General features: G+C 37.4%; 2 protein-coding genes across 6 annotated transcripts in view; one reads left to right on the top strand and one right to left on the bottom strand.

Annotated features, from left to right (window-relative positions):
- Positions 1–23,137: 23,137 nt before the first annotated feature.
- Positions 23,138–90,971, bottom strand: LOC127803445 (RNA cytidine acetyltransferase 1-like). Of its 4 annotated transcripts, XR_008023522.1 has the most exons (29): positions 90,692–90,970; positions 90,524–90,584; positions 88,640–88,910; positions 88,458–88,549; positions 87,652–87,823; positions 87,411–87,533; positions 86,277–86,450; positions 85,882–85,992; positions 85,656–85,789; positions 85,449–85,542; positions 85,109–85,207; positions 80,608–80,744; positions 80,345–80,442; positions 79,299–79,422; positions 79,131–79,218; positions 78,916–79,015; positions 78,794–78,846; positions 76,735–76,911; positions 76,589–76,626; positions 61,485–61,578; positions 37,449–37,628; positions 37,261–37,369; positions 37,079–37,148; positions 36,853–37,003; positions 36,112–36,240; positions 29,707–29,832; positions 29,541–29,606; positions 28,307–29,445; positions 23,138–23,610 (listed from the first exon to the last, which is right to left on the bottom strand). XR_008023522.1 is itself a non-coding variant. In XM_052339668.1 (28 exons), exons 3-28 carry the CDS (start codon positions 88,742–88,744, stop codon positions 29,182–29,184), a joined length of 3,108 nt encoding a protein of 1,035 aa, XP_052195628.1. In that variant the 5' UTR covers positions 88,745–88,850; positions 90,524–90,584; positions 90,692–90,970; the 3' UTR covers positions 28,845–29,181. The 4 variants fall into 4 exon arrangements, 2 of the variants coding, with proteins under 2 accessions (XP_052195628.1, XP_052195629.1); XM_052339668.1 differs by lacking the exon at positions 23,138–23,610 and having other exon boundaries at positions 28,845–29,445; positions 88,640–88,850; XR_008023523.1 differs by lacking the exons at positions 23,138–23,610; positions 28,307–29,445 and adding an exon at positions 33,945–34,033 and having other exon boundaries at positions 29,588–29,606; positions 90,692–90,971.
- A 22,584-nt stretch (positions 90,972–113,555) lies between these two features.
- LOC127804730 (protein SLOW GREEN 1, chloroplastic) overlaps positions 113,556–116,100 on the top strand; it is an 8,380-nt gene continuing 5,835 nt past the window's right edge. For both annotated transcript variants that reach the window (XM_052341689.1, XM_052341688.1), the window contains exons 1-2: positions 113,556–114,300; positions 115,566–115,712. In XM_052341689.1, coding sequence (XP_052197649.1) covers positions 113,641–114,300; positions 115,566–115,712 — 807 coding nt within the window. In that variant the 5' untranslated portion in view covers positions 113,556–113,640. The remainder of the gene's footprint in view (positions 114,301–115,565; positions 115,713–116,100) is intronic.

Raw genomic sequence — 116,100 nt, forward strand, 5'->3', positions numbered from 1 at the left:
AATGCCTTTTGCAATTTTACCTGTAGTTTAAACTTGTGAAAGGAAATGTAATCCTTCACTCTCTTGGCTTCTCTCTCAAACTCTTAGTTGGCAAATTCATGCGGCCGATTTCCCTTGCTAGTGACCTACAAATTGAAGCTTTCCTCTTGTCGATGAACTACAGACAACAATCGAAACTATCGGTGAACTTGATTAGGCCAATCACTCTCGTTCTCTCTCTGCCTATTTGTCTCACTCATTGTTGCTTACACTCTATTTGTTTCTGTGTCTCACTCTCGCTCGCCCATCCATTCTTGTTGGGCGACGGTGGCCTCTCTCTTAGGGTTGAATATAGTTGCGTAACAGTCATAAGTCTCTTTCTTTCTTGTCGTCAATGCCACTACCTAAGTTAGGTATCTTCGTGCTTCTTTATTCTACCAAACTCTGATATGGTGTTTGCAATTGGGGTTTTCTTATTTATGGTTTGTAATTTGGGTATTTGATTTAGGATTTGCTATTGTGGTTTTTTGGCTTAGGGTTTGCAATTCGTGTTTCTTGACTTGAAATTATTTCATCTAGGCTTTTGATTTGGTTTAGGATGTTTTGATTTGGGGTTTGATGTGAATATTAAAATATTAGAATTAGGGATTTGATTTGGTTCTTAATTGGTTGGGGATAATTTGATTTGGGGATTTGGTGTAGCCTTGTTTGATTTAGGGAATTTGGTTGATTATTTTGTTGGGATGACTGCCTTTGCGCGATCTCTGGTACTCGTGCTCTCGATTACGTCAGAAAAGATAAATTACAGGTATGAAGCTTTGTCTCACTGCATAGGGTGAGGATGACGCAATCGGATCAGTTAATCTAGTCAACTGTGTCGCAATTGGATGAATACTAATTCCTTTTCGACTAGAATTCTTGTTTAGCAAGTTATTTACTTATTTTCTATGTAATTTAGTATTTGGTTAGTTTTATTATTTCAATTTGTAGTTAGATTGACTGATTATTTTGTTGATTGTGAATAAGGATTCATTGATTAAGAATTATTTTTAAAAAATGGTTTATTGATTGAAAATTGTTGTAAATTAAGTGAGATTTTGAATAGGTATTTCAGATTGTTTCTTTGCTATAATTATACAAATTAGTAAACATGTATTCAATATAAATGAAAAATAACATGTCATATTTATAATTTTTGTAAACTTTTATATTATATATATACCATTGGATGCAAGACCTTACTTTACACGTGATTCTTGGATAGGTACAAACAATCAAACCCTTACAATTCAATGTTACTAGAATTAGAAGTGTGTTCGTCCTTGAAAAGATTTGACATGCAATGAAAAAGTTCAATGTTTGAGATGGATCCAAGGGCCACATATGATGATTTTTTGGTTTTGGTCTACAATACAATTGCAAATGATAGTAAGCAATACAAGATTCAATTAGAGTTTAAGTTATGATATAGTCATCACGCCCGAAGTTTTAAGATTACCAATGATGCATCTCTTAGCAATGCCATTCAGTTGTTAAAGAATCTAGGGTTAGGGTGGATGGATGTATGGCTAACACTGAAGCCTAAACAAGCAATTTCTAGCACTCAAATGAATGTTGGAAGGGTCAAGTCCGATAATGTATTGGCTCCCATTGGCAGCGTGGGGACTACTAAGCAACATAAGGTCTAGTCTTCCACTCATAGCAATGGCGACTTAAATAAAGCTAAGTCAAGCAATGTGTAGGAATCCATTGGCACCTAGGGATATCTGAGCCATCTAATCTGTGATTTCCAATCACAATGTTGAGATGACTTCACCTTCCGTAGATCAGGGGAGTCTGGTAAACTATGTGACAACATTTATGAAATGCACTACGTAGTTAAGATGATAGTACAATAAGTAGGGAGTACTTGATGCAAAGGGTATAGGTGTTGCGCCCTTTAATCTAGATAAATTTAATAAAGTCAAAGACAAAGACGAGGAGGACATAGATGCGATAGAGGCAAATGATGGGAATGGAATTGATGAAAAATTAAATGGTGTTGATGTAGATGCTAATGTTGTGTCTGTTTGATGTGTCACAACCCCAACACTTGAATTCTTAAATGTTGATTGGGTCAATTAGATGGTATGGAACAATATGTTGCATGGTATTTTAGATATTCAAACTTGTATGGATCATTGGAGAAAGGTTTGGAATTTAGGAGCAAACGAGAAGTTATGCATTACATAGAAGCGCAGGTTGATTTGTGATCATTGTGCATATGTTGTCGTACATTAAAATACTAAGTTGTGATATGTTAAATGTATATCATTCGATAGTTGTTTGTGGAAATTAAGAGCGAAATAGACAAATATGACATGTCGGTGATTAGCAAGATTGGTGATCCCTACAATTGTTATATACACTCCGCGAGGTTTCCTCCGGAGGGCATCCAAGGAAGCTCCCCCAGAGAACTCTATTCGGGCTCAAGAAAAACTTCCCTCCCAGAAGGGTCTTTTGCAGCCTTATCCCTCGAAGATCCCAAGCTCCTCCAAAGACCCTTCGGGGACCAACTTCCCTAAAGGTTTAGATACTCTTTCGAAGACCCTTTTGAGAACTGCTTCCCAGAAGGTCCAACTAGTCTTCTGAAAACCCTCCGGGGGCTAGCTCTCCTAAAAGGCCAAGTCCTCCCAAAACCTAACCCAATGACATTTAGACGCCCTCGTTCGAAGGGTTGCGCCACATGCCCCCGTGCATATGGGCCATGTGTCTAGGCTTTCCATGCGTCCCAATCCCTCAAGGAGTATAAATACCTTTGACTCTTCACCTTTCGGTGAACTCGAAGAGTGCCTACTGACTCTTCCATACACACGTCTTTTGAAGAGTCTGAACTCTTTCTAAAGCACCATCCACATCACATTGTATCTGCATAGCTTTTTTTTTCGCACCATAACTATACCTAACTTAGGCATCGAAAGGCCCATGTGGGAGAGATCCCCACATGTCTTCTGATTGTCTTTTGCCTTGCAGATCAAAAGATCGAAAGACCCAAAGCTCTTGAAGATCCCTCTGAAGCCACTCTTCTGCAGTTCACTTGGAAGACCCTTCTATAGCCCTACGGGCCCGAAGACCCTTCCGAAGCCACAATAGGATCCCTTCAAATGACATCTTCCGAGCAGACCTTGTTTTTCTGCCTAACCCTATCGACTTTTTTCCAAATTTTTCTAAGACAAACAAGTTTCAATTATTATATCACTGCAACAATAGAAAATAGATTCTAGTGTAATCCATGAGTCGAGAATATGTCTCATCGCTATGTAGTTTCCCTTAAACCAATGACTTTTTATAATTTTGGAATTTTATTTTTATTTTGTATTATATTTAACTTAGTTAAATAGAGATTAAGAATAATTTTCTTAATTTTAATTTAATTAATGTTATTTGGAGATATCATAGTCATCTTAGGCAAGTTTAGAAATCGATTTGGCAAAAACTAATGTTCAAAATAGGTATTATATTAATCTTTCCCTAGTTTGATTAATGACTTTAGTAACAAAAGAGGTGTCATTGGCATTCCAAAAATGTTTAAGAACAATTTAGCAAAAAATAAATTACAGGTGGTGTCATAGTACAAAGACCCAAAATAGAAGGCATATAGGAGCGCCATTCTACAGGGCCAGATAGCTTTACCGAGCGCCTTACTGAATGGGGGCAAAATGACTAATTTGCCCTTGCCCACTTTGCAAATTTGCAAAGCGGGTCATTGTCCCTGCTATCTCATTTCCCCTTCCATGGTCGCGCCTTCGCTGCCTTCCCCTCACTGTGGCGCCTCACTGCCATCATCGCCTCGCCGACCGTCATTAGAAGATGCAGCGACGATCGGCAAGGCGAGGAGAGGTGGCGATGGCAACGAGGCGAAGGCAGCGGAAGGCAACGGAGGCGCGACCATGGGAGAGGAGAGAAGAGGGGCAATGGCCCGCTTTGTAGTTTGCAAAGTGGGCGAGGGCAAATTTGTCATTTTGCCCCCATTCCGTATAGCGCTTAGTAAGCCTTTCTGGCTCTGAAGACTTTTCCATAGTCGATTTACCATGTAAATTAAAATTATCAAATCATGAACATAAATACATTTACACTTTAAGTGCAACTCCAAGGAGTGTCATTCGAGGTGTCAACTCATAACTACCGATAACTGTCAAAATAACATCCCAAATTTAAAAATTTTCACTCTAACAGGGTGGCATCTAGGGTTGCAAAATGATAGCAATGTTCTTGTGGTGCCAATTTTTCAAACTATGGAGAGAGAAAAGGGAGAGGTGTCATTGAACCGTTCTATCATTTTTTCGATTCTATTATTTCAACGACTATAATTCAACGGCTCTATTTCAATCAAAATGTTCTATAAAATATAACCGTTAAGTTTAATTATATTTTTTAATAAAAAAATATTAAAATGACACCCATATTTTGACACCTGCCATTGGAGCAGATTTATAATTCAGGAATGCTATAACACTGTTCAAAGTTATAAATAAGTAATTTGACATCTAAAATGGCAACTCCCTTTGAAGTTGCTATGAGAAGAAGGGTTTTGACCAACTCCATGCAGACATCTATTTTAAGATTGAAATTTTAAGTGGGATTAAAGAATGGTTCATAAAATCAAATCGTAAAGTCTTAAGATTTTAGAGACAATTAAAAATGCAATTTTAACGTATATAAATATATGTTTAAGATGACATAATTTTATAAAAAAATTAATTAATATTACTTAATAACCTGATTATTACACTTTACAACTATATTCTTTATAAATAAAATACATGTATGTACCTATTTCAAAATAATTTTATCTACTGATTTAAGAAATATAAAATAATATAAAATTTTTAAATATTAAGTTCATCATTTGTCATCATTTATCTATAATTAAAATTTTAAATGTTAATTTATATATAATATGAATTTCAAAGTTTATCGATCGAGTTTATAGTATTTAATCGAAGTCAATTATGAAAATTCGAGTTTATAAGTGAGTTGACTGATAGAATTGAACTTATGTGACACACACCAAGAGGGGGGTGAATTGATATAATTAAAAAAAAATTCTTTTGAGAAGTAAAGATACTTTCAAATAGTGAAGAGTAAATATGGAATTTTATCAATGAGCATTCAAAGTCAGTAGAAACAGAAATGCAAAGGAAGTAAAAAAAAAATAGAAAGTAGTGAAGACACGTATTTATAGTGGTTCAGCTTTCCAAGTTTAGTCCACTACCTAAGCTATCAACTAAGGATTTTAAAACCAATCTTTACTCTCAAACCCCCTACTCAATACGAGCAGTGTAACGACCCGCTCCCACTTACGGGTGCCACTGGTAAATAATCGACCAGATTACTCACCTATCAAACCACAACTGAAGGGTTGGACTATGTTTCAAGAGAAACGCCCTAGGTGGGAACTAGGCTTCGTCCTTCCCTTCGCTCCACTCAGGAATCGGTCCTAACTCAATCAAGAAGACACAGCGGACTGAGACCCGAAACCCGAGTGAGCTTCACCTCTCTTCAGCTCGCCCCATAGCAAGCCAGAGGTGACCCAGGCACAAAGCTAGCATACAAACACTTCGCTGAGTATTGGGGATTTAAGAGAACGTACCTCGCTGATCTTTACTCGTTCGGAAACTCGGCTTCTCCAACTAAGCCATAATCAATGGATAATCTCACAATCATTTATCAGAGAATAATGATTACAATAATTAAACACATCTAGTGCTCAATAGCGCTTACATTCAATCACATAAATACATGAATGAAAATACAGGAGAGTACACCACAACACATCTCAGCCAACAAGCTAATCGCCGCAACAGTCTCCCGGCACCATCCCTGCTTGCATCTGGACTTGCATCATCTACACATGAGGTAAAACCTCATGAGTCATAAAGACTCAGTAAGGGTGCAATGCATGTAAATATGAGTATAATCATGTTTATGTATGCCAAATGCATGCAAATGAGGCTAGGCTCACACATCCTCACAACCCTCCAAGGTTTGAGGCATCAGCCTATCAACCCCCACCACTAGTCCTCCATATGGCCACAGGTCCACTAGTTCTTGCATCACACAAGATATAACCACTACATGCCAATGCAACATAAAAACATTATCAAACACATTTACCAACTTGCAAGGCCACCTCCACATGGGGCCATCCCTTACCTGGCTCGAAGCCTCTTCTCTGCTTCGGCACGAACTCCAGCCTGAACCGCAAGTTCCTCTAGGATCACCGCCTTCCTGATCGAACCTAGAGGCAAATACACACAACCCAACTCTATCAACATCCGACGTGAAACCAATGCCCTCAACTTTGCCACACACACCATAAAAATCATCCCTCAACAATTTCCAATCAACCCTACCCGAGGGTTCAATCCAACCAATACTACACAATTCATTATCTCACATAATGAAAATAACTAGAACGTGATTAAATTAAATACCTCGATTAATCTGGAGAAGAAGACCAATCAAACGCCCACACCGGCGTTGGCTCCTGAGCCGCCACTTGCGCCCAAAATCCCATTTTTTAGCTCCTGACACGCTCCTCAAGCCCCGAATTAATTTCTAGAATTTTTCCAGAATTTTTTGGAATTTCTTCCTATTTTTCCCCATTTTCTAGAATTTTCCATTATTTCCTTTTTATTTTATTTTCCTTTTCTTTTCTATTTTTTTTTTCTTTCTTCATTTTCTTTCTCCCGCGCGCATGGCTCCTGTTCCTCCTTCTTCTTCGCTAAGCGCGGCCTGTGCACGCCGCTGCCAGGCCTGGCTCCGACGCCGCCACACCTACCTCCGGTCAACGTAGCAAGCTCCGCAACCGCCGCCACTGGCCGACGCCATCGCGAGCACCAACCAGTCGGCCACCTGCGCGCACCGCAGCTGCTGGAACCGCCATGGCCGACCTTGCTCGCGCCTTCGACCGCTGTTGGTCCGCTTGCCTCCGCCGGTCATTTTTGCTCCGCCTCGCACGACAGCCTACATCGCGGCCACCACCGCGGCATCCCACGCCTTCTGCCATCGCCGGCTTACGCGCACAGAGCCACCGCTGTGCGCGGCCGCCATTGCCAGCGTCCGAAGCTCCTGGTGCACCACTGCGTGCCTCCGCCTCAGCCAAGCCATCGTGCGCCACCGCTGCTTGCCTCGGTCGCTGACGACGTTGCTTCTAGTCGGCTTCCATGGCTGCCTCTGTCTCGGCCATTTCAACAGCAGCTCGAAGTTGCCACTTCCATGGCCGAGCTCGGTCGTCTCCCCCTCTCGGCATTGCTCTCTCGCTCCCTCTTTCGCGAGCTCACTCTCGCATTCACTCTCCCTCAATTTCGATCTCTCTGTTTTGAATTCAAAATTTAAATTTTTGATAGCAGTGAACTCGCGGGTCTCCTATATATATATATTCACGCCCATATATATATCCATATATATAACTTAATCACACACTTAGCCCCCAAATTTCTCAATAATTTCACTTGGGAGATTTATTAATTGCTCTTGGGCCCTTTAAGCTTTAATTAATTACCATTGAAGCCTCACGATAACTTGATTTCTATAAAATTAATTGCCGACACCTGCTCGGGAATATCGATTTCGTCCCTGGGCCTGCGTAGGACATTTATTCGATCCAAAAACACTTAAGGGTTGTTTTACTCAGAAAATCAAACCACCCCTAGGGTCCCCTCAGCTTCCAGGAGGTCCCCTCCGATTGTTCGGTAATGGCACCCACTCGGGCTTATACAAAATTTATTTCGAAAATTATTCCCGATCGGACCGCTTCCAGCGTCATTAATCTCATCTCGAGACGCTCATCAATCTCTTGCCTTTTTCCCTGGACATCCAAGTCCCGAGGCACTCCCAGCCGCCAATTCAGAAAGTTTGTTAATAAATCACTCGAAATTGACTTTTGGCCTTCCCGGACCACCCGAGGCCCTGCCGAAATAGTCAAAACTCATTTATTTACAATACTATGTAATACCGGGTATTACAAGCAGGTCCTCTAGTCCTTGACTAGGGAACTTACAACCTCCCAACTTAATGGGCCCTCTAGCTACCGCTAGGAAAAATACAGAGAATGAAATGGAGATTCTAAGAGTACAACTCTTAGTTACAAGCTCTCTCTTTAAATGTAAGATCGAGGCTTAAAAGTAATACAATAGTAAAATATCAAACCCTCTTAAATGAAAATACAGAGATAAAAGTTAAAGTTCGATGTAACAGTGAAGGAACGATCGTTCAAGATATTCAATGTGTTTCAGCAGCCTTCAATGCATCTTCAACCACCTATTTATAGTTGATGGTGGGTAAGTTTGAATTTTGGACCGTTGTGGGTGGTTGGGCGAGCATTTAATGCGCCAAAAACTAGCCGTTATAAGTTTCTGTGAAGCACATAGTCGACAGAGAAAATGGGTTAGTCGACTATTTTATCAAATAAAGCTAAGCATAGTCGACAGACAGAAAGAGATAGTCGACTATCTTTTAATACAAAAAATCCATAGTCGACAGATGCAAGTGAATAGTCGACAGATGAGAAAATGTGAAGAAAATTTTGAATTTACAGAACAAAAATAGTTAACAGATAAAAAGCCATAGTCGACTATCCTTACTTGATAGTCGACAGACTAAGAAATAGTCGACAGATCAAATCAGCATAGTCGACTATTCTAAGGCATAGTCAACAGAATGAAACACATAGTCGATTATCCTTTTGAAAACATAGAAAACTTTAACAAATCCACATTTTGATCTTTTTGAAGGCAAGTTGAGATTATCAAAAATATATTTTTAAAATAAATATCACTCAACCAAACTCAATATTTCTTCTATAGGATTTCATATCTTGCTTCAAAATTCATGTATTACAAATTTGTTTTCTCATTCATATAATCCATACCTTACTTCACAATTCACATATTAAAAGCTATTTTCTCATTTACATAATCCATGCCTTGCTTCATTTTATAAAAATTATTTTCTCATCTATGTAATTCATATTGTAGAGATTGATTTTCATATAGTCATTATCAAAACCATTTTATTACTAAGAGTAAAATATCAATCTCCCCCTTTTTGATGATGACAAAACAACTATGAACAATTATGAAAATCAATTCATCATTTTATCTCCCCCTTTTTGTCAATATCAAATAAAAAAGAATACTCCCCCTTTTTGAAACACACTAAGGCTCCCCCTTAAACCAAGCTGCACATAGAAATTCAACTAAACCATTCAGCCAAATTGAAACATACATTAAATAAGAGAAAAATGTCAAAATTAAAACATTCATTCATAAAGTGATGCTTGAGTTCAACAAACCATAGAACAAAAAACAACTAGTAAAATTGCTAAAATAAGCATACATAAGGCAAAAGTAAAGTGGAATGTATGATGAGGGCATCATCTAAACATCTGGAGAGATGGAAGAAGGAGAAGACTGAGCTGATGAAGGAGAAGCAACTGATGGAATGGATGGAGATGCAGCAGGTGGAGGAAATTGAAAGGAAAGCATCTGAATAAGCTGCCCCATCTGAGACGATAGATCTTCTTGCTGCTGATGAAGACTCTGTAGATCTATCCTGACTTCTTCTCTGAATTCTTGCAGACTGGCTTCAACTCTAGAGATATCTAATTTGAGATCTGCCATACCTTGAACCACTAGATCTTCATGAGATGAAGATGGTCCTTCTGATCTTCTCTTCTTTCTAGGGGTTTCAGGTTTGTCAGCTTTAACTCATTCACCATCTTTATTTGCATAGCCAATTCTAATGGGTGTCTTGTCATTTATGTGTTGAGAGAGACTGAGATATACTTTTCTAGCACTGTCCACGTTCCCAACCAGACTATCCAGTAAAACACTGATTGCCATACCATAGGGAAGTGACCTAGTTTTGGTGGAAAATGAGTCTATCATCAGATTTATCATTAGTAAACACAGATTTGGCCTTCTCTTAGCCTTAATGCATTGGAGTAGCCATAAGTCAAGTCTTGTAACAAGAGAGAAGCTTCCATTTCTAAGGTAGATCATCTGACAACAAATAAGATGAAGAATCCTAGTGTTTAAGTCCATACTTGACGTGTCAGTGATTTTAGTTGTAAGAGAGTCATCTCCTATGACTTCTTTACTAGCCTGCACAAAGTCTTGAGTCCAAGAAGCATACTCTTCTCCTTCTAAAGGAATTTTAAACTGATCGTGGATTAATGTCAAAGTGATTTCCATATGAGAGTCCCCAATGTTGGTCCTAAACTTTTTATCCGACTTTCTTTTGTGATAGGTATTGTCAGCATTGGAATAAAAAGCCCTAACCGCATCTTCATATATGCATCTATGAATTGTTAGAAAATCCCACCAACTAAAATCCTTAAACGTTTGAATGTATGGAAAACCAATGGTGTCTAGAAATGATAAATCCAAATATCGACCGACAAGGACTTTGCGGGACTCAAAATGAATGGAATACCTTTCTTGTTGTCCCTCAGAAATGAAAAGCTGAAGTTGAGGCCTCGGTTGAGATGGAGGACGGCTTGAAGAACCCGATATCTTTTTTCCTTTCCCTTATTCGAGTTCTTGGTACGCGCCATAAAAAAAACTTGAGATAGAGAGAGCAAGAGATATCTCGGAATATGACCGAGAAAACGATTTCCGAATGTAGTCGAGTAGAAGTGGGTGATTTTGAGAGCTTTGGCACTTTAAAGAAAAAGATAAGCGATCGGTAATGCCAAGAAGAGATGGAAATCGACACTTTCAAAGAGAGAAGGAGAGAGCAAATCGGCCAGAAGAGAGAAGTTAGGGTTTTAAGAGAGCCGATAGTCGCCTATTCTTTAAATAGGCGGGATATGATAGTCGACAGATGATATGGTTTTGTCGACTATTGTGATAAATTTCTAGGGTATAGTCGACAGATGAGAGAGGTATAGTCGACTATTATTAAAAGAATTGAAGGAATAGTCGACAGATACAATGAAGCTGTCGACTGATTTTTGCTTTATACTTAGCGCATAGTCGACTAGGCTGAGTCTTCTGTCGACTATCTTAGCAATGTCACAACATCTTAGTCGACAACAGCACAAATGCTGTCGACTATATTTAGGATTTAAATAGATTAATTTGCAGAGATGTGCCCCAAACATCACATATAAATTTTGGCCCGAAAGCATTCTGTCAATAGATTTTATATTGATTTGACAGATTTGAATCTTGGCCGTATTAAATATATATATATAAACAGGAACAAGAAAAGAAATCAATTACCACACTTACTCATGTTATAATTAGTCCCAGATCACTCCTAAAATATTCAAACTTTTCTCTATCAAGAGGTTTTGTAAAGATGTCTGCTACTTGATGATTTGTATCTATGAATTCAAGACTTATGTCTCCTTTTTGAACATGGTCTCTAATGAAGTGATGTTTTACTTCTATATGTTTAGTTCTTGCATGAAACACTGGATCTTTTGTTAAAGTTATAGCACTAGTATTATCACATTTTATTGGGATGTTATGAAGTCTTATGCCATAGTCTTCTACTTAGTATTTCATCCACAATATTTGAGCACAACAATTTCCAGCTGCTACATTCTCAGCTTCAGTAGATGATAGAGCCACTGTATTTTGCTTTCTACTTGACCAAGATACTAAACAATTTCCTAAGAATTGACATGAACCACTTGTACTTTTTCTATCTATTTTACATCCATCATAATCTGCATCAGTGTATGATATTAGATCAAAAATATTTGATTTTGCATAAAATAGTTCTAGATTTGCAGTTCCTTTTAGGATCTCAAGATTCTTTTAACTGCTTTTAAATGAGATTCTTTGGGATTGGATTGGAACCTAGCACATAAGCACACACTAAACATAATATCAGGTCTACTGGCTGTTAGATATAACAAAGAGCCAATCATGCTTCTATAAAGCTTGTTGTCCACAGCCTTGCCTAACTTATCTTTGTCTAGGCTTGGAGAACTACTCATAGGTGTAGCCATAGATTTACAATCTTGAACATCAAACCTCTTGAGAAGATCTCTTATGTACTTTTGTTGAGAAATATATATACCTTCTTCTTCTTGTTTTATTTGTAATCCTAGAAAGTACTTAAGTTCACCCATCATACTTATCTCAAATTCTCCTTGCATAAGATTTGCAAATTGATCACATAGAGATTTATTTGTAGATCCAAAGATGATGTCATCTACATATATTTGAACTAATAAGATGTCCTTATCATGACTTCTTATAAATAAGGTTGTATCTATTTGGCCTCTTTTAAATCCTTTTTCTAAGAGAAACTTACTAAGTCTCTCATACCATGCTCTAGGGGCTTGTTTTAGACCATATAAAGCTTTAGACAATTTGAACACGTGATCTTCATACTTGTGATTTTCAAAACCAGGGGGTTGTTCTACATAGACTTCTTCATTAATATATCCATTTAAGAAAGCACTCTTAACATCCATTTGATATAGCTTGAAATTTTTGTAACAAGCAAATACTAACAACATTCTTATGGCTTCTAATCTAGCAACAGGGGCATAAGTTTCATCAAAGTCAATACCTTCTTCTTGGCTATAACCTTGAGCCACTAGCCTTACTTTGTTTCTTGTTACAACTCCATTTTCATCCATCTTATTTCTAAATACCCATTTTGTGCCTATAATAGGATGATCTTTTGGTCTTGGCACTAATTTCCAAACTCCATTTCTTTCAAATTGATTTAATTCTTCTTGCATGGCTATAATCCAATTTTCATCTTCAAGAGCTTCTTTGATATTTTTGGGTTCAACTTGAGATAGGAAGGCAGCAAATTGACATTCATTTCTAATGGAAGATCTAGTTCTAATGCCTTTGGATGGATCTCCTATGATTTCATTCTTTTTGACATATTTCCTTTCTCTTGGAAATGTTGGTTCTTTTTCTACTTGCTGCTCTTGTTCTTCTTCAAATGGATCATTTTCTTGAGAATTAGATTCATTTTGTCTTATTGAAATCCTTTCAAAATTTTGAGTTACATCATTTTCACCATCTTCTCTAGGTTTTGGAACCCCAATGCTTATGTCATCAACTATTACTTGAATTGTTTCTTCTACTATTAAGGTTCTTTTGTTGAATACCCTATAACCTTTACTTTGAGATGAATATCCTAAAAATATACCTTCATCACTTTTAGCATCAAACTTACCTAGTGATTCTTTTCCATTATTGAGAATATAGCAAGTACTACCAAAGACATGAAAATGACTTATGTTAGGCTTTCTTCCTTTAAATAATTCATATGGAGTCTTTTTCAATAATGGTCTCATTGAAACTCTATTAAGGATATGGCAGACAGTATGCACAGCTTCTGCCCAAAAGTATTTAGGAAGATTTTTATCACAAAGCATTGTTCTAGCCATTTCTTGTAAGGATCTATTATTTCTTTCTACTACACCATTTTGTTGAGGAGTCCTAGCACAAGAGAAATTATGATCTATTCCATTTTCTTCACAAAACAGTTTGAAAGATTCATTTTCAAATTCTCCTCCATGATCACTTCATATTTTTGAAATACAAAAACCTTTTTCTCTTTGAATTCTTTTATTAAATATTTCAAATGACTTAAAGGTTTCATTTTTGGATGCAAGAAAGATAACCCATGAGAATCTAGAATAATCATCTACTATTACCAAAACATATTATTTACCTCCTAAGCTTAGAGTTCTCATTGGACCAAACAAGTCTAAGTGAAGTAGTGTTAGAGGTCTAGATGTTGATACTTCTTTTATTGGTTTGAATGAAATACTGATTTGCTTGCCTTTCATGCAAGTGCCACAAATGTGATCTCTTTCAAATTTAAGCTTAGGCAATCCAATAACAAGATCATGTTTTACTAACTTGTTTATTAGGTTCATACTAGCATGCCCTAACCTACTATGCCACAACCAGGAATTTTGAGTTGAATTTGCAACTAAACAGTTCTCCATTTTTGGTGATTCTAGAAATGTGAGATAGATGTTTCCTATTCTATTTCCTTTTAATTTTGTTTCTTTTGTCTTGGAGCATACAACTTTACAAGAATTAGCATCAAAACAAACTTCATAACTTAAATCACACAGTTGACTAATACTAATCAAATTATGTTTAAGACCATCAACAAGAAATACATTTTCTAATGTAATGTTTTCAAAAGAGATAGAGCCCATACCTATGATCTTACCTTGAGAGTTGTCACCATAGAAAACCTTACCTCCTTCCTTGAAAACGATGTTGCTGAGAAGATCTTGATCTCCTGTCATGTGCCTAGAGCACCCACTGTCAAGGAACCACTTGCTCCTTGAATCATTTGAAACCAATGCAGCCTACACAAGAAATCATTCATGTTGTTCCCTTTGGTACCCATATCATCTTGGGTCCATACTTGTTAGAAGATACTACATCTTTAGGAACCCAAACTTGTTTGAATTTTTGAGGAAAATTTCGTATGAAGCATTTGTTGACTGAGTGACCATCTTTTCCACAATAGTGACAGTTAATACCTCTTTTTGAAAACGTTGGTTTGAAAGATGATTTTCTTTGAAAAAAATTTTGGTTTGATGCTTTAACAAACCCTGTTTTACTGGAGCTTGCTTGAAATGGATCAAATCCAATTCCTTGTTTATTTCCAAAATTTCTTTGAGCTCCAAGTATCATCTCTAGTTTATTTTTACCTTCAACTAATTTTTCTAAAGATTCCTTCATGTCTTTGTTTTCTTTCAAGAGATTTTCCTTTTCAGTACATAGACTGTCTCTTTCATTTTCCAACATTCCTATTTTGATTTTCAAATCATTTACCTTATTTTCTAAGGAATTTAATTCTCTTTTTAAAACACTATTTTTCTCATTCATATACTCACATTCACCTAGCAAATCATTGAATGCATCATGAAGTTCTTCAAATGTAAATTCAGAAATTGAATTTAGATGCTGAGAGCTTACCTCGTCTTCAGTGTTGGCCATAAAACAAATGTTGGCAACTTCTTCATCTTGAGATTCATCACTTGATGAGAGCTCTTCTTCACCCCATGCAGCTAGAGCCTTCTTCTTCATTTTTCTTTCCTTGCGATCCATCTTTTTCAGTTGAGGGCAGTCACTTCTAATGTGACCTAGCTTCTTACATTCAAAGCATCGAAGCTCATTAGTTGGATTAGACTCTTTTTGATCTTTTTCTTTCCGAAATGTTCTCCTTTGATTAAACCTACCTTTCTTCATAAATTTCCTAAATTTCCTAGCTAATAGTGCAAAATCATCATCTTCACTTTGAGAGTTTTTATCTTCATCCTCAATTTTAAATGCTACATTTTTGTTTTTCTTGGAATCATCAACTTCATTTTTTTTTCATCATTATTTCATGTGTCATTAAATAACCTAGCAAGTTGTCAAATGGAAGTGTATCTAAGTCTTTTGCTTCTGTTATGGCAGTGACTTTAGATTCCCATGATCTAGGTAAACTTCTTAAAATTTTTCTAACTCTTTCTCCATTTGTAAATGTCTTACCTAAGGCCTCTAACGTAGTAACAATGTCATTGAATCTAGTATACATATCTTTTATGGATTTGTCATATTTCATAGAAAATAATTCATAATCATGGACAAGAAGATTGATTTTCGTTTCTTTTACCTGATTTATTCCTTCATGTGTTACCTTTAATTTGTCCCAAATTTCCTTAGCTGTTTTGCACGTTGACACTCTGTTGAATTCCTTTGAGCTCAGTGCACAGATAAGAGTATTCATGGCTTTAGCATTAATCTCCATATCTCTTCTTTCTTCTGGTGTCCAAGTCTCAATTTTCTCCATGTTAGCTAACTTGATGTCCTTATAAACTGCTTGCATTAAGCTTGAATCCTACATCAAATAAATCTGCATTCTTGTCTTCCAGTAATTATAGTTAGTTCCATCAAAGAATGGGGGACGAGTGGTGCTTAGACCCTCGGATTGGGATGATGATGCAAAATGAGCCATATGATAAGATCTTTTTCCCTAGGTTGTTAAACCGATAAAAACAAGGGAACTTGGCTCTGATACCAATTAATAGAATTGAACTTATGTGACACACACCAAGAGGGGGGTGAATTGGTATAATTAAAAAAAATTCTTTTGAGAAGCAAAGATACTTTCAAATAGTGAAGAGTAAATATGAAATTTTATCAATGAGCATTCAAAGTCAGTAGAAACAGAAATGCAAAGGAAGTAAAAAAAAAATGGAAAGTAGTGAAGACACGTATTTATAGTGGTTCAGCTTTCCAAGCTTAGTCCACTACCTTAGCTATCAATTAAAGATTTTAAAACCAATCTTTACTCTCAAACCCCCTACTCAATACGAGCAGGTCCTCTAGTCCTTGACTAGGGAACTTACAACCTCCCAACTTAATGGGCCCTCTAGCTACCGCTAGGAAAAATACAGAGAATGAAATGGAGATTCTAAGAGTACAACTCTTAGTTACAAGCTCTCTCTTTAAATGTAAGATCGAGGCTTAAAAGTAATATAACAGTAAAATATCAAAGCCTCTTAAATGAAAATACAGAAAGAAAAGTTAAAGCTCGATGTAACAGTGAAGGAACGATCGTTCAAGATATTCAATGTGTTTCAGCAGCCTTCAATGCATCTTCAACCACCTATTTATAGTTGATGGTGGGTAAGTTTGAATTTTGGACCGTTGTGGGTGGTTAGGCGAGCATTTAATGCGCCAAAAACTAGCCATTATAAGTTTATGTGAAGCACATAGTCGACAGAGAAAATGGGTTAGTCGACTATTTTATCAAATAAAGCTAAGCATAGTCGACAGACAGAAAGAGATAGTCGACTATCTTTTAATACAAAAAACCCATAGTCGACAGATGCAAGTGAATAGTCGACAGATGAAAAAATGTGAAGAAAATTTTGAATTTACAGAACAAAAATAGTCGACAGATGAAAAGCCATAGTCGACTATCCTTACTTGATAGTCGACAGACTAAGAAATAGTCGACAGATGCCTCACATAGTCGACAGATCAAACCAGCATAATCGACTATCCTTATACATAGTCGACTATCCTTAACAGCATAGTCGACTATTCTAAGGAATAGTCAACAGAATGAAACACATAGTCGACTATCCTTTTGAAAACATAGAAAACTTTAACAAATCCACATTTTGATCTTTTTGAAGGCAAGTTGAGATTATCAAAAATATATTTTTAAAATAAATATCACTCAACCAAACTCAATATTTCTTCTATAGGATTTCATATCTTGCTTCAAAATTCATGTATTACAAATTTGTTTTCTCATTCATATAATCCATACCTTACTTCACAATTCACATATTAAAAGCTATTTTCTCATTTACATAATCCATGCCTTGCTTCATTTTATAAAAATTATTTTCTCATCTATGTAATTCATATTGTAGAGATTGATTTTCATATAGTCATTATCAAAACTATTTTATTACTAAGAGTAAAATATCATTGACTTGTTTAAAACTATACAACTCGTAAACTTGTACGAGTTGACTCGCGAGTTTGACAAGAATAAGCGTGGTTAGGTTAAAATAGATGTTTCTTTGATGGATGTTTGGTGTGGCAAACAGTGAGCTAAATCTTATTAGTCATGTCAGCAAAATTATCAAGTTGAGTCGATTTTTATTGTTCGAGCACTAAATTGGTACGAAAAAAAAAAAAACACAAACACCAAATTGGGGTTTGACATAAGCATACTTCAAGTAATAAAATTCCCTTTTTGACCTTTAAAATGATATTAGATATGTAATTGGTGATACAATAATATTTGCGATACAAATTTTTCATTTTTTGAACAAATATCATGAAGTTTTCTATTTTTGTTGACTGAAGATGTCTAATAATTGACCAAATCTATAGAAATAGTCTACCAAAATGTGCAGTGTATCTTTCATTTTTTTTGGTTCGTTAGTTTAATCATACAAATGTCACTTAGTAGCTAACCAAAGTTTTTCAGTATTTTTCAAGATGAACTTTTAGAATAAATTTAGTCAATCAAAGTCTAAGTTTGTTCCACTAAAATCTTTTAAAATAGAATATAACTATTCTGAGAAGCTAATTTAGTTGACTGATGTTCGATCAAGAGCACATTTTTCAATATTTATCTCACATAATCATTTTACTTTAATAAGTTTATGTGATTTTTGCGAGTTAAATAAAAATCTTCTCATTTGACTTATAAGGCAAATCTAAAAAAAAAATATCCAGAGACATTAATACCTTTCACTAGTAGTTGTTAATAGCTTGTATCACTATTTTTTCTCTAAATTAATTCTCTTCCCTTTGCTGCAAGGTAAAAATTGCCCCTAAATTGAACTCTCTTCATTTTGATAAAAACTATTAATCTTTATTAAATTGCTTATATTTTTCTGAAATTATTTTAACTCTAATATTCAAAAATCTTATCTAAAAACCTGTGGAGATTTTACAGAAGATTAATGCTAAGAGTTATGATTGGTGTTGCATTCTCATTAGAAGAGATAGTAGACAAAGTAGACAATGACACAGTCTTCTCTAATGAGGAGGCGCCACATAACTGATGGTATCGTCATTAGTTATAACTCTTAATATTATTCTTTACAGAATTACATAGGATTCATTGAACTATTTTTATTTTGACAAAAGTTATTAATGTTTGTTAAATTCTTTATATTTTTCTCAAATTATTGTAACTCTAATATTCAAAAATATTATCTAAAAACCTGTAGAGATTTTACAGAATTACATAGGATTGATAATGCATTTCCCTGACTTGGAATCTGTGTCTCTAATAGCTAGAAACTAGAAGAGGGTTATAAAAAAGTGTCTCCTACTAGCATTGAGACCATTTATTCAACTCATGAATTGTGCTTTCAAAGCTAAAGGTGTTGAAGGATTTTGAGTTGTACTGCTAATGTATCTTCCTTCATTTTTTATCATTATAAAAGATTGCAAGTTATTTATTGTATTTTGGCTCATTGAGGTGTGAAGAAATCTTACTTTGTGAAACAATTTTAACTTGCTATAAGGGTATTTTTGTTAGTAAGGGAATTTGTAACGAGATTCTAACTCTTAAACAAAATATAGAATTAATATTATTGATTCATAAGAAAACGATTAACATCGAGATCGTTTATTCAATTCTCAAATTGTGCTTTAAAAAATGAAGATGTTCATGCGTTCAAGTATTCATTGACTTGTACATTGTTGTTGTTTTTATTTTTTTTTTTCCTATCTCTGATCATTGTAACTATACAATATAGTTAAAATAACAAAAATATCCCTCACCAAAAGTGTAGCTTTTGATATACAAGTAGCATGATCCCAAAAACTGGAGTTAATATTATTGATGTATAACGAAACCTTCAACCTTTACCTTTGTTGTGCCATAGAATTCTCAAGCATCCACCTAGAGTATTTCGATCATTAGACGCCTAGGGGTATTTTGGTCAATAAGCCTAGGATAGATGAGCCCCAAAAGTGGTCTCGAGCCGGGACACATTTCCCAAGAAGAAGCTGCGATTATATGGCAAAAGAGCCAATATAAGGGCCAAAGTGTAAAGACCAAACCTAAGGTGGGTGAAAGTGTGATAAATGAAAGAGAGCCCAAGGGGTATAAAAAATGAAGAGGACAAAGTAACAGAGGGGGGATAGCTTCCAGAATGGCTCTCTATTATTCTCTCTCCGAGAGAGATTGTGCCTCTCGGTGAGGCTTCCTCTCTCAGGGAGTCGAGGTTGCCCTTCGGCAACCATGGCAGGCCTCTTGACCAGCCTCTCTCGAAAAGGCCTTAGAACCTCTCAAAAAGCTCCCGCTGCTGCAACTCTCTCTCGGCGAGCCTGGCGTCTCTCGGCGGGCCATTAATAGCAGTGTGTGGGTCTTCTCAGAGAAGAGTGATTCCTCTCCGTCGTCGTGCCCTCTCGGCGACCATGGCTGCTATTGGCTATCTGGTCCCTTCGCAGCCTCTTGGTCTACATCTCTCTCTCTCGGCAAGGGTCGAGCTCCTCTCGGCATGGGCCTTTCTCCACCGATGTTCTCTCGAAGAGGCTCGAAGCCTCTCCGCAAGCCTCCTCTCGGGAAGGCTTCTTCTCGAGAGGTTCCTTTCTGGCTTCTCTCAAGAAGTAGCCTCTTGGAGAGATGGCCCTCCCCGAGAACTCTCTGTCTCCCATTCTTTGTTTCTTTTCCTTCTACAGCTAACATATAGTGTATATACATATCTATATATGTATATATAAATATATAGCTTGTATACTTACATGGGTTGTGATATGGTGCCATGGCATCCCATGCTCCTACGATGCACCCTCAAGTCCCTATATCCCATTTCATCCACACGACAATATATATATATATAAGGCTCACATGACTCCATACGTGATATGTCTATAGGATGTAATACAATATGTTTACACTCGTTGAATGCGATATGTCCCTTAAGAAAGCAGTGGTTAAGTAAGTATCACCCCAAGGCATCTCCCACTAACCTCGGAGCTGCACCTGGGCAAGTCCCCTTAGGGGTCGAGACCCTGTTTTGGCAGCCCACCGGGAGGCTTACCTTCTCTCGGAAGGCCTCCTAGGCAGTTCGGCCTTCCAAAGGGGATTCTTCTGAAACTTATCTGAATGCTACTAATATGCTGGTCTATCCTCAGTTCCCTGTAACAGTACCATTGTAAACACCCTCGCCCGGATATCCCAACCACCCAGACTACCCGAACGGGAGCGCTTACGGAAGGAAAAAGAATGAAACACAAGACGGGAATTACCGTGGCATGTATACACAAGAAATAAAACAACAAAAGCAAAGCTATACACATGCACGCACACGAGTACCCTGCTTGTACAACGATCACATAGTATATAAATACATACAGACATCTGTGCCAACAAATAGAAAATACAAGGAATGACCCAGCACAGTCAAAAATAAAGGGATAAAATCCCATCAAAACATCAGAGACAACGAGGGGGAAACTGATTGTACACCATATCGACGCGGCTGCTAAGTATTACGATCCTCGCCCTCGACTTTAGCTTTGCCCTTACCTAAAATGATGGAAAACAAGGTGAGTCGCAAGACTCAACAAGTTATAAGAAAAGACAGGTTATAAGTTAAATAGACGGAGTGAACTCCCCAAACATAGTCCCCACACATACACACAAGCCATGAGACGCTACAATACAACAGTATAGCATAATAAAAGCATATACCGGTTCTTGAGGCCCACACAATACATCCAGCACCCAAGTCTCATACTAACCTGTCGTTGCCCTGAAAGGAAAAATAAGTCTTCAACAAACCTATGCACACTTCCTCGGGTCTGTGCTCCCAACACCCGAGCCCCTAAATAACCGAGCCCTAGGCTCCCTCGAAATAGTACTCCTGTCTGAGACTGCTGAACACATAGTTATCATACAATGCGCATATAAAATGCAAGGCGTAGTAAGCATCAACTAGATACACTGGCACCCATACATCCAGGCATCAGGCAAATGCTTTGCCCACATAATAAATCACACGCGATGCATATGCCTGTGCCAGATGTAATCTAACAATACTAAGATGTCCGTGTCCAAGCATAAACAAAACATAAAAACCCCAACATGCACCCTGTACCTATGTGCATACCAAAACCATGAAACGGTAATAGAGTATATTAAATCATGCAGTAATCACATAATGGCAGAGCTAGTTAGTAGTACCTGGCACCAATCGACGGTTAATGACTAGAAGTGTCCGGCTGACGGCCTAAGAAAGACCGTACTATAGTCACTCTAATGTCACTAAACAGCCGACCCTTGCCCCCATTGCTTAACAACTCCAGCCTATTCACAGCCAAAGAATCCATAATTGTATTCAGACATCTAAGAACCTAAACCTCAAATAAGTTCGGCATCATTCCCAAATGTGTGGGGGTGGCACAAACCCCCGTAGGCAACCAACAAATAAAATCCTCGAAGATAGCTTATTAAATTTAATTTACACCAAAAGGGCTCATAACTCCATAATTAATAAAATGACCAAAACAAACGAAGGGAGGGTAAATAAATTCACAACGGAAGGAAGTTCGTAAAGGGGTAGGAAACTTGCTTCGTAAAAGAGATCTTTGGGCTTTTTCTGTCCAAACGCGACAAAAATTATACAAACTGCAACATCGTATAATTTGCCAAAATTAATAAAATTTGGCTCTAAATAAAATTCCAACCATACATAATAATGAGTACATAATTCTCTACTCACCCGGCTAATTAACCCTTAATTAAACCTTGATTAATCTTGATTTTCTCCTCAAATTCTTCCAACCTTCATCCCTACGCACACTTATTCTTTTCCAATTTTTCTTGCTGCTTCAAGAATGCCCGAATTAGGCTTAAAATGATGCAAAAATGACTGGCTAGGGAGAGGCCATGTGGCGGCCGCTGGGACCAACCACTACAAGAAACAAGCTTTTTAGTGGAAGCTAGGGTCGTCACTAAAAGCCCAAAAAACCGTCACTAATACTTTTAGTGACGGCCAGATAGACCGTCACAAGTCGATACTAATGCCCTCATCACTAATGTAATTAGTGACGATAAAGGTGGTCGTCACTAAAGTGAACCCATTAGTGATAGCCATATGTGGTCGTCACTAAAGTTAACCTATTAGTGACAACCAATATGGCTGTCACTAATGTAATTAGTGATTATAATGCTGGTCGTCACTAATGGCAACCCATTAGTGACAGTCATACGTGGCCGTCACTACATGTTGATCGTCACTAAAGTTAACCCATTAATGACACGATGTCGGCCGTCACTAAAGTTAACCCATTAGTGATGACCATATGTGGTCGTCACTAAAGCTAACCCATTAGTGACGATCATGTTAACCGTCACTAAAAGTGGTTTACCCATTAGTGACGACCATATGTGGCCGTCACTAAAAGTGGTTTACCTATTAGTGACGACCATATGTGGCCGTCACTAAAAGTGGTTTGCCCATTAGTGATGACCATATGTGGCCATCACTGAAGGTGATTTACAATTTCACATTATTTGACCTATAACCTATGCCACGTACACTTACTTTACAAATTTACGAACACTTGCTTTACAAAATGTTACAAACTATCACAATATATGAAATATATTGCTATACGATCATCAATAACCCAAAAGGAAAACATATATATATACTCACATTATCAACAATCAAAAGCTATAATTCAAAGTATCACTTTACAAAATCAATAAACCAACAAAATATGGAATGTTGAACACTATTCATCAACCAAAACATGTCATATCAGTAGAGCAACATCATTCATTACTAACCCTTCCTAATCTAACCTCTTCCATGAAGCTTTTCAGCAAGCTAAGAGTTTCTGCTTGGGTTTGCTCTACTGTGCTTAGTTTTTCTTTCAACTCTTTATTCTCTTGTCTTAGTGTTTTAATTGTTGAAGCCATTTGTAATTGAGAAAGAAGCTTACTAGAGACTGAAGAAGGTGTGGGGCCAAAACCATATCCACGAACTCGACCATGCCTTTCTTTGCCCATCACTTCAAGGAAAATCTGATTTTCATCAATAGGTTCAGAAGGCTACTCCTCAGCTCTTTGGGCTGCTATAGTTTGAATATTTTCCTGTAATAAAATGTTGTATAAATAATTATTACATATTACACTTAAACAATATTAGAAAATAATCATTTTGCACAACTAAATAATTAAGTTTGAGAACTTAGAATGAGACAAAATTTATATTCAAATAGAATTAATAGAGTTACTAGTTCCTTTTGTTTTTCTCTAATGCTCATGGATGAATGTAATATGAGAACATTTCTAGTTGGTTTTTACCTTCTTGGATTGGGTCTTGCAATGAAGAACTTTAATTTTCATCCATAATAAGATTCCATAATAAGATCATAATTATTTTTATGATATCAAGAATAACAAAACAACAACATAAACTTTAAAAGTAACTAAAATGCTTACCACAATTTCTGATGATGTCGAATCAACCATTGACCCATCCTTCTTTTTGTGTGTCAAGTAAATCATTTCTACTTATGTTGGGTCATGTCCTAATTTTTGAGCTTGGATTTAAGTAATTATCAATAAAAAATATATTTTTAATTAATAGGTAAAAAAACACTACACAAAATGAGATGTAATGATAGAAATTAGAACATTGAAAATTTATACCTCTTTAGCTCTAACCCGAGCAAAACTACTCCAAAACTTCTTGTACCAGTAGTTTTGCTCATCTTTAACTTTGATCGATTTTCCTTATTTCGAGCACATATGGCCTTGATGTCAAGTAATATGAAAAAATTAATTAATCAAATAAAAAATCTTAATGAATTTCTTTGTTTTATAAGTAAATAATAATAAATACAAATATAATAAAGTAAACACCCTTCAAGTGAAGTATACCTGAAACTCAGGTGAGCTCAACCAATGTACAAAATCTCTCCATTTGTCTCTCTCAATGTCTACTGGACCCACTTGAATTCTCTCTTCATCTGTGGTGTACGCATCATAGTATTTGACCTTCAATCTATGCTTGTAGTTTGCAAACTTGTTTCCCATTTTTCTTATAATCCAATTTTTCCTATTTTCGTTTTCCTCAAACTCAAATTTGTCCTATCAAAAAAAGGAATTTATCTAAAAAAGAATTAAAAAATGACTATATCTATTATAAATTTTGCCTATTAACCTTACCAATACATATGAATACATTTTAGCTTTGTTGGCTTGAGGAACATCTTCCCACCGTTTGTAAGTTATTGGAGCATCCTCACACACTGCAACAATCTTCCCTAAGTAGCTTGCAAACACGTTTGCATTTGGACATATTATTTTGCTATAATTGTTAAACTGTAATGGCAATTTCTAACCAGGCGCTAAACTTATAAATTTCCTATTTTTGGTATTCCCCCGAGTTCTTTTTCTTGAGATAGAACCTATTCATGTTAGAATAAATACAATGTAATTAACATAATTAGGAAAAAATTAGTCCAATATAATTAGGTAATTACATTATAAATTAAACTTAATTTTGACCTGCACTTCCAACGGAAGAGTTTAAAGGAGGCAATGATGAAGGAATTGAACTTGGTGATATAGACAAATTTTGATCAACACTTAGAGAAATGTGTGCACTACTCGCCATTAGCTACAAAATGCATCAACACAAATGAAAATTGCACTATCATGTTATTTTCATGGCATTGTTTTCCAAAAAAGGCAATGATTTAATATTTTATTTTTCAATAAGCAACATCACTTAACTGGCCGTCACTAAATGTGGTTACTAAAAGTCAAATTTCTTGTAGTGAACGCCAGGAGGCAACCGCCTCATGACGAAACAGCGTCGTTTTGGACGCCTAAAGGCTGAATGAAATCAGCCTCGCGCACGTAGCCCCCCCCCCCCCCCCCACGCTTAATCGAACCCGCAACCACTCACATGCCCACCTCGCGCATAAACCACCCGACCCAGCTGCTCCCTCATACATATAACCCACGCGATTATTTTTAAGTGGACCCTTGGTCCCTTTCCTGGAATTTACACCAGCACCCATAACTTTTGGAAATTCACACACACACCCTCACTTAATATTTACATTAACACCCCGAAATTTTTGAAAATCTCCCAATTTAATTAATTATTATGATGTTTGATAATAGAATTATTCTTATACTTATTATTATTATTATTAACAACATATTAATCTTCACACCAAATTAATACATTAACTACTAATTAAATTAAACTACGATTTACGGGTCGTTACAACCATAATCAACCCTCTCTGATCGGGTAAGATACAACTATCTTATGTTCAATGATAGTGTTATTTGTTTATCTATCGCACCACTCTCCTATTTGTACTGACTTAAGCATCGGAGGGCATACACGGGTGAGGAATCCCCGCGTGCCTTCTAACTTGTTCTTGTGAGCGTAGATATGCCCTAAGCACACAAGAGGCCACTCCCAGGCTTTATCGAGAATGCCCCCAAAGGCCCATCTATGACTCCGGCCAAGATATCGAGGATCGAAGCTACCCAACGTCTGTCTCACCAACAGAACCCTATCAGTTGTCTACCTCACCCTGCTTCGACTCCAACTTTCCTACACTACAAATTCTATTGTCATAGTTTTCGGGCTACAACAACCTTAATAGAGAGATGATATAATTTATAGGGCTATTAGCATGAAAAATTCAAATATTTTCGTGTTTTTGCGATTTTAACCAAAAGTTTCAATTTTGGCAATAATGTCTCGATTTGATCAATTGGTTACAATTTTATCCACAACTTGGATCCGATTCATCGGCGTCCAAGACTTGCTGACGTGGCATGTTACCTGGCATTTTAAAATATTTTGAGAGAGCCCCACATGCACATGTATAAAAAAAGGCTATTAGCACAAAAAATCCATACCTTTTTGCATTTTTTGGGATTTTATGCAAAAGTTTTAATTTTGGCAATAAGGTTTCGATTTGATCAATTGGTTGTAATCTTATCTACAACCCGAATCCGATTTGTCAGTGTCCAAGACCAGTTGACGTGGCATGCCACTTGGTATTTTAAAATATTTTGAGTGGGCCCCACATGCACATGTATAAAAAAATAAAGAACTAAAATAATATTAAATATACGTTATATGTGTGTATTATAGATATATTTACAAAGGAAGACAAGTAGAGGACAGACGACGACGACGGAGGATGGCAACGGCTATAGGCAACGATGCTGGGCTAGAGGCGGCAACCGATCTAGAAGCTAGAGGTAACGATGGAGGCCGATCTAGAAAAAGGATGAATCTAAAAACTTAATGGCCGATCATTGACGTCGATGGGGTTGGCTTAAACAACCAACGGGGAGGGCAAGGTAACCGGCAAAGGACATCATCAGCTAGTAAGAGCAGAGGGTCGTTGGTCGCTTTCTATGAAGTGGCCCTCAATAAGAGGAAGCCCAGATTGGTGGTCGGTCTGGCTTTTAGATCGGTCGTTGTCATTGTGAGAAGGAGCAAACCAGATTGATCGTCGCCTGCATCTTCTAGATCGGTCATTATTATCGCCGTTCACCGTCATGGCTATTGTCGTCACCATCACCGTTCTTCGCCTGCTTCTTTCTCTTTGTGCATATATATATATATTTAATATTATTTTATTTTTTTTATGTTTTTACACCTGCATATGAGACCCATTCAAAATGTTATTAAATGCTAGGTAACATGCCATATCAATAGGGCGTGAATGCCTTTAGAATCGGATCCGGATCATGAATAAAATTGCAACCAATTGATCAAATTGAGACCATATTAACAAAACTGAAACTTTTAGATAAAATCACAAAAACATGAAAATGTTTGAATTTTCCGTGCCAATAGGCCTATTTTTTTTTTATACATATGCATGTATAGTCCACTCAAAATGTTTTAAAATGTCAGGTGACATATTACGTCAACAAGTCTTGGATGTCGACAAATCAAATCTAAATTGTAAATAAAATTACAATCAATTGATCAAATCATAACCTTATTACAAAAATTAAAATTTCTGAATAAAATCACAAAAATGTGAAATTTAAATTTTCCTGCTGATAGGCCATTGTTAAAACAAATCTTTATAAATAATCTTGGTGTATTCATACTTGATTGTACTATTATTTACTCACCTATATTTATCTACAACACAGACTCTAAATCAAACTTGCTTAATAAAAAATTTAACAGAAAAAAAAAAATTATTTTAAATTTTTATAAAACCCAATTTACCTCATCCCAAGTTATCTTGCTGGGCAACATTATGAATAATATTTCTAAATTAGGTAATTCCTAGAACTTGAGGAACACAATGCGGGCGGCAACATAACCAAATCTGTAATGGAGTCTCAATTTATTTTCACAACTTTAAGATGCCTTACAGCACTCAAAATAAAAATGATTTCCAAACATGCATAAATACATCAAAATAACCACTCAGTTGATCCTCTTAAGAATCTAATTCAACATTGATTGGGATTTTTTAACCTAAATCAGCAGCATAAATACATCTTCAGGGGGGGGCCTTTTCATCATTATAGAAATTTAATAGCGCCATTGTCAAGACTTGGGGATTGGGGATCATCTTCTGAAGTTTTCACGCTTCTGGGTTTTCCAACAATTTTTGTAGACAACTGAGAGTTTAAATTTTTGTAAAATATTTAATACAAAAATCTAAAAAAGTTACTAATGAACCTTTAATTTCTTGAGAAGTTAAAAACTCTTTTTAGTCTAAAACGTAGCTTTTCATTCAAAAAGTTATTTATAACTTTGGGACCAAACACTTACAAAATTTTTAGCAGACTTCCAACCACATAAAAAGCTCATCTTGAAGTCTAACCATGGAGAAAGCTAAGCTGCTTTCTTGTACCTTCCAATAAGTCGGCCAATCTATAGGTGCCAAAGACCTGCAATCTCTTCCTTCTTTTTCTCCCTTACAGAAACTGTTAATGAGCTCAAGCTATGGCGAGAATGTCGAATTATATAATCATTCTTTAGATTATCAATACAATTGGTGAATTCAAGGAGGATTTCACATATTGATAGATATTGTGGTTGAACAGGTAGGTGTACCTATATATATATATATATATATATATAGAGAGAGAGAGAGAGAGAGAGAGTAGATATTATGGTTGAACAGGTAGGTGTACCTATATATATATATAGAGAGAGAGAGAGAGAGAGAGTAGATATTATGGTTGAACAGGTAGGTGTACCTATATATATATATATATATAGAGAGAGAGAGAGAGAGAGAGAGAGAGAGTTGGAAACAGCACCAAAGAAAAACAGTTAGCCTCTTCAATATGACAAGGGTGGGATCTCCTCAAAATTATAACGCCTTGCACTATTAAGTAGCGTTTGTTAAAATAAATAAGAGAAAATTATATCAAAATAACTTCACTGTAAGGTCAAGATAGCTTATCCGAAAGAACAGAAATAAATTTATCTGAAAAGTCTAAAAATAAAAAGTCACATAACTTCTTTCTAAATAAATTTAACAAATATTTAAAAAGCACTTTTATTCAAAATGCTTTTCAAATACCACTTTTTTTTTAATTTATATCTTAATTAACAAACACTACCCTAAGTTAACATGGTCAAAAAGATATATCCAGTTTGATCACCTAATGACTGACTTACCGTCTGACTATGTATGCTCAAGCTTTCGTCTTCTTATATGATTTGGAACCACCACCACCATAATCCTTGTTTCTTTTCTTTCCACTCTTCTGGCCTTCTTTCTGTTTACCATGATTTTCCACCTTATTTCTACTTGATTTTACGCTGATCAGACCACTGGCAGGTATCTTCCCACTGCCATTTTGCAAAGCCTTCTCCAAATCACCGTCTCTGTCTGAAATTGCATAGTGTTGGAGTAGCTCCGGATCTAACAGCTTGTCCATCTTGGCTTCCATTCCCTCCTAGATGCCACCACTCTCAAATCAGATTATTTTCTTATGGGAAGTAAATACAAAGGGCAGAGACCAAAGGTGCTAGAGAGATGAGAGGAGCGTACCTTGACTCTCTCCGCTGCTTCATTAAGATCCTCGTCCACAGAAACAGTGTGAGGCTCCATCACAATCTGCACGCAATTAGAAAATGAACAGTAATCAGCATTTGCCCACCGAGAGACAGAGAAGCAAAGAAAAGGATGAGGCAAGACTTAAATTTGTTTCACTTACTTCTCTCAGTCGAGGTAGGGTTGCATCAATCTCCTTGGAAGCAATGTCATTTAGGTATTTATGTAACTTCTTCATAACTTTCATCTGCAGTGACATTACCTGCTGCCTCTCCAACTTCATCTCCCCCTGCAAACAACAAAGAGAACAATTAAACTGAAGTTTATTTCAAGCCTTCAACACGTTTTCATTATTTACTTGGTTTCTCACAGAAAACACACGTCATCAGAAGCCAAATGATCAATCCTCAAACTGAAGGAAATAGGCTCTTAGGAAAAGACTAGGATCATCTGGGTGATAACACAGATGATTCTGGCCACAGGTGACACTGGAATAGTGGGAGAAGAAGAGCCGGCGTGTCAGAAGATGGTTGAGAATCTTAAACCACCAATTTAGTCCCAGCTCTTTACCATAAATCTGTTACAGCTAGCCAGTGGGAAACAGTTACAACAGTAGGAATCAGAAGGGATCCATGAATTTCAGGTCTCTCCAAATCTCTTGAAAGATAAAAAGCTCAAGATGGTAATAGAAGTCCAAGAAGTCCTCGTGTCTGTTTAAGAAAACAGAAAAGTATTATAGCACTAAATAAAAAATAAAGTGATCTGGGGAGAAATATTGAGAGCTATGAATCTCACTGCTACAAGTGAGTGATTAACTCCTTAGAACGAAGAAGATTATGGGAATTTGAGAGAGGAGAAATTCAGGAGAAGAATGTACAGAAAAGAAAAGGAGGAAAAAGTTCAAATCTTCATTGATCCAATTCATTAGAGTTGGATCTCTACTTATAAAATTTTCTGGAATATTCTCGAGTAGTTATACAGTTGGATAACTTCCTTAACTTCCAACTGATATCTAACTACCCTACTAACTAACCACAAAGCCAACTACCAGCAGTCAGTCAGGCCCTCGAGTTCACATTCTGCCACCCCTTTCAGTTGACTGGTTCCTCTTCCCAGACAACCTGTTTTGACTCTGGCCCTTTTCAGTCATCCAGTTACAAGCCCCAGCCAACTAAGTCCTTTACTGCTGCTGTTATTTTCTTCTGCTGATCTCTTATTCTCAGCTGAGTTCTTGTTTTTCCAGCTATCTAATCCAAGTTTCTGCGTGGAATCCTTCTCTTCCTTGCTGCCCTTGTTCTTTCTAGAGCAGTACTTTCCTGCTTCCTTGAACACCATTTAATTGTGTATCAAATATTTGATGCAGCGTGTAACGCGTGTGTGAAGAAAACACACAAAAATAAACTCTCGAAAGAACAAACTTCAATTAACGAAGCTTGGCTTTCAAGAAGATGCAAAAACAAGACTGTTTTGCTAAGAAAACTCAAATAAGTTAATGAAATTTGATTTAGAAAACTTAATTACAACTTCTAACTTCTAGATATATTTATAATGTTTGGCTAATCCAAATCCATCTAATATTTGTAAATAAAATTCATCTAGAATCCTAATAGAAATAAATCCTAACTAAAAGTCAACTAAAATCCTAATAAAAATAAAACCCAAATCAAACATGAAGTAGAATCCTAAATCAAGTAAAAACATGAAATAAAATCCTAAATCAAGTAGAATTCTAAAATATATGAAGTATTAAAATACTGTAGGCGCTATTGTCCTGGCGATACTGTTCCGATATGGTCGGGTCGGTCTTGGACCGAGTCTTGATCAATGACTGCATTAATATTGATAGTCTAAAAAACAAAGCCAAATACTGAATGAAAGAAACTTCTGGTCTATCAAATGATGAAAATTAAGATCGGTATACTTGAGGAACATAGCTATATGCAGGGGAAAGACCCACACATAATAATAGATGAGATGATGGAACTTTATAGATGGATCAGATTTGCAATTATGAACAGGAAAGGACAGCAATAAATGAAGAACATAAAAGGGAACAGGGGTATGCCTGATCAAATTGAGAGAGAGATTCAAAGAGATGATGAAGCAAATAACACCACATAATATCCAAAGAAAAGGGAAAACTAAGATAAAAAGGGATACAAAGCCAGTTGTCCTTAGAAGAAGACTTCCAATGACTGCAGATTATAAAAGACCAAAGTGAACTCAGGAATTATAAAAAAATGGTGTCTAACAGAACTAGGATAGAAGAGAAAGTGATGGAATGGAGCAGAAATGGAAAGCAGGAGGAATTAGAAGAAAATATTATACTAGAAGGTAACTGGAGGAAGAAAGCAAGCAATTTGCAAGGGGAGAGGACTGAAGTCTACAGAAGAATACTGAGTAGAAGGAAAACAATGGGGAGAGGAAAGAAAAAGATCAGTTTAGGATAGGAAATGATAATGGAATTTAAAGCCATGGAGGCCGGCTGCATAATACCTCAAAGAGAAACATGACTGGAATAGGTTGTATTGTCAAAGTTTAGCTTCTTCTTTTTATATATATAGAAAGGCAGTGGTTTACTTATAAGAAGAAAAACTACAAGAAAACATAAAAAAACAAAAAAAGCAGATCCCTGAAACAGCACATTCACCCCAGAACAGAACATGCCCAAAAGATAGAAAAAACACAATCCTACCAGATGAGCATTTGGGGAGTGGACAGAATAAAAGTATCAGTAGACAACATAAACCAGAGTGGATTTTATTTGCTGAAATGAGGTTGAACTCTGATAAAGCAAAAGCAATAACAAAAAAAATTGGCCTTTCAGAATTCTACACTGAACCCAAAAGGTAAAGTTGGTAGGTTGGTGTTATGCTGGAAAGAGGATTTTGATTTACAGATAGTATATGAAGATGAGAATGTAATATCAGCTCTCATTTTTTAGCCTTCTCTTCAGATTACAATGGTTACTAAATTGTGTATATGCCCCTCCACAGAAAGAAAGAGATATCAGTTGTGGCAATCTATGGACTATATAGTGAATAGCCATCAATGGGTGTTCTCAGGGGGAGAAGTGGAGGATAGCCTTTTGCTGAGAGATCAAGTACTGGTTTTGTAAGTGTATAGGAGTCTTTGGGTTTGATAGACTTGGGATTTAAACAGTTCACTTGGTCAAATAGAAGGTTTGGTTTAATTTAATCAAATAAAGACTTGATCAAGGAGTCTGTTCGGCTGAATGGAAAAAGGAGTTTCCTAAAGCTATAATCAGTCATCTCCAAGGAATAGAAGCTGATCAATGTGCCCTCCTCCATACTTTAAAGCCACGTGGTTAACACATCCTGGATGCAAATATATCATTAAAAAAGAAAGGTCCAAAGATGTTGGAGGATCTTGGGCTTACAAACAGGAACAGGAAAATACAAGACAAGGGATCAGAACGTGTAAAACAGAAATATTTGGGAATTATCAAAGAAGAATTAAGTACCTATCTAAGATAATAGATACAGTGCAACAGTTACAACCATTGGAAGAGTGAAGCTCAAGAAAGGTTGCTGCAAAGGCAGGAGATTATTTGAAAACAAAAATCAAGGATACAAACATTGATGGAAGGAGATAGTAATACAAAATTCTTTGTACAGCAACAATCATTAGAAGAACAAGGAACTACAAAAAAATGAGAGACTGAGCAGTTACTGTGAGAGCACATTGGAGAACAATCCACAGCATCATAATCAGATTGAAGGTCTCTTTAGCCCTATCTTATGAGTAGAGGAGAACAAATATATCTGCAGGCTACCTACTTAAGAAGAAATCAGAGAGGTAATAGCAGGAATGGCCCCTCTAAAAGCCATGGGCGTGATGGCATGTCACCCACTTTCTACAAGTCTCAGTAGGATATAATTCAGATGAACTTGGTGCAAATGATTAAGCATTGTTCACCTAGCCCCTGGAACTGTGATCCGGGTCGCATGTTCAGAATTTTGGTTCTTTTGCATCCTGAGATCACAAGAAATGCAATCTGAATCCCCAAGAATGGGGATCCCAAGTAGTGCATGAGTTTAGTTAAAAGAATTAAAAGCTAGGGGAGAAAGGTAAAGCCAAAATCATTTTCAAATAAAATTAGAGAAAAGAAAGCTTGCCTTTCTTCTATATTTTATTGCATTTTGAATTATATTCAAACCTAACTTTGTTTGCATAGGATTGTTCATTCCAAAAGTTGTTGAAGAACATTGAAAAGAATTCAAAACAAAGCAAAAGAAACTAACTTCCATAATAGCAAAGTATCAATCTTCCTAATTTCGATTCTTGTAAAACTATAAAACATATGACAACTTGAGATAACAAACCAAATAAACCTACCCACTCCATACCACAAAACTAGCATACTAATGGAACCCATACCTATTCCTGTACCGATGCTCAGAATACCACATTCTTGGTAACTATGAGCTAAACCATACACTACTGCCCTGATTCCAGAAACAGACAGCCTGCAAAGTTCATACCAATTAGTCTATGTAATGCTTAATTTCAAAAAAACTCACTAATAGAATGGAGCATTTGGACAAGATCATTTCCCCATATCAGGCTGCATTTGTCCTATGAAGAAGAATTAGTGACAATCGAATTCTAGTTCAGGGGATCATGCACCTAATGAAAAGCAAGTAAAGGAGATCTAATGGCACTCAAGATAGACATGGCAAAGGCACACGATTAGAATGTAATGCAGCTAATATAGGTAAGTTGGGATTTCCTGAAACCTATATCCAGTGGGTTAGACAATGTCTACATCTTTCTCCAACCTCATCAATGGTGGTTTAATGGGAAGAAATATACCACAAAGAGGGTTGTGCCAGGGGGATCCATTATCACCTTTCTTGTTTAACACTACAAATGAGGTATTAACAAGGTAGAGGAGATATTTTCTGCTGAATCTGCAAAGGCCATTGTTAAAGACTTCCATTCATCTCATAAAAAGACAAGGTTCTTGGGTTTGGGTGGATTCAAAAGCTAAAGGCTTTACTACAAATGCAGCATTCTCAGCTTTGTACCTGATAGGCGCCTGGTCTAACTGCAGGATAATAGAAAAGGCATTGGAGTCACAAAAAGCAAGGAAGATTAAAGTAATGATTTGATGCTGTCAATGCTATTGCCATTAAAGAAGAGCTTGCCAAGAGATTTCCTATGGAAAACCAAGTGTTATTTCTGTCACCATCAGAACGAGCCTACAATGTGTTTCTTCTTTCAATGCCCCCTGGCTAGAGCCATTTGGTTTTCAGTATGGAATCTACAAACTGATGGATGGTTGTTAAGGTGATGTTTGGGGGGTGAATTACCTTGGTGTTAACTCCCAAAAGGTTAGAAGTGGGGAACAGAGATGATCACAGGGGTATACTGATCTTTAGAGTTGTCCTTTCTGAGAGGATACGGAAGTGGACGAATATGGTTTGGCTGAATTAGGGGATAAACTGATAACATAAAGATCAGACAGGAAGTCATCAGCTTGGAAGCAGCACCTTGATCTACATGATAGGAAGGAATCAGAGATCTCAAGCAATAAAAATAAAGTAGTTAGCAAAATGATACGATGCAAACCCCTATTGTGGAATCACTGTAAAGAATGGTTATTGTTGTGGCTCAAAGTGCAAAAGCAATCTTAGTGTTGGCTGAGAGGTGCCAATGGCTATGCTGACTCTTATTTAAACCGAGGAAAATAAATTGCAGCAAGTTTGCATTCAATCAAACCCAATCTTAGTAAAGAACTCCAAATGTCTGCATGCTGATCTACAGTGCATAACAAAGTACCTTTTTATAGATATTCAGCATCTTTTAAAAAATCATAACAAGCGGTCACAGAGACATTACTAGATCAGCAAATGATGCAGCTCATCAGCTTGCTTGTTGGATCAAAAGGTTGAGATTATTTGGTATAGCTCATAAGCACTATATGCTTGAGACAGTACAGAAAATCTGTGAGGTGATAAACTAGAGAAAGCTGTTGATGACGAGAATATACAGAGTATGAAACTATGAATATTGTGAATGATATAGGGCAACCAAGACATCAAGAGCTTGACAAGTCACTGCATAAATATTTGAAGATAATTAATCAAGATAATGAAGGAGAAGGATTAGACACAATAAATCAGTCCGAAGCAGGAAAGAAGAACAAGATTTAGAGTAAAGAGGTGGTTTAGGAAGGTGTTTTCCCTGTGGTCTTTATGGTTTGTTGACCCTGTCAACTTGCTCTGTTTCTTGCATTGTCTTTTGGTTTGTTTTCTCTGTTTGTCAATTTACCCTAGGCAAAAAATAAAAATAAAAAGACTGATAGGAACTTTCTTTTCCACTCTCCCTCTGAATAAAGGTTTACGGTGAAACCCGTCTAATCTAAACACCAAAACCATTGCAATGAGAACAGAGGATCATTGAGTCACTACTAAAAGTATAGACAACAACCCTGCTGAACAAGGAAGTTTAAAAACTCATGCAAAATTTGGCTTCAGACTATCATGTTTGAATATGCAGAAAATGGATAACGACCATGGGTTGAACAGGTCAAGAACTGTACCTCAATATAAGAAATATCCCTATCCTGCAAACCAATGCAAAGTAAGACAGATGCCTGGGCATATGACAGCGTGACTGGAAGCTTCTCCTCAAAATATTGACGGGAAATGCGCCGCACTAGATCAAAAATCTGTAACATTTAAAACAATTTAGGTCTACAAATAAGATGGGATCCTGGACAACTACAACTTTGATTTGTATTTCTCTAAGAATGTACAACTATGATCTGTTTTTAAGGCGGCCATTGGTATCAACCACTCCAGTGTATAATGGAAAATTAACACATGACTATATTAAAAAAAAAAAAATTAATGCCAACCCCACCTACTGGGATCATCAAGGCTTGGGATTATTGCTGCTGTTGTGGTATTCAGTAAAATCAAAAATAACAATCGAAAATCGTGATACAGGAAATGGCCACTGTTAAATGAACTGAATTTAGTCTGTATCAATACATCAATGGGAAAAGCTACCTTCAACTTGACACAAGCTACCTTTGCACTTAACTAGGTAGCATTTTTGTTTTTACTTTTATTATTATTGTGTTAATTTTCCTTACATGCATGAGGTTGCAATTTTTTTTTATTTTCCACGGGAATAACCGGACTCTAATGCAAGAATAAAGTTTATGATGTGCTGGGGCAATGGTTTGTAGTGTTTTATAAAGTATTTACTTCACAAGTCATTTGCTAGGTAAAACACATGACTATTTTGACGCATAACAGCAATACAGAGAGCTTACCATACGAAAATCAACAAGATTATTTGTGTAAGCTTCAAGTCGCTTCATGTCATGAGGTGTCATAATTTTATCAAGTGACTTCAAAAATTCATCTGAATTGCTGGACAATGTATCCTCTAGGTCCACAAAGTTGATCTTTGGATCCAATACACTACAAGATAAATGCAACATAAGCATACAGAAAATAAAGACATTACCTGAAGCAGCTCAAATTTTGTATTCTAACCTCATGGCAAGCTTATATTCCATATTAGAGAAGCTACAACTCAATAGTTCAACAAATCTCCGCCTGAAATCTGAAGATTGCCAGGTACGATGTGTGTGAGAGAGAGAGAGAGATAGAGAGAGAAAACAAGGTTATCAGTAAAAAGAGAAATCAGCGGTTAAGATGTGCAATATAAGGGACACCTTGATAAAAAGGACTGAAGAATCCCCATTTGTCCGAACCACTAAATTCAAGATCATCATTGTTCAATGGTTTAAGAACCATGCATGTATGCTCACCAGTCACAGCATTCTGATTCAAGGAAAGAATAGTCAGCATACTAATTAATCATTCAAAGAGCCTATAATGAACTAATATCAAAGATATTAACTGGTATCTGGCTAATGTAGAATGGAGCGAATTTGAGTTTCCTCCAAAACCGGAAAAGATCGAGAGTAAGCCCAAATGAGACACCAATGTAATGGAGCTTTTCAGGCCGCCTTTCTCGAAGATGTACGAGTAGAGGTGGAAGGTCTGTTCTGGGTTTAATATTTTCTTCTAGTAAGGAAGCCTGAGAAAAAGAAACATGAAAAGAATTCATAACCAACCATTGGTCACACATTTCCTCTGCAACAATCACCATTTAAAAACACCATTCATATAAATTCTCCACCCTGCTCTGACCAACTAAAAAAAAAACAAATAAAAAGAATAACAAATGACACTCAAAGATACTTCAAGTGAATTAACAAATTCCTTGACCATTTCCTAAGAAGATTTACTACCTGTCCACAAGTTTGGGAGATACAAATATTAAAAAAAAAAAGTGAAATGTTACATGAGCACACCTGCATTTTGTTTAAAATACAAAGTAGACATGTAATAATATGACATATAGGATTAACTTCAGAAGATGCCTCTGCTATGGGAGAAAAAGAAAAGAAAATTCAGCCATCTTTTGGCAAGTTTCTTTTGAAGTACAGATTCACACTTTGGAAGGTCAGGAATGGAGGAAGCACCGTCTAGTTTAAAAAAAAAAATGAGTTGAAATTTTCATTGCGTCCATCAATATTTGTTGGCATCTCATGTTTTTGGTTACTTTTTCATCCTCCAAACATCAATGTCTCACCCTAACCCAACACAACCATCCATCAAAACCATTATTCCTATTCTCTTCCATCTCCTCCTATAAGTCTCTCAAAACCAACCACCACCACAAATCCCTCTGTTGCAAGCTACACACACGCAGAAGGGTTTGAGGGAGGGGGAGGGGGGGTTATCATGCTGCTGCTTGGAAGTGAGACGCATAGGATTGATGATTCGCTAATGACTAATCTATAAACTGTTAAATATGCATGCCATATTCTGTGTCATACTTGAGGTTAACAACTCTGTTATTTCTGTCAACACTGATTCTTCTCCCGTTCAAATATTCAGAAGTGCATTTTTCCTGTCTTAACTGTTGAAGGTCAAAGGTGGAGGAGATACTATTATGAATATCTGCTAATGTTTTGGCTGAAGGGCATTACACTGGGCGAGAATTTGCCTGCAGCATTCATAGTGGCCAGAGACTCAGAACACTTGCCACCCAGGGATGGGTGAGGATGACCTCGAAGATCCCATAAAAAGCCAGTTAATGACTAGAGTCAACAAATGAGTCAAGATTGAAAAATAAGCCCACGACTTCATGCCACTAAGGCACTAAGCTACCTCCCTCTCTCAAGTAAGAATGGTTTCAAAAATAAAGTCAAAAAAAATTAAATAAATAAAAGTGTGAGAACTGTAATTTTCGTATATTTCATACAATGGGTCGATCACCCTATATATACAAGTAGGGATTTACAAAGTAGGAAAGATTACAAAAAGGAAATTATGAGAAAAGAAAGCACAATCAAATCTGTACAAAAAGCCAAACAGTAAGCATGGAAATCAATCCCATAATCACAAGAGATTGATTGGGATAAATCTTCGTTAGATTGATTCTCCAACTCCCCCTCAAGCTAGAGAATATATGTTAACCATTCCTAGCTTGCATGTAATCTCCTAAAATCTTATTAGTGGAAGCCCTTTGGTTAGGATGTCTGCTAATTGGTTTTTTGTTATCATATAAGGGGTAGTTATTAAACTACTGTCCAATTTTTCCCTGATGAAATGTCTATCAACCTCTATATGTTTGATATGATCATGCTGGACTAAATTATGAGCAATGCTTATAGCAAACTTATTATCATAATACAGTTTCATTTTTCCTTCCAGTTTCATCTTGAGATCTTTTAAAATAATTTTTAGCCATAGAAGTTCACATATTCCGTGAGCCACAGCTTTAAACTCTGTCTCGGCACTTGATCTCACAACCACACTTTGTCTTTTACTTCTCCATGTAACCAAGTTTTCTCCTAAAAATGTACAATAGCCAGATGTGGATCGCCTATCCATAAGATAACCTACATAGTCAACATCAAAATAGCTTTCTAGAGTCATACCACCATAGTTTCGAAACATGATTCCTTTTCCTAGAGTTACCTTTAAGTAATGTAGGATGTGGTTTACAACCTGTAGGTGTTCTTCCCTTGGGTCATGCATAGATTGGCCAACTATTCCCATAGAGTAAGCAATATCGAGCTTGGAATGAGACAGATATATTAATTTGCCAACTAATCTTTGGTAACTGCCTTTATTAACTGTCACCTCCATCTTTTGACCCTATTATGTGATTTGGATCAATGGGAGAACTTGTTGCCTTGCTATTAAGTTTCCCTACTTCCTTTAGCACGACCAATATATACAACCTTTAGGATAGGAATATGTTGTTTTTGGAGTATGTTACTTCAATTCCTAGAAAGTATCTTACCTTACCAAGATCTTTAATTTCAAATTCTCGTGCCAAATGTTCCCTTTGAGCAGGTCTCTCAGTATTATCATTCCCTGTGTGATAATATCATCAACATAAAATAACAAGTTTGTGATCTTACTGTCACGACCCTAGGGGTAAACAAGTATTTTGTCGGGAAGATAAATAGTTGTGTGTGTTAGCTTGGGGGGGGGGGGGGGGGGGGGAGGGGGGGGGGTTGTTAAGTGGTTAGGAGATAATTGTACAACAGCCTTGCTATTATGTTAGTTAGCATGGTCCTATGCTATTATGTTGTTGGAAGCCTATAAAAAGGCCTAGGGCTGTGGGAAGAAGGGATCATGGAAGATATTAATCAAGTTCATTTCTCTCTCTCTCTCTCTCTCTCTCTCTCTCTCTCTCTTGCAATATGTTGTTCAAATTGCTATAATTGTCCAGCCTTAATCAAAGGGCTTGACAAAGTGGTATCAGCATCGGACAAACGGCTATGGGGTAATCAGTGGAAGCCATCACGATGAGGGTCAGCATCAGAACTTGCTAGCAATAGCAACTCTGGTGCAGTCACAGTAGTGCAGATAATTCTTGCGGGTCATTGCCATTAATTAAACATAATTGATTAAGGCATTAGAAGTTGAAGGAGAAGTGGTAATTGCAAGTGATCAAAGGGGTAGTCAGACTCACGGCCACTAGCTAGACGCAACCCAAGAGGCAACGGAACTGACGGACACGAAGACGACCCAAACAAGGCAGAATTGAAGGACAAAAGCAAGGCAAATTGGGCTTATGGATGCGAGCAAAAGCAGTCTTGATTGAAATTCGGAAGTGAGCCTGGGCTTGGGTAGGCGAGCACGGGTAATGACTCCCAATCAAATCTTGAAGTGGGCGAAGATTCAAGAATCAATCTTGATTGTAGTTCAAGACCGATGCTCCTTGGCTGAGAAGTTCAGTCATTTCTAAAGCAAATTCTGACAATCTTTGATCAAAATTGACGGCGAAGAAGACACCGAAAGCAACAAGGAAGGGCGCGAAAGAAGAGGGTAACTTTGTTTCGGTGCGAGAAGGGAAGAACAAACAATTGTGGGGCCCAATGCAATTGAGGAGCACAACATCATGGCCGAAGGTACACGATTGAAGCAATTAGAGATCAGGGTGGAGGCCATGGAATTCGGAATGGCCCATACCCAAGAAACCATGCACCAAACTCGGGAGGATTTAGTGAAATGGAAGGACGCCATGCAAGCTGCAACGGAGAAGCAACAAGAACCTATCGAGAGGTGTCAAGAAACGATGGAGCATCAGGGGTAGAGGATCAAGAGTATGCTAAATATGTTATCCACCCTGCCCCAATTTCGATTGTCACCAGAATTTCCGCCAAAGCAGGCATTGAAACCGATCATACCACATTAGGGCAACCGTTCAGGAACACCAGGAATTCTAGAAGAAGTGGATCAGCATATAGTCCAAGAAAATCAAGGAAGAAAAATCCGCAACAATTGATGCATGCACATGTACCTATGCCAAGATTGGAGACTCCCATGTTCGAGGGGAAGAAACCACGGTGGTGGATAAGGAGGTGCAAAAGGTTCTTTCAATTTTACCGTATTTCCGAAGATCAGAAGATTAACCTAGCAACGGCCTATTTAAATGAAGTGGCAAATGGGTGGGTCCAAGATGAAGGGCTGCAGAGGGGTTGGACAAATTTCTCGATAAGGGCTATGTGAGCGTTTTGGGGAGAAGAATATGGCAAATGTAGAAGAATTCAGCACATTGAAGCAAGAAAAGACTGTAGTGCAATACCAAGCCCGATTTGAGGAGTTGAGATCCATGGTATGTCCTGTGCAGCTAGGGTTCACTAAACAGTATTTGGTATCCAATTTTACCAGCAGATTGAAGGAGGAGTTACGACTCATGGTAAAGATGGTGATGGTGAGGCAAGCGATAAAACAGGCTAGGCTACAAGAGCTGACACAAGAAGCCATTTTTAAAAAGCACATTGTTCCCTACGAGCCAAGTTTATTGGCCGGCAATACGAGGGCGGTAACTCTAGGCTTTTGCTTACAAGGCCTAATCAAGAGGCAGCCAAAGTTCCTATAATAATGGCACTAAGGGTAATCTGATGGAGTAGCGGAGACAACTAGGGCTATGCTTTAGGTGTAGAGACAAATATAGCCGCGACAGCTGATGATTATGGAGGGTTATGATGGGGAAAAGGAAAAGGAAGAAGAAGATGTGTCCCATGAGAAAACAGGTGAATGCAAGGTGATCATCAAGGAGGAATCACTGCTACATTCTATACAGACTAAAGTGTTGGAAGAAAGGCAAAGGCAGTGACAAAACAACCAGAGATTGTGAACGCTACTACACTACTACTTCTCAAAGGGGAAAAGCCAAATAGTAAGAAGGAGAGAAGGAGGCAGCAAGTATTGAAGGCAGGGACTGGGTGAACCATAGCCGTCGCTATCAATTCTTAGGGACAATAATTGTTTGAAGGGGAGGGGATTGTCTCGACTCTAGGGGTAAATAAGTATTTTGTCAGGAAAATAACTAGTTGTGTTAGTTAGCTTTTGGGGTGGGGGGGTTAAGTGGTTAGGAGATAATACAACAGCCTTGCTGGCACGTTAGTTAGCATGGTCTATCTTTCTTTCTTTCTTTTTCTGATCAAATCGGTAAATATGTATAAATGATCAAATGTACAAGCAAATCACTGGGCATACCCAAGAAACATGGCTAACAACCAAAACCTATAGGCCGACAACAAGGCCTTCAAAATGGTCCAAAACATAAGGATACATAGTAAACATTACTTTGTATACAAAGGTTTTGATCCTATGAATTAGCCCCTCCACTGAAGGTTGAACAAAATTAAAAATTAAACGATTTCTAGCTACCCAAATTTGGTAGACCGAACAAGCCAAGGCAATTTTCTTAACCTTGCATATCCAAGAGGATCCTCTAGCTTCTTTATTCAACCATTTGAGGGCGTTGGGGACTGAAGTCATGGCTCTAGAGATGCCTATCCATGTTCTTATATGCTCCCAGATTGCCAAGTTGAATGGGCATTGGCAAAATAGATGGCCAGCAATCTCCTCAGCCCCATTACACAAGAGGCAAACGCAGTCAATATCTAGAAATAAGAGCTTATCACGAGTTAGGATGCTAAATCTAGCACATAACCATAATATAAAGGCATGCTTAGGAACAAGGCAGGAATGCCAAACAGTCTTCGCCCACACCTTAACTTGTCCCTTCGGCCAAAAAGAACTCATAGGCAGCTTGCACATCAAACCGAGGACCATTGGCCCAGCTCTCGAGCAGGCTCATCACGGCCTCCACTGAACCTCGTGCCTCACACATGGTATCCCTTATAAGCATCATCCTCTTCATCAAAGGGGAGTCATCATTCCGAACCTGCCTCTACCAAATGGAGACTGAGTGCAAGAATTCATGATGGATCCATTGAACCCACAACGTGTCCTTTTTTGTGATGAATGTCCCATAGGTTCTTAACAAGCAAACCAGAGTTCTAACTTCTAAGATCCTTAAGCCCCAAGCCACCTTCACATTTAGGCAAACAAACATCTTTCCAGGCGACAAGGGAGGCCTTGGAGTTCTAGAGGAAGTGCCTGCATAGGCTATAAATCTGGTCAATGATAGCAGCTGGGACAAGGAGAATGGAGCACCAAAAACAAACCACTCCTTGGATCACAACACGGATAAGTTCCAGCTGCCCTGCATATGAAAGGCAAGCTGCCTGCCAAACTTTAATATTGTCCGAGATCTTTGAAATAAGAGGCTCACAGTGACTGACCCTAAGATTAACCGCTGCCAAAGGGATACCAAGATAACGAAAAGGCATAACCCCTTTGGGAAAACCAACCACGTCCAGAATACATTTGAGATGTTGTCCCTCAATGCCAGCTATGAAGATGCTAGACTTGAGAGCATTAGCCTGCAGCCCCGATTTAGTTTCAAAATGCTTGAGGCAGTCCATAATGATACAAATAGATGGTCCATCCCCTTTAGCAAACAACATAAGATCATCAACAAAAGCCAAATGAGACAACTTAAGCTTATTACACTTGGGGTGAAAATTGAAGTTAGAGTCATTAGTAGCCAAATTAAGGGCCCGAGTTAGGTATTCTAGGCATAACACGAACAAAAAAGGAGACAGGGGCTCTCCTTGCCACAGGCCTCTTTGGCCTTTGAAGAACCCACACATATTACCATTAATGACTAGAGAATAGGATGTCGAAGCCATACATTCAATGATCCACTTAATAAACAGGGATGGGAAGCCCAGACCTTCCAAGACCTACTGCAGGAAATGCCAACTTATAGCATCATAGGCTTTGCGAAGATCCACCTTAATGAGGCACCGCAGAGAAATTCTTTTCCGAGCATACTTGCATAGTAGCTCTTACGCAAGCTGAACATTTTCGGCTATACTCCTGCCTTGGATGAACGCAAACTGGGCCTTATCTATAACAGAGTCCAGCACAGGAGCTAACTGAGAGGATAGAATTTTAGCTATAATCTTGTAAAAAACATTGCAGCAAGCTATAGGCCGAAAGTCTCCCACTGAATTGGCTGAGCTAGACTTGGGCACGAGGACAATAGCCGAATGGTTAATCTGCTTCAGAAGATTTCCTATGGAGAAAAACTCCAACACAACTTGGCACAGCTAATCACCCACAATACTCTAGAACTTCTTGAAGAAGAGAGTAGTATAGCCATCAGGACCCGAGGCCTTGTCATCCCCAATATCAAACAATGCACACTAACCTCATGAACCAATCTGTCAGCTTGATCTCTAGAAATTGAAGGCCCCGAGCTAAGAATAGCTGGATCAATAGGATCACAGGCAACCCCGATGCCAAGCAACTCATGATAAAACTAGATGAATTCATCAGCCACCTTATCCTGAGAGGATGTAAAAGTCCCATCCTCCCTAGCCACAGCAGCAATGTAGTTACGCTTTGCATTTCTCTTGGCCATCGAATGAAAGAACTTGGTGCTCTTGTCACTGTTCTTCAGATATGCACCTTTAGCCTTCTGGAGGAAAAAATAGTTTCTCAGCTTCTTTAAGAAACAAGGCCTTCTTCCTTAAATCAGCCACTTTATCATGGAGCTCCATACAATCAGGCTAAATCTGCAGGGCACGACCAGCTTTCTCTGCTCTACTAGAGATGAGGCTAAAATGTATCCGATTAAAAGACCGCAGGGGCTGCTTGAGCCAATGAAGCTTCCTACAAAACTCAAATTGCTTGTTCCCTGCAATACCGAGCTGCCATTCCGATTCAACCAACTTGAAGAAATCCTCATGACAGTCCCACATATTAACAAATTTGAACACATTAAGCTTTGGTCTTGGAGGCCTAAGGATGAATACATTGCTAGGGGAATGATCAGAAAGGCACCCCGAGTGCAAAAGTCCGCCTGTCCATAAATCCCATCTGAGAACCAGCCGTTATTGGCCATGGCCCTATCAAGCTTAGACAGCACCTGATTATTGGACCATGTAAAGAAGCACCCCATGGAAGGCAAATCCGAAAGCAACAAATCTAGGAGTGTCAAAAAATATCCGAAAACCAGTGAACCGGACCGAACCTGGCCTTTTTGATTGGTTCTGTGGTTCAAAGGTTAGGTTCTGGTTCTAAAAAATTAAGAACCAATATATTTGGTTTGGTTACTGATTTTTTTTTTTTTTTCAAACCGTGGTTCGAATCGAACCATAACTGATATTATACTTATATATATTATATTTTTTTGCTATACATACACATAAATAGTATCACCTCCTAGGAATGTGTTGATGCTGCTATTGAATTTTTTGGGTGGTTGTTAAGACTTTGAGTCTTTGACTTGCTGGGAATACTTTCTGATGCTGTTGGTGGTGGTTGTGGGAACTTTGCTTTGATTATGTTGCTTCAATTTTAATATGCTAGCTTTGTTTATTTCTTTTTTGTTGTTGGTTATTGTTATTCATGAGCTCTTTTATTTCTAGACTTTTATGCACTATTGTTATACTACATGGTCGATGTAATCTCATTTGATGAGGTAGTCTAGGAAGTATTTTGTTCTACTTTTACTTCAAGACTTGAAGCATTAATGAAGTTATGGTTTTATTTTAATTAAAAAATTTGTTTATAATTTCATATTTTGCGAAAATATTTAGAAGCTAAATATTAATTGGATAGAATCGAAATCGAACCGAAACCAGTTCGGTGTGACGGATTGATCATGGTTTGGTTTTATATATGTAATGGTTCGATTACGGTTTTTATTTTCTCGAAACTGTTAAAAATTGTTTGGTTACTAGATTCTTATAGAATCGGACCAATCCAAACCGTTGACACCCCTACCCAAATCAACACAGCATTCATAAAGGTCTTTAGTTTCATACTCAGAGACTGGAAGCCCATTGCATTTCTCCTCCTCCCTCAAAACACAGTTAAAATCACCCAACAAATCCACGGGCCTGAGCAACGAGCGTTGAACTCCCTGAGATTAAGCCATAGAGGCCTCTTGCCCACCACCGAGTTATACGCATACACAAAGCTTAGATGGAAAGAGATAAATGATACCTTACAACTAACTTTGCAGTGGATCACTTGAGGAGACATATCAACAAAGCTCCACTTGCACTTTGTTTGGATCCCAAAGGATTAAAATCCTTCCTGCGTCATGCAAATGGAAGTTATCAACTTCCAACCTGCCCTTGAATTTGTTTTTCATAATCGAGCCAATCTTGGACTGAGAGAGCTTCAATTCAAGAATACCCATGATATCAACCTGCTTAAGGTGCATGAGGCTAGCCACCCCATTTTGCTTCAGGGGTCTATTTAGACCCCTGATATTCCAACAACCAATCTTCATGGAAGGGAAGGAAGGGTCTGGCCCTTCATCCTATCCTTTTTCGATTGAACAGTAGCCTTATGCACATTAGGGCCTTTAAGCTTTGGGACCCCTATATTTGTGAGAGACAAGTTACCTTCCAATACCTCCAACCGAGGTTTATGGCCCGCATCCGATTGATCCTCCAAGACCTCATCACCTTTACCACCTTTGTTCCTCTTGTACGTGACCAACTAAAAAGGAACATTTGGGTCCACCTCTTTAGAGCCTGAGGCAGCATTATGCGTACTCATTGTGCCTCCTCTATCTGCACCCACCTGACCAGCATCAACATTCCCAACAACAACCTTATCAACACCATCCTGATTAGAGTCCCTAGGGACTTCAGGATGGGAAATGCCCAAGGTATCTGGAGAAACACCTGTGGGCTTATCGGGGGGGGGGCATAGACTTTGAGGACTCTCCAATGGTGCTGGAGTCAAGAGCCTGATTCTTGGCTCCTACAAGAGGACCACGCACGATCAATCCAACAACACCCCTAGACAGCACAAGGATGCCACTCTTTACAACTCATTGCCAGATGCCCAAGAACCTTACACATAGAGCAATATTTCGGTTCATTCTCATAAACCACTTTCTGATGCCTTATTTTCCCAGATGGCATCTGAATTTCCACAACCCGAGACAACTCCTTCGTTGGGTCAATTTCAACCAAAACCCGAGCAAACGAGATCCGTTCCTTTGTGGCTGTTAACTTATCAGAGGTAATGGGCCTACCAACAATGGAAGCAATTTTGCACAAGGCCCTTGCACACCAACAACAAACAAGCAAGTTCGGAAAAGAGACCCAAACTGGAACCGAAAGAGAAATCCTTTCATCAAAATCAAAATCCGAAGGCATAATTTTTAGCAACAAGGGACGCCTAAAGACAAAGAATGGGCCCTTCTGCAACACCTCATCTCTCGACTCAACATCAAGAAATTTGAAGACAAGCCAGCCACTTGAGTGAGCCAAGTATTGATACTTTACTTTCCATGAATCACAAAGATTAAGCAGAGCCTCTTTACCTGGGAATTTCCCAACAATGAAGCCCACAAGATAGAAGCCCCAAGCTTTATCAACCTCATCAACATCCTGAAGCTCCAAAACAACTCAGTTACCCTGAATCATGAATGCTGGCAACGGAAGGCCCCGATACTGCATTTTATTGTCTTTGAAGTAAAGTATCAATACTTGATGCTCACATTGATCCCTTCTGGCTCCTTAGGTGCCGCCTCCAGATTGCATGTTGGGACTTTCTCCAACTGACTAGACTAATCACCCTGGTTGACGACCTAATCACCCATCGAGTGGAAACCTTCCTGAGCCACCACCGTTGCACCTACCTCCTGGTTATTGAGGAAGAATCTAGCGTTAGGGATGGAGCTCAATCCCCATCCGATTGCAAGATCTCTTTCGACTTTGAACTGGAGTCCTCCTCCCCTAGCATCTGGGATACGCTAGGTGAGTACAGTTCCATAACATACTAAGCCTCCAGAGGTTGCTAGAAGAACCCAACCTTGAGACCTCCCACACAAATGGATTCTTGGATGAGCTTGGAATATCTGCAGATGGCTACTTCGCATCACCAGCTCGAGAACTGAGATTTCTTGCTATGCTGTGAAGTTGTTGGAAGCCTACAAAAAGGCCTAGGGCTGTGGGAAGAGGGGATCATGGAAGATATTAATCAAGATCATCTCTCTCTCTCTCTCTCTCTCTCTCTCTCCTGCATTTTGTTGTTCGAATTACCATAATTGTTTAGCCTAATCAGAGGGCTTGACACTTACCTTCTCCAATATATATTATAAACAAGGTATGATCTCTCTGACTTTGTTTATATCTCATATGTCTCATTACCTTTGTAAATCTTCCAAACCACACCCTCAGAGAATGTTATAGCCCATACAAGGCCTTTTTCAAATGACACCTTATTATCCCCAAATAGTTCTTCGAACCCAGTTGGAGGCTCCATATAAACTCCCTCTACAAAGTCATCACGGAGGAAGACATTTTTAACATCAAACTGCAACAATAGCTAATTAAAACAAGTAGCAAGAGAAATGATATTCTAACTATATTCATCTTGCCTATAGGAGAGAATGTTAATTGATAATCAATTCCATATGTTTGTGTGTATCCTTTCACCACCAATCCTACTTTGTATCTTTTGAGTGTCCCGTCAGATTTGTATTTCATTATAAACACCCATTTAAATCGCACTAGTTTTTTATCCTTTGGTCTAAGTATAACCCCCCAAGTTTTGTTCTTTTCTATTGTTCTCATTTCCTCCTACATAGCAAGTGTCCAATTCTTATCCTTTAATGCATCATGAACTAACTTTGGGATTTCTCTAGTGTCTAGAGAGGTAAGGAAGACTTGATATTGTGAGGACAATCTATGGTTAGATACAAAATGGGATATAGGGTCATTCTCAGGTGCCTTTTCTTAATGCAATGGGTAGGTCAAGATCATGGGACTTAGATTCTTCCATAGAAATTGGAGAAGGGATAGTGGTATTACCTTCATTCAAGAATAAATCTTGAACTTGTGTAGGTCTAGGATTAGCTTCCTTCCTTCTTGAGTAGACAAGAGTTTCTCTTAGATTTAAGGTTGGTTGTTGCAACTTGGTATTGTGCTCATCACAATCAATATCTAACTGAATTGGGGTAGCTGGAGGAGATAAGGTGGAAGGTTGAGATGGAAGGGATCTCGGTGAAAGCTAGCTAGGTTGTTGAGAGGATGAAGAAAAAGGGGGACGATTTAGATGGGTGTCAAGAGTGAGCTCCTCATCTTCACAATAGTGCTCCCCCTGAAGATAAAGACAAGGAGAAGAAAAAAGGGGTATCTTTGTGAAAGGTAACATCTAGGGAAACAAAGAATTTACGAGAGGCCGGACGACAACAACTATACCCTTTCTGAGTGTTAGAATAGCCAAGGAAGATACACTTGAGTGCCCGGGGATCAAGCTTGTCATAGTTGTGTTGGTGAAGATGTACATAGACCTGCACCCAAAAACCTTTGGAGACAAAGTGGAGGAAATGGGGACAGACGAGTAGTGTTGCATTAGAAGCCGAATAAGACTCTTCTTGTCAAGGGATCAAGAGGGTAGATGGTTAATCAAATGAGTAGCAGTGAACATGGCGCCCCCCCCCCCCCCCCCCCCCCCATGAAATAAACCCAAGTGCGAACCCATGAATGAAGGAAACAAACCATCTAACCCTTGTGCAATTGTGAACCCATGAAATACCCCACACATCATTATGAAATAAGGAAAAAGGGAAAACAGACCTTTTATTAACCAAAGCAAAAGAAGTTATGTGATGTTTAGTAAGTTCATAGACTTCACAATGAAGATTGTTAAGGGATACATTGTGAAATAAAGTGGAAACATAGTTTTTAATAGACTAGATGGGGGATGGGCAAATTGACAATGTTGTAGTAAGATCTTGGAAGTAGGAGCATGAAAAGAGGTGCATTGTGATGAGAGAGCCAATTGATGCCCTGGTCCATTTAAAGTGCTCGTTGCCTCAAGATAGTATGTCACGAACCTACGGTTTAATCTAGGATTAGATCGGAAATCGAAAGGATCCGATAGGTTTAGAACTAAGCATTGCCTGGTTTGGGGGAGGCAATGAGAAGAATGAGGGGAAAATCAGAAGAAGAAGGGGGAAGAAACAGAAGAGAGGGAACAAAAGAACGAGAGGGAGAGATGGGAGAGGGAAAGGAGAATTAAGAGAGAAATAGAAATCAGATTTTCATTCATTCAATAATCCCCTTCCCTTCTCCTACCAACAGCCTTATATAGGCTTCCTCTAACAAAAAATAACAGCATCCATGTGCTGTAACAGCATTACAAAATATCTCCTAACAACTAGCTAAATCTATTACTATAATGCCCTTCTATGGAATCTTGGGTCATGACAATTCCTCCCTCCTTAAGAGAGTTCTTGTCCCCAAGAACTTGCAACAAGTAGCCATGGCTTTTCATCCAATTCCAGCCTTTTCCATTTGGTTCATCCTTCTTTCCTTCTTCCTTCTTCTAGGCTTCTTCTTCTTCGTTATTAGGTTTACAAGATCAAATCCAAGCATAAATTGGCCTAGAATTTCAGTAAGGAAAACTTCATCACCGTCCAATACAAGTAAGAAGGGCAGATCTACAGCCATTGTTGCTGTTACTATATCCCCATTCGACCCACAGCCATGTTTTGCTGCAGAAATATCAACAGCAGCCTCAAAATGCAGCAATGGAGGTTTGTATTCTTTCCTTGAATACTCATACCAAGGCTGTTTGTGAGCATTAACATCAGGAGATGCTGCAACTTCACTTCTAGCCAATGATTGCTCAATGATTGACACCTGGCCAAGTGTCTTAGCACTAGTAAGAGTGCTTGAGAGGCTGTCAATTGATTGATTGCCTTCCTCCAATTCCTTTTCCTCATTTTTTTCTTCCTTCGGCTTCTCCATTTTAAGAAACTCCTCTTTGTTGAAACTTCCATGATAGTCATCAAAGTATTCGGCGGGAAAACTGTAATGATACTCCATAGATAGTATCATTGCAAACTCTTGCAACTTCTCGCGGAACATATGGCCAAATTCCTCGCACTCTTCATGAATCCCACTGTTTGTTCCTTTGTCCCTTCGGCTAAACTCATTCTCAAACTTCTCTCCCCATGTTTGATTCTTCCGGCTACACTACTGCTTATCCTTGTTGCTGTCCACTGAAAATGCAACCTTCTTTGGCCGCCACTGAAGCTCCATTCCAACTGAAAATGAGGCATTCATCTGCTGCAATTGAGGCTCCAATGGTTTTCTACGTGCACTGCTTCCCAAGGCTTCATGAGCAGGACATCCCATTGAAAATGCAGCATCCTTTGGTTGCAATTGAGACCCCATAGCCGACATCTCACGAACATGACACTTGGAAGACCAAGGGATAGGAGTTCTATACATACCGCTCTTCTTCAAACAAGCTAACCAAAATTCAAAGTCGAAATTAACCCTTGTTTCCCTTTGCTCACAGCCTTAAGCACCAACAATAACGAGCATCCACTTCTCACACGGAATCTACAGCTTACGGCTAATGAGGGCCACCTCCCCCACTACTTCAAGAAGTCGCCCAGACTTAATCCGCCTCAAACGGAACCCGCCAAGAGCTGGGTCTGCCTCGCCTTCAATTCTGCACTCAATTAAATCAAGTAGAAGGAGTTGGCGACCAAGACTCTACTCGATTAACTCAGTTGGAAATTTCTTTGGACTAAATCGCACTGGTTGATGTTCAACGATTGTTCCTTAGGTTTGGTCAAACTTGTGCTCTCTAGTGGAAAGCTTCGCACCCAATCAGTCGGCAAATTTTGCTTAGCCTCTCATCTCCTTCCTCCGATTTCGCTCTACCTGCAGTCACCTCCAGTCGCGAACCTCTTGCCAATGATAACCCAACCAGTGATGCATCAACGCTTCCTTCCTCAGGTTCTGCCCAATCACCGACCAAACCACGATCGCCTGAAACCCGCTGCACAACCGTGATAGCTTGGAACTCCTGCGCCAGTCACGACCTCCTAGCCGTTCGTGTCAACCTCTGGCCACCCACTCTAGTCGTCCGACCAACCCGCGTCACCCACTCCAGTCACAACCTTCTGGGCCGAGGACCACTAGCAGATGGCAGCTCCTTGAATTCGCCTGGGTTGCCGAGAATCGTGGTCGTATCTAACCTCCTCGTGCCTCGGAATCAATTCCAAGATTCAATGGTCGTCTTCGTCTTCAAAATTCAGACAGGAGTGTCTCTGATCTGCAATTGAATATTGCTGAACAAATCCACTCGTGGAATTCACTGCTCCAATTGTTCGCTCCAGCCAATTTTGCAAATTGCTTTCAATTCCCAAAATCACAGCAACTCATTGCGAGTTCAATCGCTACACCCACTCCCGAGTCCAAATCACAACACCCACTGAATCGCTAATACTTCGGATCCCACATGCGATAGGCTTGATTCGGCTATGGCTTCCAAAATTCAAGCGCTCAGCCTAATTCGCTACTGGATGGTTAGGACTACCAATTCTGTTGAATTCACCTGACCACTTGAATCGCCTCAAGCCCCGCTACCTCAATCACGTAACTCCTTGAGAATTGGTCGGATGTTGCTTCCCTCATAGATTGCTGACAATTGCAACCTATATCGTCGGAATTGCTTCACCTTTCCCTTTCGAACAGTCTCACCAGATTTCATCACCGAGAGTGCTTCGTTGGAAATTACCTGCGTCCAAAAGCAGTAACCCCTTCCCAATCAAAATTCGTCTGGCTAGTTCTCTGCCGAGATCCTCCTTACCACCATCGCCAAGGGAAACCACTCACCTCACAGTAATCGCCTTAACTGGAATCAAATCCACAGCCAATGATTGACTGCTCTGATACCAATTTGTCACGAACCTAGGGTTTAATCTAGGATTAGATCGGAAATCAGAAGGATCCAATAGGTTTAGAACTAAGCATTGCCAGGTTTGGGGGAGGCAATGAGAAGAATGAGGGGAAAATCAGAAGAAGAAGGGGGAAGAAACAGAAGAGAGGGAACAGAAGAACGAGAGGGAGAGACGGGAGAGGGAAAGGAGAATTAAAAGAGAAATAGAAATTAGATTTTCATTCATTCAATAATCCCCTTCCCTTCTCCTACCAACAGCCTTACATAGGCTTCCTCTAACAAAAAATAACAGCATCCATGTGCTGTAACAGCATTACAAAATATCTCCTAACAACTTGCTAAATCTATTACTATAATGCCCTTCTATGGAATCTTGGGTCATGACATAGTAGAGTCTGTCCTTAACCTCAGCAAGTCTGATCTTCCTCCCTGAAGTCTGGTCTTGGAAAACACAATGTGTGTCAAAGGAGGTGATACTATAGTTCAAAGATTCAGTAATTTGGCTAATGGACAAAAGGTTGGTGGATAGCTTGGGGACATGAAGCACATTGTTTAATAAGATGTTCGGGATGAGATTGATGTTGCCATGACTAGCAATTGGAATGTGCGACCATTTGCAATAGCAATCCTCTTATTTCCCGAAAGTGGTTTATAAGTTTCAAAAAAGGTGGGACATGGTATCATATGGTTGATTGCACCTGAATCAGGAATTCAAGACGTAAGATGTGAGCTTTCATTAGCATTAAAAGAAGAAGCCGAGAGACACCAAAAGTGGCGAGAGAGCATGCAAAATTAGAGCTAGAACAGGATTAGATAAAACCTCACAACTTCTCAATTTCTTCCTTCCTTAGTCCACCAAGGTCATCACTACCAGTGTTATTAAAAGCTGAAGGCGCACTAAGGCGCAAAAGGATGTTGGAGCCTAAGGCGCAAGGCGAGGCATGCGCCTAATAGAACTAGGCACATGCTTACTAAAAAAGAGAAAAATATATATCTTACTTGAAAAATAAGGTATAAAATAAGTCATAACTCTTAATGACATATTTACAAATATGTAATCAAGGAAATTAAAAAATTCAACATATACTAATGAAAAGAACAATAAAAAATGCCAAAAGATATAATCAAAAAGGCTTTAAATCAACTTAAATTAAATCTTAAAAAAATTTATAGGTCTTAAATATTAATCAAGATTAACTAATTATGCATTTTGAATAATCTAAAAATCATCCTCATCATCAAGATCAAGCATTTCTATATTTTCATCATTAGAAGCATCATCTCTAATATCTTCTTCCACATCATCTACTCTTGTTGGATGATTTCTATGGTTTAGAAATGTGATGATAGTTTCATACAGTTTTTTGATAGGTAATATACTAAACTTGAATTTGCATCTTTCTTTGCTTTGGTAAATTAATGTTGCATTTTGTTATTGTATGCCTTGAATTTGTTCAATTCTCCCTATCCATCTTTATCTAGTTCAAATTCAATTGGAACATTTAAAGTAGTAGCCTTTTCACTTATTGTCAAATTTGTAGTTGAAGCAAGAAATTTAAACCTTACACAATAAAAAATTAAATAAAGTAACAAACAATGGAATAAAAACCTTGAAAAACAGCTAAAAAGCCCAAGGCGCGTGCCTTAGGCTGAGGCGCACCTAAGGCACGCCTTGTCGCGCATTTTGGTATGCGCCCAAGGTGTGCCACAGTGCACCTTTAATAACACTGATCACTGCCAATAGGGCTATCATCTAAATGATCTGTCATTTTGGTGTTAGTGATATGCCCTAATGCTAGATTTAGATGACGTCTAGCGGGCGCAAAAATTCATTTGATGTATCATTGTATATATATTAATAAAGGCAAGTTTTTCATTATTCATTACTCTCAGTCTGTTGTATGAATAAGTCTATGGATTTCCTGTGTAAGATTCTTAATTCTTAAGATGTTAAGAATATTTAAGAAATTCTGGTAATCTGTGAATAAATTCTCTGATAACAAAATTTCTTAAATATTCCACGTCTGTAGATTATTTAGATAGGGACTTTAATTAATTGATTATCAACTAGCACATAATTTACTACCTTGATTAGAATAAGATACTAATGGTTAAGGGTGATGAGTCACATACCATATAGCATGTGATGCTAATAGTAAACTCGTGGGTGGTTGTTAGAAAACAACGCAATAAACGTGACACCAATGGCTGATCACATGGCAAGATGGATAATGACCTTGTCATCAAGTTGTGATTGTGTAACTGATCCTTTGACTTGAAGCAACACGGTTATCTTGTGTATTGGTGTGCGAGATTTGCTGATGCGTTGAACCATTCAATTCCGAGGTGGGGACGTTCCTTTATGTGATCTCGTATTGTTGGTGCATGGAGGCAGGTGTTTACGAATAGGATTCGTCACCCTCATTAAGTTGAGGTGAACATCCTATGTGGTCTACCATCAACGTGACAAAAAAGTCATTGGCTAAGGCAGTATGATTAATCAGGAAAGAGTTCCTGAGGTGTCAACTAATCATGCTGATGAGGTCAGATACATAATTATTGAGTTTGTGAGTTTATCATACCATGACTCTTACTCGGTCAAGACATTGGGTGATGGAAGGATTGTATTACATGGTAATCATCAACTGTGATAGGCTCACTTGAAGTTAGACTTTATTCTCTTTTATATTATTCTGGGCCGTTAGTGGGCATTACCCAGGGCCTTTTAGAATGTCTCGAGAACATGGAAAGATTCTTGAGAAGAGTCGAAAAGTTCAACTGACGTTATCTAATTGCTATTAGGCAGTAAACCTAAAAAGTCACACACCATATAGTGTAGCATCCGGTATCAGAACTATGCACCTGTCGTGTTCTCAACATCATTAATAATTAATGATGGGTTAGAATGTCATTAAAGGTTAATGACGTGGTTCATTAAATGTTAATGAATCAATTGCAACTATTTGTGGGGACACATGGAGGCTGTATGAGGCTACTCTTGAACCTTCTCTGAAGTAGAAAAGGGAGAGATTGGAAATTGTGAGAAAAATGACAAAACTTCGTCTTCTTCCTCTAGCTTGTTATGTTATTTTCTCTACTTCTGCCCCTTGTCTGTTGTGTAGCTGCAAGTAGCTTAATCATTAAGCTGGAAGATTTTAGATAGTCTGGAAGGGACAGACAGGTGCAAGTGACTCTACATCCTCTGGCTAGCACAGGACAAGAACAAGAAGTTGATATTGGAAAGCTTGCTAGGTTCGAATAGACTAGACCCTCCATGGTCTGAGAAGGATTCAGTTTCAATATAGAAACAGTTTTTACACCCCCCCATCTAATTGCTATTAGGCAGTAAACCTAAAAAGTCACACACCATATAGTGTAGCATCCGGTATCAAAACTATGCACCTGTCGTGTTCTCAACATCATTAATAATTAATGATGGGTTAGAATATGCCATTAAAGGTTAATGACGTGGTTCATTAAATGTTAATGAATCAATTGCAACTATTTGTGGGGACACATGGAAGCTGTATGAGGCTACTCTTGAACCTTCTCTGAAGTAGAAAAGGGAGAGATTGGAAATTGTGAGAAAAATGACAAAACTTCGTCTTCTTCATCTAGCTTGTTCTGTTATTTTCTCTACTTCTGCCCCTTGTCTGTTGTGTAGCTGCAAGTAGCTTAATCATTAAGCTGGAAGATTTCAGATAGTCCGGAAAGGACAGACAGGTGCAAGTGACTCTACATCCTCTGGCTAGCACAGGACAAGAACAAGAAGTTGATATTGGAAAGCTTGCTAGGTTCGAACAGACTAGACCCTCCATGGTCTGAGAAGTATTCAGTTTCAATATAGAAACAGTTTCTACACCCCCCTGACACTGGCCTTTCAGGTACGACGTTCTTCGTATTACAAATGTTATAATATTGTATTACCTAAATACTCAAACTACGTATGGTATGTGTAGGCTTCCGTTGCATATTTCTAATGCAAAAATTTTTGTATTACACACTACCTTATGACTTTTCCAACATTTGGCAATGTTTGTTGACTATTGTGCATGTCCCTTGAATCCACCATTTCGACTAAGTACTTGAGCTTTTCCATGGAGCTTGAAACAGTTTTCTCTCATGTGGCATGGCTTCTTACAAAATGTGCACTAAAAACTATCCTTATTAGATGGCTTAATGCGATCATTCTGTCGTCCCATAGTTGCCTTTCCGCCATTAGTCTTCCTTGATACCATGGTAGATCCTTCAGTTTGCTGAGACTCCAACATGCCTAAGCGTTTGCTTTACTCGGCTCGAACAATAGAGAAGACTTCGCTCAACGGTGGCGACTATTCTTTCCCAAGAGTTTGGACTCAAATTAGATCAAACTCAAGGTTTAAACTTGCTCAGTGTTCTAAAACGCACTAAGCGCTAGTCGGGCGCCAAACTGGGGCTTACCTAGGCCGCCTAGGAAAATTGCAGGGTTTTTTTTTAATATTTTGCTATAGGTTGGAAAGACAAGTGAGAAGAGCTGTAAAAATGATGAAAGAAACTAATAAGCAATCAGAATATGATAAAAAGACGAAAATAGACATGTTATTGATTAATACAAAAAAAATGCATCAAATACTCATTTTTACTTTTATTTAATTATAAATTGTTGTTATATATTTGTATATATATGTTAAAATTAATTAAAAAATATATCAATATAATATATATGTATATATATGTTAATATTGTTGTTATTATATATATATACACACACTATTTTATATATATATACATGCACACACACACACACACATAAACATAGTGACAGAAGAGATGGACGGCGATGGGAAGCGATCGATGGGGGCAATGGACGGACGAACGATGACGAGAGTCGAGAACGTGGCTGAGAAAGACGATTGGTGACGGTGATGAGAGAGAAAGCAAAAAGATGATTGGCGGCGACGAGAGAGAGAAATCGATGAGTCCATCAGAGACGAGAGAGCGAAATCGACGAGAGGATGTAAAAGCGAAAGGGCAAATCCAAACAGGTGTCTGTACCCAATGGCTAGGCGACGCCTAGGCCGCCGAGGTGCCAATTGGGCCCGATTAATCGAGCCCGGTGCCTAGGGGTGCCGATTTGCAGGAAATCGCAGCGACCAAATGCCGCCTCGGCCGGGTTTTAGAACACTGGACTTGCTAGAAACTCAAAGACTCAATGTCTTTCAATAAATTCCTTCAAGGATTGAGCATCCTTGTTGTCTTTCATCTTTAAATTCAGATAGTAATCAAGTTCTAATCACAGGCCATTTAGTGTATTGTAATATTTAGTCACGAAAAAACTTGTACATTTCGTAGACATGATTTTGGTTTTGATCTCGAACATCAAAGCTACATCCTACATTTTCGAGTACGTTTTCCAAACAGTTTCCCATACCCCTCCTTAGAAATTGATAGAAACATGCAGTTGTGGCTGATTTAGGGCTGCATAGAGTTCCACAGCATGACATGATTGTTGAGTCCTCGTCCCATGTTGCAAATCTCAGGTCGTCTTGTTGTGGTCCTAATGTCCTCACATCTTGAGACCACTGCAAATAGTTTCTTCCATCTAACCTGTAGGATGGGTTGAGATTCTAGAGGTCGCTCACTGCAATGTTGTGAATGACACAAAACAGCATACAAGTGTTAGGATCAATCGAAGTGGAGCTAGGGTTGCTAGTTGCAGAGATTGAAGACATCTTAACAAAACAAGAGGCAGAGACGATGAGACAGCAAACTAATTAACCTTGCTAGCAAGAAGGAATCAAAGATTGATTCATAGCAAGGTCGCAGCAACGCGCCGGAGCAAGGATGCTGCTACACCGGAGATGCCTGGGTGAACAACCGGAGAAATGAAGGCTGAACAGACAACTTGAGCAGCTTCTTCGATCTAGGGCAGCGATAACGGACAAGAGTGATGCTAGAGATCTTTTAGCTATGAAGGCCGAAAAAAGACCCAGACGTGTTGATGGCGGTAGGAGAGTCAGAGATGAACTATTGACGAGGGACGTTGTAACCAGATGCAAAAGTGACAGGGATGTACGCAACAGCCACGGCGAGGGCGAATAGAGCTGACGTCAAAGATGAGCGACGCACGAGGATGAAGGAATGTCGACGATAAAGGCCTACAATTGAAGGATGTGCACCGCAGAACTACAACGATGTCAGAGTCTAGGAACGTGGCAGCGGCAATTAAGGCCAACAGGTAAGATGCCAAGAAGCACTAGAAACGATGAAGGCAAAACAACTGGCAATGAAGGCCAAAGAAACAAAAGGAGTTGGAAAGGAAGGCAATGAAGGCCGGAAAAACACCCTAGGAAGATGTCTCTAATACCATGGAGAACTATAATTTTCGCATATTTCATACAATGGGTTGATCACCCTATATATACAAGTAGGGATTTACAAAATAGGAAAGATTAAAAAAAGGAAATTATGAGAAAAGGAAGCACAATCAAATCTGTACAAAAAGTCAAACAGTAAGCACGGCAACCAATCCCACAATCATAGGAGATTGATTGGAATGAACTTCGGCAGATTGATTCTCCAACAAAAAGAATAATAATGAAGTGCCAAAAGGCAGCAAAATCAACACACACAAAAACACATACATTTTCCCAACTAAGCTTTTCACTTGAAAGACCTTTTAGAAGCAAGGACTACAGGTAAATTGAGGTGGAGGATTGTAGAAATTCAAAGAGAGAGAGAAGAAATCAAGGGTAAAAGCAAAAGCCAAGAGGGAAAGAGACAATAGAGAGATTTCAAGAGAAAAAATCACAATTGCATTGAATATCAAATAAGCGTAATTGTTGATTAGATATAAGCCTATCTATAGGCTAAAATCCAACCCTAACTAAATTTATAATTAACCTAACTATGACTATCTCAACAAAATAAAAGATAAAAGTCCAAGAATCTAAAACCTAATCAAATATGTTTTAAAAAAACTAATATCCAATCAAATTACTCCAGTTATAATTATCCTAACAAAATAAATGTCAAAAAAATCTAAAATCTAAAGTCCAAATTCAAAAATAGCCTAAATCCTAATATCAATGAACAAAATTTATAATCTTGATTTCCAATCATATATGAATGGACAGATCCTCATTATTACCATTTACCATTTATTAGCAACAGACAACAGCTTAATTTTATAAGATCATCTAAGTTGGAAACTTTCCATTAGAGGTGTCGCTGTCTATGCATTTTGCATGGTTGGGCGGGCTTCTGAGCTTTACAAATTGGCATATCAAAGTCAACTTATGGTCTTGATGATAACTATAGAAGAGAGCCTTTGTTCAGAGCCTCAGAGCCATAAAATAGTAAGCCATGGTTCTAAAAGTAGCATCACATGTAGACATGTGTTTTTCTATGTCAAAATCCAATATACATTTTTTTTTTTTTTTTTTTGGGGGGGGGGGGGGGGGGGGGGCTAGGAACATGCAATATACTTGTAAAATTATTCCTTTTAATTTTTTAGCAATTAAATATCATTATTGAAATAGTATAATTAGTCTTCCTTTCTTCAAAATGGCCATATAAAAACGCAGGGCTCAAATATCATTGCCAATTTTCTTTCTTTTTTATTATATTTACTGTCACTCTGAAACTACATTATCCATAGATTTTAGACTATATCATACGTGATTATTCTTTTTAGGAAAACATTAAAAACAATTAATACAGGGGAAAAAAAAAGGAATATTAGGATCAATAGGGTCACCAAAAGAGTTCATTGTTTTGGATTGAAAATGCATCATGTTGCAGACCATCAATACCAAAATCTGTATTCCAGGCAACACAAGACAGATCCACTCTACTGTCCACCGAACACTTTCTTGCACAATGGAAGTAAGTGTTGCATGCCAAAAGGTAAAAGACAAAAGCTTTATTCTCCTAGATGTTGTGTCACAAGGAATTGGGTAGGGGTTTGGCATCACAATTCTCATTTCAAAAGACATTAGAATACAGCCAAGTATCATTTTTTAAATTTTTTTGTTATTTATTGAAACTCTAATTCTGTTTGTAAGCTAGGATACAACTTTTTATTGTAGAATAGGCATATGCAAGTTCTATAAACCTCTTTTATTTTAGCATATCTATTAAGCCAACATCAAACTAGCCATAGGGAACACAAACCCCATGCCCTATCTCAAGCGTCATGGGTCTGACAAGACTACTTCACAAATTAAAGATTCCGCATAACATAGTTCATATGTACTTAACTAAAGAAATAAGAAATGAATTGAGAATGAACCTTCTCCGCTGCCTCTGTAACTCTAACATGTGGAGACTCCAGAGTAGTTTCCACATCTATTTCAGATATAGAAGTGAACTGTCCTTCAAAGTACCTGCAGTGAATTATTCCATTAATCTTATGTCAGAAAGCAAATATATATATATATAGAAGTTATCTTTCATATATCACCTTCCCTTTAGTGGTGAACATGTTTTTTTTTTTGCTTTGTGCATAAACTAGTGCCCCCCCCCACCCCTGGTGCTTTCATTCCTACTCGGAGGGACAGAGAAGAACAAGAAGAATTAATAACCGAGTGACTGTACCTAGATAGTGAACATTTTCTTATTTACTGTACCTAGATAGTGAATTATAAGATTAGAGTTACAAAGAGACTTTCCTTTGGGAGCCATGAGGGAGGACTTTAAGTACCATTTAGTAGAAGGGAGCAAGGTGTGCTTGCCCATTGATAGGGGAGGATTGGAAATCAAAAGGCAGGCACTCTTCAATAAAGCCTTGTTGGCGAAGCGGCTTTCCAGGTTTATGAAGGACAGGAAGCATTGGCAGCAATTAGTGAGCATAAATATAGTTTTATAGGGAAATTGGTCTACTGGGGTGATCAGGACCCCATATTGATTGTGCATTTAAGGAAAATTATATGAGTGGGATTACTTTTGCAACCGCAATTTGTTTAAGGTAGGTGGCAAGAATAGTGATGTTTTGTCTAGATAACTGATGTGGAAATAGCTCATTACGTCAGATGTCCATTCACCTCAATAATATCATCAGAAACAAGCTTGTATATCTTTCCATGATGGTGGTACGGTCCCCCCCCCCCCCCAAAAAAAAAAAAAAAAGAATTCCAGAAAAAGGGGAGGAAATAGACATTTCTTCAATATTTGGAAATTTACTCTTGTCCCTATATTTGGTTTGTTACATTAGCACCCTATCTATGGACAAGAGGAAGACAGAGAGATTTGGCATTCATCTAAAAGAGGATCCTTATTCATTGTACAAGGTTCTATGTGATCAATGGAGAGTGGACTTTCCAAGGAAAAGGTTATGAAGATCAAAAACCAATTCCAAGATGACCTCTGTTCAAACAGCTTCACACAGATTGATCTTTATGGCTGACAATTAGAGTAGGAGACAGGTCGTGCAGCAATGGTGCTTCATCTATAAACAGAAGAAAATTCCATTGCATAGTACAGAGAAACTCAAAAAATAGGTGGAGAAGCACTCTTCAGTGGAAGTACCTTTCTGAAATGAGTACAACTCTGATGAAACTTCAAGTAAATTGTTTTTGACTTCAAGGGGACATTCAGGAAACTTTTAAGGAAACATTTAGGATAGCTTTGGAACACCAGAGGAAAATCCAGAAAAACTCAAGGGAAACTACGAAAGAACTCTGCAAGAATTATTTGGAGAACTTGATCTAACAATATTTATGTTAATTAGATCACGTTTCAAAGTAAATGTCTATTCTAATTTATTATATATCTCTTAGAGCATTTTAATAAGTTATTTAATAAGAATCCCTAAAGTTGCTTTAGCATTACGAACTTTTCCACATAATTCCTATTACGTTTCTCATTGGATTCCAAATTATCTCTTTATTTCTCATTATCCCTACATTTTTGGGTATTGGTTCCTGCTTCAATTTTTTTTATATCTAATCCAGTATTAACTTATTCTAAAAACTATAATTCATTAACAACTTTTTTGTAACTGTACAGTAGCTCAAGATACTTGAAGCCTTTCTTCTTTATTTTTAGGATTCATTGGGTTACATTCACATCTATTTTGGAGACACTTTGTCCCTGGAGCCAGGCGTGCCTAAGCAGCAGTTGAGATGCTCTTCAATGATGCTTCCCTTTTCTGTATTTGTGGTTCATCAGGATGGAGCATAATTTAAGTGCTTTTGGGAGTTTAGAGAGAGATATCCATACTATAATGGAAATGGTGGGAACTAAGGAATGAAAAGAAGATAGGAAGAGAGTAATAAAGGGAAATTAGGAGAAGCAGAAGAGATGTAAACACGGATCCACAACAGTAAAAACACCAGGAAGAAGAATAGCAAAGAAGAGGGAAGAAATAAAAAAAGGGCAAGAAAGAAGAATGAGAGAGAGAGAGATCTTCCAAATATTAAACATTTGTTTCTCAAAAAAGCATAAATTTGGATTACACCAAGAAACCATATTTATAGGCCAAAATTCTAAATGCCTCCACCCCCCCCCCCTCTCTCTCTCTCTCTCTCTCTCCTCTCCTCTCCTCTATTGTTGTCTCAAAATCTCTGTTATAGCATTTTTAGACTCATAACTATTTAATAGATGATAGTTTAAGTTTCATCAACATTTAATGTCTAATAATAATCATTTATAGGGCATGCCAACTGACATTATTCTATTTTTAAAAATCTTAAAATGGAAAAATGTCAGTTGGTATGGTTTATCAAAATTTTAATTTAACATTAGGACTAGATGAAACTTTAAACATCAACTATTAAATAGTTGTTGGGACTTGGGAGTATAAAAATGTAAGATTTGTATGCAGAGTTCCATCTAGTTTTAAATTTTGATTGTCTAGAAGATTATTATTTGACAGTAAAACTAGATGGAATATACATATCAACTGCTAAATAGTGGTGAATGGGCACCTAAATATGGAAAATGAAAGCTCCTAGCAACTATTTGATAGTTGGTACATATAATGCCATCTAGTTTTAATGTCTGATAATAATCTTTTATATGTCCTCGTTCCTTTTTTAAAGAGAGAAGTTCTTTTAAAAATAGAATATAGCCAGTTGGTGCCTCATATAAAAGATTACTATTACACATTAAAGCTAGATGGAATTCTATATGTCAACTGTAAAATAATGCCAAAGACCCAGTAATTGAAGAGTAAAGAATAAAGATGATTAAATTTTGTCATTTGTACAAAGTCAATAATTTGTTATTCATTATTCACTGTAAATTTATTCTTTGGAGTGAAACAATTTAACACACTATTCAATACAAGAAATTCTGTTATGTAAACTTCTGTATGATTTTTCAATAAAATGATCAAAATATTATTCAATAAAATACTTTTATTGTATCCATTAAAAAATTGTTTTATATCTTTGTCACAACCCAAGCGTGGCAATGGCGTGATTTCCAACCCGGGTAGGATTGGAATAGGTGCTGCTCAAACAGAGCAGTCGCAAAAAGGAATTTGAGAGCAAGGAAGGGAGAGAAGAACGATAGGAAGAAGTAGAATTCAGTGACTTCTCATTTCATACCATCCATAGCCAGATAACTGACTATATGTAGGCTGCCCAAGGGCAGATTCCCAGCCCGGCCATTGCAATAAACAACCAGCTGGCCACATGCATAGAATATTCTATTTGTCCACTCTACTAACAAAGAAATACTAAAATAAAAGTTACAACAATATAGCTAATGCAAGAAAATTAAATCGGCAGTAAAATATATAGTATTAGAGTTGGTGACATGTGACAATTCCCCCCCCCCCCCCCCGTTAGCCCTTTCTTGTCCTCAAGGAAGGCTGAGGAGGCTGGCGGATTTGGGAAACTGCTCCAGCAGCTGCGGTAGGTATTCCCATGTGCTCTCTTCCTCTCCTGCGCCCTGCCATTTAACCAACACTAGTATTATAGGTGCCCCCTACCTGTAGATGACTCGGCGATCCAATATCACCTCCAACTCAACTATTCTCCTGACTTCTTTAGGTAGTTGTGGCAGCATAAGACTCACCAGCTGTGATCCGGCTGACTTCTTCAATAGCGAAACATGGAAGACAGGGTGGATGCGAGACTCCTCTGGAAGTTTCAGTTGATAAGCCACTCAGCCAACCTTGGCAATTATAGGGAATGGCCCGAAATACTTTGGGCTAAGCTTCGATACAGGCCCAGACGAAATGGATTTAAGATGAGGATATTGTAGCCTTAGGAAGACTTCCTCACCCACTTCGAACTCTCGGTCACTTCTTCTGCAGTCAAGATATTTGTTTCATCCTATTTTGAGTGGATGCCAACTCCCTTTTTATCTGCTGCAATACCCTTTTCCTTTGCTGCAAATAATCTTCCACTTTAGCCACTGTTGAGTAATTTCCCACAGTCGATATTAAGGGAGGGAGGTAGGTACCCAAAAAGAGCCTCGAATGGTGATATTTTGAGTGATGAATGGTGGTTAGAATTGTACCACCATTATGCCATTGGCAACCACTTATGCCACTCTTTAGGGTGCAGGAAACTCATGCATCTTAGATAAGATTCCAAACTTTGATTCACCCTCTCGGTTTGGCCATCCGTTTGAGGGTGATAAGTTGTAGACATGTTCAACCTCGTTCCCAAGGCCTTCATGAGCTCTTGCCATAGAATACTGGTAAACACTTTGTCTCGGTCAAAAATAATAGTCTTTGGGACCCCATGAACCTTAACCACCTGATCCAAGAAGACACGAGCCACATCTTGGGCTGTAAAAGGATGTGTTAGCCCTATGAAGTATGCGAACTTTGTGAGCCTGTCAACCACTACCAAGATGTTGTCCCTTCCCTCGGACTTTGGCAGCCCTTCAATGAAGTCCATAGAGATGCTTTCCCAAGCTTGGTCCGGAATCGGTAAGGGCTGTAGAAGCCCAGGATAAGCTACCGTCTCACTCTTGCACTGCTTGCACACCTCACAAGCCATGACAAATTTCTTCACCTCTACTTTAAGACCTAGCCAATAAAACAATTGTTTTACCCTTAAGTAGGTGTTCTGCACTCCAGAATGCTCTCCTAAGGCTAACTCATGAAGGGATCGCAATATCCTCTCCTTGAGAACATCATCATCTCCAACCACTATCCTTCCATGGTATCTCAGCACTCCTCCACCCAAGCTATATCCATCCCCCTCCTTGCTGCCCGTAGCAACTCTTTCCAGTATCTGTTTAATCCTTGCATTCCCTTCATAACTGTCAATAATTTCCTTGCACCACTCCGGGACCACCGTAGTTATTAGGGCCACTTCCCCAACCTCATAACACCTGGACAAAGGATCGGCAGCCACATTTTCTTTCCCTTTTCGGTACTGGATCACATAGTCCAACCCCATAAGCTTGGGCATCCCCTTCTTTTGCAGCTGAGTGTGCAATTTCTGTTGTAATAAAAACTTTAAGCTTTCATGGTCAGTTTTAATTATAAACCTCCCTCTTTCAAAATAATGCCACTATTTATCAACGGCCATTAACACAGCCAGGAACTCCTTCTCATATATGCTTAACCCCACATGCCTTGGTCCTAGTGCACGGCTAAGAAAGGCTAGCGGTCTCCCTTCTTGCATCAACACTGCCCCAATGCCGGTTGCACATGCATCTGTCTCCAATACAAAAGGTTTGCCAAAATCAGGTAGCCCCAAAGTGGGTACTCTACTTACCGCCTCCTTTACCCTTTCAAAGGCCATGTCAGCTTTTTCACCCCACTGAAACCCTTCTTTCTTCAAGAGTCCAGTTAATGGCTTGCTAATGACCCCATATTCTTTGACAAATCTACGGTAGTAACCTGTGAGGCCCAAGAATCCCCTTAAAGCTCGGACTGATTTGGGTTTTGGCCAATTCAACATTGCCTCTATCTTGCTTTGGTCGGTGCTAACTCCATTTTCTGATATCACATGCCCCAAGTACTCCACTTGGCTTTGATTAAAAGCACATTTAGACCTCTTGATATAGAGCTTATTGGATTTAAGGATCTCAAATGTAGTTTTAAGGTGTTATAGGTGAGTTTCAAAAGAGAGGCTATAGATAAGTATGTCATCGAAGAAAACTAATATAATTTTTCTTAGGTAAGGCTCAAAGATTCGGTTCATTAGTGATTGAAAGGTGGCAGGAGTATTAGTGAGCCCAAATGGCATCACTAAAAACTCAAAATGCCCATGATGCGTTCTAAAGGCTGTTTTAGGGGTGTCTTCGGGTTTCATCCTAATTTGATGATAACCCGAGCAAAGATCAAGTTTAGAAAAGAATTTGGCTTGACTTAGTTCATCCAAGAGATCTTTCACCAAAGGTATAGGGAATTTGTCTTTGATAGTTATGGCGTTAAGTTGGCGGTAATCCACACAAAAGCGCCATGAACCATCTTTTTTCCTCACCAATAAAACTGGAGAAGCAAAAGGGCTATGGCTAGGTTTAATAATGGACTGTTGCAACATTTCCCTAACCATAGTTTCTATAACAGATTTCTGAATGGGTGGGTATCTGTAGGATCTCACATTAACAGGCTCCGAGTTAGGTTTAAGATGGATAACATGGTCAAACTCACGGTTGGGGGGTAGTCCTTTTGGTTCTTGGAATAGATCATTAAACTCAATCAGCAATTTATCAAGTAAGGCAGTGTTTTGTACCTGTTCCGCAGGGGTGTTTGGAGTCTTGATGCTGAAATAGGCCTCTCCTGGCCTAGCACTGCCCGACGCCTCCTCTATTGACACAATTGAAAACAATTGCATTAACCTCCCCCACTTGTTCTTAAATACCTTTTGGACCCTTTTTCCAGTTATCATCTTGCATACTCCTGCTTCCCTTCCTCCAGACAGAGTCAGTCTTCTCCCTCCTTTCTCGAGGGAGACTTCCATCCTATTAAAATCAAAGCTAATAGGACTAACTTCTTTCATCCAATCTACGCCCAAAACGACATCACAACCCCCTAAGCCCAACAGTCTCAAGTCTGCCTCGAATGGTTCTCCCTGCATCTCCCAGCAGAATCCTCGGCATGTTGACTTGCTTATTACCCTGCTTCTGTTGGCCACGGTTACACTCAGTGGTAGTGTACTGGCCAACTTGCACTTAAGCTTCCTTCCTTCATCAAGGAAGCTATGAGTGCTTCCACTATCAATCAAGATCATTAGGCTGCAGTCATTCACCTTCCCTTCAACCTTAATTATTTTATTGTTAGGGACCCCCTTGAGTGCATGTATGGAGATCTCTCCATCGTGCTCCCCTTCACACTCTTCTTCAGCAGCTTCTTCACCTTCGTGCACCCCTTCCTCATCGCCTTCTAACAGCAAAATTTGTCTCTTACATTGGTGTCTAGGAAAATACTTGTCCCCACATCTATAGCACAACCCCGACAGTCTCCTTTGATCTCCCAATCAGCCACCATAGGATGGGAATCCTTCTCCAGCCACATTCCTTGTCCCAGCATTCTCCTTGGCTGCTTCCCTAGTGGAGTTCCTACTCCCCGGAGGAAACGACCCCAATCCCATGCTCTTTTGTTGATGCTTCTGCTTCTTCACTAGAGCTTCAACCACCATCTCCTGTAGCCGCGCGCTTTCTGACGCATGCTCGACCGTTCTAGGCTTCAATACTTTTACCATAGGTCTCAATTCATCATTCAACCCGCTTAAATAACTAGACACAAAATAAGCTTCAGACAGGTGAGGATTATGGTGGATCATAAGTGACTTAAGCTTCTCAAACCGCTTTTGGTAGGATTCGACACTCCCAACTTGCTTCAGCTTATTAAACTCTTCGACCACATCCACCATGCTTCTTTTCCCAAAGCGTTCATTCAATTTTTCTGCAAATTCTTCCCAAGTGTGAATCCTTCCCATTCCCACACATCCTTGATACCATGCGTCCACCACCTCGTTAAAGTAGGCCGACACCAAAGTTATCCTCTGCCTCTCAGGTATATTATACCATTCAAACACTCTCTCACACCTCCTGATCCACCATCTGGGATTGGCTCCCTCGAAGGTTGGTATCTCCATTCGAGGCATAGGAAATCCATGTGGTTGGTGATTAACTTGGTCATCTCTCCTTCTCTTCACGAATCCTTCCATTTCCTCTTCTGGTTCAATCTCATTTTCTCGGTGGTCGCTTCCTTGGTTCATTATTTGGTCCCCTAGAATGGGTTCAGTTCTTCCCCTGAGAGAAAAATCAGGTGAGAGCCTTACTGCATGCTGCCCGGTGAACATCAACATAAATCATTGCATCTAGGCCCCCAACTCCTCCCGCACTCTCACAATGGAACTATCCAGCCTGCGTTCCATTCCTTCCATAGAGCTCTCGACCTTGCAGTCCAATGCTACGATTACTCTGTGCTCCCTTGTAGCTCCCAACTCCAACTGATCGACTCGGTTGTGGAAATCGACCAAAGACGAGCTAACTTGCTGCAGTTGTGTCTCCAATCCCTTCATCCTGGTCCCGTCCGCCATTGGTTCAATGTTCTTGGCCGAGAATCAGAACTCTGATACCAAGTTGTCACAACCCAAGCGTGGCAATGGCGTGATTTCCAACCCGGGTAGGATTGGAATAGGTGCTGCTCAAATAGAGTAGTCGCGGAAAGGAATTCGAGAGCAAGGGAGAGAGAAAAGAGAGAGAGAGAAGAACGATAGGAAGAAGTAGAATTCAGTGACTTCTCATTTCATACCATCCATAGCCAGATAACTGACTATATGAAAGCTGCCCAAGGGCAGATTCCCAGCCCGGTCGTTGCAATAAACAGCCAGCTGGCCACATGCATAGAATATTCTATTTGCCCAATCTACTAACAAAGAAATACTGAAATAAAAGTTACAACAATATAGCTAATGCAAGAAAATTAAATCGGCAGTAAAATATATGGTATTAGAGCTGGTGGTGCGTGACAATCTTTTTAAAAAAATTAACATTAGTGAGCTAAAATGGGTCATGTTGGGCAAAGTATGGGTCGGCCCAATAATGGCTTGTGTCAACATGACACATCCCGTTTGACATCTCTTTGGTAACCTAATACAATTCTATCACATAATCTATTAAAATTGTCATGCACCTAGGTTTAACCTAGGGGTTTTAAGAGGAAGTTTGGAAGAAATCGAGGGAGATAGGACAAAAAAGGGGAAGGAGGGGGAAATCAGACATAACAGAGAAAGAGAGAAAAGAATAGGGAGAATTGGGAGAGAATCAGAGGGAATCGGGAGAGAGATCAAAGAAGTTGAGAGAGACAGATTTCTATTCATTGAACAATACATTCTCTAACTAATCTAACCTATTTATAGGCTATCTAGTCTTTCAGTTATTAGAACAACTGAAATATACAACTGCTACAACTGGAATGTACAACCAAAAGAGAAATACATATAATACATAATTACTATTATATCCTTAGGGATCCTTAAGATCATAACAATTTCCCCCTCCTTAAGAGAGTCTTTGTCCCTAAGATCTTAGAGCGACTGGCCCTGTTCTTCATCCAATCCCTGCTTTCACTATCTGATTTATCCTCCTTTCTTTCTTTCTCCTTCTAGGCCTATTCCTCTTCACTTTTATGATCCTTCTCTTTTGTTTTTCCTACAAAAGTAACATGTAGTCCTCAAAGATATCCATGACAAAGCTCCCTTCTCCAATTGATCTATAAGTTCCAATAATTTCCTGGATCTTTATAGAGTCATTACGCCTTTCCTCAGCCTCCAGCTTCTTTCTTTGGTTCAAGTACTCGTTGAATGTCTGTCTACACTCACCAAAAATTCTTAAAGCCCCATTCCTCTTATCATTGATGATTATTCGTATTGCCTGCTCTCAAATCCAGTTAGACTCTACATTTACATCCTTCAACAATGCTTTTAAAGCATCTGTTGCTTCCTGCTTGCTAGCGTACACCAAAAGTTCAACTGCAACAAATTTCTCCTCTAATGCTGTTGCAGTAACTTTTTCCAGCAACTGCTATTCCTTTCTTGGCATCCTGATTGTAGAGGAAAAGACGAGAATGTCCTGTCAATTCCTCACTGGCAGAAACATGACATTCATATCTAGATTTAGACCTACTATAATAATTTGCTAGAGTACAGAGGTCCAAAATTCCTATTATTAAGACTTCATCAGCCTTCTCATTAGTTTCGTTAGAGCCAATACAAGATTGTTCAGGTCCAAATTGTTCAATCAAAACTTCTTTAACTGCATGTGGACCGTCACAAACTTGATAAAGCCTAGGATAGATTTCACAGGCATACATCTCATCAGATGCATGAAAGTTCTCTTCATCACCACTCATCTCCAACCTGATTCATAACCGAAACATCTAATGAATCAATGTTTTGTTCCAATTTCGATTGTTCCTCAGTTTTCGATAAGTCTGAAAGCTAAGGAAGGACTCCGACACCAATATCCACAGATGGATGGTCCTTCAATCAGAATTACCTAATCCAATGCTAATTTATCCGAATATTTTTCTTTCTTTTTGCCAGCATATTCCAGAGGTTCACTTTCAACAGTTTTCTCCTCCAAAAATTCTCTGTTAAGATAGTCATCTGGACCATCTCCTTCCAACTCTTTTTTTAAGGAATTAGAATACTCCTTAGAAAATAATTCAGCTGGAATACTGACCTAAAACTTCTTGACAATCATATTCATTAAGCCGTCCAGCTCTTGGCCAAAATTATCAAGACTTTCTCTATATTTATCAAGTTCTCTCTTCATCGAGTGATTGCCTTCCGCCATTTCCTCAATTTAGTTACCTCAAAAAAGAAAAAAAAAAAAAAAATTTGTTGCCAATCTTCTTCCAAGGACAGCCTGTGATCAGCAATCACCTATATTCTGGCATTGTTACCGCCTCTGAAACTGATTATAATCCTTGCCTAGATCTAGACACCTGAATTTGCCTCTAAACCTATTTCTTGATAATCACCTCCTAAAATCGCTTAGATCTACAGAATCAGTATCCTCTAAAAGAGTCTCCTATGAATCAAGACAAGGAATATACGCCTCCTAAAGTTGATTGACTCTGATCTACCTTGTCTCCTAAATTGATCGGCTCTGATCTACCTTCAAATTCACCTGAATTCTGCTTCCCAACTGCCTTGATCAGTTGCTACAAATTGTTGGATCACAGTCGAGAATCAACTGGCTCTAATACGAAATCTCATGCACCTAGGTTTAACCTAGGGTTTTAAGAGGAAGTTTGGAAGAAATCGAGGGAGATAGGACAGAAAGGGGAGAGAAATTAGAAGAAAGGAAGGGGAAATCAAACAAAACAGAGAGAGAGAGAGAGAATCAAAGGGAATCAGGATAGAGATCAGAGGAGTTGAGAAAGAAAATATTTCTATTCATTCAACAATACATTCTCTAACTAATCTAAAATATTTATAGGCTGTCTAGCCTTTCAATTATTAGAACAACTGAAAGGTACAATTGCTACAATGGCAACGCACAACCAAAAGAGAAATACATATAATACATAATTACTATTATATCTTTGGGGATCCTTGGGGTCGTGACGAACTTCTAATAAATCTATGACTAGATAAATCAAAGGATCCTTATCTGTTAAAGTTCCTAAATAAATAAAACCCTAAGACAACTAGAATTATAAAGTTCTAAATAATTACAACTCTTGAAGTCCATCAAGAAACCATCCCATTTGTCTTTTTATGCTTAAGGGGCAATTTTCCCTTTTCCTTAAATTCATTGCCCTTTTGGATGATGCTACCATATAAGTAGCCTTACAAGTTTTCCATTTTCTAGGGTTCATGCCCTTTCTTTAGCATTGTTGACATATTTTATTTCTCAAGAAAAAAAAAAAGAGTAAATGATAAGGCTAGTTACCATCATATACAAGCCTGACAAGTTTACTTGCAGGTTTTAAAAATTATTTCACCAATACTCAATAACATTTTCTTCTCCATAAACCAAGGCTTGAAGCCTGTGCTAGAGCACTCATGGCTGCAACGCACTCATGGCTGCAACGGCCATATTAGCAAGATTTAATTTCAGTAATCCATCATTGAAGGTCTCTGTACATAGGTAAAGTTTAATATGACTCCTCCCAAACCCTAAACTAGGGAAAGTCTAGTACATTGCATTGCACTTTAGCAATCCAACAACAATCAAAACTCCTGATCCCACTAAGTGTTGTCAACTACATGAATTCTAGATCTCCAATCATCTCTATACATGGTTGTATCCTCCAAAGGCTATTATTGTTGAATCCTTTGCATGATTCATGATGATTTTGATGCTTAATATAACAATTATACTTAAGGTCAATGAATAATCTAAGCATTTTAGGAATAGGCAAAGAAATAAAATGTAAGTACTAGAGGCTTAAATGAAGATATAATCAAGTATTTAGAATGAATTGAGTATCATTAGGTTAGTAAGAGATATTCGAGTATTGAAGTACAATACTCTAGTATTACACTGTAGACCAAAATGCATGTTAAGAACAGTTCAAAGATACTCGAGTAAAAGGACTCAATATTCGAGTATGGTACTGTAGCACAGAATGCTGGGAGAATGCAGTTCCAAAATACTCGAGTACAATAATACAATACTCGAGTATTTCACTGTAGCACATAATGAATGCAAGTCTCAATCTCAAAGAAACTCAACTACCAAAGGGCAATACTCAACTACATGAAGCAGCCCATAAAAATACTCGAGTGCTAAATTTCAATACTCGACTACCTGAAGCTAGAAATTGAAATCTGAAGAATGCATTACATGATTCTCGACTGCCAAAATGCAATCCATAACAATAATCGAGTACTTAATTTCAATACTCAACTACCTAAAGCTAAATATTAAAATCTGAAAAAAAAATGAACTGCACTCGACTACCAAGTATACAATACTCGAGTATCAGAAACCCTCAATCAGTCAATCAGAAAAATCTGATAAGCATGGAGAGCATGCGTTATCTGATCAAATGTCAGGTTAGGTAATTTTCAAAGCATGGGTAGCATGCTGATGTACCTGCTCCTGATAGGTCTGGTACAAGACCATTTGACCAACCTTTCTGCCTATATAAGGACGAGAAAAATGAAGTAGTAGAAAAGATCAAGCAAAAAGACTTCAAACTTTCACAAGCTTCAAAAGCTTCAAGTTCTACATTCTTCTAAGAGCCCTATCTGCAATTCTATTTATTTTTCATTCTTCAGTTGCAAATTTGAGAGAGCCTTATTGAGAGCTTATTTTCAACACCTTGAGTGTTACCTTGAGTGAGGTTCTCTTGCATTTTCATGATCATTCTCCTCTATTCATTCACTGTGAGCTGAAAAGATCACTGAGATAAGTGATCTGTGAGGTTATTGCTTAACCTTGAAAGGCAACAGTGTAAAGGTTTGTGTTGAGCCAGCAAAAACACAAGATGTACAGAGGATAGTGCTTGCCTCTTTCAAAAAGCACTTCGATTAGTAGATTTGGAAAATCCTTGGCGAGGAGTCAAGGTAGTGGACATAGGCCGTTTGTCAAATCACTATAAATCAAATACAATCTCTCTTAACTTTCATCTCCTTGCATTTATTACTTTCAGCAAATTTTTGTTGGTAAAAATCTGTAAAGTGAATTAACCCCCCTCTTAAGCTTTCATTTGGGCTAATATTTCAACAGGTATTATATTCTATTTTATATCCAAGAGTTTCAATCTTCTTCTCAAACGTCCAAACCATTGTAATCATGACTTGTTCATCTTATCTTCAATAGGCACCACTCCAACCTTATTGTGAATAATCTCGTTTCTTATCTTGTCTTTCCTTTTATGATCACACATGTACCTTGATGTTCTCATCTCAACTACACTTATCTTTTGCACATGTTGGCACTTAATACCCAACATTTTGAGTCATATAACAAAGATAGTCTTACAATTGTCCAATAAAATTTTCCTTTTAGGTTTAAATGAATCTTACTATGGTATAAAATATTGAATGCACTTCTCCATTTTGACCATCTTGACTTACTTCTATGGGTCACATACTCCATAATCTCCCAATGTTTTAAACAATTGGTCCAACATACCGAAATTGATCTTTTTTTCAAAATAACTTTTTCTCCATGTTCCACAAAAAATAACATCCACATAGAAGCCAAGGTTGCAATACCCCCCTGCTATTGCAAATTGGGTTTAACATCCCAATTCGTGGGTCCAAAGCAACCTATGTCACTCTAGTTGTGAACTGGATCACCAAAAATGGAAAACCAGATTTTCAGCTCGGTTTTCAAAAGGTTTTTGGATTTTAGCATGATTTGCCATCAAAGGTCATTTCTCATCAATATGAAAGGAAGCATACTCACATAGATCAAAGAGAGGCGACCCTATCAATGGTGCTCAGAAATTCGTTAGACATGTCATGCATAAACAATATTTTGTGCATGACTCCCACGAACCAGTAAACAAGTCAAGCGTGTGGGCACGTGGACTTGATCTCTGACAACCAGCTTTCCTTGGCAATGTAGTCAAACGCAGGCAACCCACCTCCAGCGACTATTCTGTTGTTCTTGCAATCATTTATTCGGCTTCTCGCTGTGAACAGATTGTGTGGGGGGCTGAATATTCGTTCTTGTTTTAGGCAAGTAAGAGGCAGTGTATTCTGCAAGTGAGAAGGGTTGTTTTCCAATCCTCTTTAACATTTTGTTGATTTTCAATGCTCTTAATGTGTTGTTTTTATTGTTTTCTAGTGACTTTCTTTTACAATTTCTTTAGTTTTTCTACTACAATTCTGCTATTTCTTCTACTATTTTTCAATTAATACAGTTATATTGAATTAATATTAACTAATACATTGAAGAACTCAAAGACCACAACATTGACAAAGAGGGTAAATTGATGCGGGATTATTTTAATAATCAAAATGTACCAAGACCCCAAATGGCTTACCGACTAAGCCTACTCCCCATGCATCCTTATTATACTAAGTCATGCATGCACCCAACCTGACCCCATAACTATAATCCACACCTATATTTTTACTAAACTTACATTCCACAACATTGAAGAACTCAATGACCACAACATTGACAAAGAGGGTAAATTGATGAGGGATTATTTTAATATTCAAAATGTACCAAGACCCCATATGGCTTACCGACTAAGCCTACTCCCCATGCATCTTTATTGTACTAAGTCATGCACCCATCCTGACCCCATAACTATAATCCACACCTATATTTTTACTAAACGTACATTCCACATACTCAGTTTTTAACCTACTTAGTTTAAAAAACCTTTGGATTCTATGGTGTTTCTCCATAATTCAAGTTTTTATATTCATGCCTTCTTTTGTCTCATCTATAAAGACAATATCATCAACAACATACACGAAGGCACTTCTTGAATGTGTTCTGTCAGTTCATCCATTTCAAAAAGCAAGACAGAAAAGAATGGCACATAGCATTTACCTTGCCAGAAGCTCCACTGCAGTTGAACCATACCCAAGCTGAAAGTCCAAAAAATGAAAAAGAGCATAATATGGCAAAGATGCATTTATATGTTGTTACAAATAATTTTGCTGGCAATCAGTTTAACATGGATGACAAAAGATTACCCTCATTGCACTAGGATGAGTGGCAATGCGTACAATACGAGCACCAGAGAGACTGGGGAAAACTGTGTCCTGAAACTGTTCACAGAATTTCCATGGTATTTGGTCTCCAAATGGCTGGTGACCATCACTTAAACTTTTGATGGCAGATCTGCGAGAAATCTTCCCTTCAAGACAGACCTGTACATTGGATGGAGGAAAATATGGCTTAAAGCATTATACAAGCACATAATTTGACTATTAACTAGAAACAAGAGATCAAAACAAAGCATCTGATTAAAAAATTGTTATATAAGCACTACAATGTTATCCTACAGTGCAAAGCAAAATGAGTGTCATGGCAATGATGCCAAGGTGATCATACAGAACTGTCAGTCCTGGTCCCAAGTTGGGCTTGCCATCCACATCAAATCATGAGAAATCTTTTATTGACTTATCAGCATCATCTAGCCAACCCCATACAGTGGGGTTAAGGCTTGATATGTTGTTGTATTAGTAACAAAGGATTTGGCTTCTACTTTATACTCCTCTAGCTGCAGTTTACAACAGTCATCTTTCATGAGCTTTTCTGGTCAGCATAAAAGGTCAAACAACTGGACTGGGCCTTAATTCCAGAAAATGCATATGGCAAAGAAAGAGAATCAAAAGAATGTTACTAATACGTCCACCTTTCACCTTCTCCTGACGGAAGTCCAGTTAGAGCTTAATATTGTTGATCCACTACGTTAAATGCCTCTCAAGGATTTTAATACAAAAATTGTCCAACAGCATGGGCTCAAGCCTTCTACAATATGAAGAGCCTTTCCTCATATGATTCAATATATATATATGATGTTTTAAGAGTTAAGAGTCAAGGCTAGTCTCAAATTGTTAAGAAGAATGATAATAACCCAAAAGGGAGATAATCAGGGAGGAACCAACCTCCAATTGGGAACGCATGAATGAGGTTTAACAGGTACAAACAATTCATACAGTGTGACTCATGTCCAGCATATTATTATGTGATATAAGACACTACTTATATGTGTTCAACAATTTAGTTCCTAAGGCAAACATGTTCTGACTAATTTGATCAGTGGGGATTTGACCCTAAGTGAATTCAAGAAGGATAAACTCCATGATATACTCATTGCATGTACTCTTGTAGAATGCACCTAAGTAGTAGCCATCAAGAGAACCAGTTTTAGTTAGAACAGTGATTCAGATGAACCCTTGTAACAAGATTGTCTAGAAAATATAGAAAATAAAGCATTGAAAATTATGAACGTTTTACTAGCAGGAAGAAAAGGAAGTATACACAAAAAGACAAAGATCATGCAAATTAGCTTAGTGTAGGTCTTTAAAAGGATCCAAATAACCAACAGCCAGTTAATCATTTTTACCATCAGGTGTATGAAAAGTCAAAATTCTACATTTAACAGAACTATAAAATAAAAGAAAAGGAAACCAAATGATCAAGAAGTTTTGAAACACAGGAAGTAACAGGCAAATCATTTTTAATTTTAGATAGTTCCTAGTATTGCTCATTAACTCTTTGATGATGCAATTGATTTTAAAAAGCTCATTTTTAGGTTAAACTCCCCCTTTTGACGTCGTAATTTTTCTACTTTGGGTTTTATGATTTTTTGGTGTCATGCTGAAGCATCTATTGGTGCCACGGTAAGGTGTGTTTTGTAATCTGTAATCTGTTTTTTTACCTTCTTTCAAAAAAAAAAAAAAAATCCTTTTTCTTTTTTATTAGAAAAAGTCACATTAGAATTTATTATCAAAAACTAAAAAACTAGAAACAACTATAATTTGATTGTAATAGGTGCAATGTTGGATAAAATAAATAATCATGTCATATAAACCAGAATAGTATAGAGCTCCCACAGTCGCAAAAAGTTCAAAACAGCTGAGTTGCATAAATATAAATCTCACAACTAAGGAGATGACCAACATATAGGAGATTGCTTAAACGAATGGACCATGCCTATTTGAACTTCAAGCATAAAATTTCTGAATACTGTGATATATATCACATAAAAAAGAAGTGAATCCCTAGCAAAAAAGAGAAGTGAACCTGGATTACACAGAGAATATCAGGAAGGTGATTTTTGGACTCATCAACAGGACCTGCATGTATCTCAATTAGTACATTTAGCGATAAGCATCTAGACATGTATTGATGGTAAAAGAATATACCAAGTAAAACAAATAAGTGATGAGCTGGAGCATCCGCCATCAATTGTAGATCATTTGGAGAATTTTTATAGTGAGAAGCAACATACAGGGCCATCATACGCTGTGAGTATTAGAACATGTAAGAATCAAGCACACTTACAAAAAGAAAATTGAGAAACAGCAAAGATAATAGATTACAAAAAGAAAATAGAGAATCAGCAAAGAAAATAGATTACCTGCAAAAACAACTCACTGTCTTTGTGATACGAGAAAAGTGTATCCCGATTAACATAGTAAAGATCACACTCACTGGGCGGAGGTAACCTAATTTGACAAGAAATGGGACATGAACAAAGATGAATGAAACAAATCCATCTCTTGCATTCTTCAAACAAGTTTCTAACCTGTTGATATTAGGAATGGAGTTTGTAACATCCAAACATAGCAAACTATGAAGCCAGGATTCAATTGGATCACCAGATGCGTATCTGATAGATTCGCTCAATTCTATCTTCTTGAAAAGGCGACCTGCATTCGAGGAATTGATATTTGAGGAATTATTCACTCACAATATCTAAATAATTTTAAATTCTCGATGAAGACAGGAGCATGAAATTATATTAATAGCAACTGTCTACAAACCTCCATGCATGAAAGTGACATGAACAAAAAAAAATAACAAAAATAGAAAATAGCTTGAGCAATATGATCTCATCCTCAGCCACAAAAAATGTCCTACATGCATATCCAACAAGGAGCCCGCAAAGGTTTTTTCAAACAAAAACAGGAGGATCTCTCAGCAAACTTAACTCAGTTTATAATATCATGTCTATTCTCAAGTATATTTATTTATTCATTTTCATAGTCAAGGTGAGCTGTCATAAGAAAATATATAACGTGCAACAAAAAAAAAAAGAAAACTAAGACAAGAAAGAGCAACGATATAGTTGTGGAAGCATCAAACACCAAAGCAGCCAGCAGCACAAAATAATACACTACTCTAGACCCCATTATGACAGACCCCATTATGACAGAGCAATGTCTGAACTAAGACCTTATGACGTTAATACATATTTTGTTTGGGATGCCAATTCAAAGTTCGTCAAGTTCATTTTCATTTCAGATATCTTAATCATCAGTTCAATTAGTGTTAATCCATTACTGTGTATTTGTGTGACAGACAGTCATGCAGAGGCTTGCATCCTGACCTGGGTTGAGTTCATCATTAGGCCAATAAGCTTTTTGAAACCAAACTTCCATGATTGTCAGACTATCAGGACCACATGCATGAAAGTTGGTTTATAAACTCCCATAAAAATGATAAGACTACTAATTTGATGAATTGATGTCCCCATAATAAAAAAAAACACTGAGAAGATCTGAAAGTATAATACTTGTTAATTGCATCTTAATCAATAGGTCAAGAGGTGCAAGTGAAGCACACAAGTACCAGAAAGAGAGTTATCCAAGCTATTGGTTGACATTTTATTCTGCTCCTCCAATTGCTGCAGAAGTTTTAGAGACAACGACCGACCAGTACCTTCATAGCTTTCAATTAAAGAAGAGTAGTTGGGATTAATATCTTATATTAGTCAGTATTAACCCCTGGAAGGGGGGGGAAAATACTAGAAAAGAACAAAGAACTCAGTGAGGTTTTGGCTTCCCATACAATACTCAGATAAGTAACAAAATGAAAATCAACATATAGCATACCCATTAACCGTAGATGAAAGGAAAACTAGATAGGGGCCAAGCAAGGACTTCACCACTGGTAATGGAATTGCAGCTGCTTCATCAACAACCAACAGTTCAACTTGGGATAGCTTTTCATGTTCATGTGGCTGTATGTACTGCCAGAGCAAGTAAGAAATACATTAGTGGAGATATAAACAGTTAATTACTAAGCCATATCCACCACTAGAGAAAACACCCAGTAGGCACGGCATTTAAAATATAAACTATCAACAATACTGTTGAAGAAACCAAGTTTAAATAGAGGCTGAAAGGAGATGAAAAACCGAGTTTGAATAGAAGATGAGATCATAAAGAATATCTGAGATAAGAAAGATGAGAAGATAAAGGAGAAGATAGGGATAAAGAGATAAGTGGTTACAAAAACTACACTTGAGTTCAAATCCTACCCTATCTGTTCATAGCCTATTTGAATTTGTATTTTGTATCCAATCCCTATATTTTAGGAGCAATCCATAGCCTAGCTCATGTATAAATAGCCATCTAAACGCAATACAAAGTATGATGCACAATTACAGCAATATAGCTTTGTATTCCATGGTATCAGACCTATCATCCTAGGGTACCTCCAGCCTTCATTGCCACCCATTTTTTCCCGACCGGTCTTCAGCTGCCATTGTCTCTCCAATCTTCATTGCCAGTTTGTTGGCCTTCATTGCCACTATCTGTCTCACATTCAGTTCCAGCATCCCTCATTTGTCGTTCACCTCCGGCGGCGCTCGACCCTTGACTATCGCTCATCTCTCTCGCATCCAGTTCCAACGTCCCTCATTCATTGCTCATCTCTAGCACCATTCGTGTCCGTCATCGTTGCCCCAGATCAAGAAGTTGCTTAGGCCATTGTTCAGTCATCCTCGCTACATTTGTTTGCCCTGTCACCTCCAATGTCATGCTCATTCCGGTCTCTTTGGTTCCAACATCAGCCTCTTCTCTAGAGTTGCAATGTTCTTGCCTCAACAACCCTTGATTCAAATGTCTTCAATCTCTAAAACCCGGCAACTGTAGCCACTCCTCAGTTGATCATAACACCAGCATGCTAACTGGAGACTCTCACAACACTGTAGCAAGCAACTTCTAGAATCTTAACCCGTCATACCGGTTAGATGGGAGAAACTACCTACAATGGTCTCAAGTGGTGAGGACATTCTTGAAGGGTAAAGGGAAGCTAAGTCATCTTGATGGAACGGGACCACCAAAAGAGGACCCAAGATTTGCAGCATGGGATAAGAAGGACTCAGCAACTATGTCATGGTTATGGAACTCTATACAACCTGAAATTAGCCGCAACTACATGTTTTTATCCACTACCCAGGAGGTATGGGAAACTATTCAAAAGACATACTCAAAAATGCAAGATGTAGCCTTGATGTTTGAAATCAAAACCAAAATCGCATCCACAAAATAGGCGAGTTTTTATGTGAATGACTATTACAATACTCTGAATGGCTTGTGGTTAGAACTTGATCACTATCAGAATCTGAGGATGAAGGACAGCGAGGATGCCCAAATCCTGAAGGAGTTCATTGAATGAGATTGAGTGTTTTAGTTCTTAACAAGTCTAGATCCCAAATTTGACCCTGTTTGAGTCCAAATCCTTGGAAGAGGAAAGTTGCCACCATTAGAGGAAATCTTCTCTATCGTTCCTAGCGAAAGCAAGCGCCTGGTTATGCTTGAATCTCAACAAACTGAAGGGTTTGCCATGGTATCAAGGAAGCCTAATGGAGGAAGGGCAACCATGGGGAGTCAAACTGATTGGTTAGGGTTTTGATTTAGGCAAGAATTTGGGTGTATCTTACTATAATTGTGGTTTTTCATTCATCGTTCGAGTTCCAGGCCTCTGTCAGTCGACCGTTTGCCTTGATCTGTCAACAGTTTCTACAAAAAAAGCCTATGTCGGTCGACAAATGCTTCCCCTTCTGTCAACAATTTTTGTTCGGCAACTTGCGCATGTTATACTCTTTAGAGCATAACTTTCTGTGATTATATCCGATTCGAGATATTTTTTTGCGTTGTAAACTAGACTTCATAAGATTCATTTTAGTATATTCTTTGAATTATTTGTCCAAGTTTTGAACCTGCAAGAGCCCCATGAAGTACATGCCCAAATCTAGAATCTTTGTTGCCTCATAATCCGACCATGCTCCAGTTTTTGGAATATAACTTTCTGTGGTAATATCCAAATTGAAATCTGTTTTTTGTCCCGTGAACTAGACTTCATAATCTTTGTTTTGACATATTACTTGAATCAATTGGTTATGTTTTGAGCCCATAACAGCCCCATCAATCTATGCCTAAAATCTGGAATTCTTCAGTTTTGGGTAGTCTGCCTTGCTCCGATTTTTGGGGGAATAAATAGATTCCTTTGTGGCATGTTTGGAGTATGGTTGAGAACCATTGAAGGGCTATGTATTGTCTTTTCTAACATTGAACTCCTTGGAGAGTGAAATGAGTCTAACAAGCATCTTGATGCATTTCTTTGTGAAATGATGCCGCACCTTATTAGGAGAGGTTCCAGATGGTCACTTTTGGGATGTTGTATTTCAACATCTTGTTATATGGCATTGCATTGTGATGTTGGGCCATGTGTTGCATTCATTGGGGGTCATGCTTTGTATTTGTCGGGAGTGTGAGCATTAGCATGACACAATTGACATGTTGAGTGCTGACTCATGTATGATAGGCGAGCATATGCATGCAGAGCATTCATATGTGTGAATAGTACATGAGCGTAGTATGGTCTGATGCTTAGCTTATTGGGGTTTTGTCATCACGTTTATGCTCCAAGAGCCATTGCATTTCTTATGTGTTGCATTGCATGATGAGAATGTGATTGGTTGAGTTGGGGGAAAGGAAGCGCAGCTTTCGTGATCTTAATATACGAGCAAGGGCTCGATGTGATGTGGTTATGCGTATGATCTTGATATATGAGCAGAGGCTCGATGTGATATTATTGTGAGTGCTTTGGCAGATGTTGATGATGATGGAAAATGTTTGGTGTGATGTGGTGGTGTTTGTAGTGTTAACTTGGTAGCCTGTTCATGGCTACTGACAGGTTTATATACAGGGTCTTGGGCGCCAGTGTGTGTATCTTATGTGGGCCCCAAGTACTATTATGTGCATATTTATTTATGTGTTTATTGCATGACTTAGGATTCATGGTTTGGATGTGTATATGATGTGCACGAGGCGTGTAGGTGGCTTGAGTTATTTCCTTTCCTACACTTATGTATATGCAAGACTGGTGTATGTTTCTGTACATGGCATGGTATGCATGATGTTTTGGGGAGGTTCAGTCCTTAACCATTTCCTGTTCTTTCTTTATGTTTGCTGAGTCTTGTGACTCACCCTTACTTTCCATTATTCTAGGTAAGGTGAGATCTGAGGTGGCGGGTATGCCTAGTGAAGCTTGTGTTTGATCCTTGGATGACAGTCTTATGTATAGAGCTCTCTTGATAAAAAGGTCTTGGGTGTCCTGCTATTTTTGTAAGGAAAGTAGTCCTTGTGTTTTAGGCTTGAAGTGAACTTTCTTTTGTAAAAGCCTAATATAAATGCTGAATGTTGTAACTTATTGTCTTAAAAATGTGGGATGCATGATGAAACGATTAGTTGTTTGGAAATTGATGCTATATCTTGGTGGTGGGATGTTTGTTTCTAGCTAAGTTTGATTATGTACCACTTCTTTAACAACCATCTCATAGATCTCCTATGCTAGTGGGAGCTCCGGGAGGCAGGCAGTTACATCAATTATCATCATTCACCATCTCATGAAGCTTTTCCATATGAAGATAGTGTTAGAACTTTATCTCATCATTCCCTCGCTAGAGGGTTCCATTAAGAAGGGCATTCTGCGTCACATTTGCCACATTGTTCTTTTGCATGGATTTTAATTGTCAATGTGACTTTTAGAAGTCAATTGACATTATGAACGCCATGCCACCAAGTTAGGACAAGGTGCAATTAATGACAATGATGATATTACACAAAGATACACAGACTAGTGAGTGCATAGTTCTAAGGGTTATGATAATTATTTTCTTTTTCATCATCTAAATCATCCATTGGACTCATTCTAACTTTAAAAAAATTCAAGGTTACAGATACAATTCAAGGAATAGGGCTATGAAAGGTACCTTTATTGTAATTTATCAATGATTTTACAATGGAAATGTTACCCTTCGGACCAAGTGCATATTATAAGGGCCAACAGTCTAATTTTCCCAATTTTCTTATGTCTAATGCCATATGTGCATGGTACATGTTACTGTGCACTTCCTGATTATCTCAGCCTGGTCAATTTTGTATTTCCCTTCATTGGCAATTCTCTCTACTCACAGAAAGTTGTCGGTCTGCATTTGTACATCACCATTGTATATTTTTTTGCAAATTGTGACACAAAGAAATCTAGAACTGTAGCGGGGCATACAATCATACTGCAAAAGTTTATCTCACTTTCACTACTAACCTGAATTGTTTGTCTGTGCTGCTTGTAAATGTTGATTCTAACAATTGCCTTCTTGAACTCTGGGTTCTTACTTCTCACCACATCATAATCCAAGTGTTCCTAAAACAGAATCATAGTTGTATTATAATATAACTACAGTTGAGAACTTAAAGTAGTATTACATTGACCCTTTTTAGAGGAGAGCAGGCTGTAAAACTAAGTTTCTAGATTTTCACAAAAACTCAAAAGTAGAAAAGTTAAATAGCTTGACTCTCAAAGCAGATAAGAGCATCTTTACTTATTTAACATTAAGTCAATGGGAAGAAAGTCCATTTATAGAGGGGTACAGAAACCATCTAACCTTGTACTCGAGTGCATCGAAACCCTTGCTTACAAAATCAAACAAAGTTTTCAAGTTCTCAGGGCTAGGCGCAGTTACAAATATGTTTGAATACCTACATAGAATATTTCATTAACAAGTCTTAGCAATGGTGAGTATATTAATAAAAAGAAATGGTCCAAGGACAAGATGCAAGACTTGACAATTAAAACAAACAATGCACAATACCCTGCAGCAATAGCTCCAGAAATTGCCAGGCCTAATGCAGCTGACTTTCCACGGCCACGACTAGCAAGCAAAGCAATTGTGCTACGAAGTGTCTTATCCAAGATTGCATCAAGAAATGTAATAACAGCTTTTCCCTGTTCACACATTGTAACAAACTGAGCTACTCATAATCGTTTCAAAAAATAAGAATTTTTAACTCCGCATAAGATGTTAAAAGAAACCTTACCTGGTCCAATGTGCAACACTTTCTAATTAGTGGACCAACAGGAAAATCATCATTCAGCTGCTCCTTCAGATTCTTCAGGTCATGTTCTGCTGCTGAGAGCCCCTCAGAGTCCTTTTATTATCAAACAGGAAATAAAATAAAAAGTTGAGACATGGCTTTTGAGAATCCAATATTTAAATATCAAGCATTGTGGTGCCATTAAACCATTTGAAATGATTATCAATTCTAAATTAGGATATAATAACCAGCACACTACCAATACTGTTACCACCAAAGAAGCAGCTTAACATGGAATTCGTACTAAAGATGCCACTGACACTAGTAGACAGCGCATAAAACCAATTGTACTACATAAATTTTTTTTCTCTGAAGTAAATAGACAAACAAAAGGCTACCTCTTTTACTGAAACAGGTTTAATTGATCTCATGTGAGAAGAAATTGGTAGGATATTCAGCTCATCATCCATAATTATGCATGCTTTACAAGATGCAAGAGATAGTAGGAAGCGTTCATTGAAGCGTCCAGCAGCATCTGAATGAGATTCAGTACGAAACCTATCATGAACATCCTGTAATTTGCGTAACTTATGAGTGCTCCCATCAAAACAAAAAAAGCAAAAACTTAAAAAAATATGAAAAGACTAAAAAGACCTTTATGTCAAAAGCTAAAATAATGCCTTGAGAAGTAAAAAGATCAACAAAAACTCAACTTTCTCACATATATACCTTTGGTGACATTAATATGTATTTAGTGTGGACCAAAGTTTCTTATATTAACATGATAGAAAATTGTGCCATTCTATTGTGCCATAATTGAAGTAGAAAAAGTGTGCCTGGATGGACATGCCAAACAAAGGCTTCACAAGGCAACATCTCTGGCCCTCATGATTGTTGAATACCAACTCAATAGTCAAGCTTATTGATTATATAGGCTAGATGTGTAGCAAGACAAACCACTACTTATTTTTCTTGGTTGCAATAATAAGACATTCTGAAACTCTACAAAATCCAAGAACAGAATAATTAGGTGAAGGAACAACGGTACTCTCTTCAAACTTTAGGTTTAAAAACACTAAAAAGGTAACTTTGATCCAAAAAGGTTCTCCATCTCCAATAATATAATATGTACCTTGTTTGAATCTATGTTACCTATGATGCTATAAAAATTAAGTGTAGCGTCAATCTGAGCAACTAACTTAAAAAAATAAATAAAAAGCATAGAAATAAAGTTGATCAAAGCAAGCACGCATTTAAATATCAATGTATCACTTTCAGTGCATGAAATCCAGAAAGAAAGGACATTATAAATGTTAAATAGGAATATACATAACCCTTTTTGCTCCAAAAACAACTTCCATAAATAATAATATCAAATGAAAATGCAACTAGCTTTCCCAGAAGGTATTAAAAGATTAAACAAATTAAAATTTGAAAAATCAAAGACTAACTAGTGGAAATCAACTTCATTAAGTCCTAGGAGAATAGACAAATAGTGAGGCTATAAAGCAATAATGAATTATGATTCTCACCATAACCATTGTGTAAAGACTTGTGAGTGAGGACAGAGAACGAAGTAGCAGCACTATCAATCCACCCCCCTCAACAGTTTCAATAGTCCTTGCAAGGAGATTTGGTGTCAAAGCCTCAAAATCCTAAGGGAATAACAAAATTAAAAATAAAACTAAAAACAAGGAAATACATTTACAGCTTAAATTGTGGAAGATAGCACGCTGAACTTTGCTCAAGTATTTATAGACAATCGTAATCTACCTGAAGTATGCACATCCCAAAAGTATTCCCAAGAATCCTTTCTGAATCTTTGTACAGGCAGTATGTTATTCCTCCAGTTTCAACAAAAAGTGAAAAAGGATCAACTTTCTCAGGATCCAACAGTCCCCTCTGCATGAACTTTTTAATTTGCTTTGCACGCTTTTTCTTATGACTACAAAGGAAAATATTAAGCATTAAGCTAACAAATAATTGCCTTTGAAAAAGCTCAATAAAGGACACAAAAAGTACCTCATGTTTTCCAAAAAGGGGAAAGAGAAACAAAATATGCAACCAAAATTTGACATAAGAGACATTCCCAACTGTTTATTTCAACTCCAGGTGAGTCTATCCATAAGATCAGATAAGGCATCGACTCCAAATAATGCAATTACAAATCAACTAAATAATAAGCAAAAATTTACGGAGTCCACATCCATGACAAATATGAAATATTTGTATGTATCTTACGAAGTGTTATTTTCAGCATCCCTAGTGTAAATTAAGTCAGCATATGCTCTCAACAGAGTTTCAAAATGACAACAACCATATATAGCAAGGCGCGATATTTGTTTGTATGCATACAGTGAACTGCTAGAAATTAACATTAGGGTAAAAACACTGGCATGATAGCATGTTTAAACTACCCAAAGTTTATACCAATGATTACACAAGTTTGTTTTTTGATGAAACTAAGCAAAAAATTAGAAACTCAAATTAATACTCTACCAATGTCAATGCTACTACTCCTTAAGTGTAACAATTTTCCTAACTCATTTGTGAAATAATTAAAAAGGAAAAAAAAGTACCTGCTAAGTTCAAGTTTGTCCCTATAGCACCATAGAACAGTTGGCCTTGACTTGATTACAGCTTTGCTAAGCATGTAATGAAGATTCACAATCTGTATAAATCAACATGAATTCTCAGCAATAAGTACAATATATATACATTACAGTAGATGAATCAAAAGAAAGAGAGGAGAGTGGAGTACTTGGTCACGATATTTGTCACCAACTATGACAAACACTGATCGGTGCCTGGTCTTGACTCCATTCTCAATGAGAGTTCTGATGCGTTCATCCACCTTCTTCCTCATTCTTTCTTTGTTTGTTCACTCACTCTGTTCAGTGTTATGGTAAGATTCTCTCTCTAAGCTTTCCTTTCTATGTCTGTCTTGCCACTTCGTTGATCTACTCCTCTCTCCCTCTCTCTATATATATACACATATATATAGTTTGAGAGATGTTCAGTGATAAGCGGTTCTGGTATTTAAGCAAGGATCAATTAGTTCGTTTAACCTAAATGCATTCAGAAATGCTTAGGTCCTTTGTTGCATTTTCATTTTCAATTTTTGTTTTTAAGAATTTAAAATAAAATTAGTATTTTGTTGCTTATTTTTTTTTAAAAAAAATGGAAATTCAAAATAGAAACATCAAAAATGTGTTTTTATATGTTTATTTTATTCCATTTTTATTTCTTTTATCCCCCCCCCCTCCCCACTCAACTTGGAATGTCAGAGGGGAAGTTTGAACTGAAGGTTTGAATTGAGGACCCTCTCCCCATGCTCATCCATGCATCCCCTTCCCCGTTGGATCATGGGTACCCATTGAGGGCCCATACCCAGTAAATTTCATGACAAGAAAAATACAGATGAAGAGGCAAACAATAGAATCAAACCAAGAAAACAAAGTAGCAGCTGCAGCACCATTAAAAGAAAAAACAAAGACAAGCATTATTGAAGAACAAAAACAAAGAAAACAGTTACTGGCAAAGAAAAGTGCAACATATTTGAAGAACAAAGACAAAGAAAAAGCAAGTAGCAGAAGCATTAAAAAGGAAAACACAAATGAAGAACACAATAAGCAGCAGCAAGTATTAACATAAAAAAAAAAAAAAAAAGAAAGGCACGTGAGATTTGTATTTGGGATTTTATCCCCTTTGAACGGCTGATTTAAAAGGAAGAACAAAGCATATACAGCTAATCTCAGAAAAAGGTTTTGAATTCAGATTTACCAAGCTAGGAGGGAGGGTTCTGATAGATGATTTGAACTTTGCTGGTCGTAGAGAAGATCGACGGTCAGTAGAACCGACAAATGGTGGCCGAAACGTCGCCCGGCCAAAGGATTTTAAGATTTCTCAAATTGTAATGGTTGAAGTTGGGATTGAGCAAGGGAGATTGTTGCAGTGATTGTTGTTGTGATTCAGTGATTGATTGCAATTTCTCAATTGCTGGGTTTTCGGCTGTGAATTTGAACTGAATGAGAACGTGGCTGCGTGAGGCACGAACTGAGGATTAGGGTATAAGGGTATTAGGGTTTATTTTTTATTCTGTAATATAAAATAGGGAATACTGTAATGAGATATAGCAAAGTTACAGAAAATATTATAATATTTTAAAAATAGCAAAGACTACTCTTCACAATTATCCTTAATAGTTTCATGAAATGTGCAAAAAGTAACTATATGATTTTAGTATTTCTACAAAAAGGGATATTCGCAAAACCTAATCAAATTTTTTCCCTTTTTTCATATTTCTCATACAGGGCCATACCTGAGATTTTGGGGCCCTGAATCAAAATGTAAAAATGGACCCCTAAATCATAGTGTATATTTAAATTTTATTTCTTTATAATAAAACATCAACAAAACAAATTAGTATTCATACCATGTCAAAGAATAAAATCAAAAATTTAACAATTTTAGCATGGACAATTCAAATATTCAGTCACGACAATTCCTAACTAAATGAATTAGTCAAATAACAATTAGTAAAAAGCCTAAAGTCATAATTCCTAAACTCATTATAGGTGTTAAATTAGCCAAAACAAAATAAAAATACACATTAAATATAACATGATCAAATATTTTAACTTACCTCTAGTCTCTTGGTCTCTAGAGCATGAAGGGATGCCCACTGGCCAGTGGCCACTGCCTGCCTGCAAACAACAAGAACACAACACCAAAGATTGAACCAAAAGATTTTATTGTCACTGGTATTGAATTTGAACCCGAACAGAACACAACACCAAAGATTGAACCAAACCTCAAAAGATTGAACCAAAATGTCCCAATGGCAATGCAGAGAGGCGAGCGACCCAGTCACCCAGCGAGAGCAAGAGTTAGAGAGCCAGAGGCGAGGGCGAGCGAGAGCGAGCAAGCAAGAGCGAGGGCGAGGCAGCGAGCGAGGGCGAGGACGAGGGCGGGCCGGGAGAGAGAGCGAGGGCGAGGGCGAGCAAGCGAGAGGCGAGGGCGAGGGCGAGCCGCGATAGAGCCAGAGAGGGAGTAGGGTTTGCAGAAGGGAGAAGGGTTTGCAGAAGGCGCTGATTGGGGGCGGGTTTAAAAAATTTATGGGCCCCCCAAAAATAACAAAATTTATGGGCCGTGAGATAGCCGCCTGGGCCTCGCTATATGTCCGGCCCTGATCTCATACTACGTTCCAAAGCGTTCAGACGACAAACATATCAAAAATACAATTTGTATCTTAACCTTTATCATTTTGTTCCCTTTTTTTTTTTTTTTTTTTTTTACAAAAATGATGGTTTGAATCTTCACCCATGTGGTAACTCTATCCTCCACTGCTTCAAGCACTAAGCACGCCTTCTTGCTCCATTTAGCTTATCCCACCTTTGAAGATCAGCTATCGACAATCTAAGTTCATTAATAACCACTCTCATTCATTTCTTAATTAAGATTTTTTTTTTAATTCATTTGAGGTATCCAAATACTAATTTCTAGGGGTGGGTGACATTCCCCCTGATGCACTCTTCAAATAAATTCGGATATGAATATAGTCTAATATACATTTAGAGCTAAACATTCAGTATAGTTCATGCAAAAGTTAAACCTTTCAGCAAGTTGTCATATTGATTCGAATCTTGATACTCCATGTGAAACTTTAGATAATTAAGATCCAATTTTGATCCTTGTTTAGAATCATTCAAAGCAACTAGAGTGTTTTTTTTTGTCATGTATCACACAAGTAAAATGAACATTACAAACTCGTAATAGTATTTTGAAAAGTTTATACATAATTATACAAATCTTAATGAAGATTGTTAAAGTTTTTAAATGATTACTCAACAATAGGGTAATCACAATGTTTTATAATAAATTTATGATATCTATTGTATTTACTTAAATTTCAAAGATGGTTTTTGCAATTATCATAAATCTCGTAGGTAATGGTTGCAATTTTCCCATTTTAAAGAAATCATGCCCAACAACAATTATGTTACTTCTACTTTTGTTATCTACTTGGTTTAGAAATTTAAATATCTAACAATAATTAGTTAAACTTATCATAAAATATTTAAGAACTTTAAAAAAGATAAGTAATTAATTAGTTGTTGGTATGACATTAATGGTGGCGAAACGACGCATGCGATGGTGGCGTAAGACAAGGATAGGTTTCGCCTATAAATACCATCTTTGGTTTCAAAGAAAACCAATGAACAATAATGAGAGAAAGGAAACATATACATAGATATATAAGTATTGTTATTCGTTTGTAGTGGAGATGAACAACGGTGATGTGACAGTCTATGTGTTGCTTGGAAAAAATGAGAAGGTGCCCAACATATTTTATTTTTTATATTTTAAATAGATGTATAGTGCGAACTATACAATCCACATGGGTTGACACATCATCGTTGTTCATCTTTATTACAGGTGAATAGCATTACTCTATATGTATATATAGAGAGATAATGGAGGAAATATAGAGAGAAAAATATAGTTTTGGGGTGGTTGGCAAAAATTTCCAATGATAATAGTTAACCTAATAAAGAAAAAGCAATAGTGACGTTTGTAGCAAATAACAATGATAATGGTAGTTAGTAACTCGACTAAGAAGAAGAAAAATGAGAAAATGAGTGAAGAAAAAATTATCGAAGCTTTTTCACTAGGAAAGGAATTGACGAAAAATAATAAAATGTGTTGGGAAAATAGAAAAGATAGAGAAAAAAAAAAGAATAAAAAGAACATAAGATTATAAAAAAAAAAAGAAATAAAATGGTGAAAATTAAAAACTATCAAATCATAAATAAAAGATTTAAGACGGTCATTTTCAAATATCAAGATGACGCTTATTCCCCCAAACTTATTTTTTTGCATTTCACTCTTATAATTATGGTTGTTAAAATTGAGATTTTAAGTAGAATTATAAAAGGGTTCAAAAAATCAAATCGTAAGATTTTATAGATAATTAAAAATATCCTTTAATTTATATAAATATATGTTTATAATGACATAATTCTTATTGTAAATGAAATTCATCTACCTATTTCAAAATTATTCCATCTATCAATTTTAAAAATACTAAATAATATAAAATTTCTAAATATTAAGTCCATTATTTATCATCAATTCATCATTCATCCATCCATAATCAAAATTTCAAACAATAAATATTACCATCATCATCATCAATAAACATTGTTAAATATAAATAAAAATACTAAGTCATAAAAATAATAAACATTGTTAAAGTTTTACATTGTGTTGTACAAGCACAAAATACAAACTAAAATAAATCATTAGCAAAAATATTTAAATTTTCAACAACTTCCAAGTTATGACCATCACCATCATCATCAACATCTTCTAAATGAATGCCATCTTCAAGTTCAAAATCACAAGCAAAAATATCATTAGTCTATTCACTCACAAGCATTGAGAAATTAAAGAATTAATTAATTAATCAAAGCACCAGAAGCTTCCTTCTTTTGGATTAGCAAATGATGTTCGTTGTTGATTAATAAGTTTGTATGCGGGAATGATGATATAGTAGCCTATATTGGGCTGCTAACAGATTTGTATGCGGAACTTGGGCACTAATGTATATATTTTATATGGGCCCAAAGAACCATCTATATACAGTTTACTTTATATTTATACATTTAGAGCTAAGTCACGTATTGATCATGGCATAGTGTGTTGCTGCATTAACATGTTATGCATGGGATGTTGGGGAAGTCTATCTTTAACCTATGGCCTTTCTTTCTTGAGTTTGTTGAGTCTTGTGACTTACCCTTGTTTTCCATCATTCTAAATAATAGATTCGCCTGAGTGGGCAGGAACGTTCAACGTGGGTAAGGTCCAGATCATTGAGTCTTGGTAGTAGGTGTAGAGTTCTCCTAAACTTAGGATCTTGGGTGTCGTTGTGTTTGGTCAGGGTAATGTTTTTATGTTTTTGAGATAGGTGTATGTTATGTAAGCTCAGATAGGCTCATGTTGTGAATGGTTACGTAAAGATGGTTATAAAATATTATGTGATAAAAAAGTTATGGTTTCAATAAGGGTTGTGAGTGGGTTTTAGCTTGTGTTGTAGTTCTATATCATTCAATTAATGACTCTCTCACAGATCTTCTATGCGCTCAGAGGCTCCAAGAGGCAGGCCGTTACAAGCTGCAACCTTTATATGAGGCCTTTTCATTCTAGTCTAAGACACAACCACTACCTTTTAAAGGATCAAGCGTAACCTTTACAAGAGTTTCACAAAATTTGTGAAATTATTTCTCAAGAGAAAAATATAAGATCATACAATCATTTCAACAATCTCTTGAATAATAAGATAGTTATACGAATAAAAACAAATGAAGCACTCAACTCTTTAGTATCTAATATCTTGTTTAAAAAGATCTACATGAAACCTTAACCGAATAAGAGTTTGAAGTGAAGGAAGAATAATCATGAAGAATACTCACTTAAACATTGAACATTGGCCAAAAAAATAATTTGCCTTTGTTGTGTATATGCTTAGATTGGTTTTACATTTTTTGGACAATAGCTTGAGTTCACTTGACAACTCTCTCAACCAACCAATCGATCAACCAATTAACTAACATTGATCTCGTGTAACCCTTGGCCTTTTGTAAAAGTTTGAGACTTGAAATTTGTCTTGATATCTGCACATATAGTTTTTTTGATTTGATTGATAATAATCAAATTCGTTAGAAAATACATGTATATTACAAGATAAAACATTTAGCACACTACATATATATATATATATCCATATTTATCATTCTTATATGAGAGAATATAGTTATACTTTATAGAATAAAGAAATGAGGCTATATTTTTCATCTTTGAGTAATGGCTATATTTTTTAAAATCAGATGTCAATTACTCGACTAACTTATGGACTTACTCTACTAATATAGCTCATACTCGATTGGACATATCAAGTAATTGATTTTATAGAAGTCTCGCTCGAGTATGATCAAGTCATTACTCGACTATCCTGAAAGCCACAGAGACTATGCATTAATTACTCGACTACTTGGCTAAGCTTACTTGACTAACAGAACTATTCACTTGAGTACAAAAATTTGATACTCGATTATATTTAAGAATAGAGACTTGGCCATATTCTATCCAATATTGACTCGACTAATACATATAGACTCGATTATAAAAATATATTAGTCAATTGAAGATAAAGGTATACTTGATTAAAGAGATACTTAGAATTTTGATACAAAAAAAAAATACTCGATTAAGTTTGAAATATAAGAGAATTTGTATAAAGTACTCAAGTAAAAAAGCCTTAATAGTCAATTAAAAAAGATTTTTCCAAAACAAGTAATCGACTAATTTGAAAAGCATACAGAGCATTACTCGACTAAAAAATATGCTTAGATTTCATAGCTATATGATAGTGATTTTTTGCAAGTGTACGGATCGTATAAGTAATAAAGTAGTGAGTAAGAATATCGTTCACACAATGATCGGTTGATAATTATTAAAATTATATTAACTCAAATATTATTTAAACAATTGATTAAATGATGAATTAATTAATTTAAGAAAAAAATGAAATAATAATACAGAAAATAAATATGAAGAAATTCAAGTTTTGGAGAGCACTAGGGTATTTCAATTTCACCTAAATAATCTAATTTAATTTAAATGATTGACAATCCAAAATTAATTATTCATGCAAAGATAATTAATCACACAAGTCAAATTTTTATTTTCATTCCAATTATATTCTTATGGTGTTTATTATCTAAATCAAGTTATAAATTTGTCATTCCAGTTTAAATCTATATTAACTTATCAATCAAATATTGGACAAGTATTTGATGACATTAAGCATAATAATAAACACTTGCATGAATAAAGAAAATCAATCCATGAAAATCAAACTATCATATTTAAGTTACATCAAAACACCATAGTTATAGAGTTTAGTTCATATTACAAATGATAAAATTCTTAACAAAATAAATAAACATAAATATAGAATTTAAAGGAAATGGAAAAAGAGAATAAAAACTCTTTTGATATGTAGAATTTTTTTATCAAAAATTGTTGTCACCAATCTTTGAAGAAAATACAAGAAAACCTCCACAAAAAATGCTCCAATTCTCCAATCCTTCAAGTTCTCTCACGTCCAACTCCTTCAATTTTTTAGTCTTATTCTCCTTTTATACTAATCACTTTATTCTTTTCCTTAATTTCCTCTCTAAAACATGAGTCAAACTGTAACACGCCACCTTGTTGGGCGTGTCACTATAAGGGATTATTGGGATTTTTTTTTTTCCATACATAAGTTTGACACACTCAATGTTACAAAGAACAATCTTCATATGCTCACAAAAATCCTAGAACTCCAATCCTCCTTAATTAGCTAACACAATCAATAGGTTCAAGCTAAGTAAGGCGTTACATAACGAAAATCAACAAGATCGAATATCATAGATCACTATAGTAGTTCATACATAATGTCTTCAAACCATAATAAGGATTACATGACTTTGAAAATGTAAATGACAACTATCTTGCTTGTCCTCCCTTGGTCCCTAGCTGGCCACTCCATTGCCCTTGCTGCAACCCTCGTCTGGAATGTTTGAATGTTCCAAGAGTTTAACCCATATTAAATGTTGAATCATCTAAGTGATGGCATAAAATAGTTTCATAAAATACATGTATGAACATGAGTATAGCATATAAATAACACAACACATCACCAATGAAAAATCCATTCCATATGATCATACGGTTGAGATTGATCTTGCTGCGACGTGCTTAACCTCCAGGGTGCACATCGACATCACTCGAGGAAAATCCCTTTCCATATACAGTTGAGATTAACATTGTCCCATTCTCAAAAAGACCATTCCATCTCAATGGACACACGCAATGACACGAATTCAATCACATCATTATCATGAAAACCACACACCATGCAATTTTTTTGCAAAACATTTACAGTTGATACATTAAGTGATAAACTCAATATACACAATATGGTTGTAAACCAAAAGCATTTAGGCAAACCATTCACATACCCCAACCATTTGCTTGAAATTAAATTGAGTATAGGATTGAACCACTCACATTTGAATAATAATTCATGTCGTAACCTTGAAACACGTATCGATCTCGAAAGTCGTGCAAATCCTTAAGTTTGATGGCCAAATCACCCACTGACCAATGATTTATCCAAGGGAATCAATATTCACGATTTTCTTAAATTTTTTATAATTTTCTCCATTTTCCTTAATTTCTCCTATTTTTCATAAATTCATTTTTCTTCAAAATTCTACAATAAATAACTCCTCAAACATTTTCTCAAATATTTTTTCACAGAAATTCCTAAAATATTTTTTTAAAAAAATTAAAAATAATTTCAAAAATATCTCGTACCTCACGTGCCCTCAAGCGCTAGATTCGTGGACTGATCAATGAGATATGTGCATGCAACACACGCAGGTTGCCTTCTCTAATCGTCTTCTCCGACTCCAGTTGCCGACGACAGCTCCAATGGTGGATTTGACCCTACCACCTTGAAGTATTCCTTAAGTCGGTTCTAGAGGTACCCTTGGATGCCTCAAAACCCAACCAAAAAAGCCCTAAATGGCTGGTTACAGGTCCGGCTCCGGCAAAGCCCGATTTTTTGGCTAACTCAGTGAAACTAACTTAAACCCACACAAATCCTCACCAAAACCTTCAGGAAAACTTAACAAATCATAAGGAATAAAAGACCCTTATCCATTATATTCAATTCACTCAAAAACACCACGAATTGCACTAAATCTTGAATGAAAAACCCTCGACTTTGGATTATTTTAAACATAGAAAAGTAAGCACATAGAGATTTCACATATATTTTTTTTCAGAATTTTTTAAAATTCCAATTGGTGTAGCTTTTATTTTTAATCAGACCCTTGAGTAACAGAAATCCATAATTTTTGCTCATTTTTCACACTGTTCCTTCAAATCATGTCAATATGATAATTTATCTAAAATTAATATAAAAAACATATAAAAGTATGAGAATTAAGCATAAAATTAATTAAAAATGGTATAGAAAATATGTCCCAAAAAAATAGCACATCACTATAGAAATACTCAATTTTTTCAAAAGGTTATTCGAGTGATGGAGAATCCATACTCGATTTAGCTTTAAGGAACATAGCTTTTGTAAAAACATACTCGAGTAGGTTTTTATGATTGTCGATTGAATCACCTTAATACTCGATTATTTTAAAGATCAATACTCAATTGATATAAAAAACTTATTTAGATTAAAAATATTTTTGAAAAGCTTTGCTCAATTACTTTTCTTTCAAAAGCTTTATAAATATTCAACTAATATGAAATATAGTTGATTAATTTTAGCAAAAGACTTTTTCATACTTAGCCAATTTTCAAAGAATTTTCCTCACTAGCATTATACTATACTAAGGGAAAATCATACTTGTCTATTTTGAAAGATATGTGTATATAAACCTAAGGTTCTCTAATTTAAAATATTTTATATAAAATGTTTTGGAGATCATCAATAAAGCAAATGAAAATATATTTTCTAAAATTATTTTCTCCATATATAAAAGTACAAATTTCTTAACAAAGAAGACCAAGAAAATCAAATAAAGAAAAATAAAAAAAAAAGAAATTGAGGGAACAAGTCATCCTATTCCCTCTCAGTGTAAAAGAAAGAAGAAATGACTTAATTAAGACCATGCCTTCTTTCTTGAAGTATTGTCTCAGATAAATGTGTAAAAGGATAGATGGATAGATTAAGTGACATGTTGAAAAGAAAGAAAATGATGGTGAAGTCTCTTCAACCATTGGGTGTGTTGATTGAATAGGTGAAGAAAGTGATAGTTAAGTGAGGAAGCAAAAAATAATGACTATAAATAGAGAAGAACGGGCTCTTCTCTCATTTCTTCATAACTTAAATGATTTTGTAGTGTAATATATATATATATATATATTCAATGTCTTGATTGATGAATCTTTAGAAGATTTCATTGTGTTAGTTTCTTTGTCTCACAATGAGAGATTTGGAGTTTGAGAGTTTCGAAAGACTTGAGTGCCAATAGCTTTTAATGTGCATTAAGTTATAATTCTCGATCTTTAAGATCTTATTTATATACTCCATAGGTTGCATTTGAACCTCCTTTTGGAATACACGTATAGTGGTGCAGATAAATTTATTTTTTTTGCACATTAGAGATATGCAGCGAAATATATACATATACACACTATACACAACTTCTATATTTAAGCAACACGATATTTCATTATCAAAAAACCAATAAATAATATACTTGTAACACGATATTTCATTATTACCAGCACTCGTATGTCTCTTCGAACTCTCCAAAATTTTTCACACGCATAAATGCTATGGTGCTATAATTTCTTAGGAGCAAAAGCTGAAGAAGCACACACAGAGGAATAAGCCACTTTACTTCCTCTATAATTCCTCTCCTATCTGATTTTATGCTTTTTGTGCTTGCCACCAACACCCTTCAATTGATTGACATGTGGAAGGCACTATAACCAGCTAAGGTAAAAATAATGGTCGACCGGTTCCTTAGAGGCGATCAACTGATTTCCGCCAAGTGGAAAAATGGTCAACCAGCTATGATGAAGCAGTCAACATCCTTAACTGTTTCTGAAAAAATTGCCATCTGATTCGTTAACTTTTAACGAACCAAATCATTAACACTTAATGGCATTCGAGACAAAATAAGTGCATAGTGTCGATATCAGATGCTACACTATATGGTGTGTTATTTTCTACGTTCACTGCGCGCTAGCAAACAAATAATGCTAAAACCCTTTTGACGTCGGTCGAAACACCTCGACTCATCACGAGAATCTTTCCATGTTCTGGTGATGATTTGAAAGGTCCTAGGAAGCGCCTAGTAGCGTTCCAACACAATATAAAAGGCAATGAAGTATAACTTCAAGTGAGCCTATTAAGTTTACGATCACCGTGTAATAAAATCATTTTGTCACCTAACGTCTCGACCAAGCGAGAATCATGGTGTGATAAATTCAAAAATTTAGTAACTATGTGTCAGATCTTATCAGCGTGACTAGATGACACATTAGGAAATACTTTCCTGATTAATCATTCTGTCTTGCCCAAGGACTTTCTCGTCACACTAACAGTAGACCACATTGGACGTTCATCTCACCAATGGCGATGAGGGTGACAGATTCTATCGTTGAACACCTGACTCCATACATTAGCAATACGAAATCATATAGATGAATGTCCCTACCTAGCAATTGGATGGTTCGACATATTAACAAATCTAGCACACCAATACACAAGGCAACCGTGTCAATTCAATTTTAAGGATTAGTTACACAATCATAACTCGATGACGAGATAATTATCCACAATATCATGTGATTAGTCATCAGTGTCATATTCAGTGAGTCGTTCTCCAATAACCACCTACAAGTTTACTAGAGATATCCCCATATTATATGGCATGTGACTCACCACCTTTAGCCATTAGTATCTCATACTAATCAAGGTAGTAAACACCATGTTAGTCTATAATTGACTAATCAAAGTCCCCATCCGATTAATCTAAGGATCAGGAATATTTAGGAAATTCGGTTACCAAAGAATTTAGTCACATATTCTTAACACCTTAGGAATAATAATACTATCAAACAGGATATCTAGGAACTCATTCATAGAGCAAACTAGAGAGTTTAATGAATAATGATAAACTTGTTTTTTATTAAAAAATATACAAAAATACATCAAATGTATTTATTACAAATGCCAGATGTCATCTAAATTTAGCATTAGGGCACATCAGTAACACCTCATAGTTAGAATAAAATCACATTTAATACATAGAAGGGACACTTATACAAATTCTAATCTTGAATAAAATAATTACCATTATAGCATAGCATAGTATCGACTTACAATTTCTTGTAACATCACCTATAAATTTCAAATTTTGAAATTGCATTAATGAGTTAAACTCAATTTCTATTGGAAGTCTTTGAAAGAAAACACAAATCTCAACTCAGTTGAACAAAACATCGGTTGTAGCCATTGATTGTCAATTCTTGAATAATTCTAGACATTTTCTCAATGAAATCAAACATTGGTAATAGACATTTGTAAATTCCATAAGGTTCTAGAGCTTCAAATTAGCTAAGTTAAGCCTTGGTTGGAGGCTTCAACTGCTAATTCTAGATTGTTCTTGAGATTTAACTCAACTAAGCTAAGCCTCGATCGGAGGCTTTGATTTCTAGTTATGAGTTATCTTGGAACTTTAGCTCAACTAAGCTAAGCTTCAGCTAGAGGTTGTGGCTGCAAATTCTAGCACTCTTCCCAACAATTTAAATAGTTGACTATAGAAAAATGAACCTCAAATGTAACAAAAATAGAGTTTTAAGGTTTTTTTTAATAAGATCTCATTTCATGCTAGAGAAAATACTTAAGTTTTGGTAATCATCGAAATATTAATTAAGTGGTTTTAAGCGATGCAAGTTGGCTCAACAATGGGAGGAACCTAGATGGGTTCCTTTCCTTTCTCTCCCTCATTCTCACTCATTCCTTCTATTGTTAAAGTTTCTTCCATAACGAAAAGTTGGGGTTTGTTTGCTAAACCCAAACCCTTATTGTTGTTTCCAAAAATACAACAATTACATTTATTTATCTAGGATTTGCCAAACCAGAGTCCTTCTCTACAACAGAGGGTCTGAGATGTCACTGATGAGGTCAACTGGGTTTGGATTGAGTCAGAGCCAGAGTATTGGAATGCCGAATCTTCAGGGACTTGGATAAGGGTTTTCAAGGCCTTTAGGACTGTGTGCCCGGAAAGTCTTCGAGGCGACGAAGGATGGAAGACCCTGATGGGTCTTTGGGGAAGTGGGCCTTCAGGGTCTTCCGAAAACAAGGCTTTGCCTTAGCCTACGAGCACAAATGATGTCAAAAAGGCACCTCTTGAGACTTCCTCGTGTGGGCCTTCTGATGCCTAAATTAGATAATAGTCCAAGAAGTATGAGAAATGTACAAGTGTGTAAGTGTCCAATGTATATATGTATGTGGTGTCTTCTGTTTATCCCGAAGATGATGTTCTGGATGGGTTTTAGAGAGGGAAAAAGTAGGGTCTAAATGGTTCCAAGAGATCTATTTGCCTTAGAGGCAGCAAATATTTATATACAAATAGGTGGGACCCACGGTCCAAGTCTTCGAACTCTTCTAGGGAGTTTATGCGAAGAGGCTGGAGGGCTTGGAGACATATTTGGGGTAGAGCCTTGATGGCTATCTTTGGGTGGTCCCAAAGAGGGTTTCAGGGCCACTGGGTGGCTTTGGTTCTAGAGACTCAAATGGTGTCTCTTGACTTATGCAAAAATGAATAGGTCAAACTGTTCTTAGGGGACCCATCGGGGGCCTTAAAGGCTATCATCCTAGAGATTATCCAAGGAATTATGATTCATTGGGGAGATACTTAAAACTTAGGAAATTTTTAAGGCACCCCACAACAATAGCTCTCTAGTCATACCTTGAGCTGAAAGGTGAAGGGAAGAGTATAAGAAAGGTGGGTGCCTAATTACTCATCGGGGGAGTGGCGATGCTTGGTCTGTCGATGACTTCGTCTATAAACATGAGGTGGTCCCCTATGGGCCACATTTTCCCTCAAAGAGTTAGAGTCATCCGGAGCTCCCGAAGACTTCTAATTGTCCTGAAAACTCTTTTGCTGCTCTTGGCACCTGGAATTTCTGATCCTCCGGAAGACTTTGCTCATCGAAAAATCTTAACTTTTTTGAGGTAAAAATAGCTACTAAACAACTTGCTACTGAGATTACTATCTCCCCACGGATGAGACCCTTGATTTTACAAGGCAAAATTACCAAATATTTTGCACGATCCTATTGTATTCCTAAGTCATGGAACCTAATAGGCCCTACAGAAAAGGAACTCACGACTATTGTTAAGGGATAATCAATAGCAATTCATTTAAATAGTTTACGAGTAGGATTTAGGATTCCATTGCACCCTTTCAGGATGCAATCTTTTAGGGAGGAAATATTAGTGTCAGCTCAGTTGCATCCAAATAATGTGCCGTGCTAGCAAGATTTTTTGTTTTATGCAAGGAATGGGAGGTGGAACCTACCACGTCCTTATTGTGCTACTTTTATCGTGCTTGCACTATAAGAGAGGAGAAATAATTTGTGTCCCTTCAAAGGACACTGATTAAGGTGAAGTTATTTAGGGGTGGACCTAAAAAAATAGATGATTTTGAGATTAGGTGGTTGGTCGGATGTTGATTCACTGGTGAAGGACCACCAGGATGAGATAAATAAGCAAGCCGAATGGGGTCTAGTATCTTTATTAGATTTAATAAATGACGTACACCTTATTGAGATGAAATGGATGGTTGTTGGAGGGGGCAATGACGCTAGCCCTTTGGAACTAGTTGAATCTCTTGTGATCGCATCCCCAACATCTTCTTAGTCGGATAAAGAAAAAGAAAGTGAAGAAAATGAGGATGACGACGAAGAGGTGAATATTATAGAGGACTCGAATGTAACCAAAGAGGAGGAAGGGTGCGAAGGGGAGACGAGCCCTAGGGGTGTTCACCTTGACCCTTATCTTTTTTTACTTTGAGCTTTGCTGCTTTTGATAGTGATATTTTGATAATTGCACTGATAATTTGATTGTCTTTGAATTTATAGATATGAGGTGGTTTCAGAGGGCTTCTTTAGGCAGGTAGGAAGAATCAGAACAACGGGCACATGAGGTCCTACTAAGGACACAACTGTAAGCTACCCAAGCTTCCCCTTCATCAGGAGAAATTTCGCAGGCCTAGAGGAGAAAAAGGTTCAGAGAAAATGGCGAGGGGCCCAGTTCAGTGGGAACTTCCATGGATCCACTTTCAGATGATTTTTTTGACTTTCCTTTGATAGACCTTCTGCCATCTCCTCCACCCACTAGTGGGATTATTAAGGAATTAAAGATTCCATTGCCCTCACCACTAAGTCTAGGGGCCCAAGCGACTACAAAGGTTGGCAGGGCCTAATGGGAAATGAGGGAGGAGGTTGAGACCCAAGTAGAATTGGAAAGACACCATGGCTAAAATTGGGCAATCAACAACTTACCTTTTTCGTAGCCAACAGAGTGGTCGGGATAGAATGAGCTAGCCTCAGCGTCTAGAAGTCACCCGTCCTTATTTCCTGACCTGGGCCCTATCCACCAGGGAGTGGTACCAGTAGGGGACCAAGATTTGAGGGGGCATGAATTTTTGACTCGCGCCGGGGATCTTGGATTCTAATTCTATTTTAGAGTCAAGAGTCGTGGGAAGGCTTGTGTATACCACGATAATGCCAAGTGATGAGCCAAGGTATGCAGGAAGCACTCAAATCTAGCTAGATATGGAGGAGCAATATTTAGCTGAGGTATGGGGACTTTGAATTTCTCTTTAGTGTTTCCTTTATATTTATTGAGGCTTTTAATATTTAGGTTTTTACTTGGCAGGGATTGCAGCGCCAAGCGATGGCTACAGTGAATGCCCAAGCGAACCTAGCTAAGGTTGAGGTAGATAGAGCTTGGATGGTTCGTCACTCTCTTTGCCAGAGAGATGAGAAGAGGAGCCTGGAGCATGAGGTTCGAGACCTCAAAGAGTTTAAGAAACAAGCTTTCCAGCTTAAACATGAGGCGGAAGAGGTAAAGAATGAGAGAAACTTCTTAAACAATGATGTTGAACAACATAGAGGAACCGTAGTGGCGCTTACGGGGGTGAACTCTACCCTATCTTTTGAGCTTTGAGCAAGCTTTGCAAGAGAGAAATAGTGCCCGCTTCCAATTTCAAGAAGAGAGAAGGTAGGCCAAGAAGTTGTCTAATCAGCTCAGGGGGAAGAATATTAAGGCCATCAAGGTCAAGACGGTTAAGGAATATTAGTTGTCTCGGGTGTGCCATGAGGAAAAGGAAAGGTATGCCTCAGGCTTTGCAAAATATGGGTTTTATTTGGGTTGGGGATACTTAGAGAGAACACGTTCAGGCATCGATTTTTTTGACATCATATATACGAATGATAAGATCAGATAGGGTATTCACGACTGGCGGGAGTATAGGGATCTGACCCTATAATGCCAAAGGACTTTTTGAATAAAGAGTCAAAGGATCTAGATAAACTTGCTAGTTCGTGGAGCCTGTACGTACCGGAGCCAGAGTCAAACCCTCTGACGTCGGCCGATCATGGAGCATCTCAGGGGATAGAGGCAATTGATGCCTTGGAGGATATCAATTTCACCAAATTGGATTTCACAGAAGGAGCCCCTACTCAGGAGGACGGATTCCTTAGGACTCTAATTTAGGATATACTTGTTCTCGCCCCCCATTTTGTCCTTTTGGCTCTATTTATAGTGCTTCACAAGCTCTTTCAAGAATATAGTCGTTGGTGGAATGTGGAGTTTCTTGAGCAAGTTGACAAACTAGCCATTGGAAGATTCTGAAACAAAACAGTTGACATTTTCAAAGAAACGGTCAACATATTAGCTTTAAAATTTAAATAATTATCGACATGTTAGACAAAACAGTCGACAATTTTGAAGAACGATCAACAGCTTTGATGCAGGGGCTGTGGACATTCAACAACCGAGAGCAAGTTTGGGAACATTCGATAGTTTATAAGACCTGGTTGACATTCTAGACCAAAACTGTCGACAGTTTGCTAGGACGAAAAATCACTGTAGCAACATAAAGTACTGTAGTGATCGAAAATTATTGTAGCAATAGTAAAAAAAATCAATTTGAAACTTTTGCTCCACTTCAAAATTATTTTCAAAAGTATTTTTGATATAATATTTTTTAATCAAATAAGAACATAATATTCTAAATGTCATTAATAAATTTATCGTAAGATTTTTTATATTGGATTGCATGATGAAATTAATTTTTATTTTGGTGTTTAATAGATCATATGAAAGTAATTTAGAGCACCAAGTTAATAACTATTAACAAAATAATTTAATTATCAAAATACAATTGATTTTCATTATCAAAATCATATCAAAGGCAAAAAATCAATATATCGAGGACATATATTCTGCCGATCGACAGTTGGTCTTTTGCTTTTGAAAAATTTTAGTTTCATTTTGACCAATAATTAAAAACTAATTTTTGAAAATCATTTAGGGAATTCATCACAATACTTGTTTGAGCAAATCTCCATATATGTATAAGAATATAATTTGTTTGGTTTTCATTTTAACAAAGTATTTGAAATTGATTTTTGTTGAAAACCATAAAAGTTGACCTATGACTTAGGGTATAAACCAATTTGTTTTTTATCATCAAAACCAAACACAAGAGTAAAATATCAGACATATGATATAAAGTTCAAAGTAAATATTTAGAATAAGAGGTCCAACATCTAACACTAATCGGGAGTACCATTGCCACCACTTGCGACTAAGGGTGAGACGCGTGCCTGAGTCAACCAACAACCTTTGACCCATTGGTCTCGTTCGTAGTCAGAATGTCGCCACTATTCATCGGGGCCGTGTGAAAGGGAGGACACTAATCCATAAAATCTTTTTGTGGAAATGTCTGGCCGCAAGAAGCAATACACTGTCCTAGGTGCCCTAATGCAGTGGAAGGGGTAAGTACTAGTGGATCTGCAAAACGAAAGAAATTTTCTAAGACTTCGTTCCTTTCACCAATTAGTGCATGGATACATAGGGCCTATGGAGCAATCATTTAAAGGAGTGACCCTAGTCTTTACTTCCAAAGACAATGAAAATATCTGAATGGATATGTATGTTAGGCCCATAAAAAGAAATACCGGGTGGAGAGGACAGGGGCCCTAATGGCAGGTAACACACTAAAAGGACTTTATTTTGTTAGCAAGGTTTGATAGTCTACGTCCGCAGATCTATTTTGTATTGGTAGATTGATGGGATTTTTTCTAGGCCACCTATATCCGGAATCATGATATCAATATTTTGTCGAGGCAGTTTGATGGATTGCCTACTTCCTCAATTATAATGTTTTGTCAAAGCGGTTTGGCATGGTGCCTATTTCTGCAATCATAATGTTTTGTTGAAGTGATTCAGCAAGGTGCCTACTTCTGCAATAAGATAACAATTATTGGGCAGGGCGTCATTGATTGCGATTATGGAGTAATTGGATGTTTTTATTCTAGTAGTTTGGCCTTTCACCTATGTCTGCCTTTTTTGATTGCCTTTAACAGGTGGTTATTTGCATATCAGAATATTATATGACTTTGTGGTGCTGTTGGAATACTTCTGTTCTAAAACCTTGTTCATTCATAACTATCCAACTTTGAATTCGAGATTACAGGAGATCAACATTGGACCGAGCTTAAGGGTTTCCATCCCCTTGGCTCCCTAGTCCAGCTCTTAGTCTTTCCCCAAGTTGTTGCAAAATAGGAGATGCACGCATATATGTTACTTTATATTTTTATTATGTCATAGGTGTATTTTGTTTATGTAGTTCGATACAAGCACCTACTTCCGCAGTTTACAAGATGTTAATTTTAAGTTAGTAATGTCTTCACTTGGTAGCTTCTTCTTGCGAGTTGGTGACTTCTGATATGTGATTTGGAATAACTTGGTTCCGTGTATTCAGATATGGCATTCCTAAAGCAATCAATATAATGTTACATGCACTTATAACGATCCCTTGTGTAATACCCCATGTTGCAAAGTGTCAAGTAAGTTCAAAGAACTGAAAATTAGTTTGAGAATTTAGTTAAGTAATTGCCGAATTAGACGAAGGGAGTACCCCGGACCCTAGATAGCCAAGGAAAATGGTATAGTATTGACGAGTGATTTGAGTTATAATTTTTGGTGATGAAAGAAATGGGATCGGAAATAGTTTTCGGTACAACGATCTATCAGGTTGAGAAAATCGAATGATCGTAAGGGATGTAATACTCGAGATTTTTAGATTCAAATATTTTAAGAAATAGGATGTTTTAAGGGATATAAGGATGTTTGGAGATAAAAGTTTAATTTCTGAGCCAGGGGCAAAATTGTAATTTTTGAGATTCGGGTAAAAGTGTAATTTACCTAAAAATTTAAGGGCATTAGCGTAGTTAACCCATTCTTCAGGGACTAAAATGCAATTAAAAAATTAGTCCAAGGACCATGTTGAAAAGGGTCTAAGTGCAATTATCCAAAAGTTCGGGCCAAAGTGTAATTCTTGAAACCTTTTACTAGAGGCATTTGGGAGATTTAGGAAAAGTCTCATAATGACGTTAGAGATAAGATGAAGGCTCATGATAACTTTAAGGATAAGATTTGGATAAGATTTGATTGGATATGATTTTGTTGGATATGATTTGATTTGAATAAAGATTTGATTCGGATAACAATGATTGCAGAATATCTTAGAAGATTTAGTAATGATTATATAATATCTTGAAAAATTTGATAGTGATTGCAGAATATCTTAGAAGATTTGATAATGTATAATATCTTGGAAGATTTGGTAGTGATTGCAGAATATCGTAGAAGATTTGATAATAATTATATAATATCTTGGAAGATTTGGTAATGATTGCAGAATATCTTAGAAGATTTGGTAATGATTATATAATATCTTGGGAGATTTAGAATGATTGTAGAATATCTTGGAAGATTTACAATGATTGCAGAAGATCTTTAGAAGATTTGGAATGATTGTAAAAGATTTTGAAAAATTTGAAATGATTGTAGAATATATGTTTCTTGGTGGCTAAGTTTCCAAAACCTATAGATAGGGGTTCATGGCCAAAGGTTTTTCATTCGAAATTGTGAGAAGTTCGTGCTAGACAAGAGTGCTTCGGGTTTAGTGGATATAGGGCTTTTTAAGTATACGCAAAGCATCACACGCGCAGAGCATTTGAGCAGCACATGAGAGCGTGTAAGGAGGTGGTTTGGTCAAAAGACTTGAGGAGTTACACAAAAGTCGAGGTTCGACACAAGATTTAAGGTGTTTTGAGTTTTGTTCAAGGTGAGTGTTCTATCTGAAAACTTGGTTTTAAGTTGTGAGTGTTCGCCCCCAAAACTTGATTTATTGTGCTCGTTCTATCTGAATATGTGGAGATTTCATGCAAAATGATTTTGTGCATTAAAACGGTAATCAGTGACGGTTGATTTTATGAGGGAGGTTCGTCCTTAAACGTTTTGAACTTGTGCATTGCATTTTATAAATGTTGTTTATATGATGCATTGAATTGTGAAATGTGGCATTGTCTTGAGTTTTGTGTGTACGTATGGAATGTCAGCCTCGGATGTTGTTTGGATAGTGTAGCCATAATTCTCCAAGGGCGTGACAGAATAATAGGGGTATCTGATGCTGATGTGGATGTCAGGATAGCCGCCTTGGTTTCCTTGCCAAACCGTTTGGTCAGGGAAGTTGCACTAGGACGACTAGGTGGTCCATACAGTGTTGTTCATGTGGGATGTCAGCCTAGGATGTTGTCTGGATAGTGTAGCCGTAATTCTCCAAGGGCATGACGGAATAATAGGGGTATCTAATGCTGGTGAGCATGTCAGGATAGCCGCCTTGATTTTCGTGCCAGGCCGTTTGGCTAGGGAAGTTGCACTAGGATGACTAGGTGGTCCATGTGAAATTTTGGAGTTGGGATTGTATGGTGGTTCTTGGATGCTTAAGGTGGGAACGTATTCTGGTGAGATGCGTTGGCAGCCCTATTTAAGCTAGAATCGTGTCGTGTCGTCGAGTCGGTATGGTGGCATAGCTTTTAGAGAAATTGCTCTTTTCCCGTGGTAGGGTTAAGCGCGTGGGATTCTCTTAGGCTAGGGCTTACCGGGTGTATTGGTTTATTTCATGTCTTGCATTCATTCATGAAAAATGTGATTTTGAACTCTCACTTAGATGATTCATCATCTAATTTGGACTATGTCCCAAGAATATTCAAACGTTCCAGGTGAAGACAGCGATGCAAAAGAAAAGGGGATTGCCGAGGAATGACAGCGATTAATGGATAGTTTACTTTATGTCATTTTCAGTTATGTTGTTTATTTTGAAAACATCATGTAAACGTTGACTCAGCTTTATATTATAAATAAAGTGGTTTCAGTTATGACATGTTAAGGTTTCGATCTAACTTCCGCATTTGTGTTGGTGAACCTGTCTTAGTTATTGATGGTTCATAATTGATATACTGAGAATGTGTAACGGGATCTTTGGGGAACGGTTTATGTTGAGTTTCTGTTGTTTGTTGGAAAAAAATATATATCCCCAGAATCTTACGTTACCTAACACTCTCGGGAATTGGGGTGTTACACCTTGCCTTTGAGAAATGGTGAAGGGTCATGCAAAACTCTCGTCGCAACTGATCGTAAGGCTTGAGTGAGCCAAGGTGGAACACCAAACATCTTTTGGCTGAAGGGGGTGTGGTTGTGATAGGAAGTGGCTGTGGAAAAATAGGGCTGCTGCAGAGAGTTGTCTTCTTGGATCGACATTCACTATAGGGCCCGCTACTACAAAAGATGCTGATAATTTTCTTTTTCCCATCGGCACTTCATGCATTTTTACAACTCTTGCCTCCATTTGAGTTGGTAGGCCACCTTCTACTTTTGAACCTCCTTAGTCTTGGAAAAAATATATCCAAGAAAGCTGGGAAGCCCAAGGTACTTTCTCTTGGGTTCATAAAACGCTCTTATAGACATATCCCAGGAGGAGTCTTCCCCACATAAGAGGTCTTTATAATTTTATTCCTCCACGTAACGTTCTTTTACGGGGGCTGGCATTGTTAGAGAGGATGACCCCATCATCAAATACAAGTTTAGGAGGAAAAATTCTCAAACTTGGCCTTCAGATATCCTCGAGGATTCATCCTTACTTCCCACTTGCTTAGCTTGAATCCCTACTTTGAAGAACAACATGGACGCCTAGTAGAGATATAGGGCAGGAAGGTGAGCTTTTCTCCTAATGGCTGGCGTAATAGTAGGAGAAAAGTCTTGGAAGACTCATAATAACAGGAGAAAAGCCTTGTTGAAAGCTACCCAGTGTCTTCCCGGAGGATTCAAAGCATGACTCATTAAGAGGCACTGTAGAATAAGATGAGGGCGTTGAGGCAACATCTTCACACAACTGTTCAGCAACTGCAAAAGGATGGCTTTTTATTCGATTCCCACAAACGAGGCCAAATTGTTGTTGCCAAAAATAAAACAATTACTTTTATTTGTTTGGGATCCGCTAAAGTAGAGTTCTTCGCTACAACTGAGGGTTCGAGATGTCGCTGGCAAGGTTAACCGGGTTTGGAACGAGTTGAAGCTAGAGTCTTGGAAGGCCAAATCTTTAGGGACTCGGATAGGGGTATTTGGGGCTTTCGGGGATAACGCGCCCATAAAGGTCTTCGAGGCAATGATGGATGGGGGGCCTCGATGGGTCTTTGGAGTCTTCTGGAATGATGGTTTTGTCTTAGCTTGGAGCATAAAGGACGTAAAAAAGGCACGTAGGAGACTTCCCTACTCGGACCTTCCGATGCCTAAGTCAGACAATAATCTTAGAACTATATAAAATGTACATGTATGTAAGTGTCCAATGTATGTATGTGGTGTCTTCTGGGTGTCTCGAATATGATGTTTCGAATGGGTTTTAAAGAGGGAAATAGTTGGGTTTAAACGGTTCCGAGAAGTCCCAAGAGATCCGTTTGCCTTAGAGGCGACAAATTTCTATAGACAATAGGTGGGACCCACAATCAAGTCTTCAGACTCTTCTGGGGAGTTTATGTGAAGAGGTCGGAAGGCTTGAAAATATTTTTGGGGTAGAGCCCCGATGGCTATCTCTGGGTGGTCCCAAAGAAGGCTTCGGGGCCATCGAATGGCTTTGGTCCAAGAGACCCGAAGGGTGTTTATGGACTTATGCAAAATGAATAGGTCAGACCATTTTTGGGGGACCCATCGGGGGCCTGAGAAGCTATCATCTCGAAGATTGTCTAGGGAACTATGATTCATCGAGAAGATACTAAAGAGTTAGGAAATCTTTATGACACCCCACAACACTTAGTTACTGTAAAGTTCATATCAAAGTTTAGTGATTGCTAGGGTTAGATTTGAAACCTAACAATTTTTGGGATTCACCTAGCCAACCACTACTAGCTAGCTATTGCAACCATAGGTAATTTGCTTTATTTTTTTTTTTACTTCTTGATATAAGAAAGGAGTGAGAGAGAGAAGTGGGATGAAAGAGAAAATACAAGGTAAAATAGTCATTTTACATTATTTTGTAACAAGAGAGGCCTCTATAATTTATGAACAGAGAGATAGGTTCTTGAATTATCTCTTAGATGATAAAAGATTTTTGTAATTTTCTCTTTTATTTTTACATTATGCTTAACAAAATACAAAAACCTTATGGCTGAGTGGCTTTTCACACCTTTGTGGTGGTTTGTTTGTTAATGGGAGCTTATTATAAAGGTTTTATCTTTTTTCAAAACTTAGTTACCCAACAAAAAAGAAAGGGGTCAATTCCACATGGCACCTCAAAGGTTTGGTGAACATTGGCTACCTATGTGTTTTTAGAAATAATAAAGACTTCATTACAATTGAAAAATATCATTTTGTTTTTGTTTAACTCTCATCCTCCCTCTCTCTTCGTTATAGGTGCAACTCACCATGGCTTTACAATAAACCTAGATGGCTCTTTTCTATTTCTACTATTTCTTATCTTATTTAGAGAAAGCTTAGCCTTATTATTTTCTCTTTTGTTAACCTTTACTATCTTTTGCCTTCACCACCTATCTTTCCAACTATCTTTATTCTTTCTTTTTCTTTGTTTTCAATAGTTATGAATCAATTACCCTCTTTCTTTGCTATGAGCCACTCATTCTCTATCATATCTCATTTATTTAAAGAATAAACGTGTCTCTATTTCAATCCCACATTTTTCTTGTTATTTGAAAATTCCACCTCTCAACTATTAATATTCAATGATGATTTAGTACACCCAAATCGGAATCTAGCATCGCTAAGCTTTCGATTGAAACTCAAATTCTTGGTTAAAACCCAATAGTGATGGCTAGGTTCTAGATCAAAATCCATCATCATTGGTTTCCAATTGAAATACAAAGTGTTTGGAACTTAATGATGTAAGATTCAAATTAGAGAGATTTTGGGACGATCAACTATGGTTTTTTAGCAAATTTCTAAAGTGAGGTAGGGAGAAAAAATAAAGGTAGAAATTGGAGATTGTTTAATCATTTTAAAAGTTTAATGATGTTAATTTAACAACATAGAAAAAATGTTTCGTGGTTGATAAGTAAATGAAGATTTGTAGTTTTTGTAAAAACACAAAAATATTATTGTTTTTGTGATAGAAAAATTTTATTGATATATCATAACTTATATTTTAGGCTACTCAATATAGTTAAAATTTTTAAAATATTCATTACTTAATATAGTGAGTCGCATGATTAAAATATTCCTTATTCAAGATAATAAGGCAGTGGGAGATAGTGGGACTCAATAAATCGAGGCACCCAAGCGTAAGAAGTATTATTTTTATTAATTGAGATGTTGTGTAGTTTAAGATATATCTTAAGAGGTGCTCGTAACATGGTCCCTTGTGATAGTTTCAAATATGTTGACGTGGAATTTATAAAAGATAAAAAAAATCTCAAAATAAAAACCGACAAAACCCCCGGTCTTCTCGAATGGTAATCTTCCCTGGGTGAAGTGAACCCTTCCGATGGTCGCCATTTGAGCGGATTTTCGCTTCTTCTTCCGCTCAAATGGCGTCTTCTTTCTCAGTTAATGCTTTCTCACTCAATTCCCAATCCGAACTTCACCACTCCAAAACTCTAATCTCAACAGTCGGCACGGCCCTCAAACACACTAACCCATCCCAAGCACAAAAACCTCTCTCTCTTCACAAGTCCCCGAGACCCGTTCATCTCTCCTCCATATCTTGCTTCCAATTTCCGGTTATTCAAAAATCCTCTTCAAATCCCTCACTCCTGAAAAAGCTCTCCATGTTTTGCGCTGAAAGGATTGCAGTTTTCCTTGTTGGGTCTTTCATTTTCGCAGGTTTTCTTGGTTGTAAGCCGGCTATTGCTTTACCTGTTCAGAAGGGCAGTTACAGTGAGAAGATAGAGGAAAAGAGAGAGACCCAGATTGGTGATAGTGACGAACAAGAGATGTATGCGAAGTTATTGGAGGGGGATCCAAGAAATGTTGAAGCATTGAAGTTGGTAGTGAATGGAAAGATGAGGAAAGGGAAGACTAAGGAGGCCCTGCAGTATGTGGAGAGATTGATTGATGTCCAGCCGGAGGAAGTTGAGTGGCGGCTTCTGCAGGCGCTTTGTTATGAGATGATGGGGCAGTTGAGCAAGGCCAAGCGGCTGTTCAAGGAAATATTGGCCCAGAGGCCTCTCTTACTTAGAGCCTTGCATGTACTGTTCTTGATCCATTCTTGCTTTCTGTTTTCTTATAATTAATTTTTTGTCTTAGTTTTCTACATGCCCGTATTGTTCTGGATTTGCTTATTCACTGTGCTTGGGAGGTGTTATCGGATTCTTATCTGATCAATTTGAGATTAAACTTAATTTCAAGAATATACTTAGTTTAATTCTTGATTTTATTATAGACTATCTTTATGCGTTATGTTTATCTTTACCTCTTGTGTAAGTTCATCACTTGTACAATTTTCTATACAAATTGGAATGTTGAAAAATCACCATACTTAAAAATCAGTGATTGCGTACTGATAATGGTGGACTCATGCAGATAATGTTAATTTCTAACATGGATATTTGCTCATCTACATGGTCAGAGATTCAGTACAAGTTGTTGGGCTAACAAATAATTTTATGGATGATCCAAATGTCCCGCCTGCAAGTCTGATTTCTAGTTGTCATTAGTTAATCACTAGTTGAACTCCCTTTCTTGGGCAAAAAAATCCTCAATTTCTTTTTTCATTTTTTATTTATTTGCTGTAGGTTCATTGATCTGCCAATCAGTTTTCAATTTTAGATATGCATTAGAAGCTTTGATGTGGAAATATGTAATAGATTTCCTTGGAGTAACTAACTAGATAACTGCAATATTTTAACATGCTAGACTAATTAGCTTATGGGAGACATTGTTGTTTCGCTCCCTTCAGCTTTGCCAGAGTATTTTGGCAAATAGGTAATTGGCTGGATTCTTGATACTTTAAAGGAAATGTCTTTTGCCAATGTGAAGTAACTCTGATATTGGCTTCAGAGTCCCTCTATAATGCTTGCCATGAAGCTCCAGTACAGGATCTACTGTAAGGTTTAGACTTGATACCGTCTGCATCCGGATCTTTGCTTCACTGGTTCCTTGGAGAGGATCTGGTTCAAATTAACATGCCTGGATATTCCAAGGTTTTTTTAAAGCTAGTTGATTTAACTTATAACTATGAATACTCTAAGATCTTGACCTTCTTAATTTCTTCCTCCTGTCAAAGCAATATAAGTGTGTACATCATTGACAACAACAACGTATCAAACCTTAATCCCACTAGGTGGGGTCGGATAAAGCAATCATCTCAATCTATGACTATACGTCATGCAATATAATTGTGTAATCCAAGCAAAAGTGCAGGCATCATGTTATGGGTGCCATTTTGTTTTATTTTCTTGGGTGAATCCTGTGAAGAGTAAAAATAAGTTATAGCTACCTTAATTTTTTGCAGGCCTTGGCAATGGTGATGCACAAGAACCATGAAGGTCCAGCTATATTCGACATGCTAGGGAAGGCTTTAGAAGTTGCTCATAGTGAGCAAAGAGTCAATGAGGAGAGAAACATTAGAATTTTAATTGCACAAATGCATGTTGTGAAGGTGATTGCTTTGATGATCCTTCTCCTAATTATTGTTTACTCAAATGCTGGATCTATTTATTTCGCAGGGTGTAGGGTTGTCAAAGAATCTTTGTTACACAGATATGGTATTGGGTTTGAGCATGTGTTGTGGTGTCAAACCTATCTAATTGTTAGGTCCATGGATACAAACATATGGTTGATTTCAAAATTTACTGCTCATATATGTAAAGTACATAAACTAGTATATAGCTTTTTTCCTTGTATAGAGTGAGAGTTTTACAAACAGATCTGAAGAACTGTATATTTTTCTGAACTATTTATTGAGTCCACTCCCAACCAACCTTGTTGGCATATTCCATATTCTATCTGAAATGTCAAGCATTTAAGACAGGTAATTAAGCAATTTA

Source organism: Diospyros lotus, chromosome 6 (genome assembly GCF_014633365.1).
Source record: "Diospyros lotus cultivar Yz01 chromosome 6, ASM1463336v1, whole genome shotgun sequence".
Taxonomy (NCBI): Eukaryota; Viridiplantae; Streptophyta; class Magnoliopsida; order Ericales; family Ebenaceae; genus Diospyros; species Diospyros lotus.

Coding starts and splice junctions, on each gene's coding strand:
- LOC127803445 (XM_052339668.1), bottom strand. CDS start 88,744: ATGAGGAAGAAGGTGGATGAACGCATCAGAACTCTCATTGAGAATGGA. Junction 88,550..88,639: donor GTGACAAATATCGTGACCAA/GTACTCCACTCT, acceptor TGATTTATACAG/ATTGTGAATCTTCATTACAT. Junction 76,627..76,734: donor CTCATCCTAGTGCAATGAGG/GTAATCTTTTGT, acceptor TTGGACTTTCAG/CTTGGGTATGGTTCAACTGC.